The sequence below is a fragment of the Alosa sapidissima genome, chromosome 2 (assembly GCF_018492685.1).
Source record: "Alosa sapidissima isolate fAloSap1 chromosome 2, fAloSap1.pri, whole genome shotgun sequence".
In the NCBI taxonomy this organism is placed as follows: Eukaryota; Metazoa; Chordata; class Actinopteri; order Clupeiformes; family Clupeidae; genus Alosa; species Alosa sapidissima.
Genome location: NC_055958.1, coordinates 22997606 through 23141090, shown reverse-complemented (window position 1 = coordinate 23141090; position 143485 = coordinate 22997606). Strand labels below are relative to the sequence as shown.

The following is a 143485-nucleotide window of genomic DNA, read 5'->3' as shown; positions in this document are numbered from 1 at the left end:
ATTGCTTAAGTACCCACTGAGCTTGTTGTCTTGTATGTGTAAATGCATTCCAATGCATTCCAATCTTCCCACACATAAACCATTGGCTTAATACGGTTTTGCTTTTGATCACACCCAAGAAAAAATGTTTGCGAGAAATAACAACTCGGAGTGCTTCATAATTCATGCAGACTTAACACCACTACAGCAGCCCATCTAAATAATGAGCATTTGATCATCTTTGAAAAGGATTCAATTACAAGCTTGCAAAGAAGACAGACTCTGGCAGTGTGAGCCTCTCAAACACATGAGATGAAAGTGACTTCTGTCTTAAAGCTGCCTGCATGTCACAGCAACCAACGTGAAACTGATGCGCCTCCATGAGAGACAGATGGAAGAGCGTTTGGGAAAATAGACAGGGAGAACAAGTCTTTGACCCGCTCTTTGATACGTGTGATGTCCAGTGCTGGGCAGGGCTGTGGCGCTGGACGGGGAGCCGTGTGTGCTGAGCGATGCATCCTGGGGAAGTGGCCTGAGTGGCGGCCCTGTGCTGGTGGCATTGAGAGGCGCCACATCACCCGTCCTGCTTCCTCCCCATCTGGAGGACGCTCCGCACAACGGAACACTTTTCAGCTGCCTCTGAACACGCACACACACACACACACACACACACGCACACACGCAAACACACAGGCACACACACACATGCACATACCCACTTACACACACATACACTCACACACAAGCACATACACACACACACACACACACACACACACACACACACACACACACACACACACACAAGCACACACTAGCACAATAGCACACAAACAGGCACAACACCCCCCCCGCATTCATATAGAGATGTACAATTCATGCTGTCAAGCACACAGCCACCAATAGATCTGAAAGCTCATGTCAGAAAAGCACCATGACACGACTTGAGATACACACACACACACACGCACACACAGAGAGGCAATAGCACACAAACAGGCACAACACACCCCCGCATTCATATAGAGATGTACAATTCATGCTGTCAAGTACACAGCCACCAATAGATCTGAAAGCTTGTGTCAGAAAAGCACCATGACACGACTTGAGATACATTTATTTATTTATTTAAAAAAAATCTATTTATCTATTTAGAGGGGAAACAAAGCAGAGCTGTGTCTCTTGGCCATTCAGATGCTAATGCCATGGCCCTGGATGCATGGAGTGGGGAGAGAAGCTGAAGGTCACATGTGAGTGATGAATGTAGAAAGCGCATCATGCCCTGCTGTCTGCCACTGCTGCATCATCAAAGTCCCCCATGCAGAACAATCCTATAACGTGTGCATTAGCGCCTAATACATCATTTAAACACTGATTATTATTTCAGAAGCGTAGTTTAGACGGAATATGAGACGATATGCTGTCATTGCTACTATGAGTGTATTCTTTAATGGGATCATGGGTGTGCGTGCTTATTTTGTATGCCAGTACTTCTCTCTTAACCTATCAAAGCGTGTATGTGTGTCGCTGTTATTGATGCTGTTATCTGTTACATTGTGTTATAATGCTCTCAATCAAAGAGAAGGGAAATGAGGTGTCATGGAAATTGAAGTCCTGGTGTTTGAGAGTGGTCATTTGAATGCTTGGTTCCACTCCAGTGGCCGCCGTGTCAGGCTGCGCTGTGTAGCGCTCCGCTAACTGCAAGTTGTCACAAAGGATTATTTCTGTGCCTTTATACCTTCAATGCACATTTGCTTTCTGAGGCTGTCTCTATAAGTCTACCTGATGTTTTAAAAAGTCCTCTCTCTCTTTTTTTTTTCTTTCTCTCTCTCTCTCTGTTTCTCTCTTCGACAGGATGAGATTCTGACTGTGATTCGAAGGGTCGACGACAACTGGGCAGAGGGCATGCTGGGAGATAAAATTGGGATCTTTCCCATTTTATATGTGGAGGTGAGTCTGTGATTTTGAGGTTAGTTCCCTGTGAAAGGCTCTCTTTGAAAAATTCGCCTGAAATAGAGTTACCTTTTCTACGATACTCACATGAGAAAAAGCAAACTGCACCCTTCAGGGGTTCAGTTATCTGGGTTGATTACTTCAACATGATGTGCTCACCTCTTTACTAACCTCGGTGAAGGTAAAGCTACCGAGTGAGTTAGAGAGGAAACAATTGAAATAAACAGAAAATATGTGACACATCTCCAACAGTTCTGCATCTTTACACACAGCTCAGTAGCACCTCTCATAAACTTGAGTTGTTTTTCCATTGAATTGCGAGACGGAGAGGGGGAGTAAACTCCACCAGGCTTAAAGCTGTCAGAGAGACAGACTCCCAGCGGTCATTTAACAGTGGCGGTGGTGAGTCAGGGGCTTCATGGTGTCTGTGTGTGTCAGGCTCAAAATGCCATGTCAGGAGAAAGGGGCCGTCATAAAGCACATAAACAGGTGCATTATGGGTATTAGGGGTCTTACATATTGATTTAAGAGGATGTGCGGGGTGGGGAGTGGTGTCGGCTGCTGCAGCAGGGGGAGGTGAAGGAGAGGACACGTGCGGGGGCTTAGAGAAGTCGTCTCCTCTCCCCTCCTCTCTTCTCTCCCCTCCTCTCTTCTCCTCTTTTCCTCTCCTCTCCTCTCTTCTCCTTTCTTTTCCTCTCCTCTCCTCTCCCCTCTTCTCCTCTCTTCTCATCTCTTTTCTCTTCTCTCTTCTCCACGCATCCCTCTCAGCTGCTACCCCTCATTATGGCGTCTGCTCCTCCCTGCTGCACCTGGGGGAAGCTAATATTCTGCAACATTCATTGCTTTGGACGGGTCATGCATGTGTGGAGTGTACCATACCTGATAATCAACTCCAGAACTATGTAATTCAGTCCGAATGAAAGTAATATGGGCTTTATGAGTTGGGATGACTGGTGGTTTTGATTTACTGCTCGCCGTCTTTTAATACACTTCCAGTTCACTCCCCATTGACTGGCTCATAAATGGTTATCTGGAGAAAAAAAATAGCTGACTGTTTTCCAGGCCGCTCTCATAATTGGTATGGATTATGCTGGCAAACAGGCATTGATCATCCTAACTGCACAATAGCAAAGGCAGGCGTGACAACTTGCGAGTGAGAATGACCTCATCGAGGGTGAAGTGAGTGGCCGTGTAAATCTGACCAGAGAGAGAAGAGCTGGAGACGTGATGGAGGATGTGATGATGGGATGACTGGGGTACATGTATGTGGAGAGAGGGAGAGGGGGAGGGCTGCCAAAAAGGAGAAGAGACATCAATAATTCAGACTCCTCAATCACACCCAGGCGCCACTCCCTCCAGTGAGCCCCAAGGCTGAAGTGGCCGTGGGGGGACTGGGTGGCGTTGTGGTCAGGCCTCTGTGGTGGGTGGGTCTGGCTCAGTCCCAGAGGTGCCAGCAGAGTGATGGAGGAGGGGTTGGGGGTGGGGATCAGCTGGGCTCGGGTGGAGCAGCTCTCAGTGGTGGCAGTGGGGCTGCTGGGATGTTTACTCTCTTTCGCTCCCATGCCACTCTAAATGTCTCCAAACTAATTAAAGAGTTTCCGTCTGCCTGCCCTAATCTTTTTACAGTGTGTGATTGTTCTATCAGGGGTTACTAAGGTGGGCTGATGTGTGGACTCTTTGAGACACACGAGAAGAGCATTCATCTCCAGTCAAGTAGATTTAGGACTTTGCCTCCCATGTGTTAGTGTGCTTTATCTAATTTGCTCCATTTTGCCAATCATTGTCTGCTTTTGGTGCTTGGGAGCAAGTATTTTTAGCAGACTAGCTCACACCAAATGATGCAGTTTAGCCAAGCAATTTGGCTCTTTTCTTTTGCACTCCTTCCACTGAGGCATAAACAGTTGGACTCCAGATTTAGCATGCAGGAAGAGGACGGACTGAATTAGCGTAATTCCCCCCCCCCCTCCTCGCCTCGTGTCAGTTTAATTGTTCACTCTGCGTTCACCGTGGTGGTGGCTGGATGAATTAGACAGGTGTTCAAATGGTGCAGTTAAGGCTGGTGGGCCAGGAGTGAGGCCAAGAAACTGCTCAATCTTCAGCCCCCAGCTCTGCACCTCCAGCTCATTGAGATTCAGCCCGTGCACCCCTCTCGGTTCTGCGTCGTTAACTTTTCCAGAGTCGCATTTAATCAATTCTTGGCCTCCCGAAGCATATTGTGGAGCCGGGGCTGGGGCTGGGTTTTAGCGTGGAGGTGATGGGGTTTTTAGGGGGGGATTTGTGGGCAGGTGCGGCTGTTTCTTCTCCAATGCACAGCCCCTCTCCTGGCTGCTGAGGAGAGATTTCGCCAGAGGGAAGAGCTCAAAGCCACCTGTGCTACTCCCGCCTCTCCTGCCCCTGCCCAGACTCTGGTGACAGCCGTGGGAAGCTCTCCCCACTGCTGCTACCTCCGGCTACCCTGGACAGGATTATAGGGCCAGCATACCCTGCATGAAGGGGAGAGAGCAGCAGGACTTCATAAGAAACTGTATCAGAGACTCTTAATCGCCTTGGCGTCTCAGTCCCCAGAAAGGATGTCTGAATGGAATGTAAAATAGTCTTTTATCATAACACTCAAATAAAAACACTTATGGGTGGCATACACTTATCTTGCATGAATCAGTGCTGTGACACCGCATTCTCATATCATCTATCATCTCTATCATCTATTGTTTGTCAAATACACTGTGTGGAGACTAGTGTACATGAGCATAAAAAGAGTCTACATTTACATTTGGAAAAAAAAAGCTACCGCAACACCCCAGTGATTCTGCATGGACTAAATTAGGACTATTGTCTTTCTGTACATACCATACACTTTCACACTGTCTGGCTTCGGATGCCAGAGTAATCATTGCCGAGGCTTTAGGAAAGATTGTCGGAAGCCAGTGCATTGTGAAGAGTATTTACAGTGCTGCATGTGGAATTTACTAGGTTACACTGACTGTTCTAAAATTCCTGCTTGTAAACCACATGCTTTTCAAGGCAGACATATGGTGGTGGCTACTAAAGTATGGAAGGTAAGCAAAATGCTGAAAAATGGGTACATCCTTTACATTTGGACAGGAATGCTAAATGAAAGATTGTTTTTGCCGAAGATGCTGGCCCCTTGAATGGCACCACCCCTGGGAGGATAAGAGAGGAAAAAGGAGACGTGAAAAAGCCTGAGCTTACACATGGAATACATTACAGTGTGCATATATGGCCTTGTATACAGTAGAAATTAGGCTCCATGTGCAGTCTTTTTTCTTGGTTGCTCAACATGAGGCAAGGAATGTGTCGTGTTATTTCGGAGAGGCTTTTGACAGGGTGTTATTATGCCTCCAGTCCAGACATTTTAAGGCTGTTTTATGTCATCTCCCAGTTGCACAATTACAAAGCGTGATGAGCTCTTTATCATGGCTAGCATCAGAGTGCTCATGTCGACCGCTGCAGTGGCTATACTGTCCTGCAGGACTAGAAGAGTAGGAGGGGTCTCAGTGAGTGACCCCCGGTAAATGCCATGTCACATCCAGTGGTAAAGTCCCACAGTTGCCTAACGAGGCCGTTTGTGAGCCCCCCATTATGAAGTGAGCACATAAAGACTTACATGAGCCACATGAAACAACAACGGCCATCTATGCGGCCTGTGGAATATAATATGGCTGTAATTACCCCTAATTGCCCACATTGCTATTATTATTATCGCCATTGCCAAAGGATTAAAGGCTTAACCTTTATATATTTGTCCTGTGTGCCAAGAGATATTATGTCCCGACTGGCTTTTAGTCATTGCAGCTTGACAATGAAAAGCTGTACAAAGAAAAGGACAAAAGATCATTTCCTTAGTTACTTATAGTCTATTATGAGTGCTCACTTTTTAAAAATCATTTTAGCTGCTAGTGTTGTGTTTGTTGCTGTTGTTTTTCTCTGCACTGTAATGTTCTGAAATGTCACATTTTGAAAAAAGGCTAAAAACAACCTTCTTCTCTATAACCGATTGTCATTTCAGTATCAATTAGTCTTACTCATCCTGCCTGGTGACTATATTAGCATACCTATTAACATGGAAATGTAGAATTAATACACACAGAATCAAAAAGAATATTTATTGATCCACCACTGAATAACCTGCCTTCTACAGCTGAGCACCAATAAACAGGCTTCAGTGACATTTAGAAAAAATAGAGCTTTATTAGAGTTTTCAAGGTCTGCGCTGCACTGCGTCATTAAGTCGAGTCGTAATGGCGGCTGACAGATGGAGAGCCCTTTGAGCTCAGAGAAGGAAGATGAGTTTGCTCAGGTTCATTTTTATAACGACAGACGATCACATGCCTGTGGGTGTCAGGCTGAGCACTCCCTGAAGTACAGACTCCCAGGGAAGCATCTAAGTGAAGGAGAATCTCATTCTTCTCAAGGTTTGCAGTTAGGGCAGCTTCTGTGTCACACTGTATTTGTGGGTGATTGTTTTGACATGGACCTTAAATAGCAATGTGTGCATGTTGGGGTGTCGGCAGCTTTAGAGATGCGCATATGCTCCTTTTGATCTTACAGGCAGACAGACAGAAATGATAAATTTTGTGCAATTTGAAGACACATTTTTGTAGAGCTGTTGCATTTTCAGGCCCCCTCCTTCCTCATGCCTGCTTTTCCCCCGGTTGTGTAAATAGGTTTTGTCCTTGGGTGTCATTGTGCTGGGAATTGCATCTGGCTGCTTGCTTGTGGAGGTGGTGTTATGCTGTTCTGAAGTCCTGCCAGAAGGATGAGAGCGCGCTGGAGGTTGTAGATGCATCTGCCAGCAGCAGCCAAGATGAGGTGTTCCATACACGCACTACACTGGCCAATTTGTCAAGAGATCACAGCAAAAGTGGATGAGCCTTTTTCCGTCTTATTTGATGCAAATAGGCAGTGTTTCATACACCAGCTATTTTTATGGTCTTAAGTGCGTTTTTGTACCAAAGAGATGCTTTAAGCAGGTGTCACTCTATGTTTATTCACGTCTGGCTTAATTTAGCAGCATTTGGGCGCAACTCACAGGCCCATGGAAGCTTTCCGGGATCACTTAAGCCCACAGAAGCCCCTTGCAGCTATGCGGGACTCAATGTGGCCTCACATTAAGGGCTCAAACAGGCCCTGCTGTTCATGAAGGGGCTACAGAGCTTTCACCAGAGGCAGTAATTAAATCACACTGGCACCACACTTTTCAAAGACACACAAATAGCAGGTTAATGCCCCCTCGCTGAATGAGAGAGAGAGGGAGAGAGAGAGAGAGACCACCTGATGCTGTTTCAAACAGAAGCTATTTATTGCCGACATGATTGCAATCATTAGTTTGATTGCAGGATGGATTTTATGCTGGTGTCCCTGGCTCATTAACAGTCATAGACCATTCCCTATCTTCGTGGACCTCAGCTGCCCTCATAGGTAATTGCTAAAGCAGAAAATGCCTTTGCAAAAGCTCACAGTGTTTTGGAATGTTATTAAATATGAAGATAAAACTTTTTTTGTTAATTGTAAGTGACAACTGTCTCTTTGCTACGGTCTCATCTTTGTATTCTTCTAATTATAGAATAAGATATAATGAGAGAATCTGTTTCTGCTTCTTGATATATGCAGTTTTGTCTGTGTTGCACGTTGTTTGATGTGTAAAGTAGTTCTTTAAGGAAATTGTGCACACTATTTTAACCACCTCATCAACCAAATCAACCAAACCACTACTATGGAGTGTACTTTGTGAGCTTTTATTAATATTCTGGAACTTTCTCATCTTGTCTTATTAGTAGTAATTCAATATGATTATCACTGCAGTTTGTGTATTTTACTATCAGTAAAGTTATGGCCAGGGACCAATTCTTGTTGTTACAGATACAGTAAGTCCCCTGTAAACATATTCTTTAAGAGGTTCGGTCATATATTCTGCTTTTACTTTTATCCAACTTTTCAACCAGACTGGTTCTATCAGAGCTTTTCTGGGAGAGTTCTTCTGGCTTTTCTCACTGAAATGTTCTTATCTGAAAGGTTCTCACGGGAACATAAATTGTACAGGCTCTGATCTGTTTTTAACTAGACCAATGTCTGATAAGATCCAGTCCTTTTGATAAGCCACCATATGCACTGAGCATTTATAGCAAAGCTCAGATCCCTAATCCTAGAGCTCTTTTAAAAGGTAAGGTAAAAGTAAAAGGCACAACTGGTTTGTTTCACACATTCCATGATCATTTGTCTTTATGGCCTGTTTCTCTCTCTCTCTCTCTCTTTGTGTGTCCTGCAGCTGAATGAGACGGCCAAGCAGCTGATGGAGATGGACAAGCCCACTCCGGTCCCTGGCCCCAGCTCGGACCCCGGCCCCCCCGCCGGCCCCTGCCTGAGCCCCTCCAGCAGCACTGCCACCAGCGCCAACGGCTCCATTAGCAGTGCCAGCGCCAACGGCTCCAGCAGCAGTGCCACCAGCGCCATCCACCGCCGCGCCGAGGGCAAGAAGAACGCCAAGAAGCGCCACTCCTTCACCGCCCTCAGCATGACGCAGCGCACCGCGCAGGCCCTCAACAACCGCCACTCCATGGAGATCAGCGCGCCCGTGCTCATCAGCTCCTCGGACCCGCGGGCCGCCGCACGCATCGGGGACTGCCCCCACCTCTCGTCCAGCGCCCCGCCTCAGGTACCGCAAGATGACTGCCCTCAGACATGAGCTGCTGTTTAAGGCATGACGCCACACAGACACAAACACAAATAAAGAGCAGTTGGAAATAAAGAAAGATAAATAAAAAAGATGGATTAGTCTAAGCACAAACAAACTAGCCCTGTCTCTGAACGCCCTTCCTGCTCTTATGTGGAGCGAGGGTTTGTTTAGCACTTCCTGTGATCATAAGCCTGTTTTATATATATATATATATATATATTCAGTGCTGAGAAGCTAACGTTGCTTGGCAGCATGCTGTTTGAGAAAACTCCGCCTGACCCCGTTCTGCAGAGGAACTTGGAGTCCTGCCTCAGGAAGATGTGTATGATTGCTGTCCCCCTGAGCGCGTTCACTCCGTCAGGACTGGAGAATGAGTTTGGCATTGATTGGACTGTAGCCACTCTCAGACAGGGCAGGACCCAGCCACAGGCTCGCAGCCGCCCACATCCACACTGTTTGTGTGTGCATCATGGAGTATAATACTGTATGAAACTGGACATTCCATTAATAGTGAGGTAACCGCACATCTATATGAATGGGATTCTTTTCCACTCATGCTTGCCAAACTTCAGGCCTCACTTGGCAGTCCCCTCTGTATAATATATATTAAAGAGAATTCAAACTTTTCCTCTGCCGCTCTCCCTCTCTCAGAACGGAGGCCTATATTTCTTTGCTGGCCTGTTTTTCTGCACTGGCCTGTTTTCTCTCTCAACACAGCAAAATGTAGAGCAGGGTAAACAACATTCATCATTTCAGAACCACTCTTAGTTTGCCAGCCAACTTGAGCATCTGTGATGGACACACTCTCTCCTTCTCCTTTTCTGTCCTCTCATTCCCTCTCTCTCTCAAACACACACACACACACACACACATACACACACACTGAGCAGATGGGAAATACATGCACACAAAGCTTCTATCAAAGCCCCATGCCTTTAATTCGCAGGCCTGCTGCTCAGAGGAGGCTGTCTCAGAGGAGGCTATCGAACGCGGCTCTCTGGGGAGCCTGCGGTATGTTTGTTCAGCTCCGCCAGCTCGGACGCTACTGGCCACCGGAGCCGGAGCCGTCCTGCAGGCGGCCGGGCCGCTGGGCCAGCAGAGCCACTGATGGCCATGTGGCCGGCGGTGAGGAAGGTCAGGCTGGACCACTCCCCCTGAGCACCGGCAATAAACTGGGATTACTCCACTTTTATTGAAGGTCGCCGGCTGTGTTAGAGAACTCACTGATGGGCCACTGACACTGACCACTGGTCTTCTGAAGGAAGAGGGGAGAGGAGAGGAGAGGATGGGGTGGAGGAGAGGAGAGTAGAGGAGAGTAGAGGATGGGGGGGTTGTAGAAGAGGAGAGGAGAGGTGGGACAGGGTCAGCGATGATTCAGAGAGTTGCTGCTGCAGAAGGACAAATAACGGCAAACCTCTAGCACCGCTATTTGGGCTGGGATGCACTAGCTTATTCCTGAGCCTGGATTGTACTCAAGTTCTGCTTGAGGAAGTGGTCACCCATGAGACTCCTCTCTCAACTCTTTCCATCTTTATCTCTTCATGTCTTTGATGATTTATTGGCCCTCAATGCCTCTGTCATGCGTCAGTGCTGTAGGCCTGTGTTTGGAGATCAGGCAAGACAGGAGGGAGAACAGACTGCAGAGCCTCCTGCAACCGGAACACTTTCTTTTGTCGTCAAGTGATGTAAAACTGCTGAGGTCTGAGTATTAATGCAGGGTCATTATGAAAACCTTTAAGATGACTGGCAGAGTCCAGGCTGTAGTGCTCCTTCGCTCATTACTGAATGCACTGACCTTCCCATGATCCCTTTCCTGAGCGCTGGGCGGCCCCTCTGACCTCGAGCACGGGCTTCAAACGGGTTGGTGGAGTGGAGGACCACCACCGCCTCTACCCGGTAGACCTGGTGCTCCACAGACGGATCCCCGCTAGACATTATGGATGAGCGGCCCGTGGCGGGTGAGGAGTGGGAGGCTCTCGGGGGACGGGCAGGTCTCCACCTCCACGCCAGGCCTCAGCTGTAGCCTCCTGCTTCTCATTGGGGGGAGGGGGGGCGTTATGAATTTTTCAGGGCGCCACACAGCGCTGAGGGGTCGGGGGTCGGCATGCTCGTAAATCCCCCCCAGGCTGAGTGGATGTGACGGGTCAGAGTAGCGAGCTGGGGGATTGGGGGGAAGGTTATCACAAAGCACTCTGTAGTAAATGTGTGTGTGTGTGTGTGTGTGTGTGTGTGTGTGTGCGTGTGTGCGTGTGTGCGTGTGTGTGTGTGTGTGTGTGTGTGTGTGTGTGTGTGTGTGTGTGTGTGTGTGCGTGTGTGCGTGTGTGTGTGTGTGTGTGTGTGTGTGTGTGTGTGTGTGTGTGTGTCTGTGTGTGTGTGTGTGGTAAATAAGGATGGATCATGGTGCCGTGAGGACTCACACGGCTCATGTAGTGGAGTGTAGCCGTGAGCCCAGCTCTTGTCCTCTTATCACTTCATCAGTCTTCATCTGTGGACAGTGACTCACAGCCACACTCTCTCCCTCTCTCTCCCATGTCCTCAGAACCTCACCTCCGCTCATTATTCTGATGGCAGAAAAAAGGAGCATTAATGGCATCAGCTTTAGCTCGCTTTTTTTTTTAAAGTCTCCCACTTCCAAAACTTTAGTGTTTAGTGGCACTGTGCAGTGTTTGCTCTGAGGCCATCCAAATCCTCCTCTGAGATAGAGATGCTGGCTGCAGCTGAAGTCCAGGGCTTTGGCCCCGGCGCTGGGGGACCCGGAAGAAAGGCTGCCACTATCCAGCGGGAGATCTGGACACAAAGGCTCTCCGCATCCCCCACTGCTGCCTCTGTCCTCGGGTCACGGCGGATCGCGCTGCCGCGTGGCTCTGCACACGTGCAGTGGGGCGCCCGCTGAGCCGGCCTGCCTGAAGAGAGACACGCAGGTAATGAGGCACGTGACCACGCCGCCACCGTTCCCATGGCGATCACAGCACTAGGCAGGAGAATGTGCGGCCGGCCGTCTCCATGGAGAGGAGGGATAATTAAGTGCACCCAGTGGCTCTTGCAGCCGCGGGCTGCCCAAGGAATAGACTTTGTTGACAATAATTGTCGTTTCAAGCTTGTGTGCTAAATCTGTCATCTGTTGTAACTTTTTTAATGAAGGTACAGTACGGTAAATCCAGCTTTCAAGGCATGAAAGGGAAGTGGAGTGTGTTTTGCTCAGTCTACCTCCCCTGCGCTCAACCACACCAGCAGGGGGGATATTGTGTGCTTGCTCTCGCTGTGAGAAAGTGGGCTAATTACCCCTGCACTGCTCTTAGTTCCTTTTTGATAAGCACAGTTCTATTAGCTCTCATTTGCTGAACAGGTTCTTCAAATTTGCGCCCAGTCACGGTGACGGTGTTCAGTATCATGGTGAGGTCCCTCAGGCTCAGGGATAGATTACTGCACGGGCCTACCGGGCCCAGGGGCCCAAGGAGTCAGGGGGCCCTGAAGACCAACCCATTGCATGGAATTATTGCCTCAATATCAACATCAACACATCATTATGTAGGCTATTGATCTAATTGAATTAAAGTATTGGCCATCCCCAAAATGCACCAGAATACAGGAAATCATATCAAACAAATTAACCCCCCCCCCCGACATATGCGACAATTAGTGGGGGGCCCTTAATACATCTAGGCCCAGGGCCCCGTAAGTTCATAACCCGTCCATGCTCAGGCTCGATCAGAGCAACAGGACGGAGCGGAGTGGAGTTTCTAGCGCTCTGTTATAGCTGCTGGGAAGGGGCAGGCAGAGTGGGGCTGTTGCAGTCTGGTCATGTTTCGGTCAGTGAAACTCACACTGTGCCAGACTGTAGTCATTACTCACCTGATTGTGGCTAAGTATTTCCCAAGCGTCCAGTCAAGCAGTCTAAAATGGCTAGGTTAATGCACTGACCTCAAATCAACATTCTTTTATCTTGTAGTTTGTGGGTGTGTGTGTGTGTGCATACGTGTATGTGTTTGTGTGTGTCTGTGCTTGCCTGCTTGATTGTGTGTGTGTGTGTGTGTGTGTGTGTGTGTGTGTGTGTGTGTGTGTGTGTGTGAGTGTGTGTATACATGTGCTCACTCTCTGGCCTTTATGAGGCCCGTGCTTAACCCCCCCAAGGCTATTTCATTTCACACAGCATCTTGCACTCTGGAGTTCAGACTCATAAGAGCACCTCCATCCATCCCCTTGGTGAGTGTGTGTGTGTCTGTGTGTGTGTGACTCCTCTGTATAACTCCTGCCCCCTCTCTCCTCACAGGACACCTTTGTGGGCTCCTCCAACAGTGGGATGGTGCTCTCTCCGCGGGTGGCGTCGGTGACGGGCGAGCTGCTGGCCGCAGCCAAGGTCCAGCTGCCTCTCAACATGTGAGTCCTGAGTGATGCCCACTGCTGCTCTTCCTGCACTGCATGGGCAAAAAGCCAGTTTGAGATTGCCAAGAGCATTCTTGTTAGCTCATTTTATACAGTTGTAATAAACAAGTGATTGAGTGTCACTAGAGAGACTGTTTTTTTTTTTTTTTTTAAATTTGCATGTCATGGAGTTATGCACATACATGCATGGCATTTCCCATATCCCCAGACTTGTTTATTTCTCTCTGTGTGGGCTTTATGAAATGGGTTGTAAAATAGTTTAATAGAAGCGCTCAGATTCAAGCAATGGAGACGGCATGACGGCCACAGCCCACAGCCTTGTGCAATAAAGTGCTACAGCCTCAGCTGATCATATCTCCTTCTCCCCGTATACACACGTGTGCACGCACACACACACACACACACAAATACTGGCTGAAATACAAGTTCCTCCAGGAGCCATGACAATCTGTCTCACGCCGGGCTTCACAGCAAGCATCCCTCTCCTCTGAGGAGAAGCCCTGCCTGGCCATGCATCTGGACAGTTCCATTGTGCCGTCCATCCCTGACCCTGCAGTCACCTCCACCGGCAGTGCGCAAAGAAAGCAAAAAAAAAGAAGCAGGACCTCTGTTGCCATAGTTACCCCGAGGCTTTGTATCTCCATGCCTCCTGGGTTTGTGTGCGTGTGCGAGCTGCTGTTAATTTTTCCTCTTGTAGTTTATCATAAGGGTATGTGTGTGTGTGTGTGTGTGTGTGTGTGTGTGTGTGTGTGTGTGTGTGTGTGTGTGCGTGTTGCTGAGGGGTAGGCTAGCCGTCTGTGGTCTTTCATGAGTGATTACAGTCAGTGTGTGCGTGGTGGGGCTGCCTGGTGACAGACAGAGCTGTGCCCTGAGGGTGATATGAACTCCGCTCACCGCTCTATGCAGCCGTGCATGTGGGCCTCGTCTCTATATACTAAATTACTCCACAAGAAAAAGATTTCCACTCCACTTTGTGTTGAGTTGGAGGAGCGGCGGCTGCATTAGCCAAGCTTCCTGTGGATTAGTGTGCAGAGAACACAGTGACCCCAAGGTCCCACACACTGAGCTGCTCATCAAGTAGTGCATTGAATTGCACAGGTTCTGGTTTTGGATATGGTATTATTCCATGTGTGATTGAAAAACCCTTTCAGCAAAGCAGGTAAACACATTTGCAGGTCTCACTCCTCTCAGAAAACACCTGCTGTAGCTCACCTCAGTGCCCCGCTTTCTCTCTCTCTCTCTCTCTCTCTCTCTCTCTCTCTCTCTCTCTCTCTCTCTCTCTCTCTCTCTCTCTCTCTGGCAGATACCTGGCCATGTACGCCTACAAGCCGCAGAAGGCCGACGAGCTGGAGCTGCGGAAGGGTGAGATGTACCGCGTGATGGAGAAGTGCCAGGACGGCTGGTTCAAGGGGACCTCGCTCCGCAGCGGAGCCTCCGGCGTCTTTCCCGGCAACTACGTCACCCCCGTCTCCAGGTGGGTCATCCTCGCTTCCCTGGGGAGATGGGACGCGTAAAAGGGGCTCTAAAGGGTTCCAAGTTGATGGCAAGTTTGTCTAGTGCCTGAAACAAAAGTAAAGGAAAAAGCCTCGAGAGATAAAAAAAAACTTGCTGATGGATGCTGATGGAAGACATGCAGCTCCGACTGCTCTGCCAGCTCTATGATTAGAATGTATAGGGCGGCATTAATGGCTGATTAACATAACGCCAGTGTGCAGATCTCAGCAGGCCAGCTCGCGCTAACAAAGGAGCAAGAGGCAATTAGACGCTCAGGAATGGGCCCGCGCCAGCATGGGGCGGTGCCGCAGAGAGAGACGGCCGAGGGGAGCCGCGCACCGCAAAAGGAAAAGGTCGGATGGCAACAGAATGTCCATGTGGAATGTCTTAACTGACCACTGATGGCAAGAGGCCTGTCAGGAAAAAAAAACTCCTGCCAGCAGCTGAATCCGTCATGTTGGAATGAGCTGCAGACATGTGGGCCAAAGCACAGGACCAGGGTGTGTTGGGGAACAATAGAATACCAAATAAGAATATGGCAGATAGCTGTCTTCCCAAACAAATAGACCAACTGTTTGGTCAGTGTGCAGAACGCTATTTATTGTGCTGGACTATTATGTCCCATTGTGTTTGGCTGCCCATAGACGGGCAGCTTTATATGTGTGTCTTCTGTTTCACTAGACAAAAAATCAGCTCCTCCATATAGTTGTTGGAGAGTCCTGCCTATATTGCTGCAGTGTAATTATGCGTTTTTGTCTGCCAACGGCAATTTATAGTATTGGAACAGATAATCCCACGGTTTGTTTGTTTTAGGTTAATAATACATTTATTTTATAGCAACACTGCTGAAATGAGCTATGCAGTATGTGCCATCAGGTTTACTGTACTGCGCCTCAGAATTACCCTACGGTTTCATCCCCTGACCACAGGCACATTGATTGAATGGAAATTACAGTGTGTGTGTGTGTGTGTGTGTGTGTGTGTGTGTGTGTGTGTGTGTGTGGGAGGGGGAGAGGAGGTGTCTCTATTGGGCAGCATAAAATCTTACTGCACTAAAATCACCAGCTGCCCAGAGAGCTCTGAGCCGCACCACTGCAGAAACCGGGCAAGACAAAGCACAGTCCTAACCCCTGAATGGGTCTGTGAGATGGAATCACTCTGAGAGCCTCTGGTGCAGACAGAGGGGTGAACGCTCAGGTTATCCATACAGGAGCCATCCTCATACATATTGTACACACACATACACACACACACACATACACGTGCACATACAAACACACAGACACAGACACACACACACACACACACACACACACACACACACACACACACACACACACACACACACACACACACACACAGAGTAACACATCTTGTAACCAGGTGGAGCAGGAGAGTGAATAAGCACTCTGGCAACTCAAGCAGCTCGATGCTGGAGAGAGTTGTGTGTCCCAGAGGTGAGCTGGCTGCTCTGGGGGGGGGGGGGGGGGGGGGGGGGGTTGTTAGGTGAGACCTACTCTGAGCTCCACTTGCAGGAGATGTGCATAATTGGGCGAGGTCTGGGAAACATCTCTGGAAAGCACTTTAGGAGGTAATTGGCTTGAGCGCTGCTCATCTCTCCCGCTGTTTGCTGAGATTAGGAGGGTCTCGCAGGGGAAGCAGGAATGCTCTCCGCTCCACTCCAAAAGACATTTTTGGAAACTCTGACATGAATGCGCTCAGATAGATGATATAAAGTCCGTCTCACCAGTGAAGAGCACTTGAGCCCAGGTGCAAACATCACATCCAATAACCCTGATTCCCTGTGTGAGTGCCCATGCCTGCTCCACACACACACATTTAATGAAGGATCAATGAATGCTTCATCCCCCACATCTTCATCTGAAAGTGCATTTTACATGCACTTTTGCTGCATTATTAATTAGTCTCCTGCGCCCCTGATTATAATCACTCTTTGACTGTGCAGTCCGAGTCTCCCTTGGCCAGGCCCTATTCTAACAGCTGAATGTCTGCGCACATGCACGCAAGCAGCACTAATTTTTCCCTCCTGACAGGAAGTCGATGCGTAGCCCACAGGATGTGGGGGATTATGAAGGTGTCGTCGATAAGATTGCCTCTTGGAAATGCATTTCCTTGCACACTACCTTTAAATATGGAGTTTTGGTTGCTGTAGAGCCCAACGGCTCTCATCTATCAATAAAGCCGAGGCCTGCTGCTGCAAGTTTGAGTGGAGCAGTGTGTGCAGTGGCTGGTGATCTGGAGCTGATTTGTCTGTTTTATGTGTGTGTGAGAGAGAGTGTGCGTGTGCTTGTGTGTGTGTGTGTGTGTGTATGCGTGTGTGTGTGAGTGTGCGTGTGCGTGTGTGTGTGTGTGAGAGAGTGTGCATGTGTGTGTGTGTGTGTGTGTGTGTGTGTGTGTGTGTGTGTGTGTGTGTGTGTGTGTGTGCGTACATGTGTGTGTGCAGGGCTCCGTTCGCTGTGGGCCAGGCGCGGGCCTGTCTGCCCACCCAGGCGCAGGCGGCGAAGGCGGTGGCCAGCACCTCGGGCTCGGCGGGTCCCTCCAGTCCCGTGCTCCTGGGCTCCTCGTCGCGCTCCACGCCCCCGCTGGTCAACCCTTCCTCCTCCTCCTCCTCCTCGTCCTCGCCACAGCTCCAGTCCGCCTCTGTCCACCTGAAGAACTGCCTGCGCATGTCCGGCCCGCAAACAGTGGGTCAGGCGCGCACCGCCATGCAGCTGGGTGAGTAGCTCTCTCTGTTTCTCTCTCCTCTCTCTTTCTCTCTCTCTCTCTCTGGTCCTCTGCTACCCCCGCTGTCCCATGCAGCTGGGTAAGTAGCTCTCTCTCTCTCTTTCTCTCTCTCTCTTCTCCTCCTCTCCCTCTCTCTCTCTCTCTCCCTCTCTCTCTCTCTCTCTCTTCTCTCTCCTCTCTCTCTCTCTCTCTCTCTCTCTCTCTCTGGTCCTCTGCTGACCCCCCGCTGCCTCCTCATCCTCAAGGCCTGCTTTTTACTGCTTTTTGAGGATGCTGTTTGGAACAAATGTGGTGTTTGTAGTGTTAGTTTCTGTGGCCTACCATATCTAGGCACATCTCTCTCTCTCACTACCCACACACTCATTCTGTCTCTCGCTCTCTGTTTCTCTCTCTCTCTCTCTCACTCATCTCTCTCTCTTTCCTTTCTCTCTCTCTCTCTCGCTGTACTTTATGATCGTTTTCTGAGCTGCGTTACAGCTGAGGAGTCCTGATTGCCAGCTGAGGCCCCAGCGCTGTGTGTAAACTGTGAGAGTGGCTCTGTCTCAGTTGCTTCAGTTCCTGCGTGGAAGTGTGAGTGATTCCCCTTTGAGGATCCACCAGAGTGGCCTCCAGGGTGTAGCATGTGTGCACTCTGTGCCAAGAATAACCTCCCAGCGCCCCCCTCTCCCCCACCACCACCGTCACATCATCCAGTTGGGCTGGTGCGCCTGTTTGTGAGCCCAGAGAGCAGACGCTCCCGCCTCACACATCTGCCTTCCCATTAGAGCTGGAACATGACGAGAGGCCACGGGAGACTGTCCATCAGGCCCCTCCCGCTGTCCACTGCTCTCCGCTCCGCCGTCCCCCCCTCAGAGCTGCCGGCTCGTCAAGAGGGCAGCCAGGGACAGGAAGCGGAAAGTGGAGGAATGCCCTCTGGCCGTGGCCGGCTGTGGGCGTGGGCATGTGGGGAGGTGTTTAGAGTCATTGTTAAGGAGGCTGACCGATGCCTGAGCGGCTGCCAAAAGCCCACACCTGATCCGCACGGCACTCGCCAAGGTCACCTGCAGCTCAGTAGCAGGTGCAGAGGCCGAGTGGAGCGAGTTGGCTAGCAAGGGTTCTGTCTGTGTAGCTAATTGCTCTGTCAGCTGTAGAATCCACACAAGTCCCAGTCACAAACTGGACGAATATGCTTGAGGAAAGCCTGTCAATGGATACTCTGCTTTTCCTACATATCCAGTAGTGATTCTCCCCTTTGTGTCACCGCTTACCGACAGACGATGTGTTCTTGTCACATGTGTTAACGTGACCCACCTTGTGTGTTATGTCCCAGCTGCTGAACGGCAGGCAGGCAGGCTCAGTTAACATGTTAAAGGCCTTGTTAAAGCATTTCACAGCTGAGATAAGCTGTCAGTAATAATGAAAGGCCTGCTGTTGAACATTGGCAGTAATTGCTGGTTGTATTCCGTGCAGAGGAACTTTGAGTCTGAGAAAAGCTCATAGAGTTTGCAGGGTCGCCCCCCCCCACCCCCCCCCCTCTTTTTCTCTGTCCTCTTTCTCTCTCTCTCTCTCCCTATCTGTCCCTGTCTCTCTTTTCTGACTTCCTGTGCCATGCAGAGTGCTCATGCATTTCAGCCACTGTGCCTTCAAAGGCTCAGGTGAGCATTAATATGAAGGGCTCTGGTGAAGGCCTCTACCCTGGGGAGATGAGCTGTGAATCAGCAGCATGTTGAGACGTGTGGTGTGTGTGTGTCTGTCTGTGTGTCTGTCTCAGCACCAGTGCTATGTGCATGAGAGAGAGAGAGAGAGAGAGAGAGAGAGCACATGTCTGAGATCTCCTCGGGAACAGGGTTTTAACACCACCACTACCTCCTTTTCCTCCCCTCATCCAGATCTGGATGTTCAGCAGTTCAGTGTGTCAGAGAGACAAAAATGCTGAAAATGTAATGAAACTCTATGACCTGTGAGTTCACTTACACAATGTGTTGTAATAATTGTACGCTTTCTCTGAACGTTCCTTTCAATCCATCATAATGTAATGACATCCAGATCTGTCCAATAAACCTGACTCAGTGGTCTACATTAGTTATATATTTACTTTACATTTCCTAGTAGAGATTATGTGAGCCTATTCATGACCAGGCCTAAAGTTGTCTAGTTTTCTGTGGTTTCTCTCTGGTAGAGTAAGATGTATGGAATGTGTGGTGTAACATGTGCAGGATACACGCAGTGACATAGTGATAAAATATCTCTGAATTTTTGTCCCTTGCCAGGTAGTTATAAATGTTCCCTGTTTGAAAAGTGACTTAGCATCTTTGCAGGGAGAGGAATTGTCGTGGTGCTAAAGTGAGGTTAGATAGTGTAGGTTCCTATCTCTGGAGGCGGCTGCCTGGGAGTGAGCTATCTCTGTTGGGCCAGTCTCCATATAGGTTTCATTTCCTGTCCCACATTCCCACCAGATCAGCGCAAGCGGCCATGTTTCTGACAGAGTTATGTCCAAACCAGCACCCCCTCGATAAGGCTGTCACAGCCGACTGATGGTGGTTGGCTACATCAGAAAACACTCCCTCTCTGATTTTTTTAGCAGACTGTGAGATGTGCTGAAATGACAGATGAATGGATGAAGCTGCAGAAATGTTCATCTCTCTCTCTCTCTCTCTCTCTCTCCCTCTCTGTCTCTCTCTCTCTCTCTCCCTCTCTCTCTCTCTCTCTCTCTCTCTCTCTCTCTCTCTCCTCTCCCTCTCTCTCTCTCTCTCTCTCTCGCTCTGCTTCTCTCCCTTTCAGTTCAATTCGGTTCAAGTGAGATTTGTTGGCATGATATTTATTACCAAAGCAGAACATGTATACACAAGCGGCCCTCATTTTATTGATGGGCAATGTGGCTGACAAGACAAGACCGCAGCGTCTTGCTAATTTTATAACATGAGAAAAATTCTAAGCACAAACATACGCGTGTCAGCACAATGCTGGAATATGTTTAAATATGCAGCCTATTCCAAATGTGTCCTTAAGCTGGTAACAGACCTCCTGACTTTTTCAGGCGCACCCAAGATAAGAATAAGATTGAGTAGATCAAACCTACTCATACCGAGTTTAGCATGATTGGGAATTAGCTATCAGCACAAATATAATGATCGAACTGTTGGCTGTTTAAATTCATAATTGCAAAAACAAAACATAAAACGGACTAGTCAAAATAGCATGAAACATGTTTGATTGAATCTGGTTGGTGTCAAACATGGACATCTCTCTCTCTCTCTGTCTCTCTCTCTGTCCTGTACAGTTCACAGTCCTCCTGCTGGAAGTCCGGAGCGTCCCACAGCTGCTGTGTCCCCCCTGCGTCCCCAGGGCTCCCCGTCTCGCTCCCCAGGCCCCTCAGGCCGGACCCTGTCCATGGTGTCGCCGCAGCACTCGCACCAGGGCAGCCCCCTGTCCCCAGCCGCCCCCCACCGCTCCCTCATCCCCCTCACCTCGGCAGCGGCCGCCATCACTCCCCCCAACGTGAGCGCGGCCCACCTGAACGGCAGCGAGGGCAGCGGCCGGCCCCCTGCAGCCCCCCTCCCCCGCACACGCTCACGCACACGCACAGGGTGCCGGCGCCAAACTGGAGGAGAAGAAAGCCGAGAAGGTAACGTTCCATCTGAGACATCACTGCCCTCCTCTGTTCTTTTTAGTCCTCTGTCCTACTCTCACTGTCCCCCTCTTTCTCTTTTTCTCTCAACTATACTTCTGTTGTTCTTTTCTTACCACTCTATCTTTCTCTCTTTCTTTCATTCTCCCCTTTTATCATTCTTTTGTCTTACTGCTCTCTCTCTCTCTCAGTCTCTTTCTCTCCTTGTGTCCTTATGTGTCCACTTCTCTGTGTCCTGCTATGCCTCCGTCAGCAGGTCTCCTGAGCGCTGCTCTTGCTGTGATCAAGACTTCTCTGAACTTACTGGTTTCTCATTATACCTCTGTGCTCTGGCGGCAGATATCTACTCATCATGCAAATCACTCCGCTTTAAGGAGGTCCTGAGAGATGGATGTGCACTTCCACTAGCTCTTGTGGACCTCAGGTTTAACCTGGTCAGATAGCGGCGCCAGCCAGGGCCATCCCCTGCTCACTGGGGCAGCTCCCACATCACAGAGAAGCACATACCAAAGCACAGCACCCCTCTCTGTGTGCTGCCTAGTGTTTAATGTTCAGTTACTCATTGTGGCACTCAGGAAGTACACACAGCTCCGAGTGCCTCCGCGTCAGACTTATCAGATGACTGATACTCTGTACCCTCATTACGCACTCTTTGGCTGCTGAGTGTTCTCTCTGTCACTCTCTCTCTCTCTCTCTCTCTCTCTCTCTCTCTCTCTCTATCTCTATCTCTCTCTCCCTCTCTCTCTCTCGGGGATGACGTTGGCTGTGGCTGTTGTGTCTGCAGCTCATTGGAGCTCTTTTGTGTGGCGGCAGAGCGTATGAAGTAAGTGACTGGCGGTCCGGGCCCAGTGGATGTGGGAGAGTGAGTTCAGAGGGAGCGTCCACAGTGGCTCAGCTGCTGCTGGTGCCTAGTAGAGAGCTCTGTTGCTCATCGGCTGCCCATGTCCACCCCCCCCCCCCCCCCCCCGGTCTGTAATGGGATCTGGGAATAGAGGCCCAGTGCATTGGGGTGGGTGACAGTGAACTGCTGCAGTGGGTTGAACAAGCACTACATGCACTGTGCAGGGCCGGGGGCCGTGGTGTTGGGTTACATGGAGGCTAGAGAAAGCCAGCCCATATTGCCATATTGACCAGTTTCTAGTGGAATATGAGCACATGCCATTGTGACCAGCAAAGCTTTTCCTTTATTCAGCGAGTAAGCAAAACACTGTCAATGTCTGTTAGGCCACTCAGGTTGTCCTCCCCACACTGGCTCCACAAAAAGAAAAGATGAAAAGTAATAGAACATAAAATAAGCTGACTGACCATCAAGGAAAGTGCTTCGGTGACAATATGTATGATTTAATCATTTCTGAGCCTGGGCTTTGGCAGGGACTGCATTTTCTTGAGCCGCACGACAAGGAGAGTTAGCGCTCTCCTCTGTCATTGTCCGAGCCTGGCTGTCTTCGGCTGCCGAGCGCCGTCTTGTCCGGCTCTGCCCGCTTCCCAAGGCCATCTGCTTCAGCATGTAGAGTAGACTGTTTTAGGATTGGTCTGGCACATGCTACGCATGGCAGGAGTAGGTGTTAGTGTGTGGAGATGTGGCTCACCACAGTGCCAGTGGGAAACACAGGAGATGTGCTATGGACCCTTTCAAGAGAGTTCCATTATCAGCATCATAGTGGACCCTTTCAAGAGTTCCATTATCAGCATCATAGTGGACCCTTTCAAGAGAGTTCCATTATCAGCATCATAGTGGACCCTTTCAAGAGAGTTCCATTCTCAGCATCATAGTGGACCCTTTCAAGAGAGTTCCATTATCAGCATCATAGTTGGCCCCACAAGACTTCCGTTTTAACATTCCATTTGTTATCTTAATGCAGAGGAAATAGATTGGGGGCCCAAATAGAACGTTCAAGCATTGTTTTTGTTTTTATTGTTGAAAGGGTCTATAAGGAGGGAGTGGGCTTGAGGTAAGGATGGGGGAGGGGTGTGGAGACGGGGGGAGGGGGGAGTGTAAACCCAGCCTCCTGTTCTCTCAGTCTGACAGATGTCTCACTGTTGATTATTCAGTGATAATTGGCTCAGATTCACTCTGAGAACAGACCCATGTGCACATGTACACATATATCCTTTCCACTTTGCAGAGGGAGATCTCACCCTCTATATATAGAGGCAGGAGGGTTACTTCTAAAATGTGTTCCAATATGGATCATAGAATACATATCCTAAAATTGTTATTATTATCACATTGAAATGGGGTGTGAAATAATAGTACCGGTACATTTGTGCAAATGTCTCATTTTCATTTAAATTGTTTTTCATTATTTTAGTTTTATTAGTCAATTCAACCCTTTCCTTTAAGTCTTCTGATTTGTATTTGAGATGTGCATGTTTCATTGCTCGGCATGGTTTGGCAAAATACACTTACTGGCTTTTGGAGGAAATTATATAATAAAATGTGTAAATTCTATATGAGTCATAATTGCAAGAAAATGGCCAATGTTTTTTTCCCCTCTGGTTCTTCTTTTCATTTCCATGGCTGCTGGCTGTTTCCTTAAAATGGCATCCAGACGTGCTTGCTTTGAACATGGCATGACTAAACCATAACTCAGGTGGTAGGAATAAAATGTTGCCAAGCAAGAGGTTTTGTGAAGAGTGCGGATGCAGTGTCTGTCTGAGGATCAGTTCAATTCAGTTTTATTTATATAGCACCATAACATGACGATTTCTCAAGGCACTCTACAGAGCCCGGCTTGAACTTGAACTGTCTGAAGTGGAGTGATAGACTGCGGAGCTCTTAACAGATGGCCTTCATAAGGCATTTGTGTGTTCTGGGCATCTTTGGACCAGGCCTGTCCATCAGTATTGATGCTGACAGCCTCTCCTGCTCACTGTCAGTGTAGAATAGACTCCGCTCTGACCTGAACAAACAAACAAAGCACAGCGTCCATCCCAGCAGCAAACAGTGGCACACTATCAATAAGCTGCTGGACAGGAGATGCCGAGGTCCGAGGGGAATCCTCGCGGAATCCTCCCTCCAGACCCCATGATGCCATGCGTCTCAGTCTGGGTTCTGCTGCACATCACTGCAGCATTTCACCAGATGCTGCTTCTGACCCCTTCCAGTATGAGGAGGCTGTTGGTCATGCCGGTCTATCTGTCTGTCTGTCTGTCTGCCTGCATCCATCTCTGATCGATATCCGTTATTGTTTTCCCGGTTCAATCTCCACCCCCTTCTTCATTTCTCCGTGTTGAGAGAGTGTGAGTGGCGCTGAAGGCTGCTGACTCAAAGCCTCTTATCTCATGCCCCCAGGTGGCCCGTTAGTGAACTTCAGCAGCCCACTCAACACCTTCTCAGGAGCGCTTAGCTTCGGCTTAGCTCCTCTGATACAACCAATGAGTGTCACAGATAACAGCGCGAGCACACCCACACATTTCATGCTGAACAGAAAGAAGCATCAGAAGACAAACAAAAGGCTCTGACCTCGGCGCTTTGATGATGTGAGCGCAGAGGAAGCGGAAAGCTGAGCTCGGAGAAGAAAAGCTGGGATTATTATTTGCAGCCGTGTCCTGTGTTTTTTTTTCTCTCTCTCGTTCTTTTTTCTCAGCGTTCTCTCTGTCTCTCTCTCTTTTTTCCCACAGAAAGAGAAGAAGGGAGGGGGTCTGCTCAAGCTGCTCTCAGGCGCAGCGGCTAAGAAGAAGTCCCGCTCGCCGCCCTCCGTGTCCCCAACGCACGAGCCGCACTCGCCGGCCGCCGCCGCCTCGGAGGCGCTGATGGCCGGCGCCATGGGCTGTGCCCCCGACCTGCACCCGGTGGGCAGCCACGGCCGCGCCGGCTCCTGCCCCATCGAGAGCGAGATGCAGGGCGCCATGGGGATGGAGCCGCTGCACAGGAAGTCCGGCTCGCTGGACCTCAACTTCTCTGTGTCGCCGCCGGCCCGCCAGGCCTGCTCCTCACTGCTGGCCATCCGGCCCGAACCCAAACCTCTGTCCCGCGAGAGGTACGGAGCACTCATGCTCACACACACACACACACACACACACACACACACACACACACACACACACACACACACTCATTCCCTCTCTCTCTCTCTCTCTCTCTCTCTCTCTCTTTCTAACTCTGTTTCTCTCTTTCGCACTCACACACTCACACAAAAATGTATTATAAAAATGTATTATGATTTCTGTGCACCTGACCACCACTCTCACAGGCCATTTAATAAGCATTGCCTCTATGAATATTGAAGTTCACCAGGGGCTAATATCTACTCAATTATAAAGAGTGCAGCTTGTCTATTATCAGAATCACTTAAAGTATAATGACCCAGACTGGAAGATGTATGATATATACAAGAGGGCCTGATCTGCTATTGCTTCAATTCTCTCTCCATTCATGATTCATGAGAGATGTATTACGCTCCTCTGAGATGAGGCCTGCAGCACTGTAGTCTGGGGCTGGGTTCACACACTCCACTAGAGGAGAAACAGAGTGAGAGAGCCATGAGGAAAGAGAGAGAGAGAGAGAAGAGTGTGTGATGAGGATAATGGGAGCGTGCTTTAATGAAACTCATCATTTCCCCTCATTCCCAGCATCCTCCCTGAGCAGAGTTCCAGAGAGGAGAGCAGAGTCTGAAAGACAGCGACAGGGATAATTGGAGTAAGATATTGCAAACTATATCAGCAACTAAAAGACATTGAGTTTCTCGGTGCAGTATCAGCACTGAACACTCCCATTAAAACTTGTCCTCCTCCACTCTCCCTGTGTAATATAGTATACCGTAATATAGCATGCAGCAGGAGGTGGAGATGGCTCTGAGGTGGAGCGCTGAGTTGGGCTGGACGTAGCAGTGGGCGGGAGTGGGCCCCTCAGTGTCCTCTGATCCCAGAGCTCAGCATTACACAGGCAGCAGGACAGAAGGGGAAGAAGAGGGAGACTGACTCTATTATACGGCCTCATTTATATTCATTATTCAGAGGACATTAGATTATCCCCACTGCTTTGCAGCAGAGGGCCGCTGCTACGAACACCTCTTCTCTAACACACATAGAGAGAGAGAGAGAAGGAAGAACTTTTTTTTTAAATTCCTCTGTGCCGGGCTGCAGGCTTGTATTTTGGCCAATCACGAGTCCTCATCTCCAGGGGATTATTTCCTCAGGAAACTTTAATAACATCAGACTCTCTTGGACCACACAGCATCCAGAATTGTGGTAGATAACCTGGTTAGGATTTTTGAAGAAGACAACCACTAGACAAATATCAATCAAAACCAAATTGCCCAGTGATTTTGTTGCAAATGAAAGCAGACTGTGAAACATGAGCTCCTTGGTATGAGGTGTGTTTACGTCTGTAGCGCTGGCTTTGTCTACGAGAGCGGCTGGGTGCTGCTGTCCTTCCTGTCTCTGTGCCCCTAATGGTGAGTAATCACCCCGTCCCTCGGCTCCTCAACATCGGCCCAGGAAACAAGCGTAGCTGTCCCGCCTGGCCTTATGGCCCCGCCCAGTGGTGTTACTCAGCGCTGATGTCTGGGCAGCAGACGCGTCACTCGCAGCCTCTTATCTCTGCTGTGCCGGAGCGTACCGGAGCAAATCCATCTGCATGCAAAGAGGTGCGATAAGGCTGCGCCCTTTCCCCAGGGAGAGGTCACCCTGCTGCCATGGAGGAGTTATTGTCCCGTGGGCTCCAGCCTCGCTGATAAGACCCGAGCATCTCTGCCGCTGCTGGAACATGTGCAGGACTCAGGTGCTCTGGCCTGCAGGAGAGTCCACCTCTGGGCACCGAGAGATCACACACATTCCCAGCCGTGGCCTTCCGCCTCCCGAGAGCCCCTTCGGCAATGACCGCCATCAGTCTTGGGCGAGACCGCACCCTCAGTGGACTCATACGTTCTGGGCTGCTGCCCCTCAGCCCCTAGCTCGCCTGTCGCACAGCGCCCCCCCCCCCCCCCCCCCCCCCCCGCTGCCTCCGTGATTCACCGTCGCTATAAAAACCGGCCATCGATTTTCTGCGCTCTTCCAAAATCGCGTCGTCAAACTGGGCTTAGGGCTGCGCTGCAAATAATATCGCCACGATTTTTGCAAGGGTAGCAGTAGACACGTTCGTGTGTAATTACAGGGACAAAATCCATGCTGCTTCCCAGGAAAATCAATGCTGAGAGCACACACAATCAAATATGTTTGTTCCCCAGGGATGGTGGCCCACTTGTGAAAAGAAGGCTTTCTGAACATTGCCATTGTTGCTTTCAGAGTCATCATTTTATGAATATCTAAATGAAAATGACACATATATGCAGATCATTCAAGAAAGCGTAGCCCAGAGGATGCTGTAGAGGGCATATACCATGCATACACAAAGCCTCATTACTCATAAGAGCTCTAACTGAAATCTTCTTCTCCGTCCTCGTCTAGTGAAGCTTGTGTTGTTGGCACGGTGTGGTGAGGTGGATGTGCTTATCTCTTATCTGAGTTAGGATTCAGCCCTCCCATGACACACCGAGGACGAGAGAAGCAGACAATGACACATCCGCCAAGTTCCGGCAGTTGCTTAGAATATAGAATGTTGTGCAATGCCTTGCACCACCTGGGACCCATCACAGTCCCATATAAGGGGAGAGGCAACTACTGTACACACACACACACACACACACACACGCACACACACACACACACACACACACACACACACACACACACACACACACACACACACACAAACAAACAGACACACACATGCATATTCACACACAGTCTGGTGCAATCTGAAACCACACAGACACACACACACACACACACACACACACACACAGACATAGGCACATACACACACACATATATGCACACTGCACACATATACACACCCGGTCTGGCGCAATCTGAAACAGTTTGGAGACGGGGGGGGTGGTGTGAGCGCATCAGCCAGACTTCAGCTGAATTATGAAATGTGTCTTACCTCCGCTGCTCCCTAGCTTTACCTCCAGCCCTCCCAACAAGGGATGATCCTGTCACCTTTCATGTCTGCGCCTGCAGATGCGGCCCATAAATCCGGCTCATCAAAGGGGCCCGCGTGTTCTTCCGCTGGCGAGGCCCAGCTCATCCTCCACGCCGGCCTCTCCCACGCACACCCGTAAATCAGCCGCCGCTCGGCCCATTTGATGTGGCTTTTTTCATGCATATGCATCCCAGAACACCGGGGCGGAGCACTTCCTGTGTGTGTGCGCGCGTCCCCTCCTGTCCAGGTGTGCGGCCAGTGCTCACGCTGTCTCCTCCCTTCTCTCTCTCCCTCTCGTGTCTCCACAGGTACCGGGTGGTGGTGCCCTACCCACCACAGAGTGAGGCGGAGATCGAGTTGAAAGAGGGCGACATCGTCTTCGTGCACAAGAAGCGGGAGGACGGCTGGTACAAAGGCACGCTGCAGCGCACGGGCCGCACTGGCCTCTTCCCCGGCAGCTTTGTGGAGATCTTCTGAGAGCGCGGTGGCTCTGGAGGATTGACCACCACCGGCTTCACCCTGCGGTGGTGGTTAGTGGGGGTGGTGGTGGTGGTGCTGCTGGGTGAAGAGGATCTTTTCTGAACAGGCACCTCCAGGGACATCCTCAGAAAGGTGCCTTTTTCACAGAAGCCCACTGAAGTGGTGCAGTAAAAGAGCCGCCATTCGTGATCGTGGGGACCTCGCACAGGCAGAGATCATCATGCACCAACGTGAACAGAACACAACAGAACAGCAGCGAATTCAGCTCCTGGTGAAGACCCAGGTGCCAGAGGAGCACCACTACAGCAGACAGACCAGTCCCTCACTGCCATAGTCATCTGTGACATGTCTCTCCCACGCGCTCTCTTCACCTAAAAGCACAGCGAAGGCCAGCTGGCAGAAGCCTTCTTGGTGTGAGGTCATGTAGGAGAGAGAGCACACACATGTGGTAACACACACACACACACACACACACACACACACACACACACAACCTCCAGAACTCCTCAGTTCAGTGAAGCCAGGCTCAAGCAGTGCCTTCCATCTCTGCCAACACTAGAACCAGCCTCTGACTGAGCTACAGCTCTGGAGTGCAGGGCCCACCCAGCTTGTGTTCATGTAACGTAGCGTTGCTCCTCCTCTCTTACTCCTCTTGAAGCAGCTGCTGTGTGCTTGTTGGACCCCCCCCCCCCCCCCACACACACACCCACCCACCCCACACTACTCCCCCAACACACATATAGAGACACACACACACACACACACACACACACACACACACACACGCACACACACACACACACACACACACACACACACGCACACACACACACACACACATACGCACGCACACGCACACACACACACACACACACACACACACACACACACACACACACACACACACACAGGCACCCCTTGCATGGGTCTTTGTTGAGTTCAGATCTACAGAGTTGTGAAGCCTACCACATCCACAGAATATTCCCTGTGCCCTTATTTCAGTCATCAAAAGTCCAAAAGTCCTTGCACTCCAGTTTTTTTTTATAATATCATGACAAATAGTTCCCAGCACAGCAACTCTGATAAGACAACCAAAGGAGAGGCGGAAACCACACAGACTGATTGTGATTGTGATTGTGAAGGGGTCACCTTTGGTAATAGAACTGATGACAGTTATTCTCTTGGGAGGTCGGAGCAACAGGAAGAGTTTCACTGTCTCTCTTTCTTTCTGACTGAAGTGAGCTAAGCAGTTGTGTGACAAGTCATCCTGTTCTTACCTGCCTCAGTGTGTTCCCCACTTCTACTTCTCATGACATTTCTTAAAGAGCTGATGAATTTAAATGTGCGGCTTTTTGTATGGCTACTGTAGTGTTATGGTCAGTGGGTAATTTAACATGATTTTTTACCATTTTGACGAGTAAGTGTTTTACTCTATACATGAATTTCCATGTACCTGTACTAAATGTGTCTTATGGATACAATGAAATGCTAAATGTTTTTGGTTTGGTTACGTTTTGTGTTATTGTGTAGCAAAAGTCCCCCTCCCATGCTTGTTCTAAAAGCGTGAGTTAATGGATTCCCCTCTGATCCACTTCCCCCAAGATGGCTTGAAAACCTGTTGCACCTGCGACCGCAGCATTGAACTGCACAGACTAGGAAACTAGCACTCCATCAGAGGCTGTGAGGAGAAAGCTTTTGCCAATGTTTTCAGTGTGGAAGCAGCTGGCACTCAAAGCACATAATTACTTTTCTAGGCAAACAGCCACATTGCTCCGCTAAGGGAGGCCAGCAAGATTGTCGAAAGAGCTGTTTTTTTGTTGTTGTTTTTTTTTGCCTGAAACCACGCTGTCCAGTAGCAGAGCCAACAGCTAGGTTAGAGTGAATGGGACACCTAAGGTCCCAAAACACCCACACACACACACGTGTGGTTACACTGTCGGCTCACGCCCCAAAAGAACCAAACCAGACAAAGCACAACCTTTAGAGGTTTAGATCTTTTAAAAGATGGACTGCATTTGGGACAGTATGTCAGACTGTACATGCGTCATAGAGGAAGGCTTCTTCGAATGGACTAAAAATATAGTATAGAGCACAGGAGGGAAAAAAGGAGGCCCAGTGTAATCTCCATAATCACGTTGGCAATCTCACTGGGATTGGTGTCAACCCACAGTGGATTGTGGAAACTGTTGGGGGATTTGTCACTTAACGCAGCGATTGGGGGATTGACAGAGATTACGGCCCATTGGAAAATCAAAAGCATAGAGATTAAGACCATCCCCATCCTCATCACCCTCTCGGCCACGAGAGCAGATAGCACATGGGAGGAGTGTTCCTTCCCCCCTCGCGTACCCATTTCTAGATCTTTCTATTCAAGGAAATATCAGCAGTGATGATTGATCCCCTTCTCCAGGGACAGAGGCGGCGGTGGTTCCCCGTGTGGAACTGATCCCCCTCGCCTATTCTTCATCATTAGAGTTATCAGTGCCAGCACAGCACAGCACAGCACACTCCCCCCCCCCGTTAGGGACCTCCGGGGGATGGGTCAGGAAGTGGAGGCAGGTGGAGAAAGGTGAGGAGAGATTTATGGTTCCTCATGAAAAAGACTGGCCATCTCAGCCAACCCCCTCCTCTTCCCCTCCCTCAGCCTCAGCCCACAGTGTAGGCCATTCTTCATGCCTCTCCTCAATCTGTGGTGCTGTCCTCATCTCCATCCTCGTATTGCCTTGGATCAAGTGAACAAAAACAATGCAGTGGTGTTATGGTTGTAAAGCAACTGTGTACAGTTGTGTTTCTCCTTGTGTATGTTTGGTTTGAAATGTCAATATTTCAAGAACATCAAGGTTGTTTTTTCCCTGTGAATCATGTGAATTTAGGAGGGTGTGGTCTCTGGGCGAGAAGCACAAGTCCATATCCATGTTGGAGATGCAGAATTCTCTTGATGCCTGAGATAGGTGGACAGGATATTGCAACTGTCCTCCATCTTGGTGTCACTATTCTCCAACATTCTCATGGATCTGAGTTCAGTGCAATGTGTTCGACCTTTCTGACGAGAACATGTGTACCACTGAATAGTGAAAAGAGTTTTTTTCTCAAGAGGATTTTTGTCAAGCATGGAAAGTCATGCATAATTATTAAGAGGAGTTTTACATTGCTACAATGAAAAAGAAGTATAAATATATAAATATATATTGTGAATACATATTTATGGGCCATTGGTAACGAGTTGAGATATTGAGGAATATTTCCTCTGCTCTTGGTAACCTGCATTGGATTCATTTACATTTTGTCTTGTATTAACTACATGTGGTTTGTTTGGTTTTTCATGTGAAGTGCATTTAAGCAATAAATGCCTTTGTTTTAAAATAAACTGTTTGCTTTTCTTGAGTTTTAATTATTACTTGACCAATTATGAAAATGTATGCAAGCGTATTGTATTCTATCCTATAATATCAGCAGGCTTGGTCATCAGTTTGGGCTGTGTCTAGTGAGGTACATTGGTAAGGTGAGTGTTTAGGTGAGCTCACCTCCACACACACAAATTCTGGCACAAATAAAGTCCATCTCCTCTCCTCCCCCGCACTGACCTTTGCTTCACAGCATTCGGCCCCACTGTCTGGCCATCACCACTGGCTCAGGGCTGCCATGGCTGCATCAGGCTCTCTTAATCGGTATTAGTGACGTCCAGTGCCAGAGTGCGCTGAAATGCCATCTTGTCACCACGTCCACACAATGGCTGCTCCTCCTCTGATGGCGATGCATATGAGCCTGAGTCACATTTATGGTGTCTCACACACATAGCAAAGGTTGTTTTTTGTCTATCTTTTGTGTGCCATTTCTACGTCTGTCCATATTTGAAGTATTATATTCAGATGCCCAAGACCATTGGTGTTTTGTAATTGGGAATTCAGATTCTCTGACTTAGGGGAAAATCCACATAAATGACCGACCAATTTCCTTTGCCAAACATTGCTGTGTAGAAGAATCACTCCAGAAGGCTGTCAACCAAGGACAATCTAAATGCAAATGCCAGTGATTATTTCCAGGGTCCCTGTCAGGCAGAGAGGTTATTTGGAATAGAAAAGGTGTGTGCCGTCGCTCGTTTGTTTAAAATTCTTGGCAGGATGGCGGTAACACCTAGTGTTCAGGGACAGGACGGTAAACTGCCCGTGTTGTTTTTGATATTTTATGATGGGGAAATTGTACCAGCAATACATTCTGAAGTCAATTCAGCACTGTGCCCCTCTGGGAGAAAGCAGCAGGCATGAAGTCATCCAGACCATGATCCATTCCCCCAGGCTCCAGAAATGTCTGACTCTATTTGTGAGAGATTTGTCTCAGGTACCTGTCCGATAGCCTAGGATATTGCCCTGCACCAGTGGATATTGATCGAAATTTAAGGGCATCTCCCTGAGACTTCTCAAGACAAGCTGCCTATAACTTGAGAGGGCAGACTGCTCAGTGAAAGGCAATGCCTTTCAGAGCCAGAGAACTATAAGCTTTAACAAGTCAGGGCTTTTTTTGACAAGGTCATATGAGAGATAATGTTGATTAACAGAAGCTTTGATTCCAAAAATGGGACATTTAGGCTTTTCTTGAATAAAAGAGAGTACAGGCTACTGTAGACTGCCAGAAAGTCAAACACTTCCTCTGTCAACATTTAACTTCAGTGAGAGGAGGTGATCCCTTGTCTGACATGAATAGAAAACAGAGCAAGGTATGACCACAGTTTATACCAAAAACGAATTGCAAACAACGACAGAATCGCATGCTATCTTTCCAGTTATTGACAATGCTACTCTATCTCTTTGTTACACCAATGTTGAAATTGCAGAGGGACCAGTGGCCTCTGTCCTCACATAAACACCCAGAACAGAAAAGGTGCACCTGAGGTCAATGCGTACACATAAGCTAGTGATCAAATCTACATCACAAAGCTACTGTGACAGTTTTTTCATTACTCTGCTTCCTACACAATCAGGTAACCTTCTCTCTCTCTCTCTCTCTCTCTCTCTCTCTCTCTCTCTCTCTTCTCTCTCTCTCTCTCTCTCTCTCTCTCTCTCTCTCTTTCTCTCTCTCTTTCCTGCTAGTTTCCCTGGCAACCAGTCTCAGAATCTGGCGTGTTTTTATCTAGATTGTGTATTTTATTAGGGCCTGATTACAAGATAGCTGGTAGCATTGGGGCAAGGACCAAATAAAATAAGGCAATTATTCAGAAAAGCAGCCTGCTTGTTAGCGTTTGAGGTACCTAGAATATAGGTCATGTGTTTTTGATACAAGCATCATTTATACATTGGTGCCATCTAGTGGTGCCTTGTATGTTATCCCGATATTGGATATAATCTGATTCAGTACTGGTATGGTATGCTAATTGAAGAGTTGTAATTACTGCAATCTATTTATTCTTCCATATACTACTGTTGCACAATAAATATAACAATCAGAGCTAGGATATAACTAAATTCACAATATTCTTTCTATAATGTAAATTGGGAGACTCATCAACAACACCCAGCTACCATGGGCACCAACATAACTGGACACCAGTTTGTAAGGGCTTGTTGGAATTTCTTGAAACAACTTCACATCAGTTTGGTTGTCTCGGTTGCCCTCATCTCTGTGTAGCTGTCGCTAGAATGTGTGAAGGTAGGATAAAATACTTAACGCTGCTGAAGGAAAAATAAAATCACACAATGCTAGTAGACTCATTTCATTACTGTTTTCATTATGTTTCCAGTCAAAACAAAAGCTACTAAATGGAATACAAACCATTAATGTCTGGGCTGGGTTATCCCCTGCAGAAAGTTGATAGGCCTACATCTGAAATTAGTATCATGTTAAATGAATGTCCAGTTTGGCACACTTGAACTACAAATATGGACTGTCCCTGCTTCACATCGTTCAATATGTTGTAACTTTGCTTTCTCTATAGCGTCAAACACATGTATGAATATTTCGCATAATTTATATATGGAGTTCCAGTGAGTGTGTGTGTGTGTGTGTGTGTGTGTGTTTCCTACAGTTCAGAATTCCACCTGTATCTCCTCCATCTCCAAAACTGGTGCCACACACAGACACAAATGAAACAGGTTCATAAGGCATTCTGAAAACCAGGCTAAAATAACAATGATAACTGAACTAAATATCATGTCAATATCATGAGTTAATATTGTCTGCAAATGGTTATCTGCAGCAGTAGTTACCAGGGCTTAAAGTTTTCAGGCACTGTGCCTGAATTCAGGTGTGGGCTGGGCTGTTAAAGATTTGAAAATAGTTAATATGCCTATTCACCTTACTGTATTACGCCACGCCCATTTTAGAAATGTATTTTCTTGTGCCTTGTGTTCAATGTTCCGGTCGGCTTGTTCCGTCTAGTTAGCTTCATTGGTATAACACAGCAGAAGAGGATGGAGAGGCTAACTTGGGAGGAAATAAAAAATGGCATCAGGAGGTCAGATGTACTACAGGTTGTACTTCGCCACCCAAGTCTATTTACCTTGTGAGTGGATAGATGATATGCGGCGGAGGCCTACCGTATCATATGGAGATATCTCAGCACCGTATGTCAATACCATACTGTGTTCTCCTAACTTTAGATAGGAAAGGTGTATTACGGAAATGTCATAAGTCACTAAAATCCTAAATAAACGTCCCTAACATTCCTAGGATGACCCATAACATATGATGTCAGTCATCTCAATAGAACTCTGCTATCTCAATGTATCACAATGGATGTATTGCTCAATGGGAAGTTCAAACACAAAGCAGACAAAGATGGAGCTCCCCCTGTGTATGCGTGGAATAAGGTGGAAAAAACTATGACATCTTCAAAAATGTTTGATAAAACTTCAGGCTCAGAAATGTTCTTTGCTTTAAGCCCAGAGTTACACAGGGCCAGTGTGGGCTCTCCACAGGACTTTTCTGCTGAGCTTCATCCTCAGATTTAGGGGATTTCATGTTGCTTTGAAAAGCTTGGAAATCTAAAGAATGTCTCATTAAACGAGGTTAAGTCAACAGTTCACACAACTGGCTCCACGACAGTAAGGCAGGGGGCAGGGAGAGTAGAGAATTAACATCAGTCTTGGAACTGCATCAACAGAATTCTCCAAATGTACAGTAGCCCAAACTCTAGGATGGAAAGCTATCAGAGACAAATTCAAATTTGAAGCCTTTTTATGCACTAATCTCTGGGAAAATTAAACATGTTTAAGAGTCCCTAAAAAAACACAATTAGTAGCTGTAATGTCAGTAACTGACAACTATTGGTTGATCCAACATCTTTACTACCAATAAGAAATTAATATGATAAGAAATTAATAACTTAAAGTATAAAAACTGCTTGTCCACAGTGTGGCTTTGGGTACCTGACTGTAAAAGAGGCTCATCCCCTCCCCTTCAAAGGCAGCAGAGCTCAGTGTGAACCTGGAAGACACACACAGACCAAGGATGCAGTTTCACACCAGCAAACCCTTTCAGAAATGAACAAGGGCTCACATTGGAATTCCTACAGAATTACAATTACCTCTGCCTTAAAACCGAGACTGTTGGATCACTCCAAAAGCTCAGAAACACAAATGCTGTAAACTGCTTATCTGCTACCTATTTGCTGTTATTAGTTTAGTCCACTTCCAGGAGAGTGTGGACTAATTTAAGCTTTACTATAGGCTCAAAATGGAACATTTCAGCCCTCCAAAGTAATGTGGAAAGTGCACAGCTGAAATTCTAATATTGTAATGTATAATATGGAAAACAACCATTATTATTGGGTATTCTAAGGTTTGGTTCAATGCTGCCATGAAATGTATAGAGATTTGCATTTGTATTTTAATGTAAGATGCAATCATTCACATAATACAGTTTATATTAAAAGAGCGCTGATAGTGGTTTCTTGGCTTTCAGAAAGTGTCAGGTCTTTGACACTATCAGAGTCATATGCGAGTTTTGAAGATACAGAGGTCCAAAAACAGAGGACCCCCAATAAGCACACACCCTAAAATTAAAGTTTGGAGTGGTGTGGGGGGGGGGGGGGGGGGGGTACAACTTTTAAACATGTCAGGAGACAGAAGGTCTAGCATGCTGTACATGAAAATGGCATGCTGCCATGAATGATCCAGTTTGTCATTACAGAAACATCTCTGGAATAAGAATGCAATATTTGAACGTGATCAAGCCAGTGTTTATTGTTATACAAGGGGTATGCCAATCTTTGGATGCAGTTGGATATGCCTGTTCTTCCTCACTTAGGCCCATCTCCAGTAAGTAGTCCAGCCTCAGCTCGCTGTTGATGCAAATATTCAACATTTTCATGATTAATCATGCAAGTACATTTTTGTGTGGCCAGTGAACTACCCTAAGCCTTCAACACTGGCCATAAGCTCGCTGTATTCATTACACTTTCCCATAGAGACATTTGTTTTGTTTGTGTATTGATGGTCAATTTTTGGAAAACATTAATTTAGTGACATGTTTGCTTCAGTTTGAATTTTAGGTTTAATTTGGGTGTAAGCCTAATTTAGTAGCCTATAGCCTATTAAATGCAGCATATTCTGTCAATTTAAGTTCATGAAAAGCCATGGTTCATAATTTTTCTCTGTAGCTTGATAGACTTACTCCCTAACACTTCCCATATCCACCATCACTTTCTTCTGACTGTTGTTTTCTCCTAATCCTGTCCGAAATCTGCTCCCTTCCCAGAAGCTTTGATTGATGCTGTCTTTTCATTTTTGTCTATGAGTTTTTATGAAAATGAAACCAAATTCTGCTCAGCAGGTCCAGGGACAAATTGTTGAGGAAAAATATAGTAACAATAGGCTACAAGATCTCTCCACTACAAGTTAAAGCAATGACCGATAACACCAGTGATAAGATTAGACAGGCCTATCTTTTTGACATTGTACTGCTGTTTACTGTTCTGAAGTACTGTTATTTTTAAGCAACTTATCTCTGACTTATTCTTTTTTACCTTGGGGAAAAATACTGATGTCTGGAGCTCAGTGACCTCAATGGTGCGTAGGCTACGGCCATGGACACAATGTTGACACTTATGACGAATTCTAAAATAATGCATTGTCCCCCTGTTGCAGAGCAGTGGTATTTTCCCCCATCACGACCCCGCCTCTCCAAAGATCTGCTGACATCTGAGGCAAGTGCACGGCTTTGGTTACCATTTTGGCTCTGTACTGAATAAAAGGTTCCATTCGTAGGTCGTATGGGGATCCAAAATGAACGGCCATGCAAATACGGTTTCACCAACAAGGCGCTAGTTGCTAGGATGCGATGGACATTGTTACTGTTGCGACCCCTATCTGACGCATTTGCCTTGCATGCATGCTCCCTTGAATGGATAACCTACTTCTGACCGTAGAAGGTGGAATGCTGTCATTTTCATCAACGAAAAGTAGGCTATTAGGCTAATATATGGCAACCACTGGCAGTATACAATACGTGAAAAGACCTTTGCGTCTCGTTTGATCTGCTTAACCATGGCGTCCGAATGCACCCAAGAGGCTGTTTTGCGGTACCTAATTGAAAACGGAGGGAGAGTAAAAAACAGAGAACTGATTGACCATTTCAAAGTAACTGTTTCCCTTGACCCTACGACAAAAACGACGTTCAAGGAGGCATTAAAACGTTTTGTGGATAATGTCGCTTTTGTCAAGCAGGAAAATGGAGAAAAATTCGTCTGCTTGAAGAAAAAATACAGAGAGGGGGGGATGCAAACAGTCGTGAGAGATGATGGAGAATGCAATGGAAATGGTCTCCCTGCTGATGTGATTTGTCCATCCGAGCGGAATGAAAGCAGTCACATCAATGGTGCTACACATGACCTGGACAACGGTAATGAACCCTCGCCATTGGGAACACTCTCTGAAAATTGTGTACAGAATAGAACGTCGAATTTAAATATGACTTTAGGTCTGTCCTCTATGGAAAACGAGGGTCGTTTTAGCTCGACTGTCAACGACGTTGCAGAGAAAAAAGTATCTGATGTTCATTTCGAAACAAGGGATAAAGTGTCCGGTGCAGAAGATGAAAAAACAGAGGACATTTCACATATCGCTTTGAATGAAGGTAAACGTTTAATTACGCACGACTCCACAACATCAGAAAATGTGAAATTAGATATGACTGTAAATGTTAGACCTGTATCTGAACTAACTGTCACTGAATTGGAAGATGGAACAACTGAGGAGACAGCTGCCATTCGTCAAGTTCAGTCATCTCCCAACCCCGACACCGCTAACGAAATTGATACTGAATCAGCTGTTATCAAAGGTCCGTCAATTTCTGTAGTTAATCGCCGTCGGACCTCAAGAGGCTCTCAACGAAGTTTGCTTGCGCTTTCAGAAGACGGGATGAATGAGGCTGTGTTTGATTTGGTGAATAGTGGTGATAGTAACACCCCAAAAAGCAGCAGAAAGAACTTTATTGAACTAATGATGAGCAGCTCACCCCAAGTCCGCCGCACCCTTGTCCACAGAAACTCACAAAGTAACATTGCGGTAAGGAATAGGGAGTCAATAAGAAGCGAGGGAGACACAGCCTCCCTGCTTTCCTCAGCAGATGAGGACTGCACAGCAGTGATGCTGGACCCTCTGGAACATGAGTGGATGATGTGTGCATCTGATGGACAGTGGGAAAGCCTTCAACAGCTCCTGGTCTGTGATCCAAATCTGGTTACAAAGAGAGACTTTGTGACAGGATTCACTTGTCTGCACTGGGCAGCAAAGCAAGGCAATCAAGAGCTCCTTGCCAAGCTGGTCAGTTTCGCAAAAGAGCATGACATTCCAGTCAATATTAATGCACGCTCCAGTGCCGGGTACACTCCTCTGCACCTTGCAGCCATGCACAGTCATGTTGAAGCAATGAAATTGCTTGTGGGTGCCTTTGATGCTGATGTCGAGGTGAGAGATTACAGTGGCAAAAAAGCCTCACAGTACCTCAGCAGTAGTGTGGCAGGGGACATCAAAGACATTATCGGGGCGTCTAGTGACTCAGATGTAGAGAATGCAGAGAGTGGCGCCGGACGATGGAGGTTGCCTAAAGTTCTGCCATCCAACTTGAACCCACTCAGGCTGCTTAATCACCCTGATGATGCACAGGGTGAGAATGCGGCCGCAGTGAAGCCCAGATCTCTCTATAGAAAAGCCTCCATAGGCAGGATCAAGCTGAACAGAAGCCGCTTCAAGACCCAGATTGTTCATAGCACATCATTCAGAGAAACGGATGAAGGAGAGGGGTCCCTGAAGAGTCCAGTGAAAACCAGACCTGTGTCAAACCTCTTTGGATGAACTGATAGACCCCAGCCTTGCGGTTACAATGCCTTAACATGAAGTTGATGGCATGCGCTCAATTATTGATCACCTGATGGATTAGATTAGTGAAAATCCCACTCATTTTAACCTACTAGTATACTGTATGTCACAATGTTGTATTTTTCCCAAATGAATCCCTTTGGTCTGCTAATGCACAGGAGTATTTATCCAAATTGATCCAAACCTAGTAAATGTGTGATCAATGCCTTGTGATGCATTTTAAGAAACAGTTGAGGAGTAAAAGGCTGCACTTGCCACTTTTTTATTAACTTGTGAATGAGCCAAGTAATTCATATTAATGTTATGTGAAGACATTCATCCCATTTGATAATCACTCACATGAAGTAGGTTCAGTCTCTCAGCCACTATGCAGTATCCACCCAGAATTTTGCACTACTTTTGTGTGGTTTTGTACAACTGTAAATACAGTTTTCATGTGGGCATGCACTGTATGCACGAGTCTAAACGTTCATCCTGGAGTGCATTTAAAGCTGTTTGGAACCCCTTGCATTTAACTCAAATTTCCCTGCATATTGTGTCGAGCTTAAAGCAGAAATGCATCTGGTTGACAGCCGTTTGTCTCGAGAGATGATGGGGTCTCTGCACTTAGATCAGTGTTTTGATGAGTTGCAGCGCCTGGTGTGGCTGAGTCCGACCCTTAATTGGCAGGCTCTGTTACAGCTGCTTCAGGTGAAGACAGCTGCCGGTTCAGTGGGTGCCGAGTTGGTCCTCTGCTGTCTGCGTTTTCTCCTCTCTTCCCACTGCTCCTCTCTCCGTCTTTCCCAACATTCAGTTTGTAAAATGCTCTGCTGTTGCAAAGTTGTACTGGACTGACACAAGCCAGTTTGGTAAAAACCTCATTCATGCTGATTTATGCTGCTACTTCTTGTCTGTAAAAGTCAAATGTCTTTTCCTAAGGATTCTAACCAAGCAATATAGTCTTTATGATAATCCTTTATTTGTGGTGGTTTGTACATGGCCAGTTTTATATTAACCTTCAGTTGTTGTGTCTGTTGGTGGAAACTGGTGATAGACCTCACCTGATCTGTGCGACAAATGAAGCCATTTTGCCTGACCTCAAATCCATTCCCTTTATTTTATTGAATAAATAAATATATATGTGAAACTATACTCTGCAGCATCAGTGTAAATCATTGCAGCATCATAGGGCTGCTTTCGGTTTGTCAACAATTATGTCAATCACCAATTTTTTCGCCTAATATTTTGGTAATCGTTTGGTTTGAGTCAGTTTTTGGGTTGTTTCACCATCAGCACTTGTCATTATCCACATACATCCACATATCTGTGTACCTCAAAATATGTGATTATGTCCAATAATTGTATGTTATTAATGTCTAGACTTAACAGCACCCTATACAATTGTGGGAAAAAGTGCTTTTTGTTTTCATTTAAAGGGACACCAGGCAAGCCTGATGCTTTTTCTCTACGAAACTCCCCCCTCGCTCGGTCTGAAGCTCTTTTCCTTTTCTTTGCGTCTTCCGTCAAGGGTTTTCGCTGCTTCTTCACCGGCTCTGCCATTTTACACATGTTTGCAACAATCTCTATGCGTTTCGTTAGCCTGCCTCTGTGCTGTAAACTGATCCTGCTTCGGTCGGCGGGTAGGATACACCGAATTTGCAAGTGGGATATTCTTCCTACAGGCAGTAGGGGCGGGCGAGAGAGCCTTCATTCGCCCCGTAATGAGTCATTTAACCATATACCGACTTACGAAGATGATTAATTAACACAAAAACGTTGCCTGGTGTCCCTTTAACAGTCATTTTCATCCTGAAATTGATGTTTCAACTCATCATATTACCAAAATTGTACTATGGGCAGAAAACGACCATACAAGGCCATTCTGTATGTACAATTTGATGACAGAAATACGTTTAGAAATATACATGTAGATGACCCAGTTTAACTTACTTGCAGTTACAATTAATTTTCCATTAAAATGTTTTTGTCCACTTCAAAACATACTCAATAAATATACGCTATAAAAAGTAGATATAACTTGCTTAACCAGTCCAATTATGTAAACACAAAGAACAATAATAAGCACTTCAAATCATTTATTCAAATATGTAACCTATACTGATGGCGAAAAACTACATGTTTCAGATGTCCACTCCAACACACCAATAGCATTAGAAGTATAGCCTATAAGAATTGTCAATGACCAGTTGCCATGAAACAGTTCCTTCCTTCAATGAATGTAGACTAAACAAAAAGGTTTAATTTGAAGGCCTTGTCAAACAAAGTGCTTACTCTGATTGTGAAACTCTTTTAAAGAAAGAATTCTTTGATTGCAGCCTCTTACACATACACTTCTGGTGTACTTACTCCATGATAGTAATCTTGTCTTTAGACAAAATAATGAATTTGTGGATGTAATCTTCGGCTTTGGGAATCACCGATCGACACTGATCTTATCGAATATCTGAGAAAATAATCAACAGATTAATCGACAAAATAACTGTCAGTTATGAGCTTCACCTTGCATCAAGTATGCATGTGTGTGTGTGTCTGTCTGTCTGTGTGTATGTATGGGAAGAGGAACTGAAGATGTTTAGAATGGATAGGTAAGTAAAAAGTGATTTAATAAAAAATAAGTTTTGCACTGACTGAACATTAAACAATGCAATACATGAGGCCAACTGAGTCTGACATATCTCCTGACACTATTGTACTGAGAAGCTGAAAAGATCAGCTGTTCATTTATTTTAGTGGATGAATTATTAACACAATAAACTTTCTTTATCTCAAGTTACAACAAGGCTGAACATTGTATTGTTTATTTATTATTTAACGGATTTACCGTTAAGTATCAAATAAACGTTCATTCTGCACCTGTTAGCTAAAGTGAATTGCCAAACCCCTGATGTGACAATCTGCTACAACTCTTCTCTTTGTACTAGTAGTTTAGTGTTTCTTCATCAACTTAATGTAATGACATGAAGCTGAATAAATGTCTTTTATCCTTTGTCTGCTATGTAAGACTCTCAAAACCATTTTTTAAAATTGTTTTATAGAATGGAATATCTCTATGGGATATTTAAACAGATAGAAAATAATAATTGTTGCACAAAAAGTGAGTATACCCTTGTCCAAATGCATTTGTCTTTTGCAGAAATGTGAGTATATATATATATATATATATATATATATATATATATATATATATATATATAATGTGTACAGTATACTCATTTCTGCTAAACATTTTGCATTTTGACATGTTCACTTAGGGGTATACTCACTTTTATTGCCAATTGACATTAATGGCTGTGTGTTGAGTTATTTTGAGGGTACAGTAAATTTACACTGTTATACAAATTGTACACTGACTACTTTGTAGCAAAATGTAATTTCTTCAGTGTTGTCCCATTAAAATATATAATAAAATATTTACCAAAAAATATATTAAGGAGTTAATATCCTTAGCTCCTTAACTATTATTACAATGGTATTACCACTAAATATAATAAAGGGAAACATTTGATCTCAAGAATATCAAATAATCCTACATTGTATGACACTTCAGTTACATGAGTTTTGTTGCATTGAATGAAGAATTTGTTGTATAATGACTTTTAGCCAGAGGCACACTGAACCTTCTTCCAGTGGTATTAGCTCAAAGCTTTGGTGGAGGGGGTGGGAGGCATCATGGATGATGAAGTTGGATTTTCTTTCCACTGCTTGTATAAAGATCAGATGGCTTTTGTGGAATGCCTAGATCTTAACAGCTTGCCTATATCATATAGCCAGCTTTCTCTTGCATTTGTTTGGTAGAAAGCTGAAACAAGAGTGATGTTGAAAGCGATGACAGACTCTATCAGTGACTGGTATACTCTGGATAGAATGTCCTGTCTCACTTCAATCCTGCCTTCTGAGCAGACACATGCACTGTTGGGCCTTTTTGTAAATCGTGTCAAATATGGGTGAAGGTGAGACGGTTGTCAATCAAAGTACCAAGGTAGGCTACTTGAAACTTTCAACTTGATCCACTCTTTCCAGTCTCAATGGTGTGGATAGTGGATGAGGAGTATCAAGCAGTCAGCCCCTATGGTAGGAATGTCGTGTGAAAAATCACTTCTTTTCAGTATCTATTTTTTGTTTGATTTTGTGTGGGCAAAAAGTGTCTCAACTGTACTCAGTCTACCCTACAGTTCCTTGGTCTTGGTGGTGTTAAGCTCCAGTGAGCTTCTCTTGAACCAAAGTGCCATTGTGTTGACATAATGCTTGTAAGTGGACCGGGAGTTTTCACCAGTGAAGTTGGCCACTAAGGCCATGTCATCCGCATACTTAAATAGCTTGAGTTCGTTGCTGCTGCAGGTGATCTCATTTGTATGGAGAATAGGACAGGTGACAACACACAGCCCTGAGGCACTCGGGTGTTTAAAATAGTGTTGGTGGGCTTAAACTTAGTGTTGGTTGGTTGAAAACAACACCACAGTAAAAGCTTTTTTTCCCCCATGCCACCACCTTCATAAATAGCTGACTTGAGCCATCTATTAGCCTTTGCCACAGAAAATGCTATTTTTCTGATGATCTTTCACTGTGCCTTTGAATTGCATATTTTATTTTAGGCCTATTTTAGTTCAGATAATTCGCATAGTTTAGATTAATCACAAGCATCACTGTCACCATTATGCTTTAACTATCATTGTGGTTAGGGTTCATAGAGCTTTTTTTGTTGTTGAAGGTTGAAAAAAAAGCACCTTTTATCAAGCTGGTGAAACTGACGAAATAGCCTACTCAATGCTTACCACACGAGGGCGATAAAGATAGCAAAAAAATGTTTACTTGCGAGTAGTTCCTGTGTGAACAAGGTCATTCCGGGCCCTACCCGGAAATGTTTGTTAGTAGTCAGTTTTCTCAAAATGAACCAGCAAATTTAGCTAGATTTTGTAGTCATGCCATATTCGATATACCTGTTACAGAGCCCGTGATTAACATCGTAATCATGCACACTGAAATTCAGCTTTGATAATTGTCAAGCAAAGGTTTGTATTTAATTGATAACGGATTTCTTCCTCCTAGGATCCCCACCGGCTTGCTCGCGAGGAAGGAAGCGTTTTGCTAAAATACGCTTGTAACATTAACGTTAGTTAGCAGGTTATCGACTAAAGTTTTTACTGTAATATGTGTTTGCTCTGCCTACTTGCGGACGGAATAATTGAGCCATACTAAATCCACGAAGTTAGCCTGATGATTAACGTTAGCTGCTAATATTATGGGCGAGCGGTCTAAAGCAACGTTCTTTTATGAAATAGCTAACTATGGTAGGCCGTTACGTTAGAATAGCTCACGTCTCGAGTTGCCACTGCGGTATGACAAAATTTAAGTTGGGATATGTTTACATATTTTACATCAACGTAGATCAACGAATGTAGAGCCAAATAACTTTAGCTGATCAGGTTGAAAAATGGCCATCCTTACTAAACATCTTTCATCCTTACTTAAACATTTATATTGCTTATCCTGTTAACGTTTCCTAATGTGTCGAGGGGACGTGGAAGTTGGGGCATGTAACGTTAACTTTTGAAGTTAGGCTAATGAAAAGAATAACAGAAACAATAACTTTGCTGTTATCTCTTGTAGCTGTCCAAGATGACCACCATTGTCCACGATACCACAGAGGCTGTTAAATTGTCCCAGGCACACAACCTTTACTTGAAGCCCATTGCGAAGATGACAATCAATGTTGGCCTCCCTCAACTTAAGCTGCCTGGCAAGTCTATCTCTAACTGGGAGGTGATGGAGCGACTGAAAGCCATGGTGCATCCCGATCAGTTTTCCTCCCTGCGCATCTCCAAGAGCACCATGGACTTCATTCGCTTTGAGGGAGAGGTGGAGAATAAGATTGTGGTCAAGTCTCTCCTTACCAAACTGGATGGCAAGAGTATTAAGCTGAGCGGCTTTACAGACATATTGAAAGTCCGTGCTGCAGAAAACAAGGTAGACTTCCCCACTCGCCATGACTGGGACTCTTTCTTCAGGGATGCCAAGGACATGAATGAGACTGTGCCAGGAGAACGGCCCGACACCATCCACCTGGAAGGGCTGCCTTGCAAGTGGTTTGCCCAGAAGGATGCCTCGCCAGACAAGCCCTCTGAATCCGTGCTCAAGGCGGTGTTTGAGGGATTTGGCAAGATTCGGAATGTTGACATCCCCATGCTGGACCCTTATAGGGAGGAGATGACCGACAAAAACTTCAACACATTCACTTTTGGCGGACACCTAAACTTTGAGGCCTACGTCCAGTTCCAGGAGTATATCGGTTTTGTGAAGGCCATGGACACACTACGAGGGATGAAGCTGATGTTCAAAGGAGAAGATGGAAAAGCTGTAGCTTGTAATGTCAAGGTCAGCCGCTTGCTAACGTTGATGTAGTTTGCAGAATAAAACCTAGGTGGCATATTTGCTTTGTTCAGGAAGAACGTGTCTCATTAGGAAGCCTCAGCAGAAGATTGGTTTGCATCTACCAGATTTTATAGGTTGTAAGTGATGAGAAGGCATTGGCGTTGTTTAAAATGACCATTTAAAGGTATCATAGTGTAGGCTTGACATGACCATAAGTCTCTTAACCAGGTGTAGGCTAGTTCATGGTGTCTGTGCATTTGACATTGAGCAGACTTACATTTTAATCTCTTTTGCAGTTCCTGAAGCGTATAATTTGAGAGAAGGGTGAGGAGCAAGCGGATTGTCTCGGTAGTTTCACTAATGAGATGGAGTCAATTCATTGAGAGGGATTGCATAATGCTGCCAGTGTTGGGGGCTTTTAATCAAATGAATGCCAAGGCTGAGCTATCAAATCAAGCCTGGTTCAAACTCTGGGGTTTTATTAGTAAACATGGTCATATCTCTACAGCCAAAATGAAGTGAGACCAGATGCATAACAGATTTGTGGGTACTACCAGGAGACTTATCGAAGAGCCATTTTTATAAAAGAAGCATAACATACAGTATAGGCCTAACATGTACAGTATTATGTGGGAGTTGGTCAATTATGAGGATGACATAAGAAGATAATTTTTTTGATTTGATGTCAATTTATTGTCTATCTGGATGTGTATTGTATGTATTGTCTCTTGTTGTCTCTTGGCTATGAGTACGAACCTCTCATCTGTGGAAGTCATTAGAGCTTGTTAGAACGACCATCTGCAGTTAAGTTGACCTTTGACAGATTGGATTCTTTCCTCTCTTGCCTAGGTGGCATTTGACACGACCAAGCACCTGAGTGAATCAGCAGTGAAGCGGAGACAGCAGGAGAGACTGAAGCTGCAGGAGCTGGAGAGGCAGAGAGAGGAGCAGAAGCGCCGGGAGAAGGAGGAGGAGGAGAGACGCAAAGAGGAGGAGAGGTGAGCTAGCCTAGCGCCCCTGCTCTCAGGTGCACAGCTCTCACCAGAGAATTGGCTTCATAGATACCCGTAGGAGCTAACGTGAACACCTCCTTCTCCTCCTCCTCCTCGGTAGGAAGCAGCGTGAGCAGGAGGAGGAGGAGAAGGAGCGGCGTAAGGTGGAGAAGCTGCGCCGGCGGGAGCAGAAGCTGCGTGAGCGCGAGGAGAAGCGCAACCAGAAGAAGATGAAGCGGCAGCAGGAGGAGGAGCAGCGCAAGCTGCAGCTGAAGATCGCCACGGAGGAGCGCAAGCTGCTGCTCGCCCAGCGCAACCTGGAGTCCATCCGGCTGGTGGCCGAGCTGCTGAGTCGGGTCAAGGTCAGAGCATGCCTGGCTATGCGCCCCGCACACCAGCTGACCACCAGCACCACGGCGTCTGAACATGTAGGACCTCTGCCCACAACACTCCACTCGCACAACACACCCACGTAGCGACAGCCTAGCGACAGCTTAGAGACATAGGCACAACAAGCCTAGAGGCAGAGGTGGAGACAGCTCTAATGCTGAATTTACCGCCCCTTTACAAATCTGTGGTCTTGTTATAGCAGATTATTTCAAACAATCCTTGTGTTACTTGCTTCAACACTGAGAAAATGCAGCCAATTTTTGTCCCGTTTTGTCTAAGGGGTTTGCCTGAGCCTAATACCTTTAGTGTGAACGAGGCCTTCTACTCTCTCTGTCTCTACCTCACCACCATTGCTCTTAGTTACTAGATGTGACTAGAACTGCAGTTCAGAGTGCTAAAGGAGCTTAAGTAGCATAAGTAGTATATGTATGCTAATCTTCAAATCTCATATCACCAACTCTAGGTTGAAGCCAGTCCCTTTCTGTTTGGCTTCACTGGGCTCAGGTGTCTTGTGTTGGGTGAGGCTGACGTGTGTGTGTGTGTGTGTGTGTGTGTGTGTGTGTGTGTGTGTGTGTGTGTGTCTGTGTGTGTGTCTGTGTGCGTGCGTGCGTGCGTGCGTGTGTGTGCGCGTGTGTCTCCCTCAGAGCTTGCGGCAGCAGCAGCTGGAGCAGGAGCGTGAGGAGCAGGCGCAGCAGCAGAAGGCGGAGGTGGCGCGACTGCAGCAGCTGGAGGAGCGTCGGCGGCAGCAGGAGGCCGAGCTGCGGCGCGTGGAGAGCGAGAAGGCCCGCGCCCTGGAGCTGCAGCGCAAGGAGAGGGAGCTCCGCGACCGGCTGCTGGGGAACCTGCTGAAGAAGAGCACGGCCACGACCAGGCAGCCCGACCAGGAGGAGGGGGAGGAGGAGGAGGAGGAGGAGGGGGGGCTGGGGCTGGAGCTCTTTGTGAGAGACCCAGTCTTGGGAGTCCAGCTGGAGTGCCAGACTTTCCAGGCGGGGGCTCAGGTGAACGGGGTCTGCCACGGGGCAGGCAGGCCGCTGGGGGAGGGACTGAGCCGGCAGAGGAAAGGAGAGCGGGGGGACCGGGCCGAGCAGGGGGACCGGCACGCAGAGCGGAGCAGAGGGCGAGGCGGAGACGGCGACCGCGACCGCGAGCGCACGCGCAACCTCCACAGCAGCAGGAGACGCAGTAGGAGCATGAGGAGGCGCAGCCTGGAGCGGAGCCGGGCCCCGAGGAGAGGCGGCGGCGGCGGCGGCAGCAGACGGAGCCCCGATGGCCGAGGTAGGGACGGGGACGGCAGCGGCGGCCGGAGGAGGCGCAGCAGGAGGAGAAGCGAGAGCCGGCACCGGCGCAGCCACAGCAGGAGTCGCGGCCGCCGGAGCAGGCGGAGCTGGAGCAGTAGTGGGCGGAGCAGCAGGAGCAGCAGCGGCGGCACGAGCAGGAGCCGCGGCACACGCCGCCGCCGGGGGAGGAGCCTCAGCAGAAGCTCCTCCTCCAGCCGCGAGAGGCGGGACCACAGACATCACAGTCGCAGTTCGGACAGAAACCACTCAAGACGTCGCTAAGCAAAAGTGCTGTCACTGATAGCATGTCAGAATAGGAAGAGTATATTAGCTTTGGTTGTGAGAACCGAAATAATGCTCAAAATAAAACTTGACTTTTGATTGTAATAGAAATGGTGGCATATTTGGTTAAATGTCCACTGTCTGTGCACTACTATGTTAGAAAACAATTCTGTTTTTAAGGCAGAGAGTTTAGCTGCTTATCAGGAGAGATCAGTCTCTTTCCCAAGTGCTGTGCTGGATTTTCTGGATGTCATCATAGTTTAGAGAAAATACCTCATCCTAAACGGTTTTCCATCAAGTGATGAAAGATCAGTTCTGTAGTACCTGTGCTAAATGATGCGTTACGGCCCTTTGAGTTTATATACTCATCTTGAGGACTTTTTAGGAGACATCAAGTTTTGGTTCATTTCAAATGACTGAATTTCATTGTACTCATGTGTTACACAGAAATAATTTGCCTATAGCCTTTAAGTAAGTGCTTAAACCATTTTGCCATTTGTCCATGTTTGAGAGAGAACTGAATCACTTTCCCTGAGGCCAGACTATTTGGACCTTAGTGAACACTGCCAGGGAAAATCTGGATTTGTGTGTGGTTTATGAAATAGACCTGTGGATTAATTTGACAACCCTGGTCCAGATTATTGGTAAATGCCAAAGATGTGGAAATGATCAACTTTTTAGAGAATAGAAATGAAATACACAAAAGAAAAAAGTGACACATTCAATATGTAGCTAGCGCTAGTTGCTAGATGTTTTATGTTTCAAGATATTTTACGTTTTATTTATTTTTTGTTTTATTTTTCATAGACAAACTGTTTTTTTATTGTCTAGCTGAACTGCATTGCCGTGCCTCCATGATGACTGGGGGAAGTTGAGTTTCCGTTCAAGACCGCCCAGTGTGTTCAGACGCAATAGAGTGAGATGTACTGTGACTGTGGACAGTTCGGCAGTGTCTAAACCAATAATAATTACCCACAGGGTTTGAGTTGAAGTTTGGGAATAAAAGGGAAGTAGTTTTGATTTGGACCGGGTCAGTTCCTTACCTTACCAATACTGTTGCATGTGCTGTCTGCGCCTCCATAACAGCCAGCATTCTAATCACCGTTGTCCCTTTTAATAATCCCCAAATAAATCTCCTTTAAATGACCAGATTTTGTTACGAGTCTTTTTGCAAGCACTGCAGATTAGACTTCTCAGTCTTCAAGATGTTAAGCATGACATTTTCTAACACCATCCGACTTAATGCATCTCTCTAACGCTCTAATCTGTAGCCAGATGTGGCTGTGGCATTTGCGTGTGAGTGTAATTTAGGTGCAGTGAGCACTGTGCAGAGGGATGGGACGCAGCACAGCTCCCTCTGAAACGCACCCACCACCTCTCAAACCCCCACGCAACACTTTGGCTCCTTTCCGTCTGTGTCTGCACCACTGCTGCGCTCTCCACCTTCAGAAGCTGCCAGACTTGTGTAGACTTGTCTCAAACACACTAACACTCTCATCATTGCCACTCACATTTAGACTCCACATAGTTGTACCCAGACATAATAGTTTAATATATGACACTGTGTGACAGTGAGCCGTGGGAATTCTGTCATTATAATGATGTGGAGGCTGAGTTTCTGTTTTGCCTGCTGATTAGATTAGATTGCACTGTGGGAGTTATTGTTCTCCATATTCACGGGTCTACATAACTAATAAATACTTCAGTATTGTCAGAACGATTCATCCCATTATGATTTTCTTAATGCTGAAAATAACTGTCATCCCTGCTGCATTGTGACCAATAATCTGCACCACTCCTTGTACTAACTAACTGCCTTGTTGTAGAGATTAGAGTGTAACCCCCGTAGTGGCCTCATGAGTCCTGAGATGGGAGTGAAACTCCCCTTGTCCAGACGGCCAGCGTCCACCGTGTAATCGGACTAATCTGCTTACAGGCCTGGCTGCTGACTACTCATTAAAAGTCCACTCTCTGAGACCTGTTCACAGCCACACACTGAGCAACCCCGACGTGTATTGTAAGGTGCCTGGGCGGAGAGCACTACAGACATGAGCACAGCACAGGAGGATGAGGCGTATCCCAGGAAAATACTGGACTACATGGAGGGCTTCTTGGTATCCAAAGTAAGATTCCTCTTCTCCTTGAATGATGTGTCTGCTAGTGATGTTGGAATTGATATTCAACATCTTTTTCTGTCCCGTATGGCTTTTGTCATGTGGCTGTCCTGCTAAACAGAATGACTCATCACGGCTGTGGAGGTCCAGCACAGTCCAGTGATTATTTTATTGTGTAGATCACGTTGCTGCATATACATTTTCATTACTATAAAACCTTGCAATGGCAGTAAGATGATGGGGGGACGTGTAGATGTGTGTATGAGTGCTGTGTGTATGCCCTGCACAGACTCTGTTTGCTGCGTGTGAGCTGGGAGTGTTTGACCACTTGGAGGCGTCAGAGCGCCCCCTGTCTGCAGCAGAGGTGGCCCAGACCCTGGGCACCAGCGAGGATGGAACACAGCGGCTGCTCTCGGCTTGTGCTGGCCTGGAGCTTTTGATTGTCCAGCAGTGCAATGACCAGGGTAATTAGATGCTCTCAGATATGGTGTTTTATTACTATTTTAACTTCAACCTTCAAAATGTTAACCTTTTACACAAGGTGTACACACAGCAGATACAGATAGATAGATAGATAGATAGATAGATAGATACTTTATTGATCCCCAAGGGGAAATTCAAGGTCTCAGTAGCATACAGATATCACACACAACATGCACTTACAGCAGAAAGAGTAATATAAGTATATACATATAACAAAACTCCACTGTACAATAGAGACAGTAGAGGATAAGAAAACTAAAAAAACTAAATACTAAATACATTATACTATATAAATTAAATTAAAAAAATCCACAGTGTGCTTAAGGATGATCAAGCATTAGACGCTTGCAGTGACAGGGCCGGGACTGGGCCTGTAATTCTCTGTGTGCATGGTAAGGTGCTCAAGAGAGTGAGTGTCATGGTGAAGGTGCAGAAAGTAGTGCAACAGTGCAAGAATAAGGTCTAGAGACCAGCATAAATAAATATGGACAAATAAGAGAGTAATGTATAATGTAGACAAGGTAATATAAAAACTATATCAGTGCAAGAATAGGTTGAGGTAATAGGGTTACAGCCATTCAGTATTCAGTATTGTAGCAGAAGCCGTTAGTCATGTGTGCTAATATAGCATTAAAAACAGTGTAGCAGTAAAACATTAGGCTGTGGACAGTAGTAAAACAGTAGTGGACCGTCAGTACTCAAATATGGAGAGGGTGGAGAGGCAGACAGACTATGAGGAGAAGTCTATCTCTCCTCTTCCCTTTAGTGAAGCATTGAACAGTTCAATGGCCCTGGGGATGACTTCCTCAGCCTGTCAGTTGTGCATGGCAGTGAGCGAAGTCTCCATGAGAGTCTTAGCATCTTTCGCATTTACAATTAGCATCTTTCACATTTACATTCTTCCTCAAAGTTCTTCAGTGAGGTCAAAACTAGTTTTGCTCATACAGTAGTAAATTCTGTGAAAGCAATCTTACTGTTGTCGGACACACTGGCTGTGTGGTTCTTTGTTCAGTTGTTCTGTGTTGTGGCATATGAGGCTGGATTAATGCAAGATTAAGATACATTTGTGAGGTTAGCATTTCCTGAACATAATTTTGTTTGTGAAGTTGTTTACAGCAACACTGGTTTATCCAGTAGATACCTGACGCGGACAGGCCCGCAGTCCCTCTACCACTCCATCCAGTACAACTCCAAGACCATCTACCTCTGCTGGCACTATCTGACTGACGCAGTGAGGTGTGCTCTGCTTCCTCAGTCTCACTCTATCTCAAAACTCTCCAAATTCCAGGTGTGATGTGTAGATGGGTGTCATCTACAGATAACAGTATTAATACCAGTTTTCTTTTTCACTCTTATTTGACAGGGAAGGACGTAACCAATACGAGAAGGCATTTGGTGTCAGCTCTAAAGACCTCTTTGAAGCGCTGTACAGGTGAGGACTCCCGTCTTTTCCGGCTTCAGAGGCAACTTTTAGTTGTGTGCCTGGAAACTGTGTGAGAAGGAGACATCATTAGCATTCCTGTGCCAGCACCTCCTCTCCCTCAGTAGCCTACACATGAGGCTGTCCCATCGACCCAGAATGACTTTCCCACCACCAGGCAGCACTCGGATGAGAGCGGAGCACAGCCTCATATCCCCAAGCACTAGCTCACCAGCACATGCTGATCCACAAGCTGCTCCACAATCACACAGATGCTCGGCACACCCACAGACCCCCCCTCAAAACAAAAAAATATAAAATAAAAATAATAATTTTCCTCTTTATAGAAAGGGATGGCAATACCCTTGGAAATCCAGAGTTCTCGCAAGAGCACAACTTGAATTGTCTCTGCAAGACACTCTGGCAATGAGTAATGATGCACGTTACTTTTGCCACTTGTATCGCAGGGAGCCAATCACATCGGTGTATCTGAAATAGGCGGGCCAAAGGCGAGCTAAACAGACGACAGTCGTAGTGTTATCCAATTGCGTCGAAGTCCGGAATCAGTCAGCAAACACTGGTCGTATAGTCTCATCCAATTGTGTGCAGTGAGATGTTCAAATGCACGCTTGGTGCTGCCCCTCATAATTGGGCCATTACATTATTCGTGGCCAGACCCTTAATCCTTCTAGATTACCTGGGTCTGGAATCTCCAGGACTGCAGGTCCATAACAGACAGGGACTTGACGCCTGAGAAGGCCATCAGGCTCTAATGGCTTTCTGATTGGTGTGGGTGGCCGGAGAAGTGACGGGTGGGGTTACTCCTTTCAACGGACGCGATTGCCACTTTGCACAGGGCCATCAAGGTCACCCCTGGCCTGCTCTCTGCCTCTCGCCCTGTCCCTGTGGCTCCGCTGAAAGATAAGATCAGAGAGATTAGCGGCCATTTGCTCAGATTCTCTTGTCCGTCCTCTATGGCTGTACAGACGCTGTTTCAAGGTATTTTTAGCAGACAAGATGGATCAAATTGGAGGAAATACAGATTCTTTTCCTCACTGGTGCTAAAAACGTCAGAAGGGCACATTAAAGTCAGAGTTGAGAGCAAAAACAATATATAACTGGGAAATTGGGTATTGATTTACAGACATGTTTGCGGATTGTCAACACTTTTATGTAATATAGCCAAGATATAAAGACCACCTGCTCTACTATAAGGATGAGGAGTTTGTTTAGTCTACCTGTCTCTCCAAACAGATTGACTTGTTGTGGGTGAGAGACAGAAGACACATAGAATTGCTGCAGCCTTATCTGAAAATATTACCTAGCTTTAGGGCAATGCAGTGCTGTCTGTTGCAGTATTTGTAAAGCGAGCGTCCTCCAAGGTTACTGCCAAGCTGTGACTAATGACTGGCTGTAGTGGGCTGGCTACCCCCAGGACGTCGCCGATATGAAAAGCTTGACATTTGGGTCCTTGAGTGTAGAGAGAAATTGGATCAGGCTCAGCAGGGCCAGAAGGCTGTGGAAGTGGAGGAGAGGAGAGGAGCGGAGAGCAGAGAGCAGAGCGGGCGTGCTCCCCAGTGCAGCCTTTCCGTTTAGCTCACGTGCTCCATTTGTTTTTCCCACAGAGCTGGCAGCGGCAGAGTGGGGTTGCTGGAGGCACGGCACCCTGAGGGGCAAAGCTGTCCCCCGGGAATCCATATTGTTTCAGGGCATGTAGACTGTTTGCGTGAATTAAAACTACAAACAGGAAAAAAATAAATTTATAAACAAGGAGCCAATAAAAAGGAACAATACAACATTGTTATGTCCCTTTGTCAAATGGACTGGGTGGGGTGTCTGTTTGGAAAGGAAAACTAGATGTTTTTGTCTCTTTTATGTCAGGTCGGATGAGGAGATGACGAAATTCATGCACCTGATGAACTCTGTATGGAACATATGCGGCAGAGATGTGGTCACGGCATTCGATCTCTCCCCTTTCAAGACCATCTATGACCTTGGAGGTATAGTCACTCCATATTGCCTTTATGATTGCTTCTCATTTATTGTGACCAGGTAAAAAAACACTGTCTAATGGCATTCCAGTGAGAGCGTTAGTGTGGTATCTGGAACACAGAGTGTCTCAGTGCCATGGCATGTGATTGAGAGTTGTGTCTGGGAGTGGCCGCTTTCTGAGGTGAGCACTATTGTTCTCCTTTCTGGCAGCAGACACTGAATCTACTCTTTCAGTGCAGTGTGACCTGAGTCACTTCTCTGGGGACTAAAGCTGGCTGAACCACTCTAGTTCTCAATATTAAGAATACACCTTCCTGTTGAAGAGCATATGCAGTAGAATACACCTTCCTGTTGAAGGGCATATGCAGTAGAATACACCTTCCTGTTGAAGAGCATATGCAGTAGAATACACCTTCCTGTTGAAGGGCATATGCAGTAGTATACACCTTCCTGTTGAAGAGCATATGCAGTAGAATACACCTTCCTGTTGAAGAGCATATGCAGTAGAATACACCTTCCTGTTGAAGAGCATATGCAGTAGAATACACCTTCCTGTTGAAGGGCATATGCAGTAGAATACACCTTCCTGTTGAAGGGCATATGCAGTAGTATACACCTTCCTGTTGAAGAGCATATGCAGTAGAATACACCTTCCTGTTGAAGAGCATATGCAGTAGAATACACCTTCCTGTTGAAGGGCATATGCAGTAGTATACACCTTCCTGTTGAAGGGCATATGCAGTAGTATACACCTTCCTGTTGAAGAGCATATGCAGTAGAATACACCTTCCTGTTGAAGAGCATATGCAGTAGAATACACCTTCCTGTTGAAGAGCATATGCAGTAGAATACACCTTCCTGTTGAAGAGCATATGCAGTAGAATACACCTTCCTGTTGAAGGGCATATGCAGTAGTATACACCTTCCTGTTGAAGGGCATATGCAGTAGAATACACCTTCCTGTTGAAGGGCATATGCAGTAGTATACACCTTCCTGTTGAAGGGCATATGCAGTAGTATACACCTTCCTGTTGAAGAGCATATGCACTACAAAGCTTTTCTTGGTCATTCTTTGGCTGGCACAATCAACTAATAGGCCTCCCTCTTTTGTACCCTAACAATAATAGAAGGGAAATATACAAGGATGTATTTCAGATGTACTTTGGCTTACACTAAAATAAGCCAGGATAGTGGATATTCACATCTAAAGCATTGGCTTTTCACCTTGTCTGAGAATAGAAAAGAAAGAGTCCAAGCGTGATGCTCAGAGACATTCCTGCACCTGTGTGTGTAGAGCGGAGTCTGTGTTCAGTGAGTTGAGTCAGCTCAGAGGTGCCGCTCGTTACTGTGTCTCCTTCCTGCCCACCTGTAGAGTCCCTGAACGTGTGTCTGTGTGCTGAGCTGTCTCCCTCTGCACCGTCAGTCCCACTCTGAGCAGGCAGACAGGTACGGGCCGGCAGACAGGTACGGGCCGGCTGTGCCACAGTGGTCGGTGGGGCCGTGGACGGCTTGTGTGGTGGTGTGACGCCGGTGGACGGCAGCCATCTGTTCCCCCTGCTGCCGGTCCCTCCTGCTCTCCCCAGCCTGCACTGAAATGCCACTGCCGGGGCTCCGCAATGGTGCAGTGCAGCACTCGTCCCGGAGCAGTCGAGCGTACACACACACGCACACACACACACACACACACACACACACACACACACACACACACACACACATGCACACGCACACACAAACACACACACACACACACACACACACACACACACAGTCCTGCCTTTTAACAGGGTAGCAGCATGGATCACGACCACAGTTTTCTCATTACTGCAAGGTTAGGACATCAGTCTTCATCAGGGAAATGAACAGCGGTTGCCTGCGGTGACAGAAAGCCTGACTTTGAGTGCGTTTACCGTTGAACACCACAAAACCGCCAGAGTAACCTTTACGCCATCACCCCCCTCAACTTGAATGCATTACCATAACAATAAAGGTCACCTTCATCTGAATCTTACCTTCACTCCTAACACTTGTCCATGGGGAGTCCAGGTGAAGATGCGGGAGAAATGGGGATGCAATTGGATGGCCCCTTGGTGTCATCTCATACAGTATTTATTTCAAAAAGAGATTGAAGTGTGTCTGTTGACTTCTAGCAGAGAGGCTACGTGACGAGCTCCGCCACAAGGGGGCGCTTTGTAGCCACTGTGGCTGGCGCTGGGATCTGAGCCTGACTTGAAGGCTGCAAGCGCCTGCTGTGCTTGGCCGCCCTACTGAGACAGCCGCCGGACTGGCCATGCTCGCCCTACAATGAATTATGAAATAAAATAAATAAAAAAGCCCAGCAGAACCTCAAAGAGCCAGAGCTTTCCCCATCCGCACGTCAGACGAACGAGGAAAAAGACCAAAGTGCATTATATTTCTCCTCACATAGTGGCCCTGCCTCAAATGAAGGAGTATATGAGTGACTGTAACTCTCCTTTTTGACTGCTAGAGCTGAAGATTTCCCTGAGGAGCTGTTGTTTAGGGCTGAAAGGCAGTTCCTGTCCGCCGACGCTGGGGCAGTTGAGGGACCGGAGACACATGCGCCTGGGCTCTAACGGCCGTCGTTTCTCCTCTGTCTTTTTTTGATCTGCGTCCGGCGTGGCTGATAAGCTGACACAGTGTAGCCCAGAAATCAGAGGGGATTGTAGTCCTGGTCAAGCACATCTCCATGCATGCTGATGTGTCAGAGCCCCTCTTAGTCCGAGCCTGCGCTCTCCTTTATTATTCAAGAGAACAAGGTCGCTGTCGCTTCTAATCACTTCTGTCTGTGTGCACACTATTGATTGGGAAGGTGCTTCGGTCTGGCCCAAGAGGCAGTGCTGAGGTTGAGCGCCGCAGCTCTCCGACTGGAGAGGTGGTGGGGGGATGGAGGGATTGGGAGATGGGGACGCTGGAAGCTGCCATTCCATCAGTGTCAACCTGTCGAGGGTCTCATGGTCTCATGGACAAGCTAATGACGGGGAGGGAGGAGGAAAGGCGATGATGATGATGATGATGATGGTCGCTCTGATGAAAACATTCTCTGTGCCTGGGCGTGAGCTCAGGGAGCCAGACGGCCTCTGTTGGTGTTGTCGCTGCTGATTGCTGAAGGAGGACCCCCCTCAGTCTCTGCTCAGGGGCCACCCTCAGGTAAAGTGTTCAGTTGGTGTGCAGCTGGGGGACTGATGGCACAAGTGCTGCCTCCTGTTGGACGATTTTATGTGTCTGTCTCTGCCTCTTACGGTCTCCCAGAGGGGAGTAAAGTCTGCTTTGAGGAGTCCAGGCAAAACACAAGGAAGATGGAGAACAACTATAGCATTTCAAAAGATCAAGTAAAGTTTGAGAACTAAGGGCAAAGTAGCAGTAGATAGAAGAGGAAGAAATAAGTTCAAGTTTGGTTCTGATGTCTGTGATTTTCCTTCTCCTTCAAATTAATCTTTGCTCTACAGTGCAATTCAGCACAAGCAACAAAACGAGCGCCCTTGGTGACTAGACGGCAGCTTAGTACAAGGCAACTCATCATGTCAGGGACCCAGCCTGTCATATTTCATGGGCTAAACTGGAGAGCAAAACTGGGGGGTCGGAAGCAATTGTCCTTGGGGTCATGACTTACACCTCATCGTTGCCTCTGCCATTTTGCAGGCTGCAGTGGTGCATTAGCCAAACAGTGCACTCTGGCGTACCCAGGATCCACCGTGACCATCTTTGACCTTCCTAAGGTGGTGCAGATGTCAAGGGAGCACTTTGTGTCAGCCGAGGACAAGAGGATTTCATTCCATGAAGGTATGTGTGTGTTGAGTCATCGGCAGCGTGGCGAAGGAGGGCCAGGAAATCAATAACGTGTGCTGGGGAGGGGGGAAGAGCTTTTCTGCCCAGAGCAGATTCGTCACAGAGCTCACACTGATGTCAGGCCACTGCAGACTATAGACATTTATACAGCCGCACACTTGTAGCACGCACAGGCACAGGCAGAGGAAAGCGCAGCAGAGAGAAGAGAGAGAGAGAGAGACAGAGAGACAGAGAGATGGATTTCTGCAGCAAAATTGTTGAGCCTTTTTGCCTCATAGCTGCGGCAGGCAGGCACAGAGCAGAGAGGTCTAGGTGCGTTCGCTGTGCAGGGACAGAGCTGAGAGGTCTAGGTGTGTTTGCTGTGCAGGCACAGAGCAGAGAGGTCTAGGTGTGTTCGCTGTGCAGGCACAGAGCAGAGAGGTCTAGGTGTGTTCGCTGTGCAGGCACAGAGCAGAGAGGTCTAGGTGTGTTCGAGAGCAGAGAGGTCTAGGTGTGTTTGCTGTGCAGGCACAGAGCAGAGAGGTCTAGGTGCGTTCGCTGTGCAGGCACAGAGCAGAGAGGTCTAGGTGCGTTCGCTGTGCAGGCACAGAGCAGAGAGGTCTAGGTGCGTTCGCTGTGCAGGCACAGAGCAGAGAGGTCTAGGTGCGTTCGCTGTGCAGGCACAGAGCAGAGAGGTCTAGGTGTGTTCGCTGTGCAGGCACAGAGCAGGGAGGTCTAGGTGTGTTCGCTGTGCAGGCACAGAGCAGAGAGGTCTAGGTGTGTTCGCTGCGCAGGCACAGAGCAGAGAGGTCTAGGTGTGTTCGCTGTGCAGGCACAGAGCACAGAGGTCTAGGTGCGTTCGAGAGCAGAGAGGTCTAGGTGCGTTCGCTGTGCAGGCACAGAGCAGAGAGGTCTAGGTGCGTTCGCTGTGCAGGCACAGAGCAGAGAGGTCTAGGTGTGTTCGAGAGCAGAGAGGTCTAGGTGCGTTCGCTGTGCAGGCACAGAGCACAGAGGTCTAGGTGTGTTCGAGAGCAGAGAGGTCTAGGTGCGTTCGCTGTGCAGGCACAGAGCAGAGAGGTCTAGGTGTGTTCGAGAGCAGAGAGGTCTAGGTGTGTTCGAGAGCAGAGAGGTCTAGGTGTGTTCGAGAGCAGAGAGGTCTAGGTGCGTTCGCTGTGCAGGCACAGAGCAGAGAGGTCTAGGTGTGTTCGCTGTGCAGGCACAGAGCACAGAGGTCTAGGTGTGTTCGCTGTGCAGGCACAGAGCACAGAGGTCTAGGTGTGTTCGCTGTGCCTCAACCCCCCTGTTGCTTTGCTCTGTTTTCCTTTTCCATTTCCGCTCCCATGTGGGGAATTCACATGCTGCCACTGCTCAACTTGTCACTTGTCACTCATGGTGCTTTAGAAAGCGTGAGCAATGAGAACAGAACACGCAGCCGCTCCACACAAAGCCAATGCAGCTACATTATACACACACACACACAGCCAAGGCACTCCAGGACACAAGTGAACTTTGCTGTGAGGTCACCTAGTGAGACATAATGGACGCCACAGTCAGTCTTTGTGGAATCTCGGGCTATTTTTCTGGACACGGAAGGTGAGTCTGGGCTTGCAGCATATGGGGTGCTTTGTTGTTGTTTGTCCTAATTTTACTGTTACTCTGATTATATCACTGATGCTAGCAGGAGTGACAGCTGGCTAGGACTAAAGATGAGTGTACGTCTGCAGCAGGCGGCATGATGAAGATGTGTCATGACGGAGAGGGCTATTTTCACAGTACGCTAATAGAGTTAGCACGACACCCTTATCTCGGCCAAAGAAGAAGAATGAATGTGACGCATTTGTTTGGACTGTGGTCAGGGCTATACTGCCCAATGCACAGCTGCTGTACCTTGCTGCACTTGCCTCTTCGCTCACCTCCCGAGCAGAGACGTGATGGGAATGTTATTGAACTTAAATACACCCTTAGAGCGGGAAAGCACTTGTCCCTGATTGACAGGGACAGACTCTGTCTGTGTGGTTGTTTTTGCAGGGGACTTTTTTAAGGACGCGCTGCCTGAAGCCGACCTCTACATCCTGGCCAGGATACTGCATGACTGGACAGATGAGCGCAGCTTGGAGCTACTGGCCAAAGTCTACCAGTCCTGCAGACCCGGTAATGCAACAAAACAATTACAGCACAGCACCGCGACAACATCAGGCAATGTCCCAACAACGCAATTCCAAACCATAACACCCGTCTATGACAAGATACTGAGCTCCATAAAAGTCTTGTCACAACAGCTTCATCATCAAAGAGAACCCGCTTGGCTACAATATCTTTAAAAGGAACTACACTATGGTACTGTGAAACATGAATTATTTACTGAGCTCTCCAATATAACCTAAATTTGGGTTTGAATGGTTAATGAATAATTTGGTAATAGTCCGACATAAATTGAGATGACCAGGGATTCAGAAAATTCTATGAATAACTTAGTTGTGCTTCAGCTACTGACGCAATTTGGATGAATAACATAAGTGCCACATTATACTACTGTATTAGACTACAGAATGTATGCAGCGAGGGGAGAGTATTTCTGTTTACTTGGATGTATAAGAACAGCAGAGGTTCTTCTGACATTTGCATTTTGTTATTAGCTGGCTGTTTTACAGGTGGAAGGCCCCAACACAACATTTGCATAACACAACACTAACAAGATGAATGCCCAGACCACACTGCATACAGTATACTCCCATACTAATGCTGAATGCACATAGAAATCCCCCTATTCAACAGTGAGTCTGAATGGTCAAGTCCGTATTGGAGTGTAACTGGTATCAAAATCAGCTCAGTTTTTGTAAGCCTTATCCTCTCTTTTTAAAGCATTTCTGGGAACAGATAATATTCTTAGCCTGCAAAGCAAGGGTGCAGATCTAAAAGCGAAGCCCCCGAAATCCCAACTGCTCCCGAGGCCTTGACATACTTATAGCCCGTATTCATTTGTTACATCTGCCCACTGCGCTGATAACTGGCAGCTGAGATTTTTCACTTCAGCATGAGACCCTGACCCGCAGCCTTAAAGACTGATGTCTGAAGGTGTCTGTCTAGCTTGGCACAAATGCCCTGTTGGTTTCTGCCTTAGACATGCAAATGTCAACAAAGTACCCTTCACAAACAAGCCTCCGAGCTGTTCCTCCCAAAGATAGAAGACAAAAAATGTTGCACCGGCTTCAGAAATCTCAGCAGTGCCCAGAAGCACATTACATAACTGAAAAACAGCAGTCGTACAAACTATGATATTGTTTTAACCTTGCACTGAGCTGTCCTGACCAAAACAAACAGCATGCCAATTAGAGAGAGAATTTCTTCATGACAAAATAGACACACTGCCATTTGTAACTTTTTCATTAGGAAATGCAGGTATTGTCTGCTCATGCACTGAGCTCAAATAGGAGAACCAAATGGCCTGAATTCCCCCCCATATTTGACAACATTGACATGTCTATAGCCTGTATGTTAAATACAGGTAGCTTACAAATGTACATGTACTGGTGTTCTACATCTCCTTGGCATTGACACGCACACACACACACATACACACACAGAACTTGCGGACACATACACACAGCCCAAGCCATAGACTGGTGGTGTACATATTGGTGAAGAGCCATAATGGTACACTGATTTGAAGAAATTGGCCCATTCTTTAAAAAATCGATTTAATTTGTATGTAATGTAAATATATGTACATTTTTGTTGAAAACCTATTTAAATCTTGGTGCATGCAATGTGTAATAATCAGTTGTTCCTGGTCAAACATATCAAAGAATATTTCATAAATACCAGTGTTCATTATAAAGTATAAATGTGTTTTTCATATACGGAGTGTTCATCTTTAGATTTATGGCTTGTGCTGTGAAAGATGCTTCACGGTTCTGTAACAAACTGATTCACGATCCAGAACTAATAACCATATCCAGTATCTATCTCTGCCAGCGATAAGGAACCTTCACTAATGGAAACAATATTGCGGAATCACCCTTGTGGCAACCTCTGTGCTGTTGCTGTGTCTGGTGCAGGAGAATCCTTGGGCTGAGAGGGGAGTGGGGGGAGCCGCTCTGCTCGTGGTCGTGAACAGGCTGATCTGAGTTCAGCCAGGCTTCCCCCATCTCCTGCTGAATTTGGTGGGGATGGAGATGGTGGTGGTACCGTGCCAGGTGTTCTGAGCATGCCCAGTGCAGAGCGGCAGGCAGGTCCCTCCTGGGAGGCGTCCGACTCACTCATCTCTGTGATTGAGTCCTGGTGCTGCAGCTGGGCCCACAGATGCTTCCTCTCCTCTCTCCCTCTCTCTCTCTCTTTCTCCCTCCCTCTCTCTCTCTCTCTCTCTCTCACTCTCTTTCTCTGATTTCCCACAGACAGGCATTTCTCAGATTGTCATCCTTTCCATTTCTCCCCTTGATATGTGAACACACAATCACCAAGCCATCACATCCAGTAACAATCCACGGAAAACCTCAAGTGCTCGGTGCTTCTGCCATTCCACTCTCCCATGGGACATGAGCCATGGGTCGTGCTGACAGCTGCTGGCCCTGCTCTCATGCTTTTCTGTGTGTGTGTGTGTGTGTGTGTGTGTGTGCGTGTGTATGCGTGCGTGTGTGTGTGTGTGTGTGTGCGTGTGTATGCGTGCATGTGTGTGTGTGTGTGCGTGTGTGTGTGTATGCGTGCATGTGTGTGTGTGTGTGTATGTATAGGTGGAGGTGTGCTGCTGGTGGAGGCTCTGCTGCATGAGGACGGTAGTGGGCCGCTGACGGCGCAGCTCTACTCCCTCAACATGCTGGTACAGACGGAGGGCCGAGAGCGCCGCGCCTCTGAGTACGCCCGCCTCCTCACCGCCACCGGCTTCACCAGCGTCCAGGTGCAGCGCACGGGCAAGATCTACGACGTCATATTAGCCAGGAAATAGGGAGGTGGGCACCCAGCCTCCACCTCCCCTCTACACACACACACACACACACACTGTTCTCCACACACTTCCTCTCCCCTTTCCACTTCATTCACTAGCAACCTCTCTCCGAACTCTGTGATCCATAATTCATGAGTTATATTGAATCTTCAAATCTTTCCATTTGATAAGTTCAAGTTACAATTAGTCATCTTCATCTAAACATAAAAGGCATCATTTTTACATAATCTGTAGTGTCTCCAAGGTCACCCTGAGAAAGATAATTGACCAGATCATTTGGTTTCACAGTTTTTCATCATGTATTATCAACAAGGAAAGAAATGTATGTAGAAATGTGGATGTTAACAGACATTATATTATCTGGGAATTCCTTTGTAGGAGATTCAGTTTCAAATTCCCAAAATTAATGTGCAGGACAAAAGAAGGAGAGACAGCAAAGCAGCGTTGTCAGCATAAGACAAGATAGCTGATTGGCTCCCATCCTCCCTGCCCCACTGTCACAGTAGCTCTGGTGCACTGCAAACCTTTCCATTTGGAGCCACTGCAAGTCTTTGGGGAGAACCCTAATAAAGCAACAGACAAGATGTTTGAATCATTTCTATGCTAATGATCTGGATTCCCATTAATTTGCACTTGCTTAAGTCTCTGTTCATTTCTGTTATCTTATGGCTGAAACCTCACTAGTCAACTGAATGTTGAACTCTGCTGTAAATTAGTTTTTGTAATATCAAATGCATTAAAGACACATAGAGGCCAAGTCTCTGTTAAATATTCCATATCCTTTTTTGGTGTATTGTAAGCATGTATTTAGAGACAAAATACAAGAACAGTGCTTAAAACAAATAGATACGTAGTATTAAACGATAGTGTTTCCATAAGGTTGTCTATGTCTTTTGACAATTTGTCATGTGTAGTGTTATTGCATTGTATGAAATCTATTGTTATATTTGAGCACTATACACAAAAATGACTTGGATTTCTTTTTGCAAATAAATATTTTCTATTATGTCAGATAGCTTGTCCTCTTTGGTGAAATAAAAGGGAGGATTCAAGGCTAGTTATGCTTTCATTATGCTTCTTTTTTCATTCAACCTTGCCGGCAGCAAGAGAGAGAAGACTAACAAGCTTTATTTTTGTATTAATGTGGATTAAAAAGACATCCTGTTGCGGTGTGAGTGCCAGGCTGATGTGTGTGGTGTGTGGCTGTGAGTGTTTCAAGGTCTTGCTTCAGGGCCAGTATCCACAGTTCAGTACACTCAACTTCCCTTCCCTGAATACATTTCAGATTGGACATTGCACAGTGAAAGCCTGTTTTGACAACAGAAACATCTCTCTGCACCGATACCTCACCTCTCTTTCGGTATGAGGCCAGCTTGATCATGTCACATGGCATCCTTCTGTTTTAGCAGATGCATAATGCATAATGTTAAACACATACAACACTGAATGTTGAAACGGGCAAAATGTGACGACCTAACAAGATGCTTCATTTCAAAGTTTTAGACAATCACATTTACTGGCAAGAAAGCCTACACAGTCAAAAAGCAACACATTGATTTCTACAACATTGACTGTTGTTTGGGGAGCTCATTAAAATGCAATGAAGTGACAATGTGCAGACTTTTATGTTTTTCATAACATCAGCTGTAAAATCTATGGGCTATATATAGCTATACACACAATCAGATTTAAACAATGTTCTAGTTTATAGAAATATATGTTTGCAATTAAAATAGCTTATATATAGAGAGAGATTTGTAATTGTGAGATGGTCATTAATGAAAATAATATGACTCATGCCAGACTTAACATGCTGCAGAATCAAATCAGATCCACATGAAAGAACTCCATGAATGTGACACTGCTTTCAGCAACTTATTTGTTATGCACAAACTCATATTTCTTTCTTAGGGGTGCCTTCAGCAAACTGTCACATCAAAAGAACCCCAACACAGCTTGGTGAGGAGGGAGGGGAATCCTGAGGAGTGCAGGTTGATTTGGGGAATATTGATGACTCAGATATACTAGTACACTTCAAATCAGATGCACTATTTTTGGCAGGCCTTCATGCCCAATGATAGATTACAATGACTTTTGCATTCGCATAACAATAGTTTCCATTCAGTAAAAGGTCGTGTAAAATGACATTATGATGTACAATATTTAGAATATTACACAGATGTACTAATAGATTAAAGGAAAATTCCGGGTTTTAGCACTTTCAGGCCCTTTTCTGGTTTGGTTTGGATGAACTAGAGTGGTGGACACCGACATTTTGACGATTGGTCCTGTCTTGACTTTTCTGACTCGTTTTGAATCGCCTTTGACTGCTCGGGGTGGCTGTAGGCTACTCAAACATGTCCTAAAACCCTTAACGTTCGTTTTCAAAACTGTGCAACTCACTCACCGAGTGGTTAGTGGAGTTCGTTTACTATTAAAAGCAAATATATCAGCGCAATGTATGATTTCCAGCCGTCTTATTTGCTAGGCCTATTGTGGAACTATTTATTCAGACACCTCACAACCGTGTATAAACTTCCGCTTAATATTTGAACCTGAAGCATAGACGGTGGCACAGTAATATCAACGTGCAATACGTCTTCCAACACAAATCAATGGTATTTTACAAAATGTCAAATAAAACACGACAGAAACTATATTTCGCTACGAACACCACTAACCACGGTGAGTTGCACAGTTTTGAGAACGAACGTTAAAGGTTGTTTTAGTACATGTTTGAGTAGCCTACTACGGTATGCCTGTTGGCAGCCACCCTGAGCAGTAAAAGGCGATTCAAAACGAGTCAGAAAAGTCGAGACAGGACCACTCATCAAAATGTCGGTGTCCACCACTCTAGTTCATCAAAAACAAACCAGAAAAGGGCCTTAAAGTGCTAAAAAACGGAATTTTCCTTTAACTAATATCTTTCTATTCTTTAGAGAGACGGTAGAAAATAAACTATTTGGCAGTGAGAGTACACTGGGATAATAGTTTAGCTGATATAAAGCCTATTTTATGAAGAGGCATACAGCTGCACATTATAGACAAGTGAGTCCAAGCATTAGGCACAAGGCTAGCAAAAAAAACATGTACTCTCTTATATGCAATGATGTTCAAGTACTCCCCTGTGCCAGTCACAGTACTCTAAAATAATGCGCCAGCAATGGTGTTGGGGAAGGCACATATCAGTAAGTATTGAGAAAATGGAAAAAGTAAAGGACCTAAGAGTTGGTCCAATTGTGAATGTATCACAGCAGTCTTTGCTCAGTACTAAGGCATCAGATGCAGTCAGTCTCAGGGAGCTAGGGGTCAGTGTGTCCTTCACCGTACCACAACAAACGGATTTCAAATGTAGTATTAAAGTATGTACTGTCTTCTGATGTCTTGCAACTGCAGTGTCTTAATGACTATTGCACAAACATTCCAGTTCCTCTGCAAAGTCCTCTAAGGTAAGGATATTTATGTAATGCTACCAATGTGTAAAATTACAAATTTAGCTATTCCACACATGTACAGCCGACCCCTTTATTTGCTTCTGGTCATTACCATAATAATTGGCAATACAACGCATTGAGGAAATACTCTAGGAGACTGGAAGGAATGTTAACCAGGACACCTATTACTCATACAATATGAATGAAGCAAATACTCGCTGCAATTCCTGCATCCTCTTGGTCACGCATCCTCTTGGTCACTGAGGCAGAAAATGCCGTCTTCTCTTTGTTATGCAGTAATTCTCTGAATGCAAAAATTTCCCCTCGCAATCCATCCGACCATGACACTGGGATGAAAAGGTCACTGATACCATTAGGACCAACAAAACATGATGCACAATGCGTATGTTTGGGAGAGGAAAGTTCTGTCTGTAATGATATCCTACAGTGATGTTTTGTACAGCATCATTTTTCACACAGCTCCACAGGAAGTCACAGTATGCCACTCGTCTGCTGCCTGATGTGTTTCAGCTCTTGAGATTGCATGTTGCCTGGGGTCAAGTAAATGCATTCCATTTGATATGACAGACATATTTTTCCATGTTGCTTGTGTCTTATCTATCTTGAAAACCTGTTTCCTGCCCCAGAGACTTCATGCCAGTGTAACATACCACCGAATGACTGAAATGGTACAAGTCAAGTCTGTTTGAGCCATTCTCTTCTACTTCAAATAGGTCCCTATTTGGTCTTTCCTACAACACAATTGTTTTTCAAAGGCGTGCAACAGCCCACAGTCCCTCATCTCATCATGACTTGCAAAATATTCTGGTCTTTATTTGATCACTCCTTCACTCAGTGCCACTTGAGTAAGAATAAATGAAATTAAAATGCTAAATATCTTTGGGTGAAACAGACCAAAACAACATGATTAGATAGTCCTTATAAATATTACTTCTAAAAAAGGTTAATCTAATGAATTCTGACAGTGAAGAAATAACACGTGATGTAGTGTGTAATATTACCATTTGGAGGGCTTACATTTATATTATGACTCTTATTCTTTTGCATTTGTGAAAAGGCTGGCTGCCCTAAAATATCCCCGAGCCTTTGTTACCTGTGACAGTGGGAAGATAAACGAGAGCTGGATTTGCACATTTTAAGAGCTGTCTATGGAAGGCAGCGGCAGCCAGGCACAGCTATCTTCTCAGCTGCTCAGATTTACGGAGGGATCATCACTCATTAAGCTGGAGCCTGCACACAGCGCTGGATGAGATATTGATGAACAGCCTGCAGGATTGCAGCTCTTGGGCTGAGGCTGGGCAAATGGCCCCAGGTCAGATGGATGTGCCAGAGATTTATGTCCTTTACAATGGGTGCCGACACGCCGTGAGATGTGGCGAAAATGTGACACACAAATAGGCTCATCTCTCTTTAACAGAGGGGCCCATTTGCAGATGTATGGATGTGGTCACGTGTGCTGTGTATGAAATGCTAGATTGTGTGATGAAATTCAGATGGATTAATTTACTGCTATCTAATCTGTCAGACAAAGAGATGAGGAAAGTCATGTCTGCCAGATCTTTCACTGCTTAATCTCAGGGGAATTTACTAAATGTCATGAAACCTTCTCATTTGCCATCTCACCATTGGATGAATTCAAAACAATATGTGGAGAACAGCATTTAAAAAGCAATCAATTTATTCTATCCCTCAGCCAGCTCAAATTTAAAGCACAGCTCACTGGCAGTATCTTTTTCTTTCTCTCTCACTCTCTCTCTCTTTGTGTGTGTGTATAAAAACAATGGCATTTCCCTTGGAGAAGAATACATCTACTTTCTCTGCTGCACAAACAGTAGCAAAATACATCACGTATAATACGTACACCACAAATAAACTAGTCAAACCCACTCAGCATCACCAGCAAAGGTTGTCTCCCTTGTGAGGCCATCTCTCACCAGTCACCAGGCCAACAGCTGAATACCTAGCTAGCACACGTATACAGTAGCCTACGTGAGTCACCCAAACTGGCCGTAGGCTCACATTAGTCCCCTTGACCTGTGATCTAGTCACACAGCCCTGGCACACAGTCTACTGTATCAGATTCATCAACATGTGCACCGGGTAATGAACAGTGACACTGCACAACAGGCTGTGTTCTTAAAGAAGCCCACTTAGAGCAATGCTATGTTACTAAAGACGAATAGGACTGTGTGACTACCTATTCAGTTATTCAGTACATCTTGTGAAGCATAACTGTGATTTGTTTGTCACACTCCATCCGTAAGTGGCTTTACATGTGCATTGAGCACGCATAGCCTATGTCAGTCACAGGCTGAAGAGCCCAGTGAGGTGATTAAATGATGTGCTCCTTCAGGAGGTTGATGGTGCAGATACTCTGCACACGCATGAGCACGTTCCTTATTCTTTGAGAGCAGCTTAGAGCTTAAAGATTCATACTTTACTTTCACGACTCAACTGGGTAGTAGCTGCCTTTGCAGTAATAAATTCAGAATGTAAGCGTCTTAGCCAGTAGAGTGGGTGTGTGTATATCCTGCAGCTTCCACCCCTCAGGAGGCCGCGGATTTCAGCTCACTCGGCACTGACAGGCCATGATTAGCCCGCCGAGTTGTAGCTTGGTCAAATCTTATCTGAGGGCTACAGCAGGTTAGTGGTAATGGTGGCTGAAGAGGTTGATAACACTCACCTTCAGTTCACCTAAACTGGTGGAAGTCATGTTCAGGTGAATGGTCTCACAGAGTGTTCCTGACGGACATTGTTGCAGCTGTACTGCTGATTTCCATTTATCTATTCAGTTATTTTCACATTTCTAAAAGAATGCTTCCAAAAAATCAACCATTGACAACAAAGGTGTCACTGGTGTTCCCAACAAGTTGCACAGGTCTGAGCAAAAGCATGAGGTGACTATTGTCTGATAATCACCTCATGTTGGGGCAGCCGTGGCCTACTGGTTAGCACTTCGCACCTGTAACCGGAGGGTTGCTGGTTCGAACCCTGACCAGTAGGCACGGCTGAAGTGCCCTTGAGCAAGGCACCTATCCCCTCACCGAGCGCTGCTGTTGATGCAGGCAGCTCACTGCGCCGGGATTAATGTGTGCTGTGTATGCTGTGTGTGTTTTACTAATTCACGGATTGGGATAAATGCAGAGACCAAATTTCCCTCACGGGATCAAAAGAGTATATACTTATACTTATACTTATACTTATGTACATCACTAATGTATGCATGCAAATCCAAAGTCTATTTCATGCAGAAAGTGTTGAAAAATCAGTTTGCTCGTACATCTTCCAATTAGCATGAAACTAATACACTGATTCTAATAAAAAAGCATCAATTGGAGAGAGTTTCCCAGACAAAAGGGACACATATTGAGCACATTTCAGAGGGAACCCCATTTTCCCAGGTTAGTATAGATTACCCCCCCCCCCCCCCCCCAGTCTCTGCAGAAGAGGGAATTAATGAGCATGTGATTCCCAAGAACAGATGGAATGCGCAGCGTCACACAGGTGATTTAGTGCCTTTGGTGTGGGTTATTTATACCCCTTTAACAGATCTTGTAACGATTCATTACTTTTCTAACCTTTCACACAGCACAAATCAAATGGCACTGATTTGAGCACAGGACATTTGTGTGAGGTAGAGAAGATTAGAAATGATACAGACAGAGATGGGAAGTAACGAAGTACAAATACTTTGTTACTGTAGGCCTACTCAAGTAGATTTTTCAGATATTTTTACTTTACTTTACTATTTATTTTTGAGGCGACTTTTTACTTTTACTCCTTACATTTTAACACGAATATCGGTACTTTCTACTCCTTACATTTTACAAAACTGGCTTGATACTTTAGTTTCAAATAATTTCAGCCTACCGTTATTATTTTTCGCGTCATTAATAGCGGATCGGTAGCCTAGAAATCTAGACGCACTCTAACGGCAGTACATTACATTTGCTTCCAGGGCTAGTCTAGCAACTCTCCGTTGGCTTGTGAGCTCGAAAAATTAAACTTCTATCAGGCCAATCAAAATGTGTATAGAGTCGTTAGGCAGGCTTAACATAATGATTGATGGCAGAGTTGCAACGGTTTGGCTTGAATTCCCTGCTACTGATGGATGAAGATGGATGTTGCTGTTGAAGATGGATGTTGCTGTTGGCCAACAGTGTGACACGAGTTAAGCTTGTTTTAAGTTGGCAAAAGTTTGAACTAGCCAACTAGCTCCGCTGGTGGGAAACGCATGAGACTCAGCACTGTCCTATTGCGTGCAGAGGAAATTTGAAAGACAACCGATTATCCCGCCCCTCGGACTGAGCACTGCGAACGGTGAGTGCCCAGTCCCTACATTTTAATGTGGGTCTGGCTCGTCAGGCTAGCGGATCGGAATAGGCTACGTTGCACTTGACGCTAATTAGAAATTAAATATTCATGTTGTTTAATCCAATATTAGTTGTGCAGATGTATAGTCCATCTTATACACACGCATGAAGCCAACAAAGAAAATGCAAAAATAGAGCCTTTTGTGTAATTTTTCAATTTTGTGTAGTCATTCTATATCAGAACCTGACACACAATCCAAATAGTCTACAAGAAACCTCAGAAATGCAGACTTTTATTGTCAGTATGCATTTTGGGTAACCAAAAGTCCTATGAGGAGTTTCCATAAGGCATTACAAAACACATAAGCATACCTTGGCAAATAATGGTCTAAAATAATGATTTTTCATTTTATATTGATCTACATTATAATTATATCATTTCTCACACTTCGCAAGACCTGGTGCTAGGGCTCAATTGTGTTTCTAAAATCATATCAAGTGACCTAGAGGGCTGAAATGAAGTCAGTTCAGAGATGCTTGTTATCTAGCAGAAAGAACACACTGCCCTCTGAAGTAGGCAGTGCAATGTTGGGGGAGAACGCCAATAAATGACCAAACAGGTTATGGGAAGATTTAAAAAGAGAGACTGGCACTCTTGCACATTGGGAACATTTGTGTGGTCCAGGTGCTGTTGCATAAAAAATGGTTGTCATTCACAAGACTATACTTTTACTTTTATACTTTAAGTAAATTTCCAAGCCTGTACTTTGTTACTTTTACTTGAGTAAAGAAGTTAAACCAGTACTTCTACTTTTACCAGAGTATTTTTTAACACAAGTATTTGTACTTCTACTTGAGTATGGAAAGTGAGTACTTTTGCCATCTCTGGATACAGAAATATGAACTCACTATCTTGTTTGCACACGTCTGGAAATTCCAGTGAAATACCAGTTTTGCGAGTTGATATGTGAAACCTCAGGTGTTCTTTGTGGATTTAGATGGGATGAATGAAAGGCATGGTGGTGTTTTCAATGATGTGTGCATTATGGTAGCAGGTTGAATGACTGACTGTTGGCATGACGGGTGCAGAATGCGTGGTGGCCTGGTTACACACATCCAGCTGCTCATCAGGTGTCTACTGGCCCAACTGTGTGCAGAAGGGTCTTGTGGAGGGAGCAGCCTACACTACAAAACCTCAGCCTCACACGGGGAGTTGCTCTGCTGAACCCCTGTGGAGGACAGTGTGAGTGTGGAGGACAGTGTGAGGGAGGAGGACAGTATGAGTGAGCTGGACAGTGAGTGATGCGGACAGTGTGAGTGTGGAGGACAGTGTGAGTGAGGTGGACAGTGAGTGATGTGGACAGTGTGAGGGAGGAGGACAGTATGAGTGAGGTGGACAGTGTGAATGAGACAGGTGCTGGAGGAGATGGACACCAGAGACATGAGGGAATGCAACATGACAATAATGAGACACAAGCAAGCAGCTCTATAGGTGTCATGACCTGTATGAGTGTCTGCACATCTGCACTGTGTTCACATATTGACTTCACACATGATGAACAGACCAGAGACAACAACAACAACAACAATCCAGTAGCCAGAGCAGCCCAGAATTCATTAGAACACCTCAGAGGCAGCTTTTGGAGAGCATCATCTGTAACATAGGTTTAGTCAACTAGCTGATGTGTGATGTATTCACACTTGAGAGATTGTTTGGGAATTGTATAATGAATCCTAATCCCCAAAACAGAATCAAGGCTTTATCCCTCTTCATGTAAAACAGTGGATTTATGTATTTTTCCTGGATATGAAGAGTCGTCACTGAGATTCCCTTAATCTGCATCTGCAATGATTATTGATGGTGACGCAGCCTTTGCTTGGCTGATTAGGGCTCCAATTAACCTGCTCACTGCACTTTGTCATCTGAAGGATTGCATTTGCGTCTTAAGCCTTGATTGTCATTCAGGGCGCATGTTGTCTGGCAGAATGCAAAATGCTACCTGCTCTCTGTCTCACCCTCTTAACCGCATCACCTCCGAATTTAAGGCAAATTAGGCACATCATTTGGGGAAGGCAGCACTGGCTCTAAACATAGCTGATGTGAGAAGTGTGACTGACATGTCTGGGTTTGATGTGGACTGAATACATGATACTGATGTTGTTAGAGTGAGAGGATCTGTAGAGCAGTGGTTCCCAACCTTTTTTCTCCAGGGCTCCCCTAATTCACTTCTGGTGGAATCCCCCCCCCCCCCCCCCAAAAAAAAAAAAAAATGAAAGGAAAATCATACGTTTTTATTTTGTGTGCCTTTATTTAATAAATGTAATTATTGTTAAATTATGTTAAATGGGTGGGTGATGGCTCATAGTAATGAACACCATAACTAAGCAAATTGCAATAAGCAAATTGATTAAGTGCACTGCTTCCCCTAGTCCATCAAAGGTAGTTCAGACTGTCCGCACGAACAGATGGCAGATGGAAGTCTGATTGGAGCTTTGCTAAGGTGTATTACTGTGTTATTACTGTTGTAAAGTTTTGCATCTTACAATGCACCTGTTTCACGATAAAGTGTCGCGCACCCCCCAGACTCTTTAGCGCCCCCCCAAGGGGGTCGCGCCCCCCAGGTTGGGAAACACTGCTGTAGAGCATAGTAAAGTAAAACAGGGTCTTTTACACTTCTACATTGTTCATTCTCAGTAGAGGAGTTTTCAGGGATTTATTTAGTAGACAAGTAATATCAGTGGCTGATTTAGCTAACAATTGGATGCATAGACTGTTGCATGTAGTTGCTGCTATTTTGCCATGGGAGTGTATGCGGCGTTGTCTCTTAAAAACTGACACACTCACCACACAGCTATTAAGTCTTCCTTTTATGCAGACAGATAGAGTTGCAACAGCAAAGCCTCCTCTCTACTCTTCCGTCTTCCTAACCACAAAGGACATCCTCCATTACAGAGTTTGTCGGCCGATAAACTGGCTCAAGTCTCAGAGGGGCCTGTGCAGGTCTATGCATTTATATGACATGACACATATAGATCTTCTCCAGTTGTGATTCACTCACTGCTGTATGGGAGAGTGGAGCAGCGCAAACAGTTCCCCTCCTCACCGCCGCCGGGCACCGGCCCTGAGGGTGGACATGCCAAAGGCTGTTAGGGGGCCGAGGCGAGCACAAGTGTGAGAATATGTGAGATTTCTTGCTAAGTTACACTTTCAGTCCATTATTTACTTATAAAAGGGACTACAGTATACATATATTGCCTAGTTGTGTAAGTAGCCCTCCATAATATATATTTGTTCAAAGTAAAGTGCTGCCTTATATGAAGCCAATGTTATCATGATGCTTTTCAAGTGATAATAGCAGCTTCAATGCTGTACAAATAATAGTTTTTGCACATCCTAGACAATTGATTTGGTCTCAAAGCTTCCAATTGAAATGTAAAATACACTTTGCATGTGTTAAAGCCCTCATCACTGGGACCGTTATAACACATGGGAAACAAGCTATTGGAAAATGAGCTCTGGAAAATGAGCTTGTTTCCCATGTGTTATACAAATACATACATATATATTATGGAGGGCTACTTACACAACTAGGCAATATATGTATACTGTAGTCCCTTTTATAAGTAAATAATGGACTGAAAGTGTAACTTAGCAAGAAATCTAAGACACATTCCCAGAGAAGAGATTTAATCATATACGCTTATAGGGTAATTACGGTAAATATGAATGGAGCTTTACTGAAGGAGTTGAAGAGTCTGACACATTTTTGTGTTCTGGTCTTTGGTAGCACCCTTCAAGATTTTACAGTCTCTCTCCTGTCAATAATTTATGCCATCATAACAGGAACAATGAGTGTATGCAGATCAGTTGACTAGACAGAGTGGAAATAAAACAATGACCAAACCACTGGAAGCAAACTGCTATTTTGATATTTTACACTCTCAATGTGTGTTGTTTTCAGTGATGTACGACATGATCCTTATATTATATTGCAAAGAAAGGTGTTTGACAGCCACTATCAACAACCTTTTTGACTATGAATACACATTTCAATTCAGGTGGCGCTGCATGGAACACAGGCAGGCGCGGATGATGGATTAGCAGTGAGGAACGCTTGACAACATCTGGCCTCCTGCATCCTGGCTTCAGGCGCACCACACATACATTTTGCACAATGGATAGTCCACTGAAACCCGTCTGACTGAGCCTGCTGCCTGAGTAGCCGTGTCTGAATGCACAGAGACACACAGCCCGACAGCCACTGCAACACTGCTTGAGATGCAGATAACCCACATGCCTGAGTCCCATCCTCATCGCTTCACAGTGGGGGCTTTTTTTCTCAGAGAATGTTGTGCAAATTGAAAAATACTATCATAAAAAACCCTCCCAGTGGAAGGGCCATAAATAACCTGACACTGCTTGTAATGAGGCTATGGCAACTGTTCCACAGGACAAAATGCATGCAAAATGAAGTGAGCAAACATATGACACACGGTTCATAAGACAAAGCCCTAAGGTAGGAGCAATACCATTTGCTATGTTATTGAGGGGGAGAGAGCAGTGGGGGCAGGAGAAGATGTGGTTAAACTGATGAATGGCATACTTCAGAAACCCCCCACCCCACCCATCAGTGTTCATTTGAAATCATATGCACCACTATATTTAGCAAATACTTTTCTTGGAACTGTAGATGCAAACAAGCTCCCTGAGTGACTTAATTTACTAAGGGAGGTCTAAGTGGCACACTGTTGCCTTGGTGCTTTATGTTATTGACATGCATTAAAAGAAAGCTTAAAACAATTGCACGTTGGCTGCCATTAGGGAGTTGATCTAGGCAAAACCAGCATCTGCTTTAAGAAACAGAAAGCAAGGCTTGCCATCTGTGCCATTGTACTGAAGTGCTGTTAATGACATTGTAATTCTTCTTTTCTGTCCTGTGTGATTGTGGAGCATTGTTTAGTATTACACAGGGAATGTGTAATTAGTTGTGTCAATGCCCTATTATGAGTGCCATTAAGAAGAGACTGTGAGCTTGCCTCAGTAAGGCTAGGTTGGGGTGGGGTTCTTGTCTGTATGGCACAGATGTTTATGTTCCCTAAGAGACTTTCCTGCTGCTACGGTTTGTCATGCAGTGCTTCTTGTTGGCATAAAAACAAAAAAAAATTAATTCACACAAACACACCATGCAATCACACACTCCAGGGAGTTTGAATAGCAAATAGCTCCCTGTACCCTACTGTCTCCTAACCGGAACAGTTCACAAGACCATAGCACAAGAATGGGTACTCCTAAAGCTGGCTGTAGCTGAAAACAGAAAACCATACATATGTTATACATGTGTGCTCTGTGTAAATAATAAACTCATCATTGGTTGGACAAAAATGCTGCAGTGAGTGCAGTGTGTTAAGCAAAAATCACAGCACAACGCAAGCACAGACATGGTCAGATTAATGTTCAAATTCAAGAAAAATAGCTGGTCCTCAAGAGGTGAAAAAAAAAAATCAGTCAATAATACTTTGAGTTCAAACATTTTTAATGTTCTTGCTTGTTTGCTGTTATTGTTTAGCTCACAGTGATATGAGAATGGAACAGAATTTTTCAAAGAACTTCCAACACAGTACATGTATTACAGTGAGCTTATTACTTTCTCAGGTTGCAAGAAGGTCATTTCACATCCTTCTGAATTATCTCAATGGGCTTTGGTTGGACATTGCTTAAAGACAGCAGACAGCATTTTCAAAGCTTGAGTTACATCACTGAGAACAATACATAGCAAACTGAAACAAAAAAATATATGACCACACATTTAAAATATATACATTTGCGCACACTTAAATAATTTCTTATTCATTATCTTCATTACATAATATAAAACAGAAAAGGTGAATACATATTGAGAGGGAAAACATCAGGAGATTTTTGTTTCAAACTGTAATATCTCACTCAACAACTTCATGTACTCTCCTTACATAATTACTTCTTCACAGATACTTGTTCTTTTTGAAAAGTAAAATGTCAGTTCACAGTTAAATATTTCTCTTGGTACATGTCAAAGGTGCTTTTGGTATACAGGAGGAAAATATGACTATAAAATAATTAAATAAACCCAAAGTTATGTTTTTTAAAAAACTTAAATAATTACAATGTTTTCACAACATTAAAACAATGTGTTATTTAGTGATATAACACTTCTAATCATGTAAAACCCATTAAATTGTTATGTACCATATTGGGATGTAAACATTTAATATAAATGCTACCCCTAGAGGTCCAATATGGGCTTCTGGCACAAAAAGTGCTGCATTTATTTGGAGTTTTCTTGGTGGCTAATTCAACTTAACCTGAAGAACACAGTAGCCCAAACCCACCAAAAAGTGGGCCATGTATAAGATAGAACTGAAAATAGGAAATGTATGCTTGCTGCAACTTCTAATGTAAAGAAGGGTCTTAATGTTGATCTGCACAGAAATGTTAATCATTAGAGAATATTCAGCTGGTGGACATTAATACACAGACTACAAAAACTTGCACAAGACTACCACATTGCTATACTTCTCTACTCTGAAGACACCAAACAGCACATATGGGGACTGTAAAAAGATGTTCACCATTTTAGCATTATTGTGCAATGGAATTAACTGTGAAATATGCTTCTGTGATATGTAACATCAGAATCACAGTTTGTCCTTTGCCCATTGTGTGGGAATTTGACAATAAAACATGAAAAAAACTTCTGACCTTCATTACATGTCGTTCAGACAAAATACCAAAGGTCATTCAGGTTTATTGATGGCTGATCGCTCTATGGTTTCACTTTTGTCTGCTCTTATATGCTTTGCCGAGAACTTGATCTCCTGCCTGTTGGAGAAAAGGATAATGAAATGGTGGTAACCTTAGCTACTGCTATATTCAACCAGAAAGACAATAACAACCAACCTGGTAGTTCAGAAATCTGTGCTATCAAGTATCAAATACACAGTACTGATGAAGATCATGCCTGCATTTCACCTAGTCCAGCTACCTCCATGAACTCTTCTCTTGGTAGGCTGCACAACACACAGAGCAAGACCCAGAAAACAGCAGAATCAGAGTCGCTCAACCAGATATTGCACAATATTTCTCCCCTGCCTCAATTGACTAGGGATCTTCAGAATTCTGAGCAGATCCTCAGAGTTTTAAAAGAGAGAGCAAGAGCAAGAGAGAGAGAGAGAGAGCAAGAGAGCGCGAGAGAGCGCAAGAGAGAGAGCATGAGAGAAAGAGAGCAAGAGAGAGAGACAGATGACCATGTGGGACATTCTGGTTTTCACATTCAGTTCACAGGCTAAATGATATGCTAAGCTGCAACATCAATTTCATGAGAAGATGCTGCTGGGATGTGAACAGGGCTCTGCAATCTCATTGTTATTACTCCACTTCCCCCAGGGACTCCACTACACCACACACCACCAATTACCTACACGCCACCCTGGTTGGGCTGCAGTACAGGGGCTCCTGAGTGGGCCTCTTTGGGTGAAATTTAAACAGATTTCAGTGATAAATTATTCAAATTGTGTGTCTGTCTGTGTGTGTGTGTGTACAGGTAGTACAGGTAGTAGTTATTGTTTATATGATTCTGGAAATTTGATTAAACGTTTGTTTTGAATAAGCTTGCTACTGAGCACTGATGATCCCATTTGTGCTTCCTTTGCAGATGGAGCTTTGGCAGTTGTGTCCTGATTGGCACCACTGGGAAATCTAACCCTGATCCCACATTGGGATCGTGTCCAAAGAGGAGAGTGGAGAATTAAATCATGACGCTGATTTGGAGAACACAACAACATGAAGATGGCAAAGCTTTGTCTGTGTTATTAGGAAAACCCACATTATTTATTGATCTAGTGCATGAGGGCTTCCTACAAAGGACACGCTGACACACACATGGACAATCGGAGGTTATTTCAAGTAGCGCTTTTGTCTGCAAGTCTGATTAGCAGAGACATATTTGCCAAGCTGATTAAGAATTTATGTTTTTCATTAGGAACGTACCACCTGTGTCAAAGTCAACGCAAGGGTGAGGCAGGACGTTCCATTATGCCTGCTAGGGAACATTTCTCTCACTCTTCACATCAATCACTTTTAACTGCAACATTATTAAACAAATACGTGCCATCATCACTAGGGTCTGAGTTTGAAAAGAATGTTCATGAATTTGTACGCACACAGACATGAGGCAAACTGTCCTATTTGTGGGATACACAGTTCTGATGTACCTTGATGTCATGTGGTCTCAATGAGAAAAAATAAAACGACATCAGAAGTCATCACAGTGGTTAAGATCACAATGTCACAGGAAGAAAATAAAAAAAGACAAAGGAAATCAGGCTCCGAGGACAATCTACCACAGACTTTATACCTGTGGAGGCAAAGTGCTTTTTTATTTTTCTGTTCCTTTCTTTCTCCTGGAAGATCAAACAGCCGCTACAGCAGTATCTGCCCGCTCACAGTGCAGGAATGAAAAGGCAAGGGCTCACATTAATCCTCATTCTCGTGCTCGGCCCTTCGTCTGGGAATAGAAATGTGAAGGAGACTTTCATACAGTATGCATGACACCTGCTCTCACTAAGTCACAGCCTTTCACTGTTCATCAGTAAGAAGAGGGATGAGATGCTCAACACAAAAAATGTTGAGCTATTTGTCAAGATCTGAATCCCCCCCCCCACCCCCATGAAAACCAAACAAACGCTGAAAGCCCACGTGTGGTCCGGGAGGTGTTGAGCTTGGGGCTGGTGAGCAGGGTTGGTGTTGATGTGTCCACTCCTCAGGCGCCAGGCCAGCTAGGGAAACCCAAGCTGGACAGGACTCACTCTCTCCTGTCCTTGGTGGAGCTTCGACAGCAGCGCTCCCAGAGGAACCCCCTCCCCACACCCCAACCCCCCACCCCGCGTCAGTCTGCTCGGCACGGTTCCGGCAGGAGGCCCGCCAGCCGGCAGCTCTGAGTCCACAGATGGGCCTGGAGAGCTTCGTCGTAGGAGGCGGCCGCTGACCGGGCCCGTCGCCCGTTGTGCAGGTAGCACCCGCCCACCCCCTCCAGTTCAGCGGCCGTGGCTGCGAAGATGGCCGTGGAGGCTCCTTGGGCAGCGGTCTGTGGAGGCAAAGATGCACAGATGGCTTCAAGAGGCGCTCATGCCAGCACATAACAGCTCCGAGCTAAGCAAAGCTCACCCCACTGAACTGCGCAAACACCAAGTTGTCAAAAACTCGCAGACACCTGGAATCTCCTTAGAATAAATGTGATTCAGCTTAAAGCCTTAGCCATTTCACACTGATGGAAAAACAAAATCTGTGACAGCAGTGCTGAAATAACTCATCTCAGGATAGATCCTAAATATCTACAGAATAAATATATGCAATGGAGGTTTATTTCTTACATAAAAACAAACCTCAATCGAATTCCTTTATGCACCAGTGTTTGAAAACTAAACCAATCTCATATCAGTGAAGATACCCATATCAGTGAACCCATTTTTTTTTACATAAACAGTAAAATCTTCAATGAAAGTGTAGCCAAATGTTTATCTGAACTTGTACTGACAGGAAGCTAATCCCATAACACCGCAGATCCACTCAAACTGGCTGGCAAGAAATGTCTCAAGAGCTCCAAGCTGTTCTGGTATGTGGAATAATATCCCTGAGCCTCACATACAGGCCTGGTGCTCTGGTGAAATGGATAGCAAAACATGAACTTCAGAGCAGCTCTGGCCGTTAGCTCTGGCTGTTTTCACATGCCTGGCCATATTTTATGATGAATACAGCCTCTGACGGCAGAGCCCATCGGCACATGTGACACACACGCACATCAGGGTGGAGATGACTGAGCTCCATGGCAGCGTTACGCATGAACTTCTCTTTAAAGTCAAACATCAATGTTTTAGGCGCTGCAGACTTCCGCAGTGGCATAAGGTATGCTGCAGCAAGCTCTACTACTGACATTCCACAAACGTCCTCCTACAGAATTGCCCCTCGGCCTTACAGATAAGCCTCTGTAATAACTACTCATTTCAGAAATCGGACAATCAGTGGTCTCTGGAAAATGTAAATGTTGCTTTTTAATCGTATGCTAAAGAGACAATCTCCACGTCAAATACCATAGCATAATTTATTTGTGTATCTGCACATTTAATATCATCACCTTGACCTTGACAAAAAATTAGCCCTTGGCAATCTGGACAACATCTGGCCGTGGCCATAGGAGGCGAGGCCCGAGTGTGCAGCAGCAGGTGTCATGATGAGGGGTCCGTCCCTGGAGGAACACATGTCGCTCTGAGAGGACGACAGAGACTGCCTGGCTGTCACTCAAACACTGTCACAGCTGCTTCCCCCTCACATCTGCACTACAGCACGGGAGGACGAGAGGACCGAGCTGGTCACAAATACTGTTTCCCACAAATACTTATCAATAGCTTCTGGGTCATCACATCCACTGATCACTTGTCAGATCAAACCCAGCAGCACTGCCAGAGAGGCTGAAAAGGTCAACTAAAGTCCTTTTCGCTTGGGATTAGCTTGCCATGGGGAGGTGGGGTGATGTAATTATTAACAGAGATTTTTGAACCCGTTTGAATGTGCCATTTCCGTCAATTTTATGGACTTCACACTCCTGAGTCAGTAAAGATTCCAGCACCTATTACCTTCTGTAAAATGAGCTGAAGAAATAGCCTCAGGTTATACTAATCCTGTGTGAATAGACGTGTGAATATCCTGTCATATCCTGAGGAAAAGTTTTTTTCTCTCTCTATAAAAGTGCTTTTTTTCTCTATGGAAACACTCAAGGTGACACGTACTGATTGAATTTTGCTGATTGATAAGCTAATCTAAGCCCAATCTAAACATATCTTTGTACGGGCCTAATGTGTTTATTTAAGCACACTTGCGTATCACCTTTTTAAAATTGAGGCCGAAGGTTGCTAAATACCAAGGCCCCTATCTTGCACCCGGCGCAAGGTGGTGCAAAGCGCAAGGCAAAGCTTATTCTTAACTTACATTCAGTCAGTGTCGGATTTTTTTACTTTTATTAAACCTTGCGCCCAGGGGTGTGGTAATTAGCAACATAAGGTGTGGTCTGACATGCTGTTTGAAGTTAAACGGAATGACAGATGTCATTCTCATTGGTTTAAAGAATGTTACGCTCAAAACACACCCATGACTGATTAAGAAACATAAGAACAACCTTTTTGCGCCAAGCGCCCGGTGTTTGATCCCATACTGTAATTTCCCAACTATTAGCCGTGGTTTATACATTGATTTTGCAAAATTTCTTCAGCTATGAGGTTAATACAAGGGGACCATTAACATGGTATTAATATGGTTTGGCTTTTTTAATTTGCATAAAACACTGTCCTGCGGTTTATACACAATGCGGCTAATACACAGGAAATTACTGTAATCGCACCATTAAATTAGTGAATGTGGACTGGCCACGCCTTTAATGTCTATAAACTTTACGCCTCTGACCATCCGTCTCTGATCGCCAAAATAGCCCTAATACACATTAAATTATTACTAAATTGTCTGAATCCTAAACTGCACACTACCACACCTAGACATTTTGCCATCAGCATCCAGACAGTATGTTTGTTGCTTGATTGCACATAAACACACACATGTGGCGGTGTGACAGTACGTAAATCGAGTAGCCACTCCCGTCTCCATAACAGACTTCCAGTGGTAGAATTACAGTACTCCACTTCCTCCACCGTGTAAAACTAATCCCGTCCGAATAGAGCTTAAGACAGACTCATGTGTTTATCTGTTAAAAATATCACGCTGTGCAGACATCTCTTTGAGGGATATAATTAAGCAAATATCTGAGTGTGACATTTGAGGTCTTCTTGAACGTGTGAAATTGGGAGGTATTTAAAAAAAAACAAAAAAAAAAAACATGTAAAATAGATTGTACAATTGTGTGCCGCCAAAAAGCCATGTAGTGTACACACCTAGTTATCAACGCAACTCATCCTATACCAGAGAACATCCTGGTTGTTTTGCACTGCTCCCGACCAGACCACACCCTCCTGTGTGTTCACCTGCACTCTGTGGCAGGTGCTGTTTTCATTCATTCCATTCACTGGTGGCTGGGGACAGCAGTGGTGTGTGATGTGCAGCCTGACTCATCTGAAACTCTCTGATACCTTTATGTGTGGTGCATAACACTAAGGCCAGCCATAGACAGTGGACTACTACTGGAGAGAATCTTTCTGTATACATAATTGGCCTTCATAGGTTGTACAAAATATGTACCGTACTGTATCATATGTGCATAATATTATTACATCATTCAGGGAGGTTTATATACAGTGGTATCTCAAAATGTTGACTTCACATTTTCTCTTGATATCTCAACATTCTGACTTAGTATCTAAAAATGTTGAGTTAGTATAACTAGTAGTTTGTGGCCTATTTCCCAAGTGGTGTAAGCGGGCTTCCCTACTAAGATCAACAGAACGTAACACTAAAAACGTAACACTATATGTGATGTCCTTATTAGCTAGAGTGAGTGTGGAGGGACCTTAATTCAGTAAAGTGACAATACATTTATTAACTGAAAAATAAATAAGTACGGGGATAAAATAAAACAAATCAGATTAAAAATCAGGTAAGAAGTAACACACAAAAATAAAAATGATAACTAGCCAACTAACCCATTTAAAACGCCAGCCTTATGAGTTGCATAATCTCTTTGGAACATCACCCTGGTTGACAAGAATGCATTTTGCTGCCCTGTCTACAAGTGAACATTCTTGGCTTGTAACCCTCTTCTATTTTTTTAATGACTTTTCCAACGAGTTAACTAATGATTAATAGTGCAATTGTGGTTACAGGGCAAACACATAATTTGTTGAAACAAATGCCCTGAATGATTAATCATACAAGGGAAATGCCTCCTTGAGTCAGATCTTTAAAGCATTACTTCATGCCTGGGGGTAAATATTTACAATTTGCACCAAAAGGTTTCCCATCCATCTTTACTAAATGAAAGTGCAAGCCTTTTGTTCTACACAGGCACTCTCTCAAATGGAACTGGTAGGTATGTGAGTGGGTGTGAAGTAGAGCATACTATATGATTAACACATGTTTAATTGGCTTTAATTTCATCCGTTTTGGATTTGCTTAGCTTGATCCTTATCAATTCTGAAAGATCACATTTAACATATATTTGCCCACACGGAGACAGGGACAGAGGGACTGCTATAGGGTCTAATCACATTGCCATGGAAAATAAACACAATAAACAAACAACACATTTCTTGTGAAGGTGCCACAACGTACCCAGAATAGCAGTCTTGCCACCAGCTTCTTGGCGAGCTGCGCAGGGCTGCATAAGTGGCGGTACAAGGCTGTGTCCACCATCCCAGGGTCCACGACGTTGGCTGTCACTGGAAATCCCCCTGCTGTGAGCTCTTGCTGCAGGCGGTAAGTGAAAAGAACAAGAGCCAGCTTGCTGTGGGCATATGCAGCATGGGGACTGTAGCTGTGCCTAGGGCCAACAGGAAGAAGGACGGGAATTTAGCAATGTTGTCAACATGGGTTAGCTTCATTCTCATTTGGGCACTCTCAATGCTCTCATTCCTTTTTGATGTGTCTCCACTAATTATCACTAACGCGGATCATAATTACACCTGTGGCCTAGCATGACATCCAAGACAAATATTTACTCTTCAGCTGGGAGGGTAAAAGTGCATCACGCCATAATACCGAGAGTACCTGTGATGCCTCCCACAGAAACTGCCTCCCACAGAAACGTTCACAACATTCCAGACTCAGCCGCTGTGTGTCGTGAGTAATTCCGCTTGTGTACATGCTGCCGTCCTGCTCACCTCTCCTAAATAGCCCTGTCAGAAAAACATCAGTCGTACCGTACCGTACGGGAGGCCAAGACGGAGCCTGCACTTGAGAAGCTGGGACAATGGGACTGGCACTAAGCTGTTGAAGAGGGTCTCTGACTCTCATGCATATCATCCAGGATTCTCTAGAGAATAATCTAGAAACAGCATACTTTCAGTTCAACTGTCAAGTTCTCTTAGCAGAGTGCAATCCTTGTAAATTCAACAGTTCTGGAGTGGGCAGACATCATTTCATTTGTGATGAGGGGGAAGTGTAGTGAAAGACAGTAATGTCTGGTGTTTCACAATGGAAGCATCCTATAGATAGAAAGCACTATTCATTTCAGGCAGTCTGTTTGTCAGGCTGTAGAAGAGACCTGGCCCCTAATGTCTTTACAGTTCCAGGAATGTGTTATCAGCTCCCATACCCAGCGCTATCTGCTGCAGAGTACCCTGAGAGACGGGGGCAGGGGCAGGGGCAGCTCAGGAGGACGGCTTTGAAGTACAAAACACAACAATACACAAGACTCAACTCCAGGACTGGGGCTTGGGCTACAGTAATGCTTTTAGTACATTTCCCAATCAATGTTAGTTGTGAAGAATTCTTCACATAAAGCAAGACAACGACCGTCAACCAACTGTGTGCATAAATGCTTAACTGTAATTATATGTGATTATGTCTGTGGAAGGTCGATGTGCCTTGTGTGTGTGTGTGTGTGGGTGTGTGTGTGTTTGTGTGTTTGTGGGTGTGTATGTATGTGTGTTTGAGAGATAGCACTGTCTGTCGAATTTTATTGGAAGATATCTCATTAGTCTCTCGTTAATGTCACCGGGTGTTCATTTGAGTTCCCTGCATGTCTCTCTCTGTGTGTGTGTGTGTGTGTGTGTGTGTGTGTGTGTGTGTGTGTGCCTGCACTGTGTGTCATTGGGATATGTCAACTGTCGGACAACGGGGAAGTGCTGGTGTGTCTGAGCAGCAGGGGCGTCTGCTAATGCCTGTCAGCCTGCAGAGAGCTCATGCTGGAAGCAGCTGTGCTCTCCTTAAACGCCGGCACCGGTGTCCCTGTGCCAGATCCCCCGAATGTGCGGCAGATTAACACCAGGCCATTAACCCCACGAGCAGGGACACACGGAGGTGAGGAAGCTGCTTATTAGCACATTCAATTTCACCAAGTTGAAATGAACCAAATAATAAATAAGCAACACGGCGCTAAAGGTCAATACAGTATTTAGAAGTGTAGTGAGAGTGGCACACTTGACAATGATACTGTTCATCTACACCTGTCTCTGTGCTAACATCTTTGGATTTGATTTGTTTATTTGCTCGTCTATTTACGTTTTTGTTTTTCTGGTGGACACAAAAGCTCTTTAAGCTCCACTTACTCAGTGGCTTTTCTCTAATTGCTCTTACAGTAAAACAACATGTCATGATGCTAGCTCCATCGCTACCACCCCAAGGCTACGGAGCATTTCTGCGTTCCGTGGGAAAGCCCTCGCTCGCCGTACCTTCTCTCGGCCTCCTTCAGGCTGAGCTGGCCCATGTGGTGTGCGGAGGAGGAGATGGTGACGATGCGAGAGTAGGAGTCATGCTGCCCAGACTGCTTCAGGGTGTCCAGGAGGAGGCTGGTCAACAGGAAGTGGCCCAAGTAATTGATGCCAAAATGTTGCTCAAAGCCCTCTTCTGTTTTTGTTTCAGGCACCAGCATAACAGCTGCTGTTGGTATAAAAACAAACAGTTTTAGTTCACATCAAACAAACCTCTCTACACACTGGATAGCTAGAACTAAATCACCAAGAGCACGGAAACTCTGCCCCTAATACTGTCCATGACTTGACATAGATAAATGGGGCAAAATGGCAATTTCTCCCTGCTTGAAATTTGAGTGGATAACTAATTTAAATAATGACCTGTTCATTCACCTCAGCATTTATAATTATAATTTGTCTTTTTCGCTCAAAATACCAATTTGTTTTGCACCAATGAGCCCTGGGTAATCAAGATAACAGCACAATGTATTTTTGTGATAATACACATTATGCACAAGCTTCCTGTTCCTAATGAATGAGGAAGAGAGGTGCTCTGGTGGGTGATTAATGTCATATAAGTAACCTGGAATTGAATTTGGTTTTAATAACACTAAAATGCTCTAAACCTGTTTAACACATAGCAGATGGAGATTACAAATTTAAAGCTGCACTACAGAAGACACATGGATTTGTCCTTTATGGTGAAAATATGTAATTGAAAACAAATCAGTTGTGTTGCAGCATCTTCACAAAGTAATCCGATGATGGCCAGTGCAAAGTCAATCTAACTATGAATAAGAGTGCTTTTACATGACTTGCACACATAGCTGGACCTTATTAAAAGATATCACTGGGGGAGTGATCTTTAGCTAGCTTGGAATGAGTGACTTTAAAAGACAGAAATTATTTTGCTTTTAATCAATGTATTGATTAAGCAGGCGCCCATTGAAGAGCAGGTAGTGGTTTAGGTGATGAGAAAGAATACTGTTAGAAAAGAAGGTTTTTAAAATTGCCTCATTTTGATCTGTGGTAGAAAGCTATGTGAATGAAGTTGTGTAAAACTGAGCAGAAAGCACCATAGTTATCTGACTAAACAATCAATGCAAAGCGTAATTTCCCATACCAGTTTTTACGGTAGTTGTGCTAGCTTTGGTGTAATGATCGCTGTGTTGAGCTACTAGCTGATCCACATCAGCTCATCACAGTCACTATAATCTGGACTGAAGCTCATCAGATACACCCCTAGCCCAACTGGAATCCAATGGAACACATTCAAACCACAACAATAACACACGTGTCTTTCTTGGGTTTAACCAAGGTTGATACAGCTAGGTTAAAATGGGGCTGGGGCTGTGGTCAAATGAAACAAAACATTCAGGGCTAGTTCTGTAGCATACGGTCCAATTCTCAATATTGCAATCCACTCTAACATTCTGACCTTGGAGGCGGTGTCATGAACACACACTCCATGTCCAGTTTTTAAATCAGGAACATTAAAATACCCTCTCATGTCACAATAACTTAGGATCATATCAGAATTAACATATCTACAAGCAAATGTTGGGACTGCAAACTGTTGGCTGACTTCATACTTTGAGGATGTGACGTCAATCCATGTGGGTGTTTGACAGAGTGTGAAAACCTCCAAATCTGTCCTGACAGTTCAAAAATTAGAATCATAACTTAGACTTAAAGGTATCCAATGCCTAGGGTTAGGGTTGCCGTAAAGCAATTTGTGATTCTCTGGGTTTGGGGAGAGCGAAGGAACAAGGCTGGTTCTCCGTAGATAAAAAAATGTTATGGCTGGGAAGGCACACCATTCTCCAAATTACAAGTTAGTTTACAATCAAAATGACTTTGAAGCTATTATATTAAGATATTAAAATGATATTAAAACTAGCCTAGAAAAGAGTAGAGAAGAGCACCATTCTTAGGCATTATTTGACTTTTGCTACACTTACACAATTTACATCATACAGTTTCAGCTGGTGAACAGGTGAACAAATAATTCATGAAAACCTAACAGGGATTCCTTTATATCAAACAAATGAATAAACGAAACAAATGACATTACAAATGACAAATGTCTCACATACCTGCAACAGAAACGGAATTGGCAGTCAGATGCCTGCAAAAACTGTCAATCGTGGGCACCTTCCATTTTTTTAATTATTGAAATCATACTGGCATTTGGAGGGAAAATCCAGAGAAGCAAATCCATTTGGCAGAACAGATTTGGGATTAAATAAGGGTTTAGGCGTCTTTGCAGATGAGACAGAAATCTATGTTGGATCTGCGGCCACACTAAGATTTATTTTTAAAAGACTTTACAGGCATCAGTGGTATTCATTCATATTTCAAATTCCTACACAGCTCGGCAGTGAAATTTGCCATTAATATTGCTGGAGATTAAATTATATTTAAATTACTTATATTATTTAGTATGCACTGGTAATTACCAATATCACTGCCTACTGTTTGAGAGAGGAAATGACTTCCCTCCATTCCATTATTGGCACAACAAAAACAAACGACATGTCCACGACATGTGCCAGCATGGCGTTAAATGAGATTGTGAGTGGTGTTAATTACTCGTTTGTCACGCACCATTGTTGACAAGGACATGCAGGGGAAGTCCTCTGTGCTTAAACCTCTTGACAAACTGCCGGACAGACCTCAGGGACGCAAGGTCAAGGTGCTCAAACTCAACTGTCAACAGAGAAAAAACACATACATATTAATATCATACTGTCACACTACGATAGAGTCTGAGCTTATATGAAAGAGACACAGTGGTTTTAACATGCTGATGCTTGAAATTCAGAGGAACACCAGCTTCAGTGAGACGAGAATGGACCACAGGCTAAAAGAGCAGCCACGCCCTGCACCTGTGAACAGGGCCCGAGGCACTGCTATACTCATGTGGGTGTTTACAGTCACAAGACTGCAGCACCTCAGCGGGAAGCCAAGAGTGCTGCTCTAATGGTCCTGTTGGAGTTCAGATGACAGCCTACCCAGTCATATACATTCACTTCAGGGATCTGGGAGCTGAACACAAGGGAGAACAAAGAGTAGGTCTGGGAATACCTGGACACATGTATTACTGTTACTGTAACAAGAATGCACAAATGGAGTCATTTGTACTTCAAATTCAATTGATGATAAGCTAAGATAAGTTCACAGAGAGAAAACAAGTGCACTGCTTAACATAAAATATCGCATATTCATATCTCTTCTGGCTACAAGGCATTTCTTATCTGATCAGCAGCCAAGGCAACATAACATTTAAATGATAAAACACTGCAAGTGGCAAAAGATAAACAAGAATAATAAATGAATAATGATTATGGAGTGTCTAAAAAAAGAAGCAGGCCTGTCATTTTCCTGGTAACAGTCCTTTCATGATTGATGCTAATTGACAACGTTTTCAAACTCATAAACAAGCATGTCAGGTTTTTTGATGACGTACCATCTCCTACATAACGCCAAGCTGCAAAGCTATGACTGTCCTGAGAGGACTCAGAATCAGTATTACCGACAGCCAGTCAAGGGCATGGTATATTTAAATAAGTTCGCCGCTAAAGACCCTCTCAGTTAATTAGACTCATAATGAGTTAAGAACCAGTCGCCCAAGGCAAGGCAAGAGAAGGAGGCAGATCAGCAAATGGGAGGCACAAAAAAGGAGGGGGTCATATTGTAATTAGGATATAACCATCAGCCAAAAGCACAGTGACATGATGTTCTGCACAGGACTGTGTGTAGTGTAGTGTGCTGATGTGTGCACCCAGAAACATGCTTACGAGAACAAGCAGATCATCGCAGCAGTGACATCAGAATTGCACACATTGTAAAAGGATTAATTCCAAGAGCCATTTCTGCTCTACAACATCAAAGCACAGTATGAGTGCCTATTAATCTCTTACAACTTGGAGCCCACATAGAGCAAACACAGCTGTGAAAATGGACATTTCACACATCTAAAACATTGTCCATCACGTATGGAATCACTGATGGGAAAACATACATGCAGAATCTGTCTAGAATGTTTTTTTGGATAATAATTTCCGTGAGGCTAATGCACATTTTACATGGCACAGTGTTGGCGTTTAATAGCACAGGAACTTGTTCAATAGCAAATAAAAGCAAGCTTGAGCCACCTTCCTTGCGCACAACAGAATCAATATCCATCTGGTAAATTTCTCATTGTCTGCAGACAAAGCCTAATAAGAAAATGTACTTTCTGTGGGTTTGGCTGGAGCTGGCTCTTTGTAACAGTGTTTATTCTGCAGCTGAGCATTTCTTCTGTGTACACAGACGGGGCCCACAGTATCAGCTGTCAGATAACACAATGCCTTCGGATTTCACATCATTTTATATAATGCATACATTACACATGAAGGGGGAAATAGGCTTTCAGCTAATCTTGTGGAAAACAAAAGACTTCATACATTTCCATTAATCTTCACCTTGGAATTAGTATGTATTTATGGCAAGATACATATAGACCTTTCATGTAAATATGTGAAAACATCAATAAAAGTAATAAGTAGTAAATAATAAAAGTAATAAAATTCACCTTCTCATGGCAAAACTGGATATGCTAGCAACTTTTTGAGGCTGCTCCTCTTAAGTAGCTCTCCACAGGAAAACCCTGATCCCCAAGTGTCTCCACTTGAGCAGGTCATTATGTTCAATGGCCAAGGAAAACACAGCACAACAACACTCTGCTCACGCTTTAACACATACATGCAAGCGCTACAGCCCACCAATCACTGCAGGCTGTGTGATTCCATCACAGCATTCATTAACCTCAGGAAGTCCGGTTTAAAATGGCAAGCAGACCCTCAGGACACCCCATGTTCTCGCTGTGCGCTGCAACAAAGTCTCTCGCTAAAATAGGGCAGACAAAAGGGCTTCTAACCACTGTCACAATACACGCACGCATGATACCAGAGCCAGGCACCACCATAGCTCAGGGCTCCAGGGACATTCCACTATCAGAGCTGATGTTATGCGCAGCTTGCCTCTAGGTGGGAGTTAACCTCATTTACACTTTTTACACAGTAAAACCTGAGAGCGTCCACTGGGGTTTCACATAATAAATGGGTTAAAATCCCTCGCCCTGTCTCAAAAACACCCAACTGCAGGAAGAGGCTCCAAATGGGAGAAAAAAGCTCTCCAGTCCTCCATAGATAAATACATGGCCTTTGTATGGGCAGGCGGGCGGGCGAGACGTGAACATGGGGAAGGCGCAGATGTGCTGACCCTTATCATCATCCTATGATGATAGCAGTAATGAGAGGTGAGAAAACACATCTATTCCACTAGGCTGCAGCTGCACAAGCGTAAGCACAGTGATGCTCTACAGCCTCCACTCATGCCAGGCTTTGAGAGACAGGCCAAATCATGCATACATGGGACACTACATCAGGATATCAGGGAGGGCATGTTCGCCCAGAGGGAAACATTTATGCTTAAAGAACCACAGTTTTAATGTGTTTACATTTCAGTGCAACACATTCACGACCCTTTGTCACCTTAGTTTGAGGCAAAAAGCTGTTTTTTTAAAACATAACATGCAAGCGTACAAATCCACGAAATGGTACCAAAATGATGCATATTTTTGGCATGATTTCTAGGAGAGCTGGAGATGTTGGAGTTGAAAAGAGAGGATATTGAGGGAATGCAGTGACACACTTTGGGGAGGGAATGCCTTTGTCCTTCACCAAGTAAATCTCTTGAACATTTTTACATGCCTGAGCATTACATACAACAAGGGGGAAAAAGCTGGAGTGGTGACTCATCTTTGCATTACAGGAAGTGAGTCTTGGCTTATTACAGACAGCTCTGCCTTGGGGCAGTCATTTAAAAACACTGATGGCTTCAGACTTGATGTCTTTGGTTTCTTGTTCATTCTGTTAAATACAGGCAGTACAAGCCTAAACAGATTTTTGTCATCTTAATGTATTTTTGGCCCCTGAAACTTTAATGAAGCCTCAAGGCATCCAAACACTGGCTAAAATGCAAAACAGCAAGTCTGGCTGTGGCAGTATGAATTTCAGAAAGCAGAAAAATGCCCACTAGCCGGGACTGTTTGTTCTGATGTTGTATTGGCTCCAGGCAAGAGGATAACCATCTCTTCCACAAGCCCTTCCATTGTGTTTTATATGGCAATATCTCAGAGCTAACACTGAGTTGGTAGTTTCACTTAAACAAGAAAAACACCAAGAATGATAACCATCACTTTAGGAACAACACATTACTGTGGTGTCTTGTATGTTTTGCATCCTCCCATGACAGGAAAGTAAAACTGTGTGACAGTATTTGACTAATGAGCTCTCTACTCAAATCGGTGGGCACTCACAAAGGTGCACTCCTCACTTTGAGGCTGAGACGATCTGAGAATGACTGACAGCTAAGTGTTCTCTGTGAATGAGATCCAAAATATGAGGGGTATTGCGATTTATACTCATATGCAACCACTATTATGTTTAGCTATAAATGGACATAAAATGTGTACAAAAACAGATCTGGGCCACAAAAATCGGGCCGGTTATAGGCTTAGTTCAATATCACATTTTTAGAAGTGTGGGATGTGACTCTGAGTTGAAAACCTCAACGCTAATCAGCACTTTCAAGGATCGTCCATTTCACAACACGTCTCAATCTACTCAACACACCTTTGCAGGGAGCTGAACTCTGCCTTAACCCCTTTACTATTCATGGTTGGTAATGGTGGCCTGGTTTCATTCCCACACTGCCCTGCCCTGCCTTTAGAGCTGCCTACAGCACTCTTCACCTTAATATGCAGCGCTGCCATCCCAGAGGATTCACAGCACACAACCTGCTGAATGTGTCAGTGGTGCACAATTGGCAATGTATATCTCATTAATTATTTTTTTTAATCTAATGTTTCTGAAACACAAAATATTGCAATATTACACCATTATGTGTAGATGATAAAGCCATTGCAGGGTTTATATCACACTATAAGAATCACAAAAGATCGTGCCCAGTGACCTGGCACTAGTATCTGTTTCTGCCACTCTCTCGGCAGCCAAACTGAATCCTACTGTATCACACGGATCATGATAAAGACCTAGTCTCACTAGGCTGATATCACCGATATGTTTGCCAATTAGTGAAGATACTCTCCCTTTTATCTGACATTGCTGGAGTTGCTGGCTTCCCACTATGGATATTCATTCCCATCATATGAGAAATTAGTTTTGTTTTACTTTTTTATACTGAAATCACTGACAATTAATTGTAAATATCTTCAGATGTCTAAACTTATTTAGTGATAAGTTAGTTTTTTGAGTGCAACCCAACGGTTGCTGTGAAGTGAGTAAACCACCTTAAGAGACATCATAACAACAAATATTAGCCCTCGTGGAGGTTTTAGCCTCCTTGCTAGCATGCCCATCTCCCAATGTGCTGCAAGTTTGCAGGCTCTAGCCTACACGACTAAGAAAATTCACCATAACAGTATATGACTGGCAGCAGGCTTGCCAGCAGTTTTCCGTCCTAGTGTAGGGCTAAGGTCAACTAGGGCTGCAACAATTAACTAATTAATGAATTAGTTGTTAACCATTAAATTTGTGTAAGTAATTAAAGAAACAACCTTCAAATTCTCAGATTTTACTTAAATATTTTTTGGTTTACTTACGTTTCTATGAGAGTAAATGAAATATATTTGATGTGTGGACTAAACACGGCATTTGTGGACATATTCTTGGACTACTGGGAGAATTGGTCATTGACATCTTTTAATCTTCTTTTAATTTTCTGGCATTTTATCGATTAAACAACATAAAAATACAATGCAGGTTACATGAGTCTAAAACTAACACAAGTTGCCCATGTAAGGAAGAAAACAATTGTTCACTCCTGCAATGTGTGTTTACAGTGGAGGAACTGCTACAACTGTTAGGAACTGTTATACACAACTCATTTCTATGGCAGGGGGAACACTTTTGAGCATTGTAAATTTGATTAAAAAAAAAAAAAACAGAAGTCAACACAAATAAAAATTAAATCGGGAAACTTCACACACAGTACATTCAAATACTGGTGTAAGCCCCTCTCAAAGATAAGTATGCACAACCCATAAAATGAAGGGCTACACAGCTGCCAAAGCAAAAAAAATATATCAGATATTTTCAGATGTCTCTTAGTTCTCACATCTACAGTAAACAATAGGCCTACTAAAAAATAAATGCATTTAATGGAAATTATGTCTTAATTTCCACTGTCAATAATGCAAGTTAGATCACCCAAGCTACTTAACGGTAAATATTCTAAGGCTATCGTGGGTGTCCTTGTTAAAACTCTTCAAGGCCGTTGTCCACACTGATCCCCAAATACTTGGCAAATTCTGTGAGGGATAATGTAAAGCCTGCTCGTCCTTCTTGAAAAATTCATCCCAGCAGGATGTGCACCCCTGCGCCTGAAGCGCAGCACCGGGTTAGTGTTGTCCTGAAGGGATAGTTTAGTGTGATAGTGCAAAATGACATGAAAGATGAGAATCAAAAGCATAAAAGCTATTGTCAATGACAGCAGTTATTATTCATTTTCAGTGGTCATTATCAAGAAATGTCAACCCTCTTTGGCCCATCCAATTCAATGGAAGCATTGTGAAGAACTGTATTATAAGTGCTGAATAATAAGAGAGGTTCAATTCTGAGCTATATAACATGGAAATAATCAGATACAAGTGAATATTCATCCGCAGGCTTTGGCCCCTATCTTGCACCCAGCGCAAGGTGGCACATAGCTTATTCTTAACTTACACCCAGTCATTGGCAGATTTTGTTTTTTACTTTTTATTCAACCTTGTGGCCAGGGCTATGGTGATTAGCAACATAAGGTGTGGTCTTATGTGTCTTATGCGTATGCGTAAAAACCTGGTCTATAGAGAAAGGCGCATATAAAGCACAGCTGACGAGATGTAAGCAGCAACTCCTCTGCAGGATAAATATCCTTAGGATTTTTATCTTATTCGAACATTATTGTGTTGCTTTTTTCAGTATATGTTTTCGATGGTAACCTTGCCAGTCAATAGTGAAAGTAATTAACTGTGTATAACTGTTTTGTCGTTGACTATGAGATCACGGTGAAGTTAGTTTCACTTTGCCTATGAGTTCAAATTATAGACGAGTGCAGATGTGTGTAGGCTATACTCTGCTAGTCACAAACAGGTTTTAGTAAAGCATGGTTTAGTGGAATACCTTGTTCCATACAGTCTCGTGTGCAAGCAGATTCCCTCAAATGCGCCGCACTATCAAAATACCGTTGCGCTGTTTGACGTTGAGCTGCATGATGTTGCGCTGCTTGCTGTTAAAGGGAATGACAGATGTCATTCTCATTGGTTAAAAGGATGTTACGCCCAAAACATGACTGATTAAGAAAAATATGAACAACCTTGTTGCGCCAAGCGCCTGACATTTGATCAAATAACTGCGCTATTAAATTACTAAATGTGGACTGGCCACACCTTTAATGTCTATAAACTTTACATCTCTGGCCATCCATTTCTGAAGTCGCCAAAATAGAGCCCTTTCATAGTATGAACATTCACCGATATGGGCCTCTTATGTTATACTGAAACATTCAGGATCCCAGAGCCTTTCGCCATTCATTTTACCAAAAAGGTTCAGAGGCATAATTCAATTTGGTGGAGTACAAGCTGTATAAAAGTGTGTGCTTTCAGCTCCAGTGTGTGGGAGGGTGACCTTGTCTCGTTTAACGCACTGTGTGCTGTGAGTAAGTGGCTAGTGAGACATGTTTGCTGACTAACAGTTCAAAGAAATCAAAATGTCCATCCTGCTCTTCCTTTTTATTGGATGTGCTCAGCTCTTGAAGAACTACATAGGGAGACATTTGACACTATGACCTTTAGTCAGCTAAATTATTATGTAAACATTGCCATCTACAGTATTGCCAAAGGAAACAGATCTATACTGACATTACCTGGTGAATGATAATTTAGAGGTATTAATTCATCTTTTATGTTTTATAGTAACTTCTGCAACAAGTAATAATAATAATAATAATAATAATACATTTCTAGACTCTTTTCTAGACACTCAACTTAATTTAATTAACTAATTTAGTAGAGATAAGGTCACTGACACCTCGATTTCCAGGTCACACAAGCAAATATACAAATATATGTGTAGGATATTAGATATTGGATACCCACTAAACTGTAAGCCAACTGAATAACAGACTGACTTTAGCCACTGCATCATGCCAATAATGAATAGACGACAAACACAGATGCCTGTAGTGACACGGGTTAAACAAGGTACTCCCAGACTCCCTTAGAGATCAGACAACATCTGACTGATGCTGCCATCTCATTTGCAAAGAACAAAATGAAGACAACTTCAAATGATGTCTGCCATCTTCACTTAACCTGTGATGCTCACTCTGGTAAAGCCCAGCTGTCACAGACTCACCATGCTCCATCAATGGACAGATTGATGTTCTCCAGCCAGAGAGTGAAGGAGAGGAGACAGAGGGGCGGTACATCCACAGACAGCCAGTCGTGATAAGATTTATCTCTCATGGCAGCAACAGAGGAGATGGATCACAATTGATGGCAGGGTGGGGAGGAATGACAAAAAGGGTGACAAACACAAGCCGCCCAGATCTTCATTTGTAAGCAGCCCTTTCAGTGGAGCCTTGATAGGCTCACCTGCCAAAGACAATCACCAGGACCACCTACCGGACTGGTGGTAGGGTCACATAGTGGCATGGCTGCCTTTGTCTAGATGACTGCTGCTTATCCTGATTGCTTCTCGGGATGAAAAACACTCTCCAGATTGTATCTCTAGAGTGAAATGCCTGTGCTGATTGCAGTTTGTTGCTATTCTCAGTGCTAGACTATATTCTACTTTAAGGTCATTCAGTCAGACCAAGCTTGAGTATTGATACAGTCCCTTAAGTTAGGCTTTCACTGATTTAAGACCATGCAAAAACTATAGTGAAAAGAGATCAAAAGTACAAAGAATGACCATATGTTGGGTAGGCTACTCATGTTTTCAAGAGGTACAGACTTAGCACCAGACAAAAAATTCTTTACACAAAAGTTAAAAGTCCTTCAGGAAGTTCAATAACTCCTGCAGGCCCTATCTCAAGCATACAAACTCATTAACATGTAATCTATTTACAAACTGCAGTGAGTGGGCACAACCGGGAGGCAATTTCGCAGAACCCAATCACGCCGCCTCCAGTGAATCCCCCACGGCAGTTGGCCGGATTTGGAACAAACGCAGTCTGACAAAACACACTTATTACAAGTCTTTGGCATACATTGGAAATGACTCTGTGCCACAATGCATTGCGTTTAAAGTGACAATATTTTCCCCTGAGCAGTTTTCCCAGACCACTGTCTTTGGGCTAACCATGCAAGCTTGACCATATTTTTTTGCTATGCACAGAGTAAGATGCCTAAGACTTGACAATAAGTCATGCAGCCCTGCCTGGTCAACTAACTCTACAAAACAGATTTAACACATAAATCACAGCTGATGTGACTGAGAGAGATTATTGCTAGAAGATACAATACCACTACACAAGCACTCCCACACAGACCTCTGTATTGTATTGTATTACTGACTGCAATCTTCTATAATATAGTGTGGATTGGGCAGACTTCCACAGACATTTCTTAGATGAATGATTTAGGCACATGTAAAACAGAGAGCATCCTGATTTATCGTGCCCTAGCGTGTTGAACTAATTCCATCAATCACTTGGACATTCGCTGATAAGGCTCTGACAATAAAACATAGTGGACTGGGACACTGATGGCGTTTAGGACAGCAGACAGGGGAGGCCAGTGACTGATACCCTGATTAACATGAATGTGCATCAAAAATGGAAATGCACAGTGCATTCACTGTGTGGACTTAAATGCACTTGAGATAAGTGACATGCAAAAACACAAATCTCTCAAAGACAAAGAGAAGCACTAGTAGATTTTTGCTTAAAAGTGGTTCAGTGACAGTCTTATCCCCTTTGGCATGGGCAAGTAAAAACTGGCAGTAGCTCAAGATTTCATACTCCAGTCTAATGGTGAGTTCACTTGTGCCACTATATGTGTACTATATGGACTTCACTGTTATCTCATCTGACCTTCTCACGGTTAGTTATTGACTTTTTGTCAATTTTAAACAATAGATCCAATACTGCAGTCTTTACTATGCACCAACCACCTCTGATATTCTGGGCCATTCTCTCTGAGGATGCCTTGTAAGGGGCCTGTACAAAGTGAGCCTTACAAGACATGAGGAGATTCATCAAGGACATTTGGCACCAAGACCCTGCACAACATACAAATGAGCCACACTCTCATTTTCATTTAGAACATGGTTGCCAAGTCGTAGAGGGAAGCAACAGATCACAGTCTATCAGTGCTCACTGAATGAAAACTGCTAACACATAGATTTTCAACAGAAAATGTCATCACCAAACAAGCTCAACTTCCACCGGAATGTTCCGTGAATAGAAATGAAGCCGCTTTCCCCATGTGCATTTTCTGAATTCATTATAGTGTCAGAAAAGTGGTAGTGTAGAGGGTTGCACAACTGATTTAACTGAAAAGCTGTAGGTTTGCAATCTTTCCAGATAGAAACTTTTACCAAATATGTCTTAGCATGTCTATCAAAGCAAAGCCTAGGCAAGCCACGTGGAACATGTATTCTTTCCCTTAGGCCAGCCAGGCAGACATTCATAAAATAACACATTCAAAATTGATGAATTAGCAGCAAAGGGAATGTCAACTTGTTGAGTGGCAAAGGACTAAAAATGCTGTTCACTAAAAATGGACATCAGTGCGAGGCTATTTTTAATTGAATGGCTCTCTGCAGCTCTCTGAGGCTTTGACCATTTGCATTTCCATTCTGCTGCATCTAGATCGCAGGCAAGAGATAAACTGCTTTGACTTACAGTGCAGTGCACTTCTGCTATACCCGTCACCTTTCTTGTCTTATTTCCCTGTGGGACTGCTGGCCATTGAAGTCTTTTCTGACAACCCCAACTGGTTTCTGGAGTTATGGTTGCTATGCAGAGATATATGTATTAACAGGCAAGGCAATTGTCAAAAAAGTCAGTGTTTGGGGGCCGCATTTAAAAGGGTGTTATGGAAAATCCATGTCTGCAATGAACCATCGCATTTTAGTCCCCTCCGGCATCTCAAGAAGTCACACAAGGAGAAGCAGGAAGAATGAGATCCACACAGCAAGCTTCGATAACAGCAAGGCATAAAGTAAACAAACTAAATAAGAACACAAGTAGCATGTCTCTTTTCCACCTGTGTTTAATCCCCATATCCTTCTCTCTGACAGTTCCAGTAATGTTTAAAGTTGGTCTCAATCATAACCATATGCTCTGTAATTGGATTTTCGTATTAAGTAATAAACACACATAAACATCATGTACAAGGGGTGTATAGATATCAGAAAGACAAAATACAACAACAAAAAAAAGAAATATACATGGCAAAGAATGGCAGCAAACTAACAGTTAAATATTTCTTTCTTATTCAATGATTATGTGAACTGTCGGGTCCACATGTGAAATAATGACGGAAAATCCTTGATCAAACTCTTTTCCTTTTTATTTTCACTCTCAGCATGTTATTTCCAATGATGGCCAATTGGTATTCATGGAGAGCCCCAACACAAGTGCCTGCCTGAATTACATTAGGACTGGTGAGCACTCACTGTTCACCCGCCACCTCTGAGCCCAATCAAATGTAACTACAACTTTCAAACTGCCAACTGTCTGTCTGTGAAAGGTCTTTAAAAACAGCCAAATTAAAGACAACCTATCCACCTAAGCATGCACACCAGCTCCCATTATCTAAAAACAGGACAGTCAAATTGTCCTCAATCTTTGCTGACCTTGTCTCATGACATTGCTGACATATTGTACTTGACAGTGGTCTATATGTTTGGCCATTTCTAACCAGAGGACAGGACCAGCAAAGCCCTGACCTGTGCCATACTATTCCCCCATGACATGTCTGTGTATATTACAACAATGTTTCTGTACATCCCATAAACAATGATGGCTGCCAGTGTTACCATGACATTCAATGCATGCCCTCATTCCTTCCCTCTACACACCATACAGAAGCGCTGCTGAATCATGGCAGACAAAAGCCTTCTCACTATCTCTTCCCTGATAAAGAGTCCTTCATTCAGTCAGTCAGGTTGGAGTCTCCTCTCAGTAACTCTGTCGACTTGTCTCTTACAACATCAATGGAAGCTAATCACAGTTTACAGCTACAATGATCCACCTTTCCACGACTGCTTTGTGAAGAAGAGATTATACAATATTTGCAGAGAAGAGAAAAGCATACCCTGTGCATCATTTCTTTCTTCACAGATCCTCTTCACTGCAGTCAAACCCTCATTGTCATGGTTTGAGGCTAAAAGAGGAATGGAGAAAGGGGATGATAGATTTATTTACAAATCAGTTTCTCTATTCTTTTATATGTTATTCCTCTAGAATGTATTTTTACATAAAAAAGCTTTGCACAGTATGACATGGCCAACTGCATCTCGAAAAGATAATTTGCTTTGTGTGCCTTTTCAGTGAGATTGCTAGGACTTTACTAAAAGTCCTTATCGTACTTACTTTTTAAATAAAAAAATATTTAAATATTAGTAAAAAAAAGGTAATATTGGAAGATATTGTCTAAAAATGTATGTAGCATATTGTCACTTTCCTAAAATAATAAGTTATTTTCCTAAAATAATAATAATAAGTCTTTTTTTTCAGGTTATTCAGAAAACACAAAAAGTTAACCAAAAATGTAATGATTGCAAAAGAAATTTGTCAAAAAATGACATTTGCAATTATTTTAGGAAACTTTTGACCTCATGTAAAGGAAATGTGTTCTGTTGACACTTGACATTTAACCAGCTGCTGTAGTTGTCATACTGAAGTTACTGTTAACAAGTAAATAGGGAAGTAAATGAGCTCACTATAGATCAAGTTCACAAAGATTCAATGAATCTACACACTTTACTAATGAATCTACACACTTTAAAGCATAAGATGTACATTTTATTATAGATTTTTAAACTAGGCTGAATTTATGTAAGATGGCCAGAGTGAATTTTTGCATGCAACTCAAATTAAGTCCTTGAGGCAGAGTAAATCACTATGAACATCATCAACTGAACTTGTTGCTTTCACAGTAATGGAAATGGATGCTTGATTAAGATTCAATTGGTCTTATTATACCTTGTTAAGTGTTTTAATGATATGTATACTCTACCTATGATAACGTGCATGCCGAGCCTCGTCAAATGCCTCACCGTCTCATATCCCATCCCTCTGGCACCCCCAGTCACTATCGCCACCTTTCCATTTTGTGCGGGCAAAACTGAAGACAAAAATATGGACAAAAAAAAAGATTCAATGCACTGGAAGAGTTTAACATGTATATTGAAATACTACATAACACGGTGGTGTGCTTCCTTTACCCTTTCAGATTTTCAACGACAATGCCAAAACAATGCACAGCACTGCGCAATATTTTCAATTCTGACAACTGCAAAACAAGCCCAACATAACTGAAAATAAATACGGCACAACTGAGCAACAGTTTCTCGTGACATGTCACTAGTCTGACCTGAGATTTGTGCCCATCAAAATAATGACAGGCTTTTAAGCCATTCAGAGCCCATTTGCGCTTGTTAGAGATCCCCAAACAGGCCGAGTGTTCAGTTTCCTCTTGTTTGTTCAGCCTGAACCTTTGTCAAAGGAGGCCGTAGGCAATTTATCAGTAAGAGGCCTATGCGAAACAGATCACTTAAAAAAACAAGACCTCAACAGCCATTAAACACAGGTTTATGCTATGATATGTTCAAACTGTTGACATATTGGTTGTCAGTCAAGTCTCCTATAAAAGTGAATTAGGCCTACTTCGGTCTTCATATTAGCTTGACAAATATCTCATAATTTTAAAATGCTGTAAATACCTAGATCAAATCTATAAGACCTACACAAAAAAAGCCACTGACAATGATGAAGACAACAATTTGAAAATGCATATATGCTTTAATACAGAAAGTATAAAATATTAAAACCTGCTTGTTGTGCAGTTTAGCCTACGAGAAGAATGAGATTAGACTGGTCTTTGTTTAGGACATTGTAAAGCTGGGGGCGTGCTGGGCATTTGATTATGCTAAGCTTCTCTCTGATTCTCCTTTCATTAACAGGTAACTAGAGCCTTGTTGAACTGATCATGTTTGGAGAAAGGGGATGGTCATTTGACCATAGCTCGTATTTCAACTAAACAAATAGGACTACAACAATTAAGTCCAAAGAGCAGCAGGAATGCTCAATGAATTCAAAGATTTAACATTTGAGATTACGGCTAGACCCTAGACGGCGTCTAAGTCCTGTAAGAACATTTCAAACAAGAGCTTTCGAAAAGGAAGGCTTTTTTTTAATCGAACGGACATTTTGCTTGCCAATGTTTAAAGAACCTCAAACTTGAAATAACAAGTCAAAATAAAAGTGACACAATTTAAACTGAAAGGAAAATGAGCGAGCAGTAGGCTACACACACGTGTAGAGATCAATTAGCCTATATGCTGCAGGTGACAACTTACTTTAATTTAGCCAACATTGCACAACTCATTGTAAAACATGATCAGTCATATCAGTTGTGGGCAACACATGAATAGCCTAGGCTACTTCTTGTAATTTTGTAGCCCATACATTATTCCCATCGTCCTCACTCTAGCCTACTAGTGTGCTCTTAAATAAGTAATCAAAACAAAGTAGCCGATGGACTCGCAAAACAGCTGTTTGAGTTTACAAAGGAGGCGGTGTTTTAAGAGGCATTGTGATGGCACTGCTAGTTGACTAGCTGACGGCACCAGCCCTGTTAGCTAGCGCGCAAATTTCGTTTCAGTTGGAAAAGGTAACACTCTAACCTGGCAAGGCCAAGGGATTATTGAAGAGCTGGTAAAGAAGAGCTTTCACGCCAATTAAGTAGAGTTTCAGGGCCGGCAAAATACACTGAAGAAACCACCACATCTCGTTCACGTTAGACGAGTTGATTGGACCCATAGACCATTGGTGAAGTGTGGCAGGATTGTACAACTGGAAAGAAACACCGACTCTGTTGATAGTTCCGGAGTAGCCCTCGCCCTCTAATTCTATGACTCTCACTGTAGCCTAATCTTTAAATTTGAGCAACGTCATTTTCAAACGTGTAAAAGTGATTTGTTTACACTGTGTGTGTGATTGATGTATGTTTATGTGGGTGGGTGCGTGCGTGCGTGCGTCGCGCCCGAGGGAGCAACATTGTTCATAAAACAGAAATAAGACATACAAACTTACTAACTCACCAAAAACGTTAAACTAGGAAATATATTTCTGAAGACTAAAATATAATTCCTCAGAAATTAATGGCAAAGACTTGTGACCTTCAATGTATTGGATAGACAAACTAAGACTTATAAAACATACATATTGCCTTAAAATAGGCCTAGCCATATAATACTGTAAATGCAAACCAGCATTTCCAAGATAACACCTGATCAGGTTGTGCACATAAGGGGGCAACCATATTCATGCATGGCCAGAAGGGTCACATTGTCCTAGTCATGAAAGGACTGGGGTAGACATTAGAAGGTTATATGTTACCATATTAGCTGGTTGGGGAAATATAGCCTTAATAAAATAATAAATAATAATAATAGTATACTCTTTTGATCCCGTGAGCGAAATTTGGTCTCTGCATTTATCCCAATCAATGAATTAATGAAACACACTCAGCACACAGTGAACACACAGTGAGATGAAGCACACACTAATCCCGGCGCAGTGAGCTGCCTGCCTGCAGTGAGGGGTTAGGTGCCTTGCTCAAGGGCACTTCAGCCGTGCCTACTGGTCGGGGTTCAAACCGGCAACCCTCCGGTTAGAAGTCCGAAGCGCTAACCAGTAGGCCACGGCTGCCCAGCCTTGTTAGTGGTGTGCTGTATAGGATACCACTAATAAGGAGACAAGGAGTCTGTAGGTCTCAGATCTACTGTTATCTACTGTTTCACCAATAGTCTTGCACATCCTTCATTCCTTTATAGCCTACTGGAAACTTGAAACATCGTATTAACCCATTGTACGCTAATTGGCACAGTTTGCTGTTGAATTGAAGAATAAGGAATTAAAGACATAAATAAGAAAATAATGTTTAGGGTCATCAGAATAATATAACCTAATTGCCTAAAATTGATCAAAACAATGAAACCTTTGGCTTTTTTCCCGTTAGGTGTTGCCCCAAATGGGCACTCAAACGGTTCCGTTGGATTAATGCTTCCTGGTGGGTAAGGCGGACGTTCAGGGGTGTCTTTGCCAACAAAGTTGTTTTAGTGAGAGAATCACATCTGTCAGTGCATAGGTCTATAACAGAGCCATGTGAGTGGGCCGAAACAGTTGGCCTGGCAGCAGCTGAATATGATGTTCAGTGATTGTGGGAATAGAAGTACTTCTCAAACAACTCCCAAGAGGACAGCTACTGGCCCACTTTCTATGACTTCCATTCTCACACTGATACAGACATTTAAAACTATCCTCCACCCCAGCTGTCTTTACTAGCAGACTAGTATAAGGTACTTATAAATCGACATTGAAATACCAGACTATTTCCACAGACTCTCTCTCTCGCTCTCTCTCTCTCTCTGTGCGTGTGTGCAAGAAAGGGAGAAGGTCATCAGGTAGCTTTAATGTATTGTGAGTCAGTTGGTTGTCTATGTTTACATGTGTGTGGACTGAACCTAACCATCTGAATGCCGTTGAACACACAGAAGTTCTTCAAATGCATTTTGAATGGGATTCATTTAAAAGACAGACATGGCAGGCTACTATGTGATGATTGTTTCATTTATGCCTTTGGGTGCATTTTTTGTGTCTTAGACTTTTCATGTCTGTTGAAAGGAGGACAGAGTTTCATTACACGCCTTGGAGGTATCTTACAGGATGAGTGGGGTTAATTACAAAATATGGTGTAAAAACTGTTTACACTCTATTTACACACAATGTCCTGATATATGATATAAAGATATATTCAGTAGGAAAATACTGTATTATTGTGTAATGCATAAATGTATTAGATTCAAACATGCAAAAATCCATACATTAACCTGATACATTCTAAGAATGAATACATGGACAAATAACCTAGGAAACAAATAATACAAAGATGACCCATGCAGAGCTGTGTGAATGATAAAGGAATGGTTTAGATAAATGGTTACAGAAACTGGGGACTGTCAGAGAGATAACTGACATTGAGTCAGGAATATGTACTCGTCTTTCCCTGAAATATTGCTCCTATAAAACAGGCAACGCATATAGGTGTTGTTGATGGATATTGCTGCCATGGCTCAGTCAAGCTACATTGTCTCTTGAATGAATAACAGGAAATGTATTTGAGAGTGTCAGAAAATAAGGGTCTGCATAGATGCCTGTCAATTATGCCAGAGCTGAACTCTGCTTAATGAACACTGCAATGAAAGTAAAAAAAGCTTGAATATGATTTGTGGGATCCCTTTGAGTACCTTGTCAACTTGAGTGAAGGGCATAGGTATATTGACAAGGAGCTGACCTTTTAACTAAATTCGCCTGACTTGGTCCAATAGGCTATTTTGACTATGTTTTTAGTGTTTTCGTAAGGCAGCTCTTTATAGTGCTATTTCAAGCCACCAAAGTGTCAGTCTCAATCTTCACATTTACAATACAATTCATTCACCTTTTTTTAATCAGTGGTGCAGCTACAATAAGCCTATATTGGAACACACGCTTGAATCAATCAAAACCAAACATTTATTTTTTTGTCAATTCGAGAAAGAATCTCCCATTAGTTCATCATAACGTCAATGTGTATTTCAATGCGCCGCTGAAATTTGATAAAATACCAAAGGTAACAGAAAATGTTATAAATAAATAACGCGTGGAAAGCGATTGATGACATACCATTGGACTCACCAGGGTCACCCTGACTTCTCCATAGCCATCTACTCTATTCCGTTTCAGTGATGCTCGATGAATCTCCAACATCAGATGCCGTGATCACAATCCACATCTCGGCATATGTACCACAGTATGACATACAGAATAAGCAAAATAGCAAAAATAAACAAAGCCACTAAAATTGCCTTTGTCACCGGAGATATGAAAGACTGCATGTCAGCAGCCAGTCGGAGGAGCGACGCACAGTTTGTAACAAGTCTTAGAAGCGCAAGGATGGACAACGTCTGTCTCCAGTAAAGCTAGAGAAAATCTTTAAAAGCGGTTCCGATTTTTGACAGTAAAGAGTTGAGCAGAATAGAGGTTCAAAAAGGGAAACGAGCTGTGTTCCGAGATGCACCTCAGTGACTGAAGCTGAAATCCACAGCGCAATCATGAAGACCGAACCACAGTGAAACCACGCTTGGGCAAAAAAGTAGTAAAAGGTAAATTTATATCCTATTGAGCGTGAAAATTGCCACGCAGCTCAGCTGAATAGACACTGTTACTGCGTTGGGAAACAGGTTGATGTAGCCTATTCAACAGTTCCTCCGTCCGTTCACTCAACTTGGTCGCAATTGTAAAGGATGTCGGAGGTGCTCTGTGTGATATGGTCACATTGTCTTTCAGGGAAACCCACGTCAACGCAGACATCATCACAAGAATTAGCATCAGCATTCCTGCCACGAATAACACCGTGATCAATGTCATCGCATTGATTAGCCTATAACTACTGATAATTCTATTTCATACCTTAAACCAACAGGCTTTTTTGACTGTTTCATCGATGCTCAAGTTCTACCGTCAACAGAAATGGGATTGGCCTATATGTCTATATAGCCTACAGTTTGATAATTAGTTCCTAATAATTTAATTAACACACACACAAATCCCACTTCAGGTAAAAAATAGGTATACACTAGAGTGAAGTGCAGTACATCTGCTGTTTGCTAGGTGGCACACCATGACATGTCAAAAGATGCAACGCTTGAATTCGTATTAGGCTTGATGGCTCAGAGCGAATTACAATGAAAACGTCATTTTGAGAGTTTTCAAAGACGAACCTAATTGTTGTTCAAGTTATATGATTTAAGACATAGCCATCTGCTTTCAAAACCCTTGCCTAAGGTGTAAGAAAATGCATTAGGCTTAGGTTACGGTCATATTTGAAAGAATTCCCATAGGCTATTGATTTGAAAAAGTTGCAACGTGAAAGTGGCGACTTTGCTCCTAAGACAAGAGAGGCCTTATAAGTGCGATGAATTAAATCCCATTAAGTTGCGTGCAACAGTGACGTCAGACAGCTTGCGGTTGAAAACCATGCCTGTTGGCGCTTCATTGGAAAACACACCTATGTCTGGCGAGCATTAGCATCTCTTGTAAAAAAAACTTAGGAAAACTCCTTACGTGCAATTGGACCCCGAACAAGTCAGTCATACGTTTGGCTGGCGGGGCAGGGAAACACCCAAGAAAGTTTCTCACTAATGTTCAAACAAAAGAGTGCGGTAGGCTAGTCATAGACTAGACAGTGTTGTGAGCACACGTTGGAGAAGCGCAAATTATTGACAGCTTAGAACAAAGCTCTGCAGTTATAGAAACGTTTATCGGTTTTATTTTAATAAGCCACGATGATGTCATACTTGTGGATTTTCTTGCTTGCAACTCTTGTTACGGGAGTGAAATCGGAAGGTAAGCCTACTTCAGGATTAAGGATATCAAATCTGGATGTGGGGATAGGTAAAAACTTTAAAAAAAAATACAACAAAGGTATCACAAAGAATAGCAAGACAAGACGAGCAACACTTAAGATTGATGTTCTAATTGATAGTCTACCTTTCTTTGACCATCATAGCATCACGTTGTTCTTTACCCTCTAGAACACAATGTCCAGGGGGGTGAAACCATTCAAATCCAAAATGCGACAAACCTGTTCTATGCAGAAACCGCAACATTAAGCTCGTTAAACACCCTGTCCTTTGATCATATTTAAAACATAACTACATTTTCTTTGATAATAGCAGCTTTGTTTATGTTGTATGGACTCTGTCACACTCTGACTGAAACATTCTATAGATGTTTCGTATATTCTCCTCACTTGCTTTGTCTCACTACCCAGTTTGCTATAGTCTTGAATTTCCCCTTGGGGATCAATAAAGTATCTATCTATCTATCTATCTATCTACCTACCTTTATTCTAACAGGGTAGGCCTAAGTCATTGACTGTGTATTAGTGAAGTCTAGTGGAAATTCAACAGATTGGCAAGCATGCATCAATCTTTCATTTATTGGCCTATTTTGGTTATAGTTGTCCCATTCATTCACTGAGTGAGAGAATGGACAGGGTGCAGTCAGAAATCCAATCCTACTCCTGCTGCAGACCCCACCCTTTAGAGTGAACTTAGAATTATGAAAGAAAGGGATGTTTTGGATTCAGTCCTTAGGAGATTGATCATGGATATGGTAAATAAATTGAAACTCTTATGTTTTCTTGGACTGATTTGGAAATGAAATGTACTGGTTTTGCCTCTGATGCACCTTGTCTGAGGTGTGATGTTGGCCTCCTCTGTTCATGTGTATATATTTGCCAACTGTAAACAGTGACATTATATGCTGCCAGGGCAAAACAGAGTACTGGTTTGGAAAATGCATAGGTACAGAGAATCTGTAGGTAGAGGTAAAGGTCATTCTGGTAATGAAAGCGCCATGCCCAACAACACCACAGCAGTTAGTGACGAGTATGCAATGTTACATCATAGATTACAGCTTGAAGTGATCGGGAACGTCTATCATATACTGTACGTTCAAACAGAAGAGCGGAAAATAGCCCTGGAGAACAGTATCTCAAGTGGATTACATTTAATGGCAATGTCAGGGGTCAACCAACATAATGTGAAGTGAATATGGAGCAAGGATTACATAATCACCTACAAAGATTTAACACATGTACACTTTCTATAGATAAGCCACTTCCCCCCTGTGAAACAATGTAAATGAACCAGGGTACACAATGTTCTGACAAAGCTTTTAACTGTCACCCATGTAGCTTACATGACCAAACCTGTCTCAGTGGAAAAACATACATGCTATCAAGCTCCATACATTGCTTAATTGTACATGTCTAAAGAAGTGAATTTGATGTTATTATTCTGGTTTGCTTTGACCATGTTTTGTTATCCAACTTTGTCTGTCCAGAGGGAGATGTTTCAGAGGATGTAGCAGAGGCAGAAGGTAAGTTGATGCAGAATGAAAATGAGCATATAACATCAACCAAAACCATTTTTTCTCCATGTCTACATTCTTTCTTTAGTGAATATTTGTATGTAAGTACCATTATGTTAATATGTCCTTATGCTTAAAGCATTGCCAACAGATTCAACTCCTGAGGAAGCAGTCCCTCCTGAAGAAGGTTGGTCTTAAGTTGACTTTGAGTAGTATCTTGCTATTTGGTTGATGGTACTGTAACCATGTCTATTTGTCTTATTTATTCATCAAGTTAGTAACATGGGCAAGCTGGCCATGTTTTATTTGTTATGTGTACAGTATGTCTGATTGAGAGTTCACAATGAAATTCATACATGGGGATATCACAGTCAGTTTCAGTACATATAGGTTTGTATTGGACTGAATGTTAAATCAACTCAGTACTTTTAAATTCTGATATTTTGTTCTACAGCAAGATTCATGGCTCAATGACAGCGTGTGGGTGAGTCATTACAGCAACATTAATATAGATTTATTTTACTATCTAAGGTTCGCCAACAGAGTCTGTCCCAGAGGACGCGGCTGCACCAGATGAAGGTATGTTGTAGATGATAGATAAGTCGTTAAGGGGTTGTTAGTCAGGCGCTCTTTTTTTTTTTAGTTTTGTGGTTGATTAGGACATTTTATAAATTGAGCTATTATAGAATGAAAATAAACAGACTATAAGATCAGAATGCTTTGCTGTTGCTGCATGCACACATAATCTTCTAATGTGGTCAGTCTCCTGTATGCCATTGTCTAGAAAACTTGAGGATCTTACATTTCATGTTCTTTAGGTATTTGCAGTGTGGAATGGTGAGGTATATGCAGCAGGTTGGTTTCACTGAAGTATAAGGCTCCTTCAAACATTGTATTTGTTAGCTGAGTGAGTCATATAAGCCCAGTTATACAGTGCTTTTCACTTGTCAGTCCTGTTTCGTATACTTTTTTTTTTTTTGTTCATTTGAATTGAACCCTCATCTCAGCAATGGGGAATTTAATATATATCAGAACATTGCTTAATATAGCTATTTTTTAGAATAAAGAATAATTAGCCATGGAATCAGTTGATGTACCTGAACAGAGTTTAGTTTCTTCTGGGTGGGTCTGAGCATAGTTAAACAATGAACTGCTTGCACACAAACTATGTTGTTAAAGCTCAATGGTTGTAACCACACAATTAAACTAAATCACATTTTTCAACTGCCTTTCAACTGCCTAACTATTACGAAAACGAAAAATTATGAAAAATTACGAAGTGGATGTTTATCTCGTGACTTAATGATTGATCTATCCTGTAGCTTAATTTTGATTAAGAGACTGACTCCCATACTTGGCTCATTCTTGCTATATATAAATATTTATGTAATTCGAGTATTGCCTTGCTTTTTGATAGGCTAGTAATTATAATCTTCACAGACTCTTTAAATCAGTACAGTGATAAATGGTGTAGTGGCTAAAGCAGGTGACTTGTTATCCCAGCGTTGTAGGTTCGATTTTCTTATGATGTGAGATTGTCCTCTTGCTTCTCGCTAACTGCAGGTGAACTGTGTGACACGTAGATTCAATTGTTTTTGACTGATGTCTTGGTCTCTCGATGTAGAGTAACTATATGTATGGTCAAAACCTATTGTTGTGTCTCGTAGGCCTACTCTTACTCAGAGGTGAAAAGAAGAGATAGGATGCGAACTCCGGCCGAGTGCGCAGTGCACCGATGCGGTACCGTTAACGGCTCCTACACACAGCTGCGTTCCGTCAACGCATGCCAGTGGGTGTTCCCGACGGTAGCTATGCGAATGACTTGAAGTATAACCGTACTTTGATTGGTTGGTGCCGTCCGTCGATTGGCTTGATTGGCCGGTGCCGTCTGTCGGTGCAGCAACAGCTGAACTTCTCAACGCGAGCAACGGGAGAAACGCAACGCAACGGACCCACAATGCAGTTCGGCAACGGATGACATAAGCCCATGTAAAGCTGACTGCGTGCGTTGCAGTGCTGGAGACGCATCCCATTCTGTAACGGCCTCTACACACAGCTGCGTGCGTTGCAGTGCTGGAGACGCATCCCATTCACTTTACATGGGCTTACGTCATCTGTTGCTGAACTGAATTGTGGGTCTGTTGCGTCGCGTTTCTCCCGTCGCATCGGTTGAGAAGTTCAGCTATTGCTGCACCGGCATGCGTTGACGGAATGCAACTGTGTGTAGAAGCCATAAGCCACGAGACCGTTGATAAAGTGTGCGATACCCAGAAATTCGTCCAGGCTATATATTTTTTCCAACATAGATATTTAACACAAATAATGACTCATTTTGGTCGGCTTAAGTTAAAGCAACACCAAAGAGTTTTTTTGTACCTTAAAATAATGTTTCCAAAATCATTTCAGTTGTTCATCAACTCGTAACAGGGTGAACGGCACTTTCTGCATTCACTTCGCGGCCTTCTATCAGCTATAACCGCACTATGTAAGTTTGCCGGATCGGGTAGCGGATCTGTAGTTCGATGGAATGAGACATGAGAAACTACAAATTTGACTTGCATCTGATGTCGCAATACATCGTACTTAAATAAAATAAAATCATGCAACATATTCTACCTTGTCTGTGGACATTGTTATTTGCAAAGCCGGTGCTGGATAAAGAAATAGTGTGTGCGACAGAGGAAAAGTTCTTTGGTGTTGCTTTAACTGTTTTATATACTTGCAATAGGTTTAGGTTTTGGCTGATGGCAATGACAATGCCAGCATTAATCGCTCGGTTTAGATTAGAAAAATGTCGACATAGGCTGTGACGGAACATTTCTAGGGGGTGGGGTATTACACCACTGTTTCCACCAATGATATGTATCACTGCATCATCAACAACCTTTTTGGAACTACAGTGTTCAAACGTCGGAGGTAGCGAATTGCGACACGGGTAGCCTACGATGCTTTCTGGAAACAGGTGTAACAATGTCGTTGTTTGGTCGCAAGTTGCGTCGTACCATGGTGGTTGAGCAACGTCGTTGCTAACTTTTCTAGAAACGACCGGGTGGGTTGCGGAGCTTGTGGGTAAAAAAACCCCGCCCCTTTTAAGTGCTACTTTATCAGATCTAATATTGGACCTTTATTTTGATCGACTTTATTCATGTCAGTCGTTGCCATGGACAATGTTAATGTGACGGGAATATTTGAAGTAAGATATGGATTCACTTAAATTGAGGACAAAATGGGACAGAAACTCCAGTGTGTGGTGTGCAGTGAATTGTTAGCACATGAGAGCATGAAACCATAAAAACCAAAATGCCACATGGAAACTAAGCACCCCTGTCAAAGACAAACCCGTCGAGGTCTTTGAAAGATGACGTGACAGGAGTTGAAGACTTCACAAATGTAATGCCAAACATCAGCATGTTCCAAACAAGTAGCCCTACAGGCACTTTGCATGTCTTATGTAGCTCACCGTATCCACTGGCTTGAACGCTAAAACATATGGGTCGCGACTAAATGAATGGCTAATTGTGGGTCCCAAAGCTAGACCAGTTAAGAACCAGTGGTTTAGATAACAGCAATAACCCAAGTGGAATCTGAACCACTACACAAAACCAGCACCGATTCAAAACAAATGCTTGCCAATTCAGTGGCTGTGCTCCAGACTTGGGCCCCAAACATGTTTGTTCTTGATGAGCTCACGTGTAGATATTTTATTTTCATGGTGGAGTTGATATCCTTGGAAATGCCCCAACTTGTCACAAAAACTTAGATTGAGTTCTGGTGCCCATGTCTTAACTCATTTTCTGTCTCAGTGGAGATAGAAGGCAAGGCATGCACATTTGTTGAACACAATCCTGATGTACTGGTCTTGTTTGTGCATTGTGTATTCTGTGTTATACCTATGAACAATTACGTTTAGTCAAGGTGATGCCCTTATCTTCTTTAGGGCCCTCTCTACAGATTTGATATTTGTTTATGTGTGCTATAACCCAACTTCTCACTAACTGAATGCAGCAGTAGTAGAATTCCATAACAGATCATCTTTATTGAGTAGGTCTACGTAACTTTGGTTTCACAGTTTCATAGTCATTTTCTTTTATATATACATTTGTTTTTAGGTTCAGAAGTCAAAGAAGATACTGAAAGTATCTTTATATCATTTGTAATTCTTTCGAACCATGATATAATTAGAAAAAAATATTCTCAATATGTTAAATTGGCACAATAACCACCATTTCAACTTTAAACAGAAACAGCCACAGGATCTCCAGCAGAGGAAGAGGCTGCAGTAGAGGAAGAGGCTGCAGTAGAAGGTCAGTACTGTAACAGTACTCTGGTTGAATGTATTGCTTCATGTGTCTGTGTACTAAATGACTCGACCATAATTTCAGCTAAATAGAACATATGGGATTATTTCTTCTTTTGTTGTTTTAGTTTTTATGACCGTAATAACGATGCTGCTTGTATATGTGACCCGATCTGACACGGGGGGTCTGTACTCAATTGGATAGACCTAACCAATCAGAGCAACAAAAAAAGCTTATGCGAGCTGTAGGAAGAACACCGGAACCGTTCTTCTTCTCCACAAATGCCTTAACATTGTTTTCTTGTCTTTTTAAAAAGTTATTGCGCTGTCAATGTCTTGTACAATGCCCAATTGCAAAATCTAAGACAACAAAATACGTAGCAGGGTAGCCTATTCGGAAAACGGATATATCAAAATAAAATAAAATAAAATCCGTATATATACGGATATATAAAATAAAAATTATTTCGTTCACACCAATGCTAGGAATATGGTGGAGAAGGGTGTCGCAAACCCCTCAAGCAAACAGGTGGCCAATCAGAGATTTCAAACAAAAGAGGGAACAACAAGTCACAATGCAAACACGCTGTTTTCCCTTGATGAAAGTGAAACCAGAGTTTTCCCACATGTCCACTTATTTGGCTGAAGTTTTCAGAAATAATCGTTTTCAGTGATAAAACGTCCGTTTTCGTGTAAATGAAAGCCAAACCGCATGGAAATATGCATTTTTCCATATGGGGTCAGAAGCCATTAGTCTAGCTTCTAGCCACAGTGTTTTTGTTGCAAACAAAATCAACCTAAGCTGCTCAGATGACGTGATGGATGAGGCACCGTTGCTCATCTGTCCAGTGGATCAAGTGGATACTGTGATCTTCGGTACGTGAAGACGGCACACTTTGATCTTTGCTACCCCAGAGCTAACTTACAATGCAACTTGCCATAGGTAGTTAGCTTCAATTAATACCCGGATCTAATTATATGGGCAAAGATGGCAGCTTTGGTTCCTTTTTGTAGGCGATCTTCAGAGGTCTATAGTGTCTCCACAAAGGAGTCCAAGACAAGTCCAGACCAAACTTCCCGACCTCAAATAATGTGGCCAGGGCTAAATTCAGCTGGCATCCAGGCAAGGCAATTCCTACCTCTACCTGCCTGTAACCTGTAAATTCAAACACGATTTTCTCAGTTTTTCAATTGGAAAAAGATGGCTGGAGGCCACAATTAAAATGCTGTATCTTGACAACAATTCAAGATATGACTTTGACCAAGCTATCATTTTGGGTCACTGTGACTCATCTTGACAGATTGGGTCACATATACTGTATGTGTATATTATAAGAGACCACTGCACATATTTATGATGTCATCCTACGGTTGTTGAGTGACATTCAATTGAGTTGACGGTCATATTCAAATTTGCAGTGGTCTCTTAATTTTTTCCAGAGCTATATATATATATATATATATATATATATATATATATAATATATATTTGTATATCTTTTTGTTTTTTTCTCTATGGTGTGGGGCCCTCTATTTATTGAAACATTTATTGCATCGACCTGCAGCATAGTGTACACCTCTTTGTTATTACCACTATCCATTCCTTTCTAGAAACTGCAGCAGCACCAGAAACATCAGAGGGTGAAGAGGCACCCACAGAAGGTACAGCTTTTAGGCTTCATAGAAAAATGTGAAACTCAAAGGTGTCACAGACCTTTACTCAAGCATTTGCCTTTTTATGTACATTTTGTGACCGGTGAAGCTGATACAGGCGATACAGCTGTTCCAGGTCTGTTTTTCTTCTAAAATTGTACAGTATGGCAAAACACTGAACAAACATGCTGTTCATGAAAGGACATTATGCATTAATTACTTGACTTTTTCAGAAGGAACTGTAGTTCCACCAGCCGAGGAAGAAGCAGAAGGGGGAACACAAGGTAGGAGAAGACTACAAAAAGATCTCTGTAGTGTGACAAAAAATGAAAAGAACATATGAAAAATATAGGTGACAGTCATTCAAAGAGTTCCCTTCTAATGCTGGTTTCAGGTGAAGCTGACTCCGCTGATGAAACTGCACCAGGTGGGTACATATATTTCAGTTGAGTGACTTGCAAAGTCACAGCCGAGTGTCTTTGTTCAAACTTGCATTAACAAATGAGTCATAATACATACAGCATTTCAATCACATAATCCAAGCTAATTATGTTGTAAAATAGGAATGCGCTGGGTGCCTGGGAGATATTAACCGGTTTCTCTTTATCAACCGCAGAGGCAACTGAAGCACCGTCACCGTCAGAAGAGGAGGCCCCAGTGGAAGGTGGCAGCAGAACTCTTTTGTGTTTGTGAAAATGTGAAAATTAGCTGCACAGTCATTATATTATAGGCCTACTATACTGTACTCATGCTGTGTAATATTTTGTGTTTGTAAATGTTAGGTGGATCTGACCCTGCCACAGAGGAGACCGGTAGGTTCAACAGACACATTTAAGAATGTTGAATGTTGGAAAAAGGTTAAATGCAGAGCATTGAACATCTTTGGGAATTCATAACCCCTGTGATGTTGCATAGATTGTCATGAGAAATGATCAGACATGCTCAACCGGTTACTAATGTTCATATAATTTGCATATCAATGTTTGTCCTCAGATGTTGCAATAGAAGCTCCAGTGTCAAAGGAGGAAGTGGAACCTGTTGAAGGTAGACAGAAATGCATCAACAAATTACTGAATAAAATGGTGTAGTCCCCTCATTGTCCATGTTACATTTATGCAAATGTGTATATTTTGTTCTTCCTTAATAGGTGGATTTGATCTAAGTGATGCTTTTGAACCAGGTACATTTCATTAGCTCTTTATCCCTAGTGATGGAATGATTTCTTTTTTGAGTTTTAAATGAAAAGGTTAATCTATTCTGTCGATTAGATGTCAGAACTATTGGCAAAGTATATGCTGTTATACTAGAATACCACTTAGAATTCTATTATGTCCCATACAATATTGGCTGAAAATCTACAGGCACTTCTGTACATGTCATAGAATGTCCTCTTATCTTTTGAAAAGTGTTTTTGAGCTGGACTGTGGAAACATTTTCATTGTCTCTGCAGCAGGGTACTTCCACCCTTAACTGTCCCTGTTGTTCTGTTTCCCATTAGTCTCCTGGTGTTCTGTCTGTTTCCCTGTTAACCGCTTCCCTACCAGCTGGTGTAATTGGTTACAGAAACCAGCCTGTTTGTTTGGCTTGACCTTGAGGCTATAATTGTGAAAGTCTATAATTATAGAACTGAAGAGCATGTTAACAAAATGTGATGCTTGAAACACAAAAGCACCATTATTGTTCTTGTGCATATCACTAATCTTCTCACTCTTAGCTCTATTTCCCCTGATCTATAATAGGAGCGAAATGCGAAAGCTGTGTGGCATGAAGCTAATGAATGTGTTCTGATTGATATTCAAATAACTCATTGAGCATATTTGCTATGTCCTTCCTAAGCCAATGACCCCCCTGCTGACTCAGGTCCCGTTGAGGGCAAAGGAGGTACAGTAATATTTAGCCCAAAAGCAAATGACTAACTCCTCTTTGTTAACCTTCTGTTCAGAGCTTGCCTCGCTGAAACTTGATTTGTCATCAAGTCTTTTTGGTAGTCATTAACCAATTCTATCTGTATGCATCTATATTAGTTACTATATTTGTATGTTCCTGTGCTAACTCTAATCACCATATTGTCTGAACAAAGTAGCAGCGCTGTGTTTTGACAAACTCTCTCTGGCTCTTTATTGCAGCACGCTCTGCTGGAGCTGCATCTGGCCCGGATGGTATGTCACTTGGAACCACTTAAACATGCTCAGTAACATACTGACCCGCACACGCATGCACGCACGCACGCACGCACACACACACACAATGAACTGTAATTGTAGTGACAAAATCCAAAATCAATTTACAAAATCCTATTTAGGAGTATGCATATCAGCTTTTACCAGGGCTATTAGAGATGTGACAGGCTGTATGAGCTGTTTGTGATTAAGATGGCTAGTGCTGTCGGAGTAAGGGAAACAAAATATATTGTGCTCAGGTCTATATTTTTAACACAGTATCGTCAGCAAGGCACTAGTCATTTTCATGTAGTCTCCAATTTAATTATTTACTTTAGTCAATTTAGTTTATTTGAAAAAATACATCTGGCTGTTTTGCCTTTAAGCCTGACAACAACAAAAACTATTAACATAGATTCCTTCATCTTCCTTTCTAAACAATGGCAATCTGTTAAGAAATCTAGGATCTAAAATACAGTATGTATGTTATTGGCATGGCATACCAATATCAAGATGTTTATGTTCATTTGTATCTTCAGTTCTTTTTTAATCTTTTGAAATGATCTTTTATTCATTTCCTGTAGGAGCTGCTGAAGACAAAGGTAGAGTAAATCCTTAGACTGGGTAAACCGAGCCTGATCTGCCGGCGATTCTTTTTCGCAATGCAGCTCAGGCTGGAAACCTGTGCATCTTTCTCTGCTACTTCCGTTACAATTTTGCCGGGACCAATCACAAACTGACTTATCCACCTGGCATGCTATTGGTAGGTTTAAAACGATGAAGATAGAGAAGTGACGGCAAAGTCTCTCACGACCATCAATCCAATTCCCTTTAACCTCTCGACGATGCTCAATGTATTTTTTAGATTAGCAAACAAATCGATCGAGTGGGTGTAATACCATTCACTTTCATGTTTTTTTTTTGCACAACCTGCAAAAACCATTCAATGCCATTTCTGCTTCTGCAGACAGCTGATAATTGCTATGGAACGTCACCTGCCCTTTTACGTGTATGTGTCACTTAATATTACAAACCAAGACTGCGGATCTCTAAAGAAACGCAAGCCCCCACCCCATAAGTGTATCTACAGTGCCTATAGAAAATTGTCATACCCCTTTGAAATAGTTACTTTATTTGTCATATATACAGCCTGAAATCAAAACCCATTTAAAAAATATATTTTTCCAGTTTTATTTACAAATTTAGCTGTATTGTACTTAATTAGCTGTGCTGTGTTTTGGGTGGTGTGCTGTGTTCAGTCCAAAAAGATCAATCTTAGTCTCGTCTGCACTATGCAAAAACACATCTGGAATGTCCTGCCACCATGTGGATGCCTACTATGAAGCATGGTGGGGGCAACATTATGTTGTGGGGATGTTTCTCTTCAGCGGGGACTGGGCAATTGGCCAGGATAGAAGGGATAATGGATGCTGCCAAGTGCACCCAAATTATTGAGGAAAAGCCTCGTCCCTCTGCTAGACAGCTGAGGATGGGCAGGTCGTTCACCTTCCAACACGACAATGATCCTAAACATACTGCCAAAAGAACAAAGCAGTGGCTTAAGGATAGGAAGGTGAATGTCCTTGAGTGGCCAAGTCAGAGCCCTGACTTAAATCCTATAGAAAATCTGTGGATGAGTCCATCGCCGTTCCCCACAGAATTTGACTGAACTTGGACAATTCTGCAAGGAAGAATGGGCAAATATTCCCCAATCTAGGTGTGCAAAGCTAATAGAGACATATCCAAACAGATTGATGGCTGTAATTAAAGCAAAAGGAAGCTCTATGAAGTATTAAATCAGGGGGTTGATGACTTTTCCAACCCTGTTATTCTAGCTTTTCATTTTTTATTAATTTTCAGAACTGTTGCCTTTTTCCCATTATTTTGATGTTAAGAATATAAATAATAAAACTGGAAAAAGATATGTTTTAAATGGGGCATTTAAATATGGCAAATAAAGTAACTATTTCAAAGGAGTATGATGATTTTCTATAGGCACTGTAGGTGTATTAACACAGCTTTGCATTGTGTTTGATTAGTGCCCTCTGCCAATGGACTATTACCAATATAAGGAACTTGAAAGTCTTTGTATTTGTGCTTAGTTTCTTTAGCCTGTCTAGTAGCATCAGATGTTAGAGGGATGCATCCTTGAAGCTGTTCCTGTGGCATTAAGTGTTCTCTTAGATTTGACATTATTTGATTCTGATGTGTATAAGATTTTTTTTCTCTGAGGGTTATGAAAAACCATCATCTCATGCTACCACAGTAGTAGGAAGATCAGGCTGAATCTTGCCCGTCTTGTTTTTGAGGTTTAGTTTCCTTATTCAACTGTAGAAAGGGCATGGCCCCCGAGGGCATAGTGCGACAGCGATACAGAACAAGAGAGCCTCAGAGGGTGGCAATGTGCCACTGATTATTTTTATTTCATCTCGAGTCACATGTCATCAAAAATGGTCAATCAAATAATTAATTTGTTTATATAGCTACTCTGGGAGATCTGAGGTGTGGGTAGAACAGTATGTCAAATGTATACTGATGATGAGAAGAGACATGTTTTTGTAACACCCTGACTCATGCTTTGGTACTCCGAGCATTGCTATGCGTCTTGCGCAAGACTTCTTTGAGTATGTGCTGAAGGATATATATAATCTATAGGTACTCGCCCATACGATGATTGATGTTCTGTATGTAGGCTACCAGAATTATATAGAACAGAGTCCCCCCCAAACTCTCTCTGTGTGTGGTGATAAGGCTTTAGTTAGTTATATTACAGTTATACCTCACTTTAGTGGAATCTTAGTTGGCATGCTCAAAATGTACAGCATCCAAGCTATGTAAAATATCTTCAGTGCCATGTGTTGAATCACTGACCACAACCGCTATTACAGAGACAAAATGTGTTTTGTTGACTTTCAGTCAGTCACGTGGAATTGAAATTTACAGATGTGGTTAACAAAAGTTAATGTTAATGTAGTTAATATTAATGAAGTTCCTTAAAGGAGAATTCGGGTGTGATATTGACCTAAAGTGTGTTGAAACATGATACCGAGTGTGAACGTATGTCTCATAGCCCATCTCTGCTTGTCCCCTGCACTCCAAAATCTGGCGCTAGTTAGCCGATGCTACCAACAGCTTTTTCAATGATTCTTCCAGTAGCAGCAACTGGAATCAATGCATTTCCACTGAATTATTTTTTGGAATCTGATCCCTTATCATACCTGTTCATTCTTACTTGTCGCTCGACTTATCGTGACTAAATTCAAGATGGCTGCAAACGCTAAACTTTGTGAAGATACTGTCTGTATAAATCGTCTTGTAAGTAACTACCAGTGCTTTTTTAAAGTTCTCAATGTCTCGTTTTAAATGTCGGCCCTCGGAAGTCTACCAATGAAGTGTGGAGATACATTGAGCCTCGTAAATGGTGTAAAACAGTGATTTATTTGCATGGCTAGCCCGATGCCGAAGCACCACCATTGAAAAAGCTGTTGGTAGCATCAGCTAACTACTAACTAGCGCCAGATTTTTGGAGTGCAGGGGACAAGACGAGATGGGCTATACGTTCACACTCGGTATCATGTTTCAACACACTTTAGGTCAATATTACACCGGAATTCTCCTTTAAAGTGACTCACCTGGAAAAATCCAGACGTTGCTTCACAACAGTTTGATTCTCTGTTACATAATGGAACCGATCATTTAAAAAGTGTTAGGGTCATGTAGTGTTTGTACGGTTGGCTTTTTTGTTTAGCCCAAATTTGTCTTCATTGTGATTTGTTCAGCTGTTGAGTTTTTCTGCTATTATTTAGTTGCTGCTTTCTTAAATATATTATCATTTATACAACTAATTTATTATAACTCATTTTTTGTGGAAACAAAATATGCCATCACGTGTACTGAAATACGCCTGCTGAAATATTATTCTTGAGCTGTATACTTTATGACCCTTAACAGCACCATACCACCCCCTTGTGGATTGATAGCATACATGGGTTCATATAGAAATGTGTATCTTTATTTACAAATTCTCTACTTCTGTTTGTAAGCTCGATCTCTAAAGACTATGTTGCATTTCAGAGACTGGATCGGGTAAAATTGCTGGTATTCTGGCTGCAGTTGGAGTAGCGATTGTTGGGGCAGCTTCCGGTTACTTTGCCTACCAAAAGAAGAAGCTTTGCTTCAAACCCGAAGGTCTGTATTGCTGTATCTCATTCTCTACTTTATGGTCTTCTGAACATGAACATTCTATGCAAGGCATCAACGAACCTCTGGCGTAAGTATCACTAACACAGTGTTCCATTCCCACAGCTGATGCAGAGAGCGCACATAAAGCAGACCCTGCCACACAGGCTGAGCCTCAGGGTACGTCATACTTACTTCAGTGTTCTCTATGCTTTTAATTGATATGATTAAATTATGAATGGACAAGACATCATCAATGTGTGCTTACTACATAATATAATATATGAACTCACTGCCTGTAACAAATGTCCAGTTCACTTAAATCCTTGTGTACTTTTCCCACAGTTCTCAGCAGCCTTCTGAGTTCATCATAAATGGTGGTTATTGGGGAGAGGTCTGCAACATGAATGCTGATGTCTACTGAGTTGTAGTTGGAGTGAAGTACATCATTTTAGGACCTTAATGTGAAATGTGGATTTTAAGATTAGCTGGAATGTGCGTAATTTGAAGGCAGATATTTGAGAGTATTTGGCGAAGAATGTGAAAAAGTGTTACATTGGTCCATCTTTAATGTTACCTCCAAGTAGTGCCTTATCTCTGCAGGGAAAGGAAGCATTTGCCTTATCTTTAACTTCAGTACATTTTAGATAAAAGTCTGTCTAATGATCATTATACATTTTAGGATACAATAATGTATAAATGTTGGATTGGTTGGGTGACTGGTTTGGTTAAACATGCAACATTTTTGAGGTAATAATTTAAATGTGTTGGTATTATAGCTTTTTCTGGGGAGAAGCACTTTCCTTTCAATAGATGCTCTGATAGATTTTTACATTATTCATGTCTGATTTTTATGTTTTATGATGTTAGCCCTTGTCAATTTTGTCATGCTATTGTTTGGACTTGTAGCACTTCTACTTTTTGGAATGCTGTAAATACTGATCAACTGAATAAAGTGGGATTTTCGTGTGTTTTGAGGTTGAAAAGACAATTAAATTAAATGTAATTCTGAATACAACATTTTGTACAGTGCATTGGGGGAAAATATTATATATTATACAGATATTTGTATACAAAAACACCTTCATCACCTTCACATTAATTTTGTATGCTCATCATGTAAAGGACCGGTAAACACATACAGTAGCAGTCCAAGCACTGATGAGTTATGTGGTTATGAGACTGAGCATGTATGCAAAAGTGTAAAACTCTCACAGCATGACAGGAGACACCATGATAGTACCAACTTGGCAGTTGGTAGTGTTTGAATAGTTTTGCATACAAGTTAGCTCACTAGTTTTAGACAAAAACTCTAGTATAGTATTGCTTCAAACCTATAACATAGATAGATAGATATTTTATTGATTCCCAGGGGAAATTCAAGGTCACAGTACATACAATTACCATGTAATTCACAGATATTAGACATGATGGGTATGATCTCTTGACAGCATGTATATTAAGATCTGCTCTCTAAATTCACTCATATAGTATATAGTAGCCTATGTTTACTGGGCTGGTGGTTAATAATAAAATAGATCATTTGGGTAGGCCCAAGCACAAATGTGATCAATCTGAATTATTTACACATTCTCTGTGAAATAGGCTATATGTTTTGCACACAATAATGACGGTGTTATATTGATATAATATTATTGCTACCTATTGGCTGCACTGAATATAGACTGTTGTCATGTGAAAGTGCATTAGGCCGCCTATGCATTTCATGATGATGGTAGGCCTACCTGACCTTTCAGACCGCAGTTAGTAAAACGTGCCCTTGATTTTACAGAAATGGTGTGCTGCTATTTCAGGAATTACGGTAGGAAAACGAATCGCTAACACAGTTACATTCTTTGCTGCAGACATGGTTTGCGATTATAAAATGTAACACTTGCCTAAAACCAAACTGAAGACGTGTACAGGTAGTGTTGTCGATTTATAAGTTATTTAAAGGTCTGAGATGCACACTACATTTCCTAATTAGCGTGATGTGGGAATTATTCGGGATTCGTATTAAAGTTTGAGACTCATGTTTTTAGTTTGTTATGCTAGCTATAGTCTTTCAATGCTTTGAAAATAGAAACAAAAGCAAACTTACAAACAAGCTCAAATTCTGTCCTCTATTTAGCAGGTTACTGCATTCATTTTGCATTTGCTATAAGCACGAGTGAACACTGAATGCATCCATGGAGCACTTTAGTCTGTTGTGGTAAGTCAAGTCAGTGTATGTTTGTGGGTCTAGAAACGTATCGGTACAAAGGTAGCCTACTCATTAGGCTACTCCGGAGTGAATGAATACCGAGGACAAATGCGTGGAAGCTAACCTCAACAAATGACTTAATTAACCCTGACAGAAATAATTGCAGTTATGGGACAAAAAAAAAAGTTAAAAGTGGGCCTGTAGGCTATCCTCTGCATATTAAATCCCCCAAAACATGTTTGACATTTACTGGTACTGTGGGCTACTAATAGACCTAATGGAGCTTATTTTATGTATTTTGAAGGTGCTTACCATCGGGACTCCTTATCCTCATTGTTTCTGCCAGATACTGTGTCGGACTGGACAATGAATCCAGTCCCAAACCCAATTTCGTCCTCATGATGGTGGACGACTTGGGTATTGGAGACATTGGTTGCTATGGAAATGACACAATCAGGTAGGCATCATGTCCTTAATAGGCTATTATTTCTTTCAAAACCTCTGTTTTTTCATTACTTGTCAATCTCTACCCTATCGCACTGGCTCAACAGGACCCCAAACATTGACAAACTGGCTCTTGATGGAGTGAAACTGAGCCAGCACATTGCTGCCGCTCCTCTGTGTACCCCTAGCAGAGCTGCGTTTATGACAGGCCGATACGCCCTGCGGTCAGGTAGGACTGCTCTGAGAAAACAAAAAAGACTTTGATAAAGGCTTGAATGCATCTCTCCTGATGTCAGGTTTGTTGTTGTTGCTAAGGGCTTGGGGCTGTCGGAAGAGTACAGGTGATTCTTTTTTTGGGTGGCTCTGGAGGACTCCCTCCTAGTGAGACAACATTTGCCAAGCTCCTGCAGAGAGAGGGCTACACGACTGCTATTGTTGGTATGTGTCTACTCATGTTTTTGTTGTTGTATTTGTTAAAGTTATCATTACCAGACACATTTTAACTTTTTTGACAGGAAAATGGCATTTGGGGCTGAATTGTGAAAGCAGGAATGACCACTGCCATCATCCCAACAACCACGGTTTTAACTATTTCTACGGGCTTCCTTTCACTCTTTTTAATGACTGCAAGCTCGGAGAGGGCTCAGATGTGTTAGCTGACATACAACTGAAGCTGTGGAATCTTACTGTCCTGCTTGGTCTAGGCCTGCTTACTCTAGTCTGTGTGCGCGCTGCTGGCCTGTTGGAAGTTAGTGGAATGCTGATGGTGCTCGTCGCTCTTCTCTGGCTCCTGGCTTTTGGGGTGTGGTATGTGCCATTTCGCCTCCACACCTGGAACTGTATCCTTATGAGAAATCAGGAAGTAGTAGAGCAGCCCATGAACCTCGAAACACTCACAGAGCGCCTCGTCAATGAAGCTGAGCACTTTGTTGAGAGGTGAGGACTACATGCCAATTGCATCCCTATGTTGCCTCCCTGTGTGTTTAATTATGCCGTTGAGGGCTTCTGAGTGAGATCTTTCATTTCTGGTCACAGAAACCAGCACAAGCCTTTCATGCTGTTCCTTTCACTGGCACATGTGCATACTCCACTCTTCACATCCAAAGGCTTTGCTGGAAAAAGCAAACATGGCATCTATGGAGACAATGTTGAAGAGGTGGACTGGGTGATAGGTAAGACAGATCATGTGGTTGTTCAATGAGCAACACTTCCATGGGTCAGTATTAAAAAAACAAATCTTATCTCATTACTCACCAACAGCTGTAATGAAAGTGTCATCTACGTATCCGCATGTGATGTGAGGGGAAAAAATTGAACATGGTTCAGGAATCTGCTGGTCTAGACTGATAAAATGTCTGTTTCCTTTCCCCAACAGGCCGGATGGTGAATGCCATTGACAGGCTCAACCTCTCCAACAGGACCCTAATCTACTTCACTTCAGACCATGGCGGATTCATAGAGGACTCGGATGCACATGGACAGAAAGGTGGCTGGAATGGAATCTACAGAGGTAATACATGCCTGCAGCCACGGTTCCACATTTCAATCGGTCAATTGGTGTTGACTTAAAGCAACACCAAAGCACTTTTCCTCTGTCGCACGCACATTATTTGATTATCCAGCACCGGCTTTGCAAATAACGATGTCCATAGACAAGGTAGAGTATGTTGCATGGTTTTATGAAAGTATGATGTATTGCGACATCAGAAGCAAGTCAAATTTGTAGCTTCTTATGTCTCATTCCATCGAACTACAGATCCGCTACCCGATCTGGCCAACTTGCATAGTGCAGTTATAGCCGATAGAGGGTCGCAAAGCGAATGCAGAAGTGCCATTCACCCTGTTACGAGTTGATGAACCACTGAAACGTCTTGGAAACATTATTTTAAGGTACAAAAAACTCTTTGGTGTTGCTTTAACCTAAAGAACATCAGTGATTGTTGAAAACTGTCAGGGCTCTTCCAACATAATATACTTTTACTTTTTTTCAGTTTTACTGTTTAGAAGATAAGGGTTCAGTATCATGGACTGATCTGGAAGGATGTCAGTCAACAGTGAGAAAGCTTGTGATGGTCTGGGTAGAGACAAAAGGTGGAAGGAGAATGTTTTTTTGTTTTATATCTTTTGTAAATAGCTTTCAAATATTTAACTGATTTATCAGTTATTAATTAGTTTTTACTGAATTATTTTCTGAATAGCTGAACATGCAAATACACAAATGTGAAGGAAAAAAGTAGCCTTGAACATTTGATCAGGGTTTATAGTGAGCAATTCAGACATGTGTCTGTTTAATGCAGCAAAGTTCCTCTAGTTTCCTTAGCGACCTTCTCGGATTCACTTCACTTGAGACATCCAGATTTCCACACCCCACGGTTGCTCCGGACATCTTTGGACAGTGTTTCTGTGTGAAACTCTATTCCAGTCATTTAGTCTTTAGGAGGAACAGGATGTGCGAGTCCACATGCCGGCCCCTTGTCTCAGCGTAGGACCCTAAGTAGCGCCAGACGTCTGCTCCTCCACTGCAGGGCAGCCCAGCGGGACAGCTGCCCATAATAGACCCTTTATTTCCTGTGCCATGTGCTGCACAAAGCTGACCGTGTCTCAGCCCAGACCTCTGACTAAATATGCCTCATATCTCCTGAAGTACTTCTTCAAATCCAAGGAGTCACATTTAGTAGTGGTTATAGTAATGCTAGTTGTAGTTGTGTTAATGTTTTTGCCAAAGACATTTTTCAAACAATTGTTTGCAAAGGTTGACAATCTTGATGAATTCTGTCTGTGAAATGAAGAACACGTTTCGATCAGTGTCATTCTTACAGGAGGAAAAGCTATGGGTGGTTGGGAGGGGGGAATCCGTGTCCCCGGAATATTCCGCTGGCCTGGTAGACTGGCTGCAGGAAAGGTGATAGATGAGCCCACCAGTCTCATGGATGTCTACCCCACACTGGTGAACCTTGCCGGAGGACAGCTGCCAAAGGACAGGTGAGCGGGCACTCATAGAAGAGGAGAGTGGGGGTAGTGAAAATATGAAGGCAAAACATCTTAATGCGTTTATGCTGTGTTTTACATGTATAAAAGCTATTATTACATGTCTCTTCAGAGTGCTGCAGAATGCTCCATTCACTTGAATGGGCCTTCCCAACATTCGGTGGTCTGGTAATTCTTAATAACAGACCGTTGCTAAGTATAACAGACCGCTGTCAAGGAAAATGGGCTTTGTGCTTCTAACTTCTAACGTCTTCATATTACTGCGCAAGGACTGGAACTTCATTCAAAAGTGAAAGCAGATGGTTGATCAGCTGTGGGGCAATTCCACGGAAAATTGACTTTTTGTCACATCCATAACGCCAGTGAAATGCCTTGGCATTTGATGTGAATGATGACATTCCTTTTTTGTGCATTTTTTCTCATGTACATTCTTCAGCCAGAAATAGCAAATGCTCAAATTTCATACCATACCATCACATTTTATTGGTGTTATGGATGTTACAAAAAAAAATCCATGGAATTGCCCTGTGATCTAAAGAATGTTTGATTCAAGTTCAGTGTGTGGTGTTGCAAACTATTTGTTTCTCACCAAAAGCCACGATGAAACGGTAACAAATAGGCTAGGCTATGTAGGCTAAAGAGTCACAGTGTGGGGAGTTTATTGTTTAGTTTTGGCAAGTAGCCGTGTAATAAGCGGGATAATGTCTAGAACGCTCCGCTGCGCGTTGGGGTCCGTTTCGCCCTGTCGGGACTTATTTTCCCAATAATGACCAGCGTTCTATACATTATCCCTTACTTAACTAATAATTCTGTGAAATTATACAAAATTATTTGGCAATTGTTTGGCCCCTTGATATCCCTCTGGTATTTGAAGGAGTACCTAAACTGAGCTGGGTCTTGTCTACCTCTTAGAGTGTTGGATGGCCATGACTTGATGCCACTGATGGAGGGCAGAACGGAGAGGTCCGAACACGAGTTCATGTTCCACTACTGTGGCATGTACCTCAATGCTGTCCGCTGGCATCCCCCTGGCAGTGAGTGTCATGCACACATGCACTGCATGCCATTGTGTCTCACTCCACAGTGTGAGATCTATTGTGGCTTTACTGTCCCAACGATGTTCATTCCGTTTACTTTTTTCTCTCTCCGCAGGTGATGCCATTTTCAAGGTGCATTTCTTCACTCCCAACTTTTCCCCGCCTGGAGCAGGCGGTTGCTATGAGATTGGGATCTGCATGTGCCACAAAGAGTTTGTCACCTACCTCGACCCTCCGCTGCTGTTCAACCTGGCCACGGACCCGTCCGAGAGCACTCCTCTCTCCTCGGAGACCGAGCCTCGCTACGCTGAGGTGCTGCAGAGGGTCAGCCGTGCTGTGGAGGAGCACCTCCGGACGCTGCAGCCCATGCCCAACCAGTTGTCGTGGGAGAACGTCCTGTGGCGGCCCTGGCTTCAGCCCTGCTGCGGAACCTTCCCCTTCTGCTCCTGCTCGGAGGCCAACGGCACAGTACCATCTGCAGCATGACCACAGCACAGTAAACACAGAGGTTCGCGGTCACAGGCTTCTGGCCATCGGGTTCATCTCCACAACAAAACACAGAATGGGTAAAAGTGTTCATGATGGGGGCAATGTTTACCCATGCATGCAGGTGTAGTCCTTGATAATTGTAAATGCTAAGCCAGAACTGTGAATTTACTGTGAATTCGGTTAAATTCTTCTCACATTCCTTCAGCTGTCTGTCCAGTGTGTGTTTAAATGGAACAAAAACCAAGTGGCCAAGTCATACACTACTCCGGCTTAGTTGCTTCAGAAGCATGGAAGGGAGGGATAGCAATTGATTAGCTTCTGAGCTCAAACACTAATAACCTTTCCCCAGAATCAGTGACTATCTCTAATAATTTCTGATCCCAAATATGGTGGGAAATGGATATCATCATGCTTTATAGGGATTTTATCAGGGAATTCAAACTTAAACTAAAAGTGTCTGTTTATCAATGACATTCTCTTTGTCTGCTTATATTGAACAACTTAAAGGATAATTCAGGTAATTAGCACTTTGAGTCCCTTTTCTGGTTTGTTTGGGATGAACTGGTGGTCACCAAAATTTTGACGATGGGTCCTGTCTCAACTTCTGACTCATTTTGAATCACCTTTGACTACTTCAGAGTGGCTGCCTTTAAATACAAAGCTAATCTATAATGCAAGTGCACTTTCAGATCTATCAAAATTGCCTCCAAAAGAGTTATTCTGATTCCCTTCAGTTGGAAGAGGAACATGACTGAAAGTAGGATTGAATAGGTTGTACAGCTGACCAGGAGGAGGCAGTATATCCCAGGTCAGTGGAAACACTTCTGCATACTGCACTCCAGTCCTTCGTTTGTGTTCTTTAATTGTGTCAACATCTTGTAAGGGAGTATGCTGTGAATTTTATTTTTTTCTTTACATCTAAAGAGGGAATATATTAATAAAGGAAGTGAAAAGTGAAAACTCCATCTTAAATATTATTCATGAACTGTTGAAGAAGAGAAACCTTTAAAATGTGAAGGCTGGTATTATGACTATTACAGTATTATGCCAAACTTGCAGAGTTTAGGTGTCAAAACCAAAAGGGAACGCATAACCATGCCCTTGCTCATGGGAACAAAATCTTTTTCTTTTTTTTTTTTGCTTTGTTATTGCAACTTACCAGTTCTTTGTGCCTTTGGACACCTTGTGTGTTTGCTTTATGTATTCATTAAAATAATTGTATCAAATTAATAGTAAGGTCTATTTTGTGTGTAGATTTATTTATTCAAGCAAAGTGACACTTTTCCAGCAGAGGGTGCAGTACTCAAACATATCAGATCAGAGAGACTGGGACCGTGCTAGACAATGCCTGGACAAGTCTCATCCACTGATTCATGGAAATTATATGCAGAGAAAATCGTGTCTTCACACTTTCTTACTGTAATGCAGCAAGGCCATAATGATAAAAAAATGTAATGATATTAATATCCTTTCTGAGGATCTTGGGCAAGATTCCTCACAGATGTCAACCATTACCTCTGCTGGGATCCTAATCAGATACAGAAATGCTGTGCTTTTATCATACTCACCGGTCATGCAGTGAAGGGCAATAGCACTGTATTATCCACAGGCAGAGTTGGAAACAGCCTGTCTCCCCTAACCCTCTCCTGTCAGTGTCTCACTGTCTCTGCCACTGGGCAATAGTCCAGCTCAGATCCCTATGGAGGAAAAGACTGTGTAGCTGTCTGGAGGGACAGTTTGTATCTCACAATTAGACAGACAGGTGAGTAAAGGAAGCTCTGTGTGTAGTGTTAGTGCCCAGATGTCAGTGTGAGGCATGCGTGGACTGAGACGGAGGGAGGCTGGAGGTGCCCTCAGACGACAGATGGAACCCTTGTTGACGGGGAGTGAGCAGTAACACTTGGGCCTGGCACTAGATGCACCCGTCTGCAGTCACAACCAGGGGAAACGGCATGAAATTGCTGCAGCCTAAAGTGCAATATAGTGGAGATTGGCCAGGTAGACTATTGTAGTGGTTCTCCACTAACTTATTTGATGTCTACTTCATTCTCACTGAATTACTTCTGGGGCCATAACTGATTGTGGGGAAAATGGAAAATAGTGTTCATTTATCTTTTATCTTTTTTTTCTACAGCAACATATTTCTTGGTAATAGTTTTATCTTCAGGGGCTGGATGCTTTCTTCTTTAGAGATTCCATTGATATTGTGGCTAAAGTAATGGAGTGTAGCCCCCTGTATCCGCATCTCATTTCTACTGCTGCAATCCATTCTGACATGAAAGAGTCACCAGTTCTACATCACTCCCCCTTAGTGTTTTTGGCTTTGCAGTTACTCATGTTCCTAACCTAAATGGTGACCTGGAGCTAATGACTATTTTTTTGTCACAGAGAACATTTTCTCAACTGGCTTGACGTATGTGGTGGTTTAGATGGTTTTTGTGTAAATCTGTGAGGAAATGGCTACCATACACCCGAAGTCTGCAGTGTATCTACAGTAAAACATAAACATGGGGCTGCTTGTAGACCAGTTATGCCTGAAAATGTCTACCAAAAGAGAGGCTGGCTCTGGCTGACACCCTTTAGCACCCTCTTTAAAAGTACAATCATTCATTTTTGAGTAGCGTGTTGGGAAAGAAGCCTGGAGCCAGTTAATAACATTCTTCAGATGGGTGAGAGTACCCTGTTTCTTGTTTGTTTTCAAAAACATTCATGTGGAAGGGTATTCTTAAAATTTGCCAAATTTAGCATACTGTATGAATGGAACCTCAGTAAATAATCACAGAACTTCTCATTCAGATGGGTCATTGTAATTTTACACACTACCATGAAAAGTAAAAGCATTAAAGCACGACAATGTTGTCTTGTGTTTTTTGTAAAATCTTGATTTTGCACTTTGCAGTGCATTCATTAGTGACAGAAACTAATGTATTTGGTGGGATCGTCGGCCTTTGCCATCTCCAAGATAGTCTAGAAAATCAGAAGGCAAACTAAAGGTCATATAGGGGATTATATAAAATACATCTTAGCAAATGCAACATGACACTTCCTAATCTCAGTTGATGCCTACCATCCTTCGCAAAACTAGAGATTAAGTCCCTTGTGCTGCCTAAAACCAGATTCTCCTCTCTCTGCTGCTGGAGGCCTTTTTGCAGTGGCATTGCATGTGACTCAAATTAACATCTAAATAACCTCCATGAATGTAGGACACATGAGTGGCAAACAGGGGAGATGCAAGCTGTGGGTAGCATATACATTATATTTATGATCATCTTTGCATTGTGCCTGACAGGAAAAGGTCACATGTTTTATGTACTTATTATTCTGCATGAGAAAAGAAAACAGACATCTGTTGTGTGTTGTTTGGCAACAGGGAGTCAATTCTGTAAATCGTTTAACACGACTACAGAACTCAAATCCCAACTTTGACCTTTCCATGTAACAGGATATTACAAATCGGGCTGTCACTTGGTTCGTGTAGCATTAATTCCTCTTAGCATAAATTATTTAATCTAAATCCAAACAGAATTTTCACTAGTCTGTGTGTTTGTAGTTTGCTGACCTTGCCTGGGCGCACATGTCAAAACGATTTAAAAACTGATCAAATGGTTTGGATAACATTTTTTGTTATTCTTAAAATATGTGTGAGGTGTGGTGCTGTGTTGGTGACAAGTTGTGTAAGAACCGAAAGATCAAACAAATTGTTGAAAGGGCGAAGTTATGAAGTGATGGGATTTGACTTTTCTTAGTAACACTTTCCTATACACCTGTGACTATGTGCGTGCCTACTTGCAAAAAATGCTCTTAAATGTTGAAAGGACCTTCTCCAATCAATTTAGAGAATATTCTGTCCACAGAACAAAGACGGTGTGTTGTGCCAAGATTCCACCCATGATAATACTCCCCCTTGCACAGCACTTTCTATTTGATGTGGAGTTTCTCTGGCACTGTTTCTGATAATCCAATGGCTCATTTAACCTCCCCTAAACTTTCCTTAAGTGTTTTAAAGGTTGTAATTTTCATTGACTCTGACTAACACATGTGTCCATAGCAAAAAAAAAAGGAAAGCTCACCAAGAGGTCCACTTTGCCTTAACTTGACACTATAGGCCTGAATTGCAAACACTTGTGCATAATTTGTAAACATGGTTATTCCAGCTATTCCAATAGGATTCAGAATATCTGATTGTTATCTTTGCATGCTCCCATATGCAACACAGGGAGTGGATGACAGAGAAGGGCGTTAGCAGCTCTCCTCAGCTCCAACCATAGGGAGGAGTGTTAATGTCTCATCCACCAAACAGCATTAGCACTAAAAGCACATTCATAGTATATGTAAGCATAAGGCCTGAGCTCAGTGGAAAGGCTTACACCATTGCTATGCATCACCCTGCAGTTTATGTTTGCAGTAATGAGAGGGAGCACTTGGTTTAGAGAATGTCTGGCCTACTTGAAAATTAACATCAACTTCATGGTGACACACTGTCTGGAAATCACATTTGAGCCTACCTGAAATGCATGTGCATTACATTGACGATACCATGCTGCATATCACAATCACTAAAAGGTCAGGAATGGAAAAATCATGTGTAGTTTAACACTTTAGGGTGCAGTCAATGATTATAATCCAAAACACGTTTGGTCCATTTTGGCAAATGAATGATCACAGTCCTTTTGGTGTACATTATATGTGTATGCTAAAAAGCTTAGGCTCCTTTGCTCTGAACATGGGAAAAACAAACAGCATGTCTCAGGCATTCGGGGTAGCTTTCATTGACACTAAAGCACCTAATAGGAATTATCATGATATCCTATTGTATTTCTAGAAGATGATTCTCATTCTAAGATGATTCTCTAATGTGCTCTGTTAGCAGCTCTGACAGTTTTTTTCTCCCTTTAACCACATGAGAGGGAGGATAGGTATGAGATCATACGACACCACTCTAGTCTATTCATCATAGCAATCTGGGCTGAAAGAGACTCAAAACTGTGACCTTATTTGCAAGTGTGTGTTCATATGTGTGCTCATTTTGTTATGAATTTGGCCTTTCTCTGGCCTTTTGTTTAACAACAACTGTGTTATCCATGTGTGGTATCGGTGGTATATGTGTTTGTGCCTCTGGTGAGCTTTGGAGGGGCCTTTTAGTGGTCTGGAGTTAAAGACCCTTAGTGCACAACAGCCATCTGGTCAAGATTATGGTGATCATCATAAGGGAGTATGGCTTGTGGCAGTGGATGCCTGCCTCACACTCTGGAGTGGGTCAAAACAAGCTGCCGCTCACAGGAAGACCACTGCAGTGGTGATGAAGTAGTCATCAATTCAGCCCAGGCAGCTAAGGGGCCAGCTAAGCAGGCACTTTCTTGAAGTTTGTTATTACTGATCATTAACATGTCATTTTACTGTAAGATTATGACACGTTAAGCTCTTTAGAACTGAATGCTCTGGTTAATTGCCATATTTAGCTAATTATCATTGTCAGCTTTGACTGGTAACCTAACAACTGGCCATGACAAGTTATGGGTCTAGCTGACATGAAAATGGCAAATGGCTGTAGTACATGTACACACACACACACACACACACACACACACACATATATATACACACACACACACACACACACACATACAGAGATAGAAAGAGATAAATTGACTTTTTCTAAGAGGAGGAGGAGGAATATTAGCTATGTAAGTTGCCTATAGCACAAAACCCATGGGGACATCTGTTGTTTGGATATTTCTTTGGGTTAGGATATGGCACATCACAATTGTTTGCAGTTGAGCGAAAGGCGGCTGTTAGTCATTTGTCATCATTGAACAGAAAGACAAAATGTTCATAAGGATTGTGTCTGAAATGTCACCACCTTTCACATACCAGAAAAAACACTAATGATATGGTAGAGACGGTAGCAGTTTTGGAGCCCCTGAAATAACAGCATTTAAACACTTTTTATGTCTATTCATGGCCCCAAACTAAGCCTATATGAATGTTTGTGAAAAAATAAGCCATTTGTTTCTTTTTTTAGATTTCTTTGAATGCATGCCATGAGTTCTCTCAGAATATAGAATTATATCCCTATAGCCAGAATCCAATTTACATTAAAGAAAAAAGAAAACTATAAGAACACAGGAGTACCCTCAAAAATGCCCTCATAAAAGCAGCAGGAAGTACACAGGCCTGGTCACAATTAAAATAATTACAATTTGTATCTGCTCAAAGCAACATCCTGTGACTTACAGGTTTCTCTCTATTCAAACCTTTTACATATGTTGCATGTAGTCACATGTACTGAACTTGACACTGCCATTTTGAGTTCCATTTGTATATCTCTGTGTTGATCAGAGGTAGGTCTCTGAGTTGCCTCAACTGGATTGTCACCCACAGATCTACCTTAGAGCCTCAGATATGCATTAATGCAGATGAGCCAAGTATTGTTGAGATATATTCTGTGAAGAAAAGTTGCTAGAAGGTTTGTATAAATATGCATGTTTTCAAGGAGGCTTCTAATAGCACCCCTAAAATCCATTCATTCTTAACTTGGCTCAGAGAACAGTCACTTTGGTTTGAGGTTTATTTGGTTGTTTTTCCATCACAATAATAAAAATAGAGTTAGAGTATGATCAAAGCTGGCTTTGTTGTTTCACACACACATACACACACACACATCAGAGTGCTGTCCTTTGTATTTTCACAATCTTCTCTCATGGCAAGCCTGATCTTGCCGTTGAGCTATCAAGTGAAATTGTATGGTAAGGTTGAATGGATTTAATGTTGCAAAAGCAGTGAAGTGAAATGTGTAGGCTTTATTTTCATGATTAAAGCCTATACCTTACATAATGCATCTGGCTGTGTTTGTAAGACACCGTGTAGCATTTCTTGATTTCTAGTTCTTTCATGTCTTCAGATCTATGTCTGTGTTTGTCTTGCTGATATTGCTCTCATAAAAAGATCAACATGTGTTTGTGCAGCATGGGGTTTTTAGAAACTGGCAGCAAAAATTAGAGCCATAAGGCACAGTTAACTGATCTCAAAGCTTTAGCTTTCTCTCTCATTTAACCAGTCTGTATGCATTTTTACTGCTCTATGAGATATGTCTAATAATCACACACTAATGCATTTCTCTGTCACCTGCTAACATGTCGTGCATCTCCCCTCTTATACACTGTTGTACTTTTCGGTTCAAGCTCCACATTCACATTCTAAAGAAATCCATGTAATCATGATTACATGAATACAATTTATAAGCTGTTCAGTTCTGTCTCCTTGTAATCCATCAGGATCTCTCTCTGTGCTTCAGTAACTTTGCTGAATGTGTTTGTCCTTTGAAAAAGGCCAGTGAGAACAGCTCGGTGGTCCAAGAGGAGATGAGAAAACTCTGTGTCATTGACAGACAAGTCAAATAGGTGAGGTGTGAGGGAGGCTGACAAATGACTTGAGCATGAACGATCATCTCTCCTGACAGAGGACAATGTCTTGCTGAAAGTGTCACCTTCCTTAAGTGTTTCTCCAAAAAATAAGTGACTTTTGACACAAAAAGAGGACAAAAAACACCACTGTTCCGTAAACTGGGTCTAACAAGGGGCTTTCTTAGCAAGTGTCAGCAAGAATGGGTTTTGAGCTCTACGGTGAGTGCTGATATGCTATAATGAAGTCCACATGTTCTTAATCCCAACAACATTTTTACAGAAACATTAACTTATTGACCTGGACCTTAAACGTCTGACAGAGTATATTAAATCCACCAATACAAATACATGAAGTACAGCAGCACTAATCACTATTTTTGTAAGGTGTAAATTGACTTCTTTCCATATGTGCGCCACCCGTCTGGTTTTGAGTAGCCATACACAGCTCAGTGAGAAAACAGCTTGCCTCAGATCATTGTTCACATACACAGTCTTTTAAGTGGTCCCTATGACCCATTTATTAGAAAGGGGCTCATTGTACTGTATTGGGGATGCCTGAGTTATTACAGTGCACCACAGACACAGAAGCCCCTCTACAGATGTACATGCAGTCTGTTTGCTATGCTTAAGAATGATTTTTAATAAATGTTTTCAGATATAACTCTGATTTAAAGGTGTCTGTTGACAGCAGTAAATGAATGACCACAAACACATTTTCTCTAAAGGTGAAATGAGAACACTTTTGCATTGGGTTAACATTAAATATCGCAATTGTATGGCTATATGGAGCCAATTAAGACTTGTCACAATATCCTCCGGTCATAACAATATCATGAGATTGAATGAAAGTATAGGTTATTAACTGCAGGATTTGATTCACTGAAACTGCCCTTGGAAAAAGATTCAAATACATGATATGGTAAGTGCTGCTTCCAACATTGAGATTGTTATAGTTTTTAGTTGTTTTAAATGTTCTGAATCACACTTCAGACTCAGACGCCCCAGTGGTCCTTGAATGAATATATTATTCAGGAACATCACAGCTCACTCAGTTCAAAACAAAAAGTGTTGTTTATTAGTGGATCACTGAAATGGATGAGAAGAGAAGAAGAGAAGAGAAGAGAAAAAAGAAAAGAAACGAGACGAGAAGAGAAGAGAAGAGAAGAGAGCATGAAAATAGCCCAGGGTTCCTTGGTGCTCTGTGTGGTCTGCTGTTTCCTCAGCTGTTTGGATGTCAGTCCCTGACATGTGTTATGGTCACATGCAGGTCAGATACAGCATGGCCTAAAAGCGTCCTTCCTGTGGTGGTTCCTTTCTCCATTCACTCTCTGATTTGGTCTGTGACAGTTTGGTCTGTGATGAAAGTGTTTCAGTAAAACTGTCATGCAACATACCCAAACATCCTGACTTGTTTTGTTGTGCTGGATTATTGATTGCACCAATCAGTAGAGTTGTCCTCTTTTACTGACAACAGTTATCAAATGAGGACAACAGTTGGCATGCATGGGATAATAGCACAGCACAGCACAATTTTGCATCCAAGTTTCTCCTTCACCAAAGGAAGCCTTAATGAAGAGAAGTAATTTGGATACTGACAAAGCCCATGGAATCAAAGATAGTTCAATTAATCCTGACCAGTTTTGGATACTCTTGCATCAGTAATTTTAGTCATCAATCACAATCATTTCAATGTCACACAACAGGCCGATGAATGGTAAACCTAGTGGCCTAATATGGCAACAGTTTCCTTTTAGCATGGTGAGTGTACGGTTAAACAGGCATCTCCTTATCAATGTCTTTAAAGCTATTGTAATCTAAGGTGTTCTTATGCTAGACTTTGTTTTATAAACTTTAAATCGGATCAACCTGGATAAATCTATAATCTATACATCCAACTGTTGCTTTTGACAACATCCGTGAGATATTCTGTTGGAGAGTGATATGGGGTATGCTCTCTGGTGACATCACTTCCAACTCTGATGGCGGTGCTTTGATGTGCGGTCACTGTGGATGAGGAATGCCGGGGCGGCCAGCGCTGATTAGCGCCAGCATGTGTTGGAACTAAAGGGGACCATATGGCAGGTGGAGCCCATAAACTCACTGCTTTTCTATAAATTCACTGTCTCAGAGGAAACCTGATCCCCGGCTTCCAGTCATGAAACAGCCGTTGTATCAGTGCAGACAAAAATCAATAAAGATGTGTGTGAAATCCTTTGATGAAGTTCGGAGAAGCAGACCGGATGCTGTTTTGTTGAAAATATGGCATTCTGTTTTCAGACCAAACATTTGTTTTTACAGGCTGATATTTTAACGGAGAAGGTGAATGAAAAATAAGTTGAGGGAAATGAGGGAAATCTTTTAGTTTGTGCAAATATGTCATTAAGTTTGTTTTGTTACCACAGAAATTTTAGTTACAATAAAGTTATTTAATAAGAATAGAGTTTTTGAGCCAAAATGCATAACACATCATTGCTGGACAGCTGCAAACTTTGGATGTTAAAAGAGATGACAAGTGTCTTGGAGATATTATAACACTGTTCTTTGCAAACTCAATTAAGACATATGTGCAGCTTCTCACAACATAAAGATTGCATGGTCACGCAAATTGATTCAGACTTACAGCATTGGCCTGGAACAGTTCAAAAAGAGATTGTTTATTTTCAATATCAAAGTCTGTCCAAGTGGGTCATCACATGCTCTCAAACTGCATTGTTGTTGGCTCTTTTTTCTTCTCTGTAGCAGCTGCAGACTGGTCGCTGGTGGGTTCCACCAAAACAGGCTCTGCTTGATTAGGTGCTACCACGGAGAAGGCCATCAGTGAACTACTTGCAATGAAGTAATGAAACACAACAGGGTCAGGTTGATGGCTGAAAACATTTCCTCCCTCAAAACCCCCATGGTGTCATTTTATTTACCATTTGTTGCATTGTTCTTCCAGCGACAGAAAATCTGGGTCAAACATGTAACACTGATTATTTACAAGATAAATGTTGTTCTAATTAGCCATGATGTATGAAACTCTTGTAAGAGCCAACTTAAAAGCGAACATGAAGCTGAATAATATAAATTCACTGTGATAATATCTCCTGGGGAGATATTATGGCTTTGTGACACCCTGTGGGTTACTGAGTCTATAACTCAGGACAATAAACAATGTCAATGAGTGATTCCTTAGTACAATTTGCAAATCTGTAATAACCTCAGGAAACACATACATTTCTGCACACTAATTTATTTCTGAGTCAGTTTTTGACTGAGCAAGAAAGGTAAAACAACTGAAGCGGACTGTAATAACTGGACTTCAACATAGAAATAATGTTTGAGCAAGGACATAATGTGTTTAACATAAACATGTCTTGCGTGATTAGACTCTGTGGTAGCCTATTACAGCCATGCCTACCAGTCAGATGTTGATGAAAAATTGCAGCCCAGAGAATTTGGAGGCAAGCCTAAGAAGTAGTTGTGATGTAGGCTACATGTAGGAACCGAATATGTCAGAGACCCAAGATGGAGGTAAAGTGACCTTCAAACAGTCATTTTATAACATTTCTTTTTATTTATAGAGGTCAACAGACATGGTCATCTCATTAGGGATCTTCTCAATATCTTCAAGTCACTTTTATTCAGTTTTAGAACTTTGTCAGTGGCACAACCATTTTGATTTTTTCCTCATGCATTATAACTTCAGTGTTCAATGTGTTCTAACTTGACCACTTGACCAGTTTTGTTCCTTTATGTCTGTGATACACATTTGGAACATTTTGAAAAAGTCATGTGACAGTTAATTGCTCCAGTGGATTTAGCCTCCTTTCTAGTCCAGGAATATGCCTCTCAGTCCAGTGCACTTAACACTACAGTGCAGCTAACAGTTAGCTACTCCTTGATCTACCTTTATCCCTTCACTCAGTTGCCTTCTGTGAGATGATACATGGTCATGTCATCTGGTACTTACACTGGTACTTCCTGTTTCAATTCTTCAGTCCTGATTCTTTTTCATGTTTTGATTTGATTATTTTTGATACCCTCCATATCCTGTATTGTTTAAAATATTTGCTACGCAGATTATTGAAATTGGAAGGACGTTATACTGTCATCACATCACATCAGAATGTTAACAAACTTGTATCAATGAAAATTGTGCTGTTGTTTGCGAACCAAAACACAAAAGCAAAAACATTGCAAACAACAGCATGATTTTCCTGTTGTTGCCTCAAGTTGCAAGTTATGTTGTCAAAGGACACCATGTAAATTTCATTTATAGTTGCAACAAGTAGCAACATTGACAGTGTGCACGGCCAGTCTTACTGGGGTGCAAATTAAGACACTAGTGCTTACTTTCATGTTTATTTCATTAATAGACCCAATTCAGTGCAGTATAGGATTTGCAGTTTTAACTCTTATGCTATGTTTATGTGCTTTCATCACAAGTTGTGCTTTTTGAAGGAGGTAGTTCTTTTTGCTGTAATATTTAACACAGGCTTTATTGTTATTATTACAGTAGGCACCATAGACTGTATATAATACAGCACACTTACACACTACACTTAGGCTGTTACAGTCTTGTTAATGGCCTCTACAACCTTAGCCATAATGTTAATGAGTTGAGACTTGAAGAAAACATTCACATGGGTGATACTGTTTTAGTTTGTCCTCAACAGAGTGGCACTGAGTAGATGGGAGGTAGTCTTTGATGCAAACTGGCATCAGAGGTGCTTCTTTGGGATAAACTAAGATGAACTGAAGGCTTTGACAACAAATCATATCTTGACAGTGACCCAGTAAGCCGAAGGAGGGATTTTTCTCTTGCAACCCAGATGTTTCCACTATTTTGTCATAACTCTCAGGACCTTGATTTTTGCACAGAATTTCTTGTGTGAGACGAGTTACGTATTTCTGTGGGCTCCTCCCCAGTCTTGACCTATTTCCTCGAGTGTAACCAGTTTGTGGTCCCAGGGAACATGCTCAGCAAATGGACTCAGATCAGCATCCTCAAAGTCTCATACTATAATATTTATAATATAAACTTATAATATTGACACATGTGGTAAGCTTAGAACTACCACATCTCCAGTTCCTCTTGGGTTGAGTTAGTGTGAAGTGCTTGTCTATTTCACATTAATGACAATGGCAAATAAAAATTGAAAATGAGTGAAATTATTTCTCAGAGAGATATAATCATTATAAAGCAGTAAACAACTTTAATATAATAATTTTAAAAGTACCGTAGTAAACTACTTTGCATATATTTTTGCTGACGGTGCTTCAGCAAATCAGCATTTCTTGTGTTGCCATGGACACAGTGTACTGCATGCTGTGGACACTTGCAGGCTGACTTTGGCCCACATAAATGAGGTCAGAGCAGCCCCTGTGCTCTCCACTCTCCATTGATGCAAAACAGAGCAAAGCATCCCATATGTGCTCACTGCCGCAGTCTTCTGTAACGTCGAACTTCATAATGGTTGTTTGTTCTCGCTGTGTTATAATGCCGGGTAATGCAAGCCTGCTGTTGGAAAGAAGCAAGGATGTCTTGAGTGGGTTCGGGGGGTCACAGATGACACACTCCAGTACAAAGAGGAATCAGAGAAGCAAAAGCGAGACCCAGGAAACATCCACCCCTATCAACCCAGACACTAAGCAGTTGCAGCACACACTGCCAGTGGGGCACAGTGTGCTCTGTCTCCTTCTCCTTTTGTTGTCCCTCAGAGGGTGGGCTTTATTTGTATTCCGCGATAACAACAGGACACGCATCAAAAGGACCAAAGACGGCTTGAATCAATACTCATTGAGATTTTTATAGGCACTAAGAGAACAAGATGTTGTTGCCAATGGGAATTAACTCTCTGTATAAATGGAGGAAATTCATGTCTGTGGAACTAATCATTCTAAGTTGAATCTTTTAATTAGTCACTAGTGTCACTAGCACTTCCCTGACTGTCTCTCATTCTGTCAATCTGTGAATAGATCATCTGCATTCTTGGAAATTTTCCTGTTTCTAACATGGAGACTGTAATGTATCTCTCTGCTTTCCCTCCAAACCCTTCTCTTAAGCATAGCCCCACATCTCTAAAGTGTCAGTCATTCTCCCCAATTTATTGCAGCAGGAGGCAGGAGTGCTGCTCCAGCTGAAACAGCTGGCCCTCTTACTGCCCTGGGTGCGGGCGGGTGTCTCCCTAGCCCTCTTCATCTTGTGTAGACAGCTAGTGGCACTCCCTCCTATTGCTTGCTTGCTCGTGCACCCTGCTGTCCCTGCTAGCTGCTTTCTGGCTCTGACTGGGTAACACCCTCTCATGTGTCCCTCTGGTATCAGTGCTCCAACTAAATCAAACATATAACTCACTTCAAAATGAGATTTCACAGTAGGAGTGTAGGACACTACAGTAGCCATGACTTTTGCTTTACAGCAACTCTCTGCAATGAAGCTCCTGTGTGACTTTGTGTAGAGATAGGATATTTGTGGGTAAACACATTTTTTTGTGGGCACACAGCCATTTTCTTGTTTTTTGACTAGAGGCCTAAAGGCGAGTCTTGCTGAGGGAGACTGAATCATTTCCCTGT

The 143485-nt window shown here is 43.5% G+C and overlaps 7 protein-coding genes across 15 annotated transcripts in view; 6 read left to right on the top strand and 1 right to left on the bottom strand.

Moving 5' to 3' along the window:
• LOC121702446 (E3 ubiquitin-protein ligase SH3RF3-like) overlaps positions 1-29029 on the top strand; it is a 100291-nt gene extending 71262 nt beyond the window's left edge. Inside the window, 9 exon segments of the mRNA XM_042084196.1 lie at positions 1834-1929; positions 8219-8605; positions 12897-13003; positions 14313-14483; positions 16968-17239; positions 20508-20758; positions 20760-20852; positions 24480-24838; positions 28134-29029. Coding sequence (XP_041940130.1) covers positions 1834-1929; positions 8219-8605; positions 12897-13003; positions 14313-14483; positions 16968-17239; positions 20508-20758; positions 20760-20852; positions 24480-24838; positions 28134-28302 — 1905 coding nt within the window. The 3' untranslated portion in view covers positions 28303-29029.
• An 8426-nt stretch (positions 29030-37455) lies between these two features.
• sowahca (sosondowah ankyrin repeat domain family Ca) lies at positions 37456-40697 on the top strand. Its single transcript, XM_042081105.1, has one exon. The coding sequence runs from the start codon at positions 37785-37787 to the stop codon at positions 39591-39593; it is 1809 nt and encodes a 602-aa protein (XP_041937039.1). The 5' UTR covers positions 37456-37784; the 3' UTR covers positions 39594-40697.
• A 3746-nt stretch (positions 40698-44443) lies between these two features.
• Positions 44444-50073, top strand: akap17a (A kinase (PRKA) anchor protein 17A). Of its 3 annotated transcripts, none has more exons than XM_042082549.1 (5): positions 44444-44626; positions 45225-45989; positions 46836-46984; positions 47100-47340; positions 48013-50073. In XM_042082549.1, the coding sequence occupies exons 2-5, from the start codon at positions 45234-45236 to the stop codon at positions 48925-48927; spliced, it is 2061 nt and encodes a 686-aa protein (XP_041938483.1). In that variant the 5' UTR covers positions 44444-44626; positions 45225-45233; the 3' UTR covers positions 48928-50073. The 3 variants fall into 3 exon arrangements, with proteins under 3 accessions (XP_041938483.1, XP_041938467.1, XP_041938474.1); XM_042082533.1 differs by having other exon boundaries at positions 47100-47406; XM_042082540.1 differs by lacking the exon at positions 44444-44626 and adding an exon at positions 44668-44973 and having other exon boundaries at positions 47100-47406.
• A 625-nt stretch (positions 50074-50698) lies between these two features.
• Positions 50699-64675, top strand: asmt (acetylserotonin O-methyltransferase). The gene is made up of 8 exons (XM_042082559.1): positions 50699-51050; positions 51331-51505; positions 52631-52760; positions 52888-52956; positions 54826-54944; positions 58597-58737; positions 60751-60873; positions 63453-64675. The coding sequence occupies exons 1-8, from the start codon at positions 50976-50978 to the stop codon at positions 63662-63664; spliced, it is 1044 nt and encodes a 347-aa protein (XP_041938493.1). The 5' UTR covers positions 50699-50975; the 3' UTR covers positions 63665-64675.
• Positions 64676-80356: 15681 nt separating this feature from the next.
• On the bottom strand, positions 80357-107438 carry LOC121702242 (dehydrogenase/reductase SDR family member on chromosome X-like). 2 transcript variants are annotated; one of them, XM_042084181.1, is made up of 8 exons: positions 106839-107438; positions 103787-103955; positions 102118-102225; positions 101194-101262; positions 89427-89528; positions 86799-87006; positions 84739-84946; positions 80357-80554 (listed from the first exon to the last, which is right to left on the bottom strand). In XM_042084181.1, exons 1-8 carry the CDS (start codon positions 106908-106910, stop codon positions 80357-80359), a joined length of 1134 nt encoding a protein of 377 aa, XP_041940115.1. In that variant the 5' UTR covers positions 106911-107438. The 2 variants fall into 2 exon arrangements, with proteins under 2 accessions (XP_041940115.1, XP_041940116.1); XM_042084182.1 differs by having other exon boundaries at positions 86799-87003.
• A 789-nt stretch (positions 107439-108227) lies between these two features.
• si:ch211-39i22.1 (skin secretory protein xP2) lies at positions 108228-123337 on the top strand. Of its 4 annotated transcripts, XM_042077920.1 has the most exons (19): positions 108231-108548; positions 110052-110087; positions 110218-110265; positions 110610-110657; positions 114320-114382; positions 115987-116036; positions 116131-116164; positions 116262-116312; positions 116423-116455; positions 116645-116692; positions 116811-116840; positions 117022-117072; positions 117176-117208; positions 117865-117909; positions 118155-118187; positions 118772-118789; positions 122262-122375; positions 122493-122546; positions 122712-123337. In XM_042077920.1, the coding sequence occupies exons 1-19, from the start codon at positions 108488-108490 to the stop codon at positions 122738-122740; spliced, it is 879 nt and encodes a 292-aa protein (XP_041933854.1). In that variant the 5' UTR covers positions 108231-108487; the 3' UTR covers positions 122741-123337. The 4 variants fall into 4 exon arrangements, with proteins under 4 accessions (XP_041933884.1, XP_041933874.1, XP_041933864.1 ...); XM_042077950.1 differs by lacking the exon at positions 116131-116164 and having other exon boundaries at positions 108228-108548; positions 114320-114362; positions 115985-116037; XM_042077940.1 differs by lacking the exon at positions 117865-117909 and having other exon boundaries at positions 108229-108548.
• Positions 123338-124166: 829 nt separating this feature from the next.
• On the top strand, positions 124167-130757 carry arsh (arylsulfatase H). 3 transcript variants are annotated; one of them, XM_042077907.1, is made up of 11 exons: positions 124167-124188; positions 124501-124578; positions 124874-125026; positions 125121-125242; positions 125329-125451; positions 125529-125949; positions 126049-126185; positions 126389-126523; positions 127833-127995; positions 128914-129035; positions 129154-130757. In XM_042077907.1, the coding sequence occupies exons 2-11, from the start codon at positions 124556-124558 to the stop codon at positions 129522-129524; spliced, it is 1770 nt and encodes a 589-aa protein (XP_041933841.1). In that variant the 5' UTR covers positions 124167-124188; positions 124501-124555; the 3' UTR covers positions 129525-130757. The 3 variants fall into 3 exon arrangements, with proteins under 3 accessions (XP_041933841.1, XP_041933824.1, XP_041933833.1); XM_042077890.1 differs by lacking the exon at positions 124167-124188 and adding an exon at positions 124192-124291 and having other exon boundaries at positions 124498-124578; XM_042077899.1 differs by lacking the exon at positions 124167-124188 and adding an exon at positions 124194-124291.
• The last annotated feature ends 12728 nt before the right edge of the window (positions 130758-143485 follow it).

Coding starts and splice junctions, on each gene's coding strand:
- si:ch211-39i22.1 (XM_042077920.1), top strand. CDS start 108,488: ATGATGTCATACTTGTGGATTTTCTTGCTTGCAACTCTTGTTACGGGA. Junction 110,266..110,609: donor AGCAGTCCCTCCTGAAGAAG/GTTGGTCTTAAG, acceptor TTACTATCTAAG/GTTCGCCAACAGAGTCTGTC. Junction 122,547..122,711: donor CACACAGGCTGAGCCTCAGG/GTACGTCATACT, acceptor CTTTTCCCACAG/TTCTCAGCAGCCTTCTGAGT.
- LOC121702242 (XM_042084181.1), bottom strand. CDS start 106,910: ATGTTGGAGATTCATCGAGCATCACTGAAACGGAATAGAGTAGATGGC. Junction 84,947..86,798: donor CTGAAGGAGGCCGAGAGAAG/GTACGGCGAGCG, acceptor TGTTGGCCCTAG/GCACAGCTACAGTCCCCATG. Junction 80,555..84,738: donor TGGCAAGACTGCTATTCTGG/GTACGTTGTGGC, acceptor TTGCCTCCACAG/ACCGCTGCCCAAGGAGCCTC.
- akap17a (XM_042082533.1), top strand. CDS start 45,234: ATGACCACCATTGTCCACGATACCACAGAGGCTGTTAAATTGTCCCAG. Junction 45,990..46,835: donor CTGTAGCTTGTAATGTCAAG/GTCAGCCGCTTG, acceptor TCTCTTGCCTAG/GTGGCATTTGACACGACCAA. Junction 46,985..47,099: donor AGACGCAAAGAGGAGGAGAG/GTGAGCTAGCCT, acceptor CCTCCTCGGTAG/GAAGCAGCGTGAGCAGGAGG.
- sowahca (XM_042081105.1), top strand. CDS start 37,785: ATGGCGTCCGAATGCACCCAAGAGGCTGTTTTGCGGTACCTAATTGAA.
- asmt (XM_042082559.1), top strand. CDS start 50,976: ATGAGCACAGCACAGGAGGATGAGGCGTATCCCAGGAAAATACTGGAC. Junction 58,738..60,750: donor GAGGATTTCATTCCATGAAG/GTATGTGTGTGT, acceptor TTGTTTTTGCAG/GGGACTTTTTTAAGGACGCG. Junction 60,874..63,452: donor CTACCAGTCCTGCAGACCCG/GTAATGCAACAA, acceptor GTGTATGTATAG/GTGGAGGTGTGCTGCTGGTG.
- arsh (XM_042077907.1), top strand. CDS start 124,556: ATGGAGCACTTTAGTCTGTTGTG. Junction 125,027..125,120: donor TATGGAAATGACACAATCAG/GTAGGCATCATG, acceptor CTGGCTCAACAG/GACCCCAAACATTGACAAAC. Junction 127,996..128,913: donor GGACAGCTGCCAAAGGACAG/GTGAGCGGGCAC, acceptor TCTACCTCTTAG/AGTGTTGGATGGCCATGACT.